The sequence below is a fragment of the Oncorhynchus kisutch genome, linkage group LG11 (genome assembly GCF_002021735.2).
Source record: "Oncorhynchus kisutch isolate 150728-3 linkage group LG11, Okis_V2, whole genome shotgun sequence".
Lineage (NCBI taxonomy): Eukaryota > Metazoa > Chordata > Actinopteri > Salmoniformes > Salmonidae > Oncorhynchus > Oncorhynchus kisutch.
In genome coordinates this window covers 13,985,859-14,128,549 of record NC_034184.2, presented here as the reverse complement: position 1 = coordinate 14,128,549, position 142,691 = coordinate 13,985,859, and the positions used below count along the sequence as shown (strand labels likewise).

Here is a 142,691-nt window from a genome sequence, read left to right as displayed (position 1 = left end):
TGTCATCGTCCTTATATTGACGATCTTAAACCTAGTTTACTTTAATCCCATTAGTTATAATATGATTGTTTGCATGACAAATGTGAATAATGGTATATTCCGGTATATATTTAGGAGTTGTTTCAACAAAGCTGATGAATATATGTTGAGCGTACATACACTGAGATCATTTAGGAGCTAGTTCATTCATCCTCTCGGTGAAGAGGAGCTGTCCGTCACTACAGTGCTGAAATAGCAGGCATGGCTTTAGTTTCCTATTAGTAGACCAGATATCTCTGCTCTGTCTTGACTCCCACACCGTGTCAATGATGAATGAGAGTCTACAACTATGTTTCTTTCCATGTTTAATTCTTTGTAGTCATTACAGCTAAATTATTAACTCTTCGTTTTATGTACATAGTTACATAGTTAAGGCTTCATATTTTCTGATTGAATTGAGAGGATAAGTCATAAAACAAAAACCTGATTGCACAAACATGAAAATACACACAGGACAACTAGTTAATGCTCCTTTTACGACATACCGGGATGCGGCGGAAGTTGAGTGTGAAGCCGTCATAAGCTACATTGGTATGAATTACTTCATTGTTTTCTGAAGTGTGCTTGGAAGCTTGCTGCCTGCTCCTTGGTTATTCACAACCGCCTTCGAGGCAGCAGGAGCAGCGCTGCTCTGAGGCTTATTACTCTTCCTGCACAGATCCCTCATCTCTACGAGGCCCTCGTCTAGAGCCTTGATGAACACTGCCGAGCAGGTCTCGGTGCTACCGTGGAAGCTGGTCACGCTGAAGAGGAGGTGGTCTGACTGGGGGTTGTAGCAACACCCGTAGCCGTTAGGAACAACCGGGCCATAGCAGCAGAACATCTCCACTGTGGTTGGGACCTGAGGAGGATGTATACCAGTTAATACCCATCTACCAGTGATTAATACCCATCTACCAGTGGTTAATACCCATCTACCAGTGGTTAATACCCATCTACCAGTGGTTAATACCCATCTACCTGCCCCGTTATTCAGGGCAGATGGGGCACCCTTTTGTTGTCTGTTTTGCATGTTATTTTGGCATTAATATGTGTCACATATCAGTTTGTAAACTATGTAAATAATAATTCAGTTAATAAAGCCGCATACAAGCATGGTCTATTTTTTGCTTTCTTGTGTAAGGCAGCTCCCAAATGCAGGTGTTTCAGCCTAGATCAGTGCTTTCTGTGGTGGAGGGGCAGCCAGTGGACAACCCAGAGTGTAGTGATTGGTAATGCCCATCCAAGAAAGCTCAAGATCATTGGATGCAGATAAAATGACGTCAAATCTACCGTAGCTTTGATTGGACTGATCATGTCAATATCATACTTTCAAAATCTTAGCTGGCAAGCTAGACAAGCAGTCATTATCATGAATCAAGTCGACAATCTACTAGCAAAACCTTTTCAATCCTTGTCATTTGAAGAAAAGGATAGATAAAACGTATCGGTGCTCATCGGCTATTGGACATAAACATTCAAATTCAACAATGATGGGTTGGAAGGAATCAGGGGCTAACTGCAAGCATTGCAAAGCAGTCAGTAGCCAGCTATTCAGTGGAGAGTGTGTGTAGTCCAAGTCTGGGTTTAAGGGTCTCTTTTCCAAGCTTAAAAGGATAAACATTCACATGCAACACCATGGGCCAGAAAAGGTTGAATACATTGGCCATGCTGTCAATCCAGCATGACTTCTGCCACGTTCAAAACAACTGGAAACTTGGAACTGGGAAATCTCAGACTTCGGTGAATTCAAGACAACTGGGAACTTGGAAAAAAATGAGTTCCGACTGAGAAAATATGTTTTGAACGGTCATCCAACTGGGAATTCCGAAGTTGGGAACTCGTGCCTCTTTCTAGAGCTCCAACCTGAAGATCATTGACATCTTGATTCGACCATGTTTTTTTCGGGGGGGGGGGTTAATGCAAATAGTTTGGGTGGCCGTTTGATTAATTGTTCAGCAGTCTTATGGCTTGGGAGTAGAAGCTGCTAAGGATCCTTTTGGACCCATACTTGGCGCACCAGGACCGCTTGCCGTGCAGTAGCAGAGAGAACAGTCTATGACTTGAGTGACTGGAGTCTTTAAAACATGTTGGGGCCTTCCTCTAACAACACCTAGTATAGAGGTCCTGGATGGCAAGACTCTTGGCCCGAGTGGTGTACTGGGCCATACACACTAACCTCTGTAGCACCTTACGATCGGATGCCGAGCAGTTGCAATACCAGGAGGTGATGCAACTGGTCAGGATGCTCTCGATGTTGCAGCTGTAGTCCACGATCAGCTCCTTTGTCTTGCTCACGTTGAGGTAGAGTTTGTTGTCCTTGCACCACATTGCCAGGTATTTGACTTCCTCCCTATAGGCTCTCATTGTTGTCGGTGATCAGGCCACTGTTGTGTCATCAGCAAACTTAATGATGGTGTTGGAGTCGTGCTTGGCCATGCAGTTGTGGGTGAACTGGGAGTACAGGAGGGGACTAAGCACGCACCCCTGAGGGGCCCCCGTGTTGAGGATCAGCGTGGCAGATGTGTTTTTGCCTTACCACCTGGGAGCGGCCCGCCAGGAAGTCCAGGATCTAGTTTCAGAGGGAGGTGTTTAGTCTCAGGGTCCTTAACTTAGTGATGAGCTTTGTAGGCACTATGGTGTTGAACGCTGAGCTGTAGTCAATGAACAGCATTCTCACATATATGTTTCATTTGTCCAGATGGGAAAGGGCAGTGTGGAGTGCAATTTCGATTGTGTTATCTTTGTGGATCTGTTGGGGCAGTATGCAAATCGGAGTGGGTCTAGGATTTCCAGGATGATGGTGTTGATGGTGTTGTTTGAGCCAAGACCAGCCTTTCAAAGCACTTCATGGCTACAGATGTGAGTGCTACAGGGCAGTAGTCATTTAGGCAGGTTACCTCCGCGTTCTTGGGCACAGGGACTATGGTGGTCTGCTTGAAACATGTAGGTATTACAGACTCGGAGAGGTTGAAAATGTAAATGAAGACACTTGCTCTGAGTACACATCCTGGTAATCCGTATGGCCCCGCAGCCTTGTGAATGTTCACCTGTTTAAAGGTCTTGCTCGCATCAGCTACGGAGAGCGTGATCACACAGTCGTCCGGAACAGCTGGGGCTCTCATGCATGTTTCAGTTTTGCTTGCCTCAAAGCGAGAATAAAAGGCATTTAGCCCGTCTGGTAGGCTCACGTTGCTGGGCAGCTTGCGGCTGGGTTTCCCTTTGTAGTTGGCAATAGTTTGCAAGCCCTGCCATATCCGACGAGCATCAGAGCAAGTGTAGTAGGATTCAATCTTAGTCCTGTATTAACACTTTGCCTTTTTGATGGTTCATCAGAGGGCATAGCGGGATTTCTTACAAACGTCCAGATTAGTGTCCCGCTCCTTGAAAGCGGCAGCTCTAGCCTTTAGCTCAGTGTTAATATTACTAAAATTGCCACTGCCATCTACTCAGGTATACTCAGGTATACTTTAACTAGGGATTTATAAGTAGTTATATAAACTGTTACTGATTACTTCATAGATGATTTATATATATATGTAATAAATAGTTATAACACAATTGGTTGAAATAATATTATTGTCATCTAGCTGCTTGTCAAATACTGAGATTAGAGGTATGCATGCATGATTTTGGATAAAAGCGTCTGCTAAATTGCACATATTATATAGCATATATTATGGCTGCACTAGCAATAGCCACATAGCAAAGCGATGACTAGAGGGTATACCTGACTGGTGGAGAGAATGAACTGGTTACTGGCCACATAGGTTTCATCTGTGAAGATCTCCGGCCTCTCCATCTTGAGCTCTTGTGCGATCTCTCTGAGTCCGAGAAGGTGATTGTCTATTCCCAACCCTGTAATAGCCTGTGAAACACCAAGAACCCTTAGCGCTCCATGTATTTAAGCTAGTTAGGGCCCAATTCAATCAGATCTGTTTTAGCCAACATCTGCATAGCTTTTGGCGGTGTCTGAGGTGGAACTGTGTTAGAGCTGTCAAATCCACAAGTGGCTACCGGCATCATAACTAAAGCGGACATTGACACTGGAAGCACAGAGTTGCATTAAGAGAAATCCCATGCAGCCTTGTTTACAAGTTCGAACACTGGAATGTGAGATGTAATCTACACCTCGATTAGGCTGATAGAAATCCTCATTATTTAGTTTAATGATTTTCAATTTCGCGTCATTATTTCTGTATAGGCTACACTCTCTCGTTCTGAACCTTTAATGCGAGTGGGGCGGGTGTGGCTTTGTGACAAGAATCACAAGAGCAGCGGTTAATGCTTGATCTGATTGAATCTAGGCCTTGAAAAATATGTTTCTCTTTATCAAATTGACTTATGCAATGGACAGTTTATTCAAATATCTGCACTTACTGTGATTGTGTAATTTGTCTGGGCGTTAATTGCATCCCACAATTGTTTCATCTTTTCAGAATCCTGTAAAATGTAATACAAACAAGATCACAATAAATAATTACATTAAGTCTTATGAGCTAAATATGATTACTCCACTTTGAACATGTTATGAGAGGAGACAAGGAGTCATATGAGAGATTGTGCTTGAAATATGTAGAGGGATCAGCTGCTTTTGTGTGTGTGTGTGTGTGTGTGTGTGTGTGTGTGTGTGTGTGTGTGTGTGTGTGTGTGTGTGTGTGTGTGTGTGTGTGTGTGTGTGTGTGTGTGTGTGTGTGTGTGTGTGTGTGTGTGTGTGTGTGTGTGTGTGTGTGTGCGCTTCTGTGCATTGCTTGTGTGTTTGTGGCTGGAACAACGGACTCTCGACTCTGGTGGGAGGGAGGCGGTGGCACCAGTTAAGAGGACATGATGAACAGTATAATGGGAGTAGCCCAGTAATTGGGGGACTAAGTAAGAAAAATGACTCACAGAGAGAGATGCCTTCTCGTCCGTCATGGCCTTCACAAAGGCCAGAGCCTCAGAGGTAGCTGAGCGGATGTTGTCCACCCGGCCCTCATGGAAACGTCGGATAGATGCACTTTCATAAGTGGACACCAGCCTTCCATTGCATCTGAGAAATCAAAAATAAAATATATATAATTACTGTATATCAATGGAGACACTTCCATAAATTAACTTTATGTGTGACCAACGGAACAAAGTTCCTTGAGGTTTTTGTTGTTTTAAAATGACTGTCATTAATTAGCAAACAATGTATTAAAATGAATAGTGTGCTGATACAGTATAAATAACATGTTATTTTAAATACATTTCATACAGATGTACTGTACCTGTAGAATGCCAGCTGTAGAGCCACCTGTATGTATGCATCTGGGCTCATCTTCTGTTTCTTGATGAATTCTTTTCCATAGACCTCAAACTTGTGCACATCCATGTCCAGATCTCTAACCAGCCTGAGGAATAGAAAACATTGATGAATAAGAAACAACGTTTGGATTCAAAATGCATTGGTTATTGTAGTGAGGGGGTAAGATTAAGGGTAGATTACTAGATGGCAGGGCTATGCTGTGTGTGTGTGTGTGTGTGTGTGTGTGTGTGTGTGTGTGTGTGTGTGTGTGTGTGTGTGTGTGTGTGTGTGTGTGTGTGTGTGTGTGTGTGTGTGTGTGTGTGTGTGTCTTACCTCTGTAGTCTCTCAGCAGAGGCCTTCAGGAGGTCCTGGATGTGAGGTGTGGTCTTCCAGAGCAGTCTGGCAGGAGTAGGAAGCTCCGACACGCTGGTGGCCCTCCCCATCTTGGAGGGACTTCCAGTCCTGTGGAGAGAGCACGTCACATGACTTCCTTAGAATCATGTATTATTATTTATAAATGTATTATTCATCAACAGCATGCTGCTTTATGACAGACCTCAAATAATACAATTTGATTAATACATTAGCTGTAAATGTGAATGATCTGATTTAAGATGTATAATGTAATAAACTGGCTGTTAACTATATTGCACAGAACCCACAATAGAACCTTGGGGGATACCAGTTGTCAACTCCACATAAATCTACCACCATAAGGATGCATTCATGTTTTGTTCCTTTGCTTACATAAATTTCATCAGGTATTCAGTACATGCCACCAGAACGATGCCTTCGAAGGGTGAGTGCTCGCACACTGTTCCGCAGACTCCGTCCTCCCCTACAATAAACTGAAATAGAGGAGGGTTACACATCCTACATGGAACTGTCTACGCTTCTTTCTATTCCATTCCACGGGCCAGGGCCTTTATTTATAAGTGTTGATATAGGATCAGGTCAACCCCATCCATATTATCTTATTCTGTATTATCTTCTGTAAAAGGAAAAACTGGTCCTAGATCAGCACTCGGACTCTGAGACACTGTATGAATACGGGTCGTGGTGCCATTGGCATGGCCTTACCTGCATTGGCTTGTCATACCAACGGTTCGCCCCCATCTTCTCATGGCCTCCTCCATGGAGCATCAGCAGGGCTCGGCTGGTATCCCCAACCTCCATCCCACTGGGGTTGTCCAGACACAACACACACAGACACTTCTCAATCACAGCCAATGACTCTCTGTTTACCGAATCTAAGGGAGGGAGGGAGGAAGGGAGACAGACAGACTAGGTGAGTTTATGCAAATATATGTGTTTTCATAGTCTTGCCGAGATTTATTTCGAGTTATTACTATGAGGATATTACTACTTGATATCTGCGTTATTATTATAGTTATGATATAATGCAGACTGTAAGGTGTCTGAAGTGAAACCTTTGATGAGCACTTCTCTAGCCTGGGCCCATTCTGTTCTTCCATCAGACGTCAGCAGACCAAATGGAGGCTGTCTCTCCTCTGAGTTCTCCGCCATCTTCACTATCTTCTCCAACTGGGTTAAGATGTCCATTTCTTTCAGCTTTTTCTTATTTACAACTAGGTCCAACACAAAGAACTGAGAAGAGGAAAAACAAAAATGTTTGGATTAGGATTAATTTTATTGTACCCGAGCGGAAATCTGTCATAAACATGAAAAAGTGTTCGAATATTTACAGGTTAAAACATACATCTGATTTGATGTGATTTATTATAGAACCTCAAAATAGATTAATCTAAAGTTCTGCTGTATATCGGTCCATACGGTAGCAGGCTAACTAAAGTTCTGCTGTACATCGGTCCATACGGTAGCAGGCTAACTAAAGTTCTGCTGTACATCGGTCTATACGGTAGCAGGCTAACTAAAGTTCTGCTGTACATCGGTCCATACGGTAGCTGGCTAACTAAAGTTCTGCTGCACATCGGTCCATATGGTAGCAGGCTAACTAAAGTTCTGCTGTACATCGGTCCATACGGTAGCAGGCTAACTAAAGTTCTGCTGTACATCGGTCCATACGGTAGCTGGCTAACTAAAGTCCGGCTGTATATCGGTCCATACGGTAGCTGGCTAACTAAAGTTCTGCTGTACATCGGTCCATATGGTAGCAGGCTAACTAAAGTTCTGCTGTACATCGGTCCATATGGCAGCTGGCTAATTAAAGTCCTATGGGTCCTGGTCAAAAGTATTGCACTACATAGGGAATAGGGGGGCATTTGAACTAAAGTTCTGCTGTACATCGGTCCATATGGTAGCAGGCTAACTAAAGTTCTGCTGTACATCGGTCCATATGGCAGCTGGCTAATTAAAGTCCTATGGGTCCTGGTCAAAAGTATTGCACTACATAGGGAATAGGGGGGCATTTGGGACGCAACCTGATCAATTGTTCTTGTGACTCATGGTGGTTCTCTGGCAAAATGGCAGATTCAATCAGTAATTTAATTTAATATTCCATTTCTCCACAGGGATGGCTTCTTAATATGTACCACTGATTGATAGTTCCTGGAACCATCACTAGGTACGGAAAGACTCTCTTTTCCTCGACCTCCCTTTCAGCCTTTTCATATGGCGGGAGTGAGATTCATTGTAAAAGATAACTCTTGGCTTCCCACCCTAATAGTCATGGTTACTTTAACCGTCTTCACATTTATTGTTTATGTTGATGTTTCTGACGTTTTCCCTTTATGAACTTTGAACCATGGCATAAATTATATACATTGCCTTCGGAAAGTATTCCGACCCTTCTGCAACTTCTGCAAATATAAAATACCTTATTTACCTTATTTACATAAGTATTCAGACCCTTTGCTATGAGACTTAAAATTGAGCTAAGGTGCATCCTGTTTCCATTGATAATCCTTGAGGTCAAATCAAATCAAAATCAAATCAAAATCAAAATCAAATCAAATCAATGGTGGCCTCCAACATTCTTAAATGGAAGAAATTTGGAACCACCAATGACTCTTCCTAGAGCTGGCCACCCGGCCAAACTGAGCGATCAGGGGAGAAGGGCCTTGGCCAGGGAGGTGACCAAGGACCAGATGGTCACTCCTACAGAGCTCTAGAGTTCCTCTGTGGAGATGGGAGAACATTCCAGAAGGACAACCATCTCTGCAGAATTCCACCAATCATGACTTAATGGTAAAGTGGGCAGACGGAAGCCACTCACTCCTCAGTAAGAGGCACATGACAGCCGCATGGAGTTTTCCAAAAGGCACCTAAAGACTCTCAGATCCTGAGAAACAATATTCTCTGTTCTGACTAAATCTTTTCTTTCCATCTGCATTATTGGGAAGGGCCTGCATTTCCCTGTTAGTCCATACCTGTTGTTTACGAAGAAAATTGTACAATTAGATTTGATATAATGCACAACTTTTTTAACATTTATTTATTTTACCCCCTTTTCTCCCCAATTTCGTGGTATCCAATTGTTGGTAGTTACTATCTTGTCTCATCGCTACAACTCCCGTACGGGCTCGGGAGAGACGAAGGTCGAAAGCCATGCGTCCTCCGTAACAATATGTTGAGGAAACGCTTACTGCACCCGGCCTGCCACAGGAGTCGCTGGTGCGCGATGAGACAAGGATATCCCTACCGGCCAAACCCTCCCTAACCCGGACGATGGAAGAAATTAGGCCAATTGTGCGTCGCCCCACGGACCTCCCGGTCACGGCCAGCTGCAACAGAGCCTGGGCCCAAGACCATTGCGCCACCCGGGAGGTCATAATGCACTACTTTTGACCAGGGCCCATAAGGATAGGAAAAGGGTGCCATTTGATTACGCAATCTTAAGGCTCAATTCAATCCGTAGCGCTAAAGACCTGCGCTACAGCATAATATAAATTTAAAGGCATTGTTCCCGCGTTCGCTGAGACTGCATTCACGGTAAACGCTGTATACGTCGGCTCAATCGGAAATTATCTTTACATTTCAATCACACCGCTACGGATTGAATCGAGCCCTTAGTCTCTCTCTGACCTGGTTCTTGCATGCCACGATGATGTGCTCCTGCTCAATCGACCCAGGCTTGTGGATGACGAGGGTGTCCCTCTTGTGGCCGGGCAGACGGTATGTGTTGAAGAGACGGTAATACTGCTTCATACACAGAGGGGTCCCTGCCAGCTGGCCCCGAGCAAAGTCCACAGGCAACACTCGCCTGTCAGACCCCAAGGCCCAGGAGACACACAGACACAGAGTCTCAGACAACCCTCAGCTGCTCTGGAGAGGACATTTATATTCTACATGGTATGTGTACTCTGTTTCTGTATAAATAAATAAATAAATATTTGTTTGTTTTATTTTCTAGATGAGGTCTGTGTACTCTGTTTCTATGTGTTATTTATGTTTATGATAAATAGTACACAGGCAACGCCCACCTGTCAGGCAGCAGGCCCAGGAAACACACAGAGACACAGAGGCATGGGACTTCAGACAACCTCAGGACCGTTTTATCCACTTACAATCTAGATCCTTCAAACTCAACTCTGAACCTCCAAGCCAGTCCCACTGCATTTTTTAATTGTTCTCTTCTAATCAGGGACTGATTTAGACAAGGGACACCAGGTGTGTGCAATTAGTTATCGGGTAGAGCAGAAAACCAGCAGGCTCTGGACCTCGTAAGATAAGAGATGAATACCCCTGTTCTAGATTGTTTGTATATTGTTTTTATAAATAAAAGTGTTATTTTCCCCTTTATATTGTAGAATATAGATTATCTTCATACTCACCTTCTACGGTATAGAATAGACTAGAGTGGACAAACTGTATTTAAGGGCACTCACGTGTCAATACGTTCCTTGTACTCCAGAACTCCTGTGATGAGGTGAGCAGCAAATCTGAGAAGATAGAGAATAGAAAGACTGATTCAGCACACAGCACACAACATCAATAGGACTGGCACAATACAAAGTGTACATGTAACAGTAGATTCATTAAATTACTGGCATCCATTATTAAAATATACCCTTCTTATACAATTTACAACATACAATAATATACTCTACACAATTCTCTACACTAAACTCTACGATATACTCAGCGATATACTCGACAATATACTCTACACTATACTCTGCACTATACTCTGCACGATACTCCACACTATACACTACACTATAGTCCACACTATGCTCTACAATATACTATATACTATACTCTACAATATACTCTACACTATACTCTGCACTATACACTATATTCTACAATATACTCTACTATATACTCTACACTGGACTCTGCCATATACTCTACAATATACTATATACTATACTCTACCATATACTCCACACAATACTCTACACTGTACTCCACCATATACTCTACCATATACTCTACAAAATACTCTGCACTATACTCTACACTATCCTCTGCCATATACTCTGCCATATACTCCACACTATACTCTACCATATACTCTACAAAATACTCTACAAAATACACTACAATATACTCTACACTATACTCTACACTATACTCTACCATATACTCTACAATATACTGTACACTATACTGTACACTATACCCTACAATATACTCCACACTATACCCTACAATATACTCCACACTATACACTGCAATATACTCTTCTCCTTACACTTTTCTCCATATATGTACAGTATAGTGGTTAGAGCGTTGGGCCAGTAACCGAAAGGTTGCTGAATCGAATCCCTGAACTGACAAGGTAAAAATCTGTCGTTCTGTCCCTGAACAAGGCAGTTAACCCACTGTTCCCTGGCCTTGATTGTAAATAAGAATTTGATCTTAACTGACTTGCCTGGTTAAATAAATAATTAAAATATGTATTACTGAATTGTAACTATATAATAGTTCTGCATGTGGATATTTTATTCATCCATATCCCTAATTTAAATATCCACATATACTGATTGACAAACAGTTCCAGGCTGTTACTTTAACATCTCCATCTGCTCACGATGCTTCAAATGCACGCAAGACACACCACAACCCACTCCCCCCTTTTCTCATTGGAGAGCTATAATTACATTTATACTAGATTATAGGGCTATGCTGTGTGTGCGCGTGTGTGTGCACGTGTGTTTGTGTGCGTTTGTGTGTGTGTGTGTGTGTTTTCGTGCGTGCGTGTGTGTGTTTTCGTGCATGCATGTGTGTTTTCGTGTGTGCGTGTGTATGTGCGTGTGTGTGTGTGTGTATCTAGATAAGGAGCAAAACACAGCGCCACGTCAGCCCTGGTGTTTTCTGTCATTTGTCTCAGTGTTTATGTGTTCAAACCCCAGATCAATATACAAAGTGGGCTACACCACACACACACAAACATACACACACAGATACTTATTACACCCCCCCAACCACACATTCACCACCACACCACTGTATGGAGGCTGAGGATGGGGAGGAGGAGGGCAGCCAGCTAAGCAGGCCACCAGTCTCAGCGGACTGCTTAGATCTTTCACTCCTAATCTAATAAGAGTCTCTGTCGGTCTATTAGCAGGCTGTTCTGGAGGTCCTGCTAGTTTTCACTTAGCTCACTGTAAGCTGACAAAAGCTAATGTTGACTAACAGTACACAGTCTGTATCTGGATGGTCTTGCGTGTGTGTGTATGTGTGTGCTTGTGTTTGTGCGTGTGTGTGTGTGTGTGTGTGTGTGTGTGTGTGTGTGTGTGTGTGTGTGTGTGTGTGTGTGTGTGTGTGTGTGTGTGTGTGTGTGTGTGTGTGTGTGTGTGTGTGTGTAATTGTGTGTTTGTCTGTGTGTGTTTGTGTGTTGTCTGTCAGGCTGGCAGACCACAGCTCATTTAATAAGCAGCAGAGATGTAGAGAAGAGATGATGCAGACTGGCTACTGATACTCTCCACGTACTGCAGCTTGTAAATCTGGTTTTGTTTATGCCTGTTGAAAACATTGTTGTAAATCTGGTTTTGTTAATGCCTGCTGAAAACATTGTTGTAAATCTGGTTTGGTTTAAGCCTGCTAAAAACATTGTTGTAAATCTGGTTTGGTTTATGCCTGTTGAAAACATTGTTGTAAATCTGGTTTGGTTTAAGCCTGCTAAAAACATTGTTGTAAATCTGGTTTGGTTTATGCCTGTTGAAAACATTGTTGTAAATCTGGTTTGGTTTAAACCTGCTAAAAACATTGTTGTAAATCTCTCACCAAATGTGGTTTACAGTACAGGACAGGACAGGAAGCATAGTAGCCATGTATTGCATTGCACCAGCACCATTGTATATTGCAGTATAATACAATATTGTACTCTGTATATTGTATTTACCATTATATAGTTGGACAGCTTCTAAGTTGTGGAGGGATTCAGGATGAGAAAATGCAAAAATAAATAAATAATTACCCATTATTTATGATAAGTAAGTAAGTACCTAGTTCAAACAGTCAAAATCATCTCAATGTACATAGTCTCTCGTCAGAGTAGCTGATTTGGTTTGGGTGCCGAGATTACTACAGTATGTACTGTACATGACTCCCTGTTGTCAAGTATAATTAAACTGGTTGTCAGTCAAACACCACTAATCTTATTCACACTGAGGAAGTGAGTCTTTCACTTACCTGAGTGAGTCTTTCACATACAGTGGGGAGAACAAGTTTTTGATACACTGCCGATTTTGCAGGTTTTCCTACTTACAAAGCATGTAGAGGTCTGTAATTTTTATCATAGGTACACTTCAACTGTGAGAGACGGAATCTAAAACAAAAATCCAGAAAATCATATTGTATGATTTTTAAGTAATTAATTTGCATTTTATTGCATGACATAAGTATTTGATACATCAGAAAAGCAGAACTTAATATTTGGTACAGAAACCTTTGTTTGCAATTACAGAGATCATACATTTCCTGTAGTTCTTGACCAGGTTTGCACACACTGCAGCAGAGATTTTGGCCCACTCCTCCATACAGACCTTCTCCAGATCCTTCAGGTTTCGGGGCTGTCGCTGGGCAATACGGACTTTCAGCTCCTTCCAAAGATGTTCTATTGGGTTCAGGTCCGGAGATGCTTCTTACGGAGCCACTCCTTAGTTGCCCTGGCTGTGTGTTTCGGGTCATTGTCATGCTGGAAGACCCAGCCACGGCCCATCTTCAATGCTCTTACTGAGGGAAGGAGGCTGTTGGCCAAGATCTTGCGAAACATGGCCCCATCCATCCTCCCCTCAATACGGTGCTGTCGTCCTGTCCCTTTTGCAGAAAAGCATCCCCAAAGAATGATGTTTCCACCTCCATGCTTCACGGTTGGGATGGTGTCTTGGGGTTGTACTCATTCTTCTTCTTCCTCCAAACACGGCTAGTGGAGTTTAGACCAAAATGCTCTATGTTTGTCTCATCAGACCACATTACCTTCTCCCATTCCTCCTCTGGATCATCCAGATGGTCATTGGCAAACTTCAGATGGGCCGGGACATGCGCTGGCTTGAGCAGGGGGACCTTGCGTGCGCTGCAGGATTTTAATCCATGACGGCGTAGTGTGTTACTAATGGTTTTCTTTGAGACTGTGGTCTCAGCTCTCTTCGGGTCATTGACCAGGTCCTGCCGTGTAGTTTTGGGCTGATCCCTCGCCTTCCTCATGATCATTGATGCCCCACGAGGTGAGATCTTGCATGGAGCCCCAGACCGAGGGTGATTGACCATCATCTTGAACTTCTTCCATTTTCTAATAATTGCAGCAACAGTTGTTGCCTTCTCACCAAGCTGCTTGCCTATTGTCCTGTAGCCCATCCCAGCCTTGTGCAGGTCTACAATTTTATCCCTGATGTCCTTACACAGCTCTCTGGTCTTGGCCATTGTGGAGAGGTTGGAGTCTGTTTGATTGAGTGTGTGGACAGGTGTCGATTATACAGGTAACGAGTTCAAACAGGAGGGCTTCTTAAAGAAAAACTAACAGGTCTGTGAGAGCCGGAATTCTTACTGGTTGGTAGGTGATCAAATACTTATGTCATGCAATAAAATGCAAATGAATTACTTAAAAATCATACAATGAGATTTTCTGGATTTTTGTTTTAGATTCCGTCTCTCACAGTTGAAGTGTACCTATGATAAAAATGACAGACCTCTACATGCTTTGTAAGTAGGAAAACCTGCAAAATCAGCAGTGTATCAAATACTTGTTCTCCCCACTGTACCTGAGCGAATATTTCACATACCTGAGTGAGTCTTTGCGATCTTTAAAGTTTTGTTTTGGGAAGACCATGGCAGGATTGGAGTTGACTGGTAGGGCCAATCTCTGATTCAAATACATATCTTCTAGCCAGTAGTCATAAACCTGAGAGAGCGAGAGATAGAGATGGTGAGAGAGAGAGAGAGAGAGAGAGAGAGAGAGAGAGAGAGAGAGAGAGGGAGAGAGAGAGAGAGAGAGAGAGAGAGAGAACACAGGCACAAGGCCTCCACTTTGTCCATCCATGTTGACAAGGTGCCAAAAGCTGCTCCTGCAGGTTTTTAAACTGTGACTTTGTTGAACTGGCTTTAAACACAATACTGAAAACGTATTCTTAGAAGGGAATCTCATGGGCATCAGTGTGAGAAGCCATCAATATCATGAGTGCACTGGATATCATAGCAAGATGGAGGGGAGTAGAGGAGGTGAGAGGCTGCAGCAGCAGGAGTGGGAGTTTGATAGAGAACAGAGAGAAAGAGAGGACAAAAATACTACAGGAGGAGAGAAGGAGAGAGGCTGCAGCAGGAGGAGTGGGAGTTTGATAGAGAACAAAGAGAAAGAGAGGGCAAAAGAACTCGAGGAGGAGAGAGGCTGTGGCGGAGGAGTGGGAGTTTGATAGATATCAGAAAGCTACTTTAATTCAGGACTGACTGATCATCTAAGTGGCCAGTGATGGATTGGTCCTGCAGACACCAAGTGGCAGATCTGATAGATCTATGGCCACAGCTTTAGTTCTTTCCTCCTTCCGTTGCCAGCTGTTATTGATGGTCCAAGTGTATTGGGCCATTTATGAAGTTGATAGTGTCTTCAATCACAGTGTGGAGACTCTACAGTCTTTATGGACAGGTCTCCAATGGGTTATCAAAGGAGATTGTTTAGCTTTCCGTTATCGACACACTCCTGATATATCACACCTTTAGGTCGTGTTTACTTCTACTTGTGCTCTACAATGTTTCAACCTGAAGTGATGTCAAAGTATACTGTACACTCTTAGAAAAAAGTATCCCAGTGTCTGGTGGAAAGCAGACTGAACCAGGTTTTCCTATAATATTTTGCCTTTGCTTAACTCCAGTCAGTATTTTTTTTATCCTGAAAAAACTCCCAGTCCATAAGGATTACAAACATACCCATTACATGATGCAGCCACCACTTTGCTTGAAAATATGGAGAGTGGTACTCAGTAATGTGTTGTATTGGATTTGCCCCAAACATAACACTTTGTATTCAGGACAAAAATTCAGTATTACTTTCATGCCTTGTTGCAAACAGGATGCATGTTTTGGAATATTTTATTCTGTACAGCCTTCCTTCTTTTCACTCTGTCAATTAGGTTAGTATTGTGGAGTATCTACAATGTTGTTGATCCATCCTCAGTTTTCTCCTATCACAGGCATTAAACTCTGTAACTGTTTTAAAGTCACCATTGGCTTCATGGTAAAATCCCCGAGAGGTTTCCTTCCTCTTCGGCAACTGAGTTAGGAAGGACACCTGTATCGTTGTAGTGACTGGGGGTATTGATACACCATCCAAAGTATAATTAATAACTTCACCATGCTCAAAGGGATATTCAATGTCTGCTTATTGTTTACATTTGTTTTACTCATCTCTGCGAAGCATTGGAAAAGCTTCCTGGTCTTTGTGATTAAATCTATGTTTTAAATTCACTGCTCGACTGAGGGACATTACAGATAATTGTATATCTGGGGTACAGAGATGAGGTAGTCATTAAAAAATTATGTTAAACACGATTATTGTCCTGCAACTTCTTCTGTGACTTGTTAAGCACAGTTTTACTCCTGAAAGTATTTAGGCTTGCAATAACAAAGGGGTTGAATACTTATTGACCCAAGACATTTCAGAATTTTCTTTTTTAATTCATTTGGAAACATTTGGAAAAACTTCATTCAACTTTGACATTATGGGGTATTGTGTATAAGTTAGTGACATTAAATCTAAATATAATCCATTTTAAATTCAGCCTGTAACACAACGAAATATGGAAAAAGTCAAGGGGTGTAAATACTTTCTGAAGGCACTGTACATGGAACCCAAAGGGGTTCCACCTGGAACCAAAAGGGTTCTACCTGGAACTAAAAGGGTTCTAATTGCAACAAAAAATATTATAGATAGCACCATTTTTTCAAGGAGTGTAGAAGTACAAGGGTATACTACTTTGCATGCTTCATACATGTGGCAACTAAAAGGTAAACAAACTGGCATCCCATCCCACACCAAATCTGACTTCTGTTTCAAAACAATAGAAACCTAACAAGGATCACACTCCCACAGTGGCTAACAGAATGTATAAGGTGTCATGTTTACATTTCCTGGAAGGTCTTGTCTGCCTCCCAAATGACACCTTATTCCCTATAGTGCACACTACCTTTGACCAGAGCCCTTGCACTATATAGGCAATAGGGTGCCATTTGGGACACAGGGCTTGTCTGAGGGAGGGAGGGGGGAGGGAGGGAGGGAGGGAGGGAGGGAGGGAGGGAGGGAGGGAGGGAGGGAGGGAGGGAGGGAGGGAGGGAGGGAGGGAGGGAGGGAGGGAGGGAGGGAGGGAGGGAGGGAGGGAGGGAGGGAGGGAGGGTGGGAGTTTACCCAGTTGTATGTCTTGTCACTCCTCTCCAGTAGTTTCTTCTGCAGCAGCTCTCCAGTGCCGCCTGGCTCTCCAAACTTCACCACGATGGCTTTAGTCTTCTGATATTGTTCCTCCTTCACCAGGTGTTTCATACAGCTCAGGTACATGTCCAGAGTCTGTTTCAGGGGTGGGACAGGCACCTTGGGCAGGACCTAACATTGTGAGATCAATCAATCAGACCCTCTGTAATGGTTGGATTGGGATAAATATTGACTCAATGATGCTGCACCCAAAAGGACAAAATGTGTTAATCATTATAAGGAAGCTGTTTTCCTGCCTGTAGGCATGTATTCATTCGTCTGAACATTAAAATACCTAATTTTCTTCAGGAAGTTTCTCTTTAAAGCTTGTATTCTTAGAACCTGAGTGAATTATTCATTCTAACTGCTTGAAGCCTAGTCGAGAATTAATTTTACAGCGCCCTGTGGGATACGAAAACGCTCCTTTTGATCGAAACAGCTATGGTTATTTTATATTGAATAAAATGCTAATGGAAAGTGCTGTATATGGAGTGGGAGTAAGTGTGTTGAGTGTTGACTAATTATTTGTCCCAATTTGGCCTGAAATGTTTGAATCGGTTCTGTCATTCTGGCCAGTGTAACTTGTGAGAATGGGTTAACTACACACTAAAATAAAAGGGTTCTATATAGTGCCAAATAAGGGTTAATATGGCTTGTAACCATAGTGAAACCCTTTTTGGTGCTATATAGAACATTTATGGAGAATGGTTCTATAAATAATGGTTTCAATCTGAAATGTTCTTTGAAGAACAATACAGGGTTTTTAATTAGGGTTTAATAGCCATAATGCATTGTTAAACTTCTGCAAGACTTTATTACTGTTTTTATTGATGGGTTGAATAAAGTGTGCCAGCATTTAGTCAATCGTTCTCAATTGACACAAAGGCCATATGTGAGTCTTTAACAAGACACAATCACTGGCCATAGGCATAAGTGATATATTATACCACAACACAACACAACATTTTATAATACAACACAACATATTAAATAAACTGGAATGACACTCTCACTCACGGTTGCACAAAAAGAGCTGTGCGCAAACCACGCCCCAACATATTCTAATGAACCAACTGCCCTACATGTTAATCATCACTAAAAGAGGAAAGAACCCTTATCTGAACTGCAAGTAACCATTGAAGGGCTCGAATGGATTATTTGGGTCATTATGGTTCCACATAGAACCATCACCCTTCCCAAAGACCTTTGAGGAACCCTTATTTTTAGTGTGTAAATCAAATGTGAAATAGGTATGATTGAATGGATATGTTGGTGATATTTTACCTTAGAATTAGCCCCAAGCGAATGGCCACTCTTGGGCGAGATCCATTTGAATCGTATCGTTCTGAATTCAATTTTGTTTAATTAATTGATCCCCAGTGGGCAATTGAAGTGTCACACCACGGGCTTGTGCTTCGTTCATATTCGCCGTAACCTAAACCAATGGTGCTGTGTAAATTCTAGTAGCATATAGCTAAAGTGCTCTGGCAACAGAAACGTGAATTGTTGAGACGTTTGACTTCCCGGATTACTTCTCGGTATTCTTTACAATTCGCAGAATGTGTATATCTTCCAAAAACAAAAAAAGACTCGATAAATTGGCTTTTACATTATAAAAGTTTAGACAGAGAACAATAATTTGGGCGCAAGTATCACGGCTTCCAAAGCTCTGTGTTGGATCATACATTTGCATTACATCAAATCTGAGAGTGTATTTTAATTTCCCAGTTTTGTTAATACCAGTATAATAAAAGCCTTCCAGTTCTCTAGTTTCTGCCCCTAGCGGTCAGTACAAGGACACAGCGTTTCAGCATCCATGTTATTTTCAGCCCCATAGGCAGCGCCTGTACCTGTTACACTTGGAATAGCTTTCAAGCTTGTTGCTGCATACTTTTTCTATTGATAATCAGTGCGTTAGTTCTGCAAGACACTTATGAAAATCACTTCTCATTACAATTTGTTAAGAAATAGAACAAGTAAGAAGCCAATTTGTATCAATAAGTGCATACTTTGGAAAACAATTAAGGCTACAAAAAGGACTGTGGTACATGTCAAGGTAAGAAACGAATTCCCTAAAATAGTGTCTCAGCAACGGTATTTTGTCAGTCACAAGCAACATTGTGATAAAACAGCAACAATGTAAACTGAGTGAAACAAGTAAAGCAAGCAGATTTTAGATTATGCTAATTATCCACCAATAAATGACTATCGATTCAGTTATTGTTACTCACTTCTGCGACGACCTGAATAACATAGACCTATTATAATTCACCTTATAATGCTGTACGATAAAGCCTACATTTTCATAATATGCCCGTATAGATAAAGCAAAGATTTGTTTTAGAAATAGTTGATAGCAAGCCAGACACAATCCTTACTAAACAATTCATTACCCTCAGTGTTTTAAACAATTTGAATGTATCGATTTAGTGCATAAAGAATATTAGTATATTGATATATATATAACCTAAGACTTTCATACATAGCTTTCCCTTCGGCCTTTCGGCGGCTCTCTCTCCAGGATAGGCATGTTGTTATCCAGCCAGGATCGGTCAGGAGGAATTCAAACTCACAAGAGTTGGTTGAAGTTCAGCCTTCTGCATGAAGCCGGTACATCCAAATCATTCAAAACAAAGGAAAAAATGGATTACTTTAAAATAGGAGTGCTACGTTATAACTGTCACTGTCGAGTTTGTATTATAAATCGTATTATAAATTGAATTATAAAACAAAATCTTATCACCAGGTTTTGATATGGTATGCATTAGTGTTAAATATAATGTATTATTGTATTCAGCATAGATAGATTATAGATACATAACCACAATCACAATCTATCCATAAGTATTAATCGAGGAGCTGTCTCTTTCCAAGTCATCCAAACTAAGCACATTGTGCACCTGTTAACTTACTGAACTAGGCATATTTGTGAATAATGAGGATAAGAGAAAAGATTTCCGCTTACCTGTGAAATTGATGTCTTCCTTCACTCCTCAAGAGGTCAAAAAGGTTTGCAACAAGATTAAATATTGTCCCGCGTACGTGCATAGAACTAACATAACTAAATCCTTTGACGCGAACAAATGATCGTTCCCCATTCTGTCTCACGCTTCATGATATTCACTCCTATCTCACACCCATTGCAAGGCTTTGACTTTTAAAGCGCGCTTGCTTAGTAAAGATGCTCTAGGTGTTTGTCTGTCTCTACCTAACCCGCAAGCAGCAAACTCCTCCCATCGAAATCTATTCGTGGAACATATTATTTGACAGCTTGGCTTGCTTCCCCTGCCCACCTCTGACAAAGTATGAAAATGATCTTGAGATTGTAGTAGCTACAATCCGTGTTATCCCGTATTACTTTATTGTTGAATTTAGAGTGTGTCGGGGGAAAGAAGGGGCTTTTTCTGAGTTTGAGAGCTGAAAATCAACGAATAGCTTGACTACCTACACTTGGTTGTGGAGAGAACAATATCGTTAGAACCGTTCTCCTTGTGGGGCGTCTGCTGCGAGCTTTCACAGCGCGTGTCAACTTTCAGAACCACGGACAGCGCTGAGCACAAGCTAGTTGCACCATGACTTTACGCACCACCAAGTAGACGTTTACATGACATTACAGGAACGAAATCTTTCTTAAATAATAAGAATACGGTTCGCATTTCTCTCTCTCTCTCGCTCTCTCTCTCTCTCTCTCTCTCTCTCTCTCTGCCCCTCTCACTCACACACCCATAAAACACGCACTCTCTCTCTCTCTGTTTCTCGTGTGTAAAGCTTTTGATGAATGATGTCATCTATAAACCCCACAGTGAAACGATCAGTTGGTTGAAGTATCATATTCAATACCCGTATTTCAAAAGGGAAAACTATTCGTTATCTTTACAGTATGGGTAGAATAACAATCCACCCCTGTAACTGTAATTTTCTCTCAAATCTCTGACTCCAAAGCGTTTACTCCTAAATCAAAATTACGCACAGAATTGGTAATGTTTGTAATAGAGATTGTTAACTAATGTCTGTAACTAAACTGTTGATTCAACCAGGATCCGAAGGGGGCTTGTGTATTAACTTCATCGTCTTGTCTATTCTCTTCAACATAGGGATTGGGTGTAGGACAGACAACATTAAGGATTTCTATCCACCAGTTTATTTGGTAACATTGCTAGCTAGCGACCATTACGCACCTAATCAAACGCTATTCGTTTGATTCAGAACATGATTTAAAGATGATTTTATAATCTCACTATAAATAATTATGACACACACAAAACACGTTATATTTAAATACAATTTTATTATAACTATTATCGATATATTAACATATATGTGCTCAATGTAGGAAGTTGTTAATGAGCTATGACGGATAATCACTTCATTACGTTTTGACAATACACCGTTTCAACATACACGCATACATCACGCACACACTCAAATATGCATAGGCCCAAATACAATTGAATTATTTACTATGTAAATATCCACATATGTACAACACGCATTTGTTTATAATACACTACATTTCACGAAGAAAAACAAAAACATCACAAAAATAAATTACAAAAATACAGAGGTCACAATTAGGCAACGTTTCGATATTAGATGTGGAAAAGGAAAACAAAACAAAACAAAAGCAAAATACAAATGATAGTCAATATGTCAACGAAATGAAGAAAGGAAATCAATGGTTGCCAGTACTAAAAAGGAGTTGTTGTTTTTTGCACAAAAGGCTAGTTGATGCGTTGGCAGTTGGACGTGTATTTATAATATCAATATAATCTTGTACATACATTTATCTATATACTTTTTTACAATACTCTGCAGTAGTAATGCACACATAGTCGACTGTATTTGATAGACCTCTCACAATAGTACTCCATTTAGACGACCATAAGAAACAATACATACAGAGAAGACTTGTTCAATTACGATGAAATTAAATAAACTTTGGAAACGGGTCACACAAGTATGATTGGGTGATTGGGTATTTCTATATTGCACATGAGTATATTACAGAGTGAAGTGACTGTATACCCTCTTTTTGGCAGGTCCATAAATCCTAACTCTCGAACTCTCAGTGTATTCGGGGACGTTCTAAGTTGTACTCCATTCTAGGTGTAGTTCTATGTTGCGATACAGTATTCTAGCTGTACTCTGAGTATTCTAACTGTACTCTGGACCAAAGGATTCCTCTGAAGAGGCACGTGTCTGTGCTCTAAACGGGTCAAACCCTCCATTCTCATCCACCACCACCACAGGCAAGCAGTTCCCTGCCGAACTATAACCCTTCTTCTTGCCTTTCCGCTCCTCCAACTTCATGGTATCATACAGACCCTCGGGTTCATCATCGTCCACCAACAGGTTATCTCTCTCGGAGTAGGACGGCTTCATTTGGCACACATTACGGAGCAGCAGAAGCGCCGGTGCGTACAGGACATTGACGAGGCCCATGCCCAGGTTGAGTTGGACAAACCCATAGTTGTGCACTATATTCCCCGCCACGATCGGACCCATGGCATACGCGACAGAATAGGAGATGTCAGCTAAAGCGTAGACGCTGCCGTACACGGACACATGACGCACGTCGACCAGAAAGGCAAGTGTTGGCAACAGGGCAGTGTCCACGAGAGCAATGCCGAAACATATGCCGCATAACGGGGCGATTAACTGGCCGAATGTTTTGCATGCTGGAACAGTGCATGAGCTGGCCCCGATAATGACCATGCCCAAGGCTCCATAGAACCACTGCAGGTTGGGGTACTTAGAAGCCAGTTTGACGGTCATGTAGACACCCAGAACATGTGGGAAGAAAGCAGGCAGCCAACATAATCCCATTTCCCACTTAGTTGAATGCATGGTGCTCTCCATCCAGTTGGCTATGGTGGGCTCCAGAAAGGCCAGGGGGATATTGCACACTGTTAGGGCACCTGCCACGACAGCTATGTAGGGGTCAACCATTAGCTTGTAGATGGGGGTACCCACCGGCATATTGTCTCTAGTCCTGTTCGAGAACGGCTTGATCACGGTCAAGAGCAGAATCCCGTCTATAAGGCAAACAACGGCGAGAACGATAAACGGTACTCGTTTACCGGCAAACTCGTACAGGATACCCCCGAAGGGAGGTGCTACCAGGCTCCCGAAAGAGATGAACGCCAGGGCGATACCAAGGGCTTTACTTCTCTCTGATTCTTCGGTGTATTTATCTGCTATCATGGCAATTCCTGAGGTGTCGGCGAAAGCTGAGCCCAGACCTTGCAAACTACGGGCAAAAAACAGCGTCGCGTAGTTCTCAGCGAAAGCAAATATACATGTGGAAAAGAACATGACGGTTAGTCCTATCAGGAGTGGAATGTCGTATCCAACGCGGTCTATGAAAGTTCCTGACAAAGGGTTCACCAAGAGCTGCAAGATAGCCTTCGACGCAAAAAGTACTCCTATTTGGACGTCTAAATTGTCCCTGTTGCTTTTAGCTTGGGCTGAGCTCATTGTGCTGTTGATTGAAGAATTAGGATGTATAACTACGTGGACGTGCTCTGCTTGCTCAAGCTCTAAATCAGCAAGGTAGTCTGGTATAATCGGGACTATAACCATATAGAGCATATTGTCTAGAAGAAGAGCCACGCAGACGATCACTAAAATGATCCGTCTTTGATGGTCCGGGGCTTTCATTGCGTTGCCAAACTGTTTCGTTCTTTCTCCCATCTCGGACAGTTTTACAGCGGCTGATTTGGCCAGCCCGGAGGACTCCCCTGTATCCATGATGATCTGCTATTATTGTTGTTGTCAATACAAAACAGCAGTTGTTGTTTTATTTTCCTCTGCTCTCTGCTGCTATTATGATATCTCAGCAAGACAGATAATACTGTCCCTGTACATTTATGTAGCTGTTTTTTAGTTCACTTACGCAATGCGAAAGACAAAGGCGCAGCAGGCTTAGAACTTTTCTCCTTGTGATTTTCTGACAGCGCGCGAGGCTGCTGGCTTCTTCGGTGGTTGGTGGATTTCTCAGCCTCAACGTGTTCTTGTTTCACTCCCTCGCGCTCACATTCGGTGCTGTTTCATGGTCTATAGAAGTGATGCGGTGAAATATTGTGCTCTTCTCTACACCGTGTAGGACTTCAACCGAGAATACTCCATGTCAAGTTTCTATGGAACGTTTGTATAAGTTGTTTATGGAACTTGGGACCCCGGATATCTTCGATTCCAATGCTCATGCCTCGAATCACCTGTAGCACGTTTGTGTTCCGTTTTGAGATCACGAATGGTTTCGTTGCCATTGGCACGCATTGATTCGCAGGTTTGTCGATATTTTGAGTTATTTTTTTTCTCTCTTTCACCAAGGGCTGTGACGCATCACCAGCTTACCCCCAAGTGGATCCTTTTCCAGTTGCGTCCTTTATGCTAATTCAGAACATGGCAGTCCCTTAACCAATAAGAGTGAGCATCATCATGACGTCTCTAAACCTACACGATCGCGGGAAAACCCTCCCAGCAAGGTACACTGATTGACATTCCAGATGTATTGGCCCAAGTTATTAGCCTATTATTGGAGTTTTAATTTATCACTGTTTCTTTACAATTCCCTAATCATGTCGCTGCTCTTGTGCGTTGCTCTGGGATGATCGTGGCTATGGCACCCGGATTCGCGCCATACCGAACGTTCTTATACTCAGCACCACAGCGGAGGGGACAGCTCCTGCCCAGTGCACAGTCAGACAGGCCAATGTACAATGATCATATCAGGACCATACCGTATTTCTCTACACAGCCTTTGTCAAATTAATATTAAGTATATTCTAAAACGCACCCAATTTAAATGACTAGCCTACACTAGTTGCATGGGCTTCTTTTGACTCTCACCTAAAATCTAAATTATTTTAAACATTCCCGGAAGTGTTAGAATTCTCAGGTTAAACGATCTCTGATCCCACGCCAGGTCAGGAATCCCAGTGTTACATGCACGTAAAGCAAGCAAGTATTTTTCTCTGCCATAGAGCATTGAGCTTGCATAGTAACTAAGTACTCCTGAAGAGGTTGACTATATACAAGACACTGGTGCTACCTAGTGGTCACTAAAACTACTACATGCTATACTATCGCTATACTCTAGGGCTATTCAACTGCGACCCTACGAGGTTCAGAGCCTGCTGGTTTTCTGTTCTACCTGATAATTAATTGCACCCACCTGGTGTCCCTTGTCTAAATCAGTTCCCAATTAGAGGGCAACAAATGAAAACACGTAGTGGTACTGGCTTCGATGTCCAGAGTTGAGTTTGAGTGCTTTACAGGATGCAGCTGTGATTGTAGCAACCTCTTGGACACTGGTACCCGATTAGTTCTGGTCCAGGGCGTTTACAGGAGACACACGATGAACCCGAGCTATGAGATACCATGTACAAAAAGTGCTGTAATTCTGAAATGGTTCACTCGATATGGATGAAAATACCCTCAAATTAAAGCATTTGTCACTGTCCCAATACTTTGAGCTCACTGCATATATGCGTTTTTTAAATTTGAAAACAATGTATATTTTATGAGGTCGATTTTAAACACACCGCATGTATTGGAAAGACAGAGGTCTGTTAACAAGCAGCTGACAGTGCTTCCAAAATTCTTGAAAATCATGCAAAAAGCAGAGGAGACACACAAGTTTCCCCACAAGTCAGTTTAATTGATAGTTAAAATAATTAAAGGCTAAAGATATGCTGTATCAGTACATAGGTGATGGATGTACTGTTATTGGGGACAACCAGTCACAGCAACACAAGTTGGGGGGGGGGACATTGACCTGTTCAACACAGTTGGAAGAAGTTGATCTTAGGCACTGACCTAAAGTCAGTTTCACATTTGACCTTAGCAGTAATGAAGGATTTTGTGAAGATACACTGGCCCCAGATCTGTGCCTAATGTCAACTTCTACCCAGTGCACTCAACCTCCCCCCTGGAGTGTACAAAACATTAGGAACACCTGCTCTTTCCATGACAGACTGACAAGGTGAATCCAGTTGAAAGCTTATTGACGCCACTTTTTAAAGCCACTTCAATTCAGTGTAGATGAAGGGGAGGAGACAGGTTCAAATACGATTTTTAATCCTCAAGACAATTGAGACATGGCTTGTGTATGTGTGGTATTCAGAGGATAAATGGGTAAGAATGGTTTATCATGCTCAGCAGTTTCCTGTGTGTATCAAGATTGGTCCACCACCACCCAAAGAACATCCAGCAAACTTGACAACGGTGGGATGCATTGGAGTCAACATGCATCCCTGTGGAACGTTTGATACCTTGAACAATCCATGCCCAGACAAATTGAGGTTATTCTGAGGGCAAAAGGGGGTGCTACTCAATATTAGGAAGGTGTTTTTAATGTTTTGTACAAGCAGGGTAGTGTATAGCGCAGTAGTCTCTCTCTCTAATTCAACCATTCCAATTACAATCATTGTCAAAACAATAAACCCAAGCCATTTCAATGTTTCATATACAATTTATATTCATATAGTCATATTTCATATTGTACAAAGTTACATTCTGAACTGCAAAGACTCTTTCATAGAAATAAATACTGAAATGGCTAAACTGCGATATGAAACGTCTCTTCTCCTGGAGAGCAGACAGACACACACACACAGACCAGCAAAGGCAAAACACACACCCTCGTTCACTCCTCACGAGACACCGTAGTCACTCACCAGCACAATCTGCTGGTACACAGACCAGACTCTGGCAGTGTGTCAAATGACACTTTACTCCGCATCTAGACACAACCACAGATTAAATTACACCGTACTCCCCATCTAGACGCAACCACAGATTATGGTCGAAAAGACAAACATACAAAAAGTCTAATAAAAATAGGCTTCAAATATGATACTGAAGTGTTCAGAGACTATCAACCTATCAGGAGGGATCCTGTTTGGTCAGAGATCAGTCACTCTGTCCCCTAGTGTACAAAAGGTAAAAGGAAGACGTTGCCCCTAGACGCTTATCTAATGTCAGTGTTGAGTTGTTCCTCCCCTAATTGTTCACGTTGGGATTTGTGGAGGGTAAATTGATCCTAGATCTGTGCCTATGGGTAACATCTACTCTCAGCATACAAAAGATTCCAGGCGCAGAGAAACCAGCTATTATACACAATCACATCTCTGCATTTGCAGAGATGGCTTAAAAATATATCTATCCATACACCAAACTTTATAACAAAGACGGTCTGTCAAAATGTTATTGTATCTACAGAGAGACGGGTTGAAAATACTGCTACAACACTGTACATTTACTTTATTCTGATCAACTGAAATTATTTTTCCTTTGGTAACATTCTTTCACATAGGTATACATACTCAGTCACACTTCAAAAGTCCATAATGCAGTTTTAAACATTTCCTTTTTTTTCTACTTTTTAAAAAAAACTTTCAAACCTAAGGCAACAGTTGATTTTTGTAAAATGTCTGCAAGCTCTAACTGATGGGAAGGAAGATGGGAGAGCAGGATGGGAGAGCAGCGGCCCAGAAACTAAAGTCAGAGACCCTGTTCCAACACACTTAAAGTGCAAACCTGCCTTCCTACCTACCTTCCGTGAGGTAATTAACTACTAATCTGTCTCAATCATCAATCCAACCCAGTTGTAATTACCCCTAGGAAGGGAGGATGCAATTTTAGGTATTGGTATAGGGTGATTCTCTGACCCTGCAGCTGCAGACATGATTGATCTGCGATCTATCAGGTTTTCCATAGACCATAGTCATGGAGAACAACACTGATCCCAAGTCCAGAAAACTGACAATTGATTAAACTGTATTGCAACATCCATGTTCTCACAAAATAAAATAAAAATGATCATGCAAGAAGAGCACACCTGTATCATTTAGGACACACATGATTGGCTCCATCGCTGGATTGTCCTGTAATACTTGCTTTCTTATTGGACATCATGCAGTTGATTTGGTTTTGCAGTTCAAACACCGACATTATTATTCTCCTGTGTCTCGTACAGTTTCATGCAGTATTGTCTCCTCTGTCCCATCGGTCCTTTACTGAAAGGAAGCAAAGATGAGGACAGGGGTGTGGCCAAAGACATACCTTGAACCTACATTGATTCCCACCAATCACCACGCAGTATTTGGACAAAGGGGTTGGACACTAGGCATACAATATAAAACCAAGTGTAAAACATGACCTAAGAAAATTAAATAAACAAATGATTTAGTTTTCAATAATAATAAAAATAATAATATAAGAGCAACAGGCTTGTATCAGATTTAAAATTCAATACAATCAGTAAATTACAAATTAAATAAAAAATAACCGTAAAACAAAAAGAAACATGCATAGGAGTGAATCTGATTTGCCAGCTTTGTTCCTGCTTCGAGCAGGCTCCTCCCATTCTTCATCTCTGTGGCAGGGTTAGAGATCAAGGGTTAAAAGTTCAGGCCTGACTGCCCATGACCTGCCAGACGATCAGGTGACTCCTCTCAGCTTTAGCCAGGAAAGGCTGCAGCTTCAGAGTGTGCTCATCCAGTGGCTCCTCAGTTTCCCCAGCCTCGTCACCTACACAGACAAACATTAAGCCACTTCAATTTATACAAATCTGTATGTTTTCATTCCCTGCCATATACGGACAGTACTTGCCAATTGATTGTCTGATAATACGGTCCTAGCCAACTCACCCATCCGGAAGTCAATGTATCCCTCTCCACCACTCATCACTAGAACAGACCTTTCCTGCTGTTGTTGAGGGTGCTCCTCTACCAACTTGTCACTCCCCACTTCTGCTGCTCCGCCAGCACCTGATGGGATCACCTGACCTGGGGGAGGGAGGACCTTCATCCAGTTAAAAGGCAGGAGGAGGAGAAGAAGAGAGGGAAGAGAAGTGAAATTACCTGGGACAGCCGTGAAGAACTTGACGGCATCTCGGTGACCATGGAAACAGAGCTGAGCGTGAGCCATGGAGCAGAAGGGTACAGAGGTTCCAGCTGTCACCTTGTCACTGTTCTCATCACCATACACACGGATTGTTCCACCAGGTTTACCTGGCCCCGCCGTCACCTTATTGGCTAGAGACAGAGCGAGAGAGAGATGAATCATTAAATAGAGAAAGGGTGAATAGATGGAGGGATGAGAGATAAATTAATAATTACAGAGGGGAAAGAGATGGGCAAAGAGACGGTGATGGAGAGAGAGATGCATTACTTCCCCTTACTGTCAGTGAGAGGTATAGAGATGATGACTCCATTGCCAGTGCCGACCCAGAGACGGTTACAGGACACCATGAGAGCTGTGATCCTGACAAACGAGAAGCCCAGCTTCCCCGTACCTGAGGGAGATCAACATGACTCATTATTAAGAAAATAAATAATGAAGTACGGGTCTATATTTCCTGTACGTGACTTGGGCTTTCTAACGCCATGAATCCCTGTTCCATATTAATCAGCTAACGAGGACACACAAACTCAAACAAGTTGCATTAGAAGCAGAGAACACAACAACAGGTGTTTAAATGCCCTGGGTTCCTCACCCAGCATCTTGCTGACGTAGGGTTCTATGTCGACATCCTGCAGGTGTTGGTGTGTGTGGGCGTGGAACAGTCTCAGAGTAGAGTCCAGTCGGATCGACACCCAGATACCATCTCCATCCCACGCCAGCTGTCTCACCTGGCTTTCCTTACGGGGGTGGGCATCAAATGACTTCTACGGGGGGAGAGAGATGAGAGATGATGGAAAAGGAGAGGAGGGTTACAACTATAATCTGTGGATGGTTAGACTTGTGTGTTCAGTATGCAAGTCAGTCCGTCTGAGCCTGTGTGTTCAGTATGCGAGTCAGTCCGTCTGAGCCTGTGTGTATAGTATGCGAGTCAGTCCGTCTGAGCCTGTGTGTTTAGAATGCGAGTCAGTCCGTCAGCCTGTGTGTTTAGAATGCGAGTCAGTCCGTCAGCCTGTGTGTTTAGAATGCGAGTCAGTCCGTCTGAGCCTGTGTGTTTAGTATGCGAGTCAGTCCGTCTGAGCCTGTGTGTTTAGTATGCGAGTCAGTCCGTCTGAGCCTGTGTGTTTAGAATGCGAGTCAGTCCGTCTGAGCCTGTGTGTTTAGTATGCGAGTCAGTCCGTCTGAGCCTGTGTGCTTAGTATGCGAGTCAGTCCGTCTGAGCCTGTGTGTATAGTATGCGAGTCAGTCCGTCTGAGCCTGTGTGTTTAGAATGTGAGTCAGTCCGTCAGCCTGTGTGTTTAGAATGCGAGTCAGTCCGTCAGCCTGTGTGTTTAGAATGCGAGTCAGTCCGTCAGCCTGTGTGTTTAGAATGCGAGTCAGTCCGTCAGCCTGTGTGTTTAGAATGCGAGTCAGTCCGTCAGAGCCTGTGTGTTTAGTATGCGAGTCAGTCCGTCTGAGCCTGTGTGTTTAGTATGCGAGTCAGTCCGTCTGAGCCTGTGTGTTTAGAATGCGAGTCAGTCCGTCTGAGCCTGTGTGTTTAGTATGCGAGTCAGTCCGTCTGAGCCTGTGTGTTTAGTATGCGAGTCAGTCCGTCTGAGCCTGTGTGTTTAGTATGCGAGTCAGTCCGTCTGAGCCTGTGTGTTTAGAATGCGAGTCAGTCCGTCTGAGCCTGTGTGTTTAGTATGCGAGTCAGTCCTTCTGAGCCTGTGTGTTTAGTATGCGAGTCAGTCCGTCTGAGCCTGTGTGTTTAGTATGCGAGTCAGTCCGTCTGAGCCTGTGTGTTTAGTATGCGAGTCAGTCAGTCTGAGCCTGTGTGTTTAGTATGAGAGTCAGTCCGTCTGAGCCTGTGTGTTTAGTATGCGAGTCAGTCCGTCTGAGCCTGTGTGTTTAGAATGCGAGTCAGTCCGTCTGAGCCTGTGTGTTTAGAATGCGAGTCAGTCCGTCAGCCTGTGTGTTTAGAATGCGAGTCAGTCCGTCAGCCTGTGTGTTTAGTATGCGAGTCAGTCCGTCAGCCTGTGTGTTTAGTATGCGAGTCAGTCCGTCTGAGCCTGCATGATTCCGTGTGTGTGTCAGGCATGCCTCTATCTTCATGGCTTTGGGCTGGACAACGTAGATCTTGTTCCTGAAGCCACACCAGACCTTGTCGTGAACCACGGTCATACAGCGGATAGAGTGGTGGGGTCTGCCCAGGTCTAACAGGTGGTAGTTGGTCAGATCCCACTGACCATCTGGAGGGGAAGGGGTGGGGGTTAGCACCAGCATATACAGTGCATTCAGAAAATATTCAGACCCCTCAACTTTTTCCACTGTTATGTTACAGCCTTATTCTAAAAATGCATTAAATCTTTTCTTTTTTTTCCCCACCCTCAATCTACACACAATACCCATAATGACAAAGCAAAAACAGGTGAATCCCCTTATATGGGATTCAAGTAGATCAACGGACACACAAACAAATGTAAGAAAGCATATGGAAACACGTCAGCCTTACCCACTCCTCTGTGGAAGATAGCCAGTGTTCCATCAGCCAGAGACACCAACACTCTCCCCTTCACATGGACCATGCCCAGGACAGAGTCCTTCAGCTTTATAGAGTGGAGACACCTCCTCCACTGGGCCACTGACGAGTGCACGTACACACTGACACACACACACGTTTGACTGATGAGATCAATATGAGATTGATAAACAGATCTGATAAATTAATTAGCAGATTGGCGTCTCACCATCCGTTCTGTGCCCCCAGCCACATGGTGGGTAAAACACTGCTCATCTTCTGGGCTTCTTCTCTCATCAGGTCCTGTTCCTCTGGGTTAGGGTTAGAGCTCACACCATCCTTTACCAGATCAGACTCCCTGAGAATGGAAACAGAATGTATAATGTGTGTTTGTGTGTGTGTTTTTGTTTGTCCGTGTGTGTGTGTTTGTCCATACCTCTGTGTGTAGTTGGCTGGCGACTTCCCAGGGCTAGTACTCTGAACACCCAGAGGGTCAGTGAAGACATGTTCAGTGTAGACTCCCCTCTGACTTAAGTCATGTTCCGGACCTACGGGACCTGCACTGGCCTCTGTAGCTTCAGTAGCCTCCTCTGCAGCCTTGGAGTCTACACAGGGAGGAGGGAGAGAGAAGAAGAGTAGAATAATTTTTTAAATGGACCGGGAATCCCATTTGGGAACCAATAGTCCAAATCACATGTTTCTATAACCCTGTAGGATAGACCTAGGAATTCAGCGGATCATTCCATGGAGAAAGTGGGGTGAAAGGGTTTAGTTTAGAGGTCTTCACTGGTCCAAGTGGGCCTGATATACCCGACAGTCGTAACTTGTCCCTCGGGACCGGGTCGGGTCCTGTTTGATTGTCATCGGGTCTCGGTCTACGTACCTACAGCTGACAGACTGAATGGACCTGACCACAGCTCTGCATAGACTATAGCATATTTATTTTACGCTAATAAGGTGAATGTATTAACTTATAGAAGGCCTAGTCAACATATAAAGACTTACTTGTTAACCAGTAGACCAACTTGGCTGATAAACATAACATTTTTGTCACTCTGGTCCAATCAGGTCTAGGTTCCATTCGGGTTCCAGTCTGATTGTTCTCGGGTTCGTCCGGGTCCATGACCTCTCGTCTAGCTAGCAAAACCAGCAATCACCCACCTCTGGAACTAGCAAAGTATCTACTAACTCGGCACATCTGTCCAGTGTGACTAGATCAGTAGAAACTTCAGAGGGACGGCTCTTACCTGTGTCGGTCTCATTCTCTGGGCTTGCTGTCTGGGGGGTAGCCACCACCCCCTCAGTAGAGCAGCCAACCACATTGATCCCTGCCAGCACTCCAGCTTCGCCCCCTGAGCCACTACTGGTTGTGCTGTCTTCGAGAGTCCCGCCCTCAGCACTTGACCCCGCCTCCGGGTTATGGGGTACCTCCTCCCCTGCCGGGTAGTCAGTCTCTCTGGCACCTGACACACACGCAAGCACATATACACCCAAGACCACCATATATAAACGTGTACAAACAAACATGTTATGGTTAGCTACAATCAAAATAAATATACGTATTTTGCTGGGTCTTGAGTGCTCATATAAAAACACACACAAACACAGACCTGGCACGCTGGCCATGCAGAGGACGTGGGAGTTGCAGACTAAGAAGTTCTCCAGGACGTTCCCAGGCTGGTTGGCGTCGATGACGATGACCTTCGTGGTGGCCTGAGTACTGGTACAGATCCAGACCAGAGAGGACAGCTCCTCCTGGTGATGCAGCTCCTTCTCCTGCTCCTACACCACACAAGTATTGTATGAGCGTGCCTGTATTGCATGAGCGTGCCTGTATTGCATGAGCGTGCCTGTATTGCATGAGCACGTGTGTGTGTGTGTGTGTGTGTGTGTGCTGGCTGACCATGTGTGTTGTGTACATGTACCTTCAGGTCCTGGTCCAGTTTGTCCAGACTGCTCTGTGATCCTGTCTTCCTGCAACGGCTCTCAGGACCAGGGCTGGTCAGGTCACTGTAGAACACACTGGCTCCTACTATTGACCCCCCGTCACGAGTCTTACCCCCTGACAGGTTCACACCTACAGCACACCACAGCTACAGGAGGGAGACACACAGTTAGCAATATGTCCCTATATATAGAGAGACATACAAGGTAAGAATAGGTGTAGAGACCAGTTTGTGAGCGGAGCTGAGCGGTCCTTTCCTACTGCTCTGCTAAAAACTACTTATCGCTCATAGGAAGAGAAACTGCTGCTCCAAATTAGCTCCATTCATTAAAAATCACAATTGAACCAACACCCATTATTTTTGTGACTACCCAGACCTACCATTTTGTTTTGAAGTATTGAAACCAAACCATATGACCTGAAGGAAAAGTATTTGAATAAACATTAAATTAATAAACATTTCAAATAGGCTACATGTCATATTAAACAGCATATAAACAATCTAAATTAGGTCAGGAGCCAGACAGGGAGCCTAAGAAGGAACAAAATTGAATTACTTAGCCTATATTATTAAAAAAATGTCAAGGCTATAGGCTACAAAGAAATACATTGTGAAGCATTAGCGAGCGCTACACCAGGCTGGCAGGGACATTAAGTGCTCAGCATTTGAAAACAACACTTTGTTGTATTTGTTAGGTTCTGACAAAGAGTGAAAAACTGACAGACAACTAATCAAAGCTTAAACCAAGTTTATTCACCAACTGGGTCAAACAGCTGAAAAGACAAAGATATGTCTCCCCCAGCACAAGTATTTATACCCTCCTTTAGGCAGAGTCTCCTCCTTGCACCTCTAAACACTACATCTTTGTTGTCAGGCATGTTAAGTTACGTGTAATAATAAAAATGTAAAAAAAGTTCCTTCTCCCTTCATCTGACCTGACCTCGGTCCACATTCCTCACTATCCAACTTTATCAGTGACCGCAACCAAGTGATTTCCTTTTCCCTTACTTTGTAACTCTCCAGACCCATACTTATTATCCACCCTCCATTTATCCCACCATATACATTCCTCATACATGTAACCATTAACTACTAGTTTAGAAAGTATTTCAAACTACAGCCCAACATTAAATAATTATTCTATAATTTGCATTATATATGCTGTGACTTACTTAGAATTCATTACAAATTAAACAAAAAATTCCTTATTTGGCTCAGTCTACAGTGCCTTTGAATTCACTTTTAGAAACATGAGTTTGGCCAGTCTGTGACTTCAGGCTCATGTGATGGTGCCTGGAGAGCAGGCCAGCAGTGGAGAATATCCTCTAAGCACTTGTAGAGCCACTGGGGACGCTAAACACCTTTTGGGCCGTTCTTGCCAGGTTGGGCAGGATTTTTTTTTTTTTTTTTGTAGGCAGGCCTAAAAGGATTTTAGGTAAAACAACTCTATGAAAACAGATACATCTCCTTGAAAGAGGTAATATGCCTGGCCTATTGGGATAAAAATCAATGATGGCCTATTGTATAGAAAATAGAACAAAAATCAACAAAACTTAAAGAGATCTGAGTTTTAGTTTATAAATACTTTGCTACAATGACACAGCTAGCTACTCCCCTCGTTCCTTTCTGTTAGTATGTACACGTACTAAGTACTTTCGGGATAACAGTCTTTCCTGACCCCATAATGATTCTTTAGTTGTGGGCACTACATTACCACACGCCCTGCCCTGTCTTGTGCTTGGACCTTTTCATCTTTGGAAGTCACCTGATTTTGCACCTGTGTGTTTTATCAGTTTCTTTATGAAAATATTTAGCCTACTAGATGACAGAAACTAAAGCAAGGGCTATTAGCAGCACACAAATAAACTACAAATGCATGCTGGGCCGGGCATGGCCTGAGCTTGTGAAGTGAGCGCTACTGGAGCGGGCGAGAAGGCCGAAGCGCCAGCCTTCGGGAAACTCACTCCACGCTCCAGTCAAATTGGGCACGCTCCGCTCTAGCTCACATACTCTGGTATACACACCTTCATGGTAGCATCTTTCTCATCCAGTGGTCGGAGGTAGACCGGTACAGGTAGATTATTCATCTTGTTCTCTGACGTCTGACCACCGTTGGCCACCTGTAAAAAAAAATAGTGTGGTCAAAATACCTGGAGTCGCTTAACCTAACGTAACCTAAAAAACTTAAGTCAGCCATATTAAGTAATTCACAAAGAGACTTGAACTACCTTGAATTTCTGTGGCAGGCTCCACCCATAGGCCTGTACCCGGCCGTCCTCTTCCTTCTCAACGTGGGCTTTCACCTGTCTGTACTGGGCTCTCTTCTGCTCCCTACGAGACACCATGTTGCCTGCCTCAGACCTGAACGGGGGGATGCATAAAAAAAAACTCCCATCTATTCTGGACACACAATCTGGCATAGATAGATAAATAAACAGAATAGATGGGGGCATGGAGGTGGGGCCAAAGGAGGATTAAATCCTCGATGAGTGAAAGGCTGCATTAATAATTGGGAGGATCATGAGTGAATGGAGAGATGAGTAGATGTCTCCAACACTCACTCCTCATTCAGGAAGTCGAAGGCCTTGCTCTTGTCACTGGGTAGCTGTTGCAGCGCTGCGCTCCTCTTCTTCACGGAGGGCTGGACCTGGGACGAGGGGGCGTTGTACTTCACATTGACTGGAGCCGCCTCCGCCGGTTTCTTAGCTGCTCCACCACTTGAACTGAACAACCGGCTGAAACTGGAGGACGGAGGGATGGAGAGAGGGATACAGGGATGGAGGGAGGGAGAAGGGAGAAAGAAAGAGCAGACAGAGACACATATAGAGGGGTGGACAAAGCAGCAGCGGCAGGGTTTAAGGGATAAATATTCAAATCAAGGGTTGATTTACACCCCCCCACCGCCAAGGCTACACCAACGACCAGAAGGAGGGTTTAACAGCGAGCCAGCCTCCACTCAGCAATTTTACAGGGGTTGGGAGAGCAGGGAATGCATTGGTTAATACTGTAACATGAACCAGGCAGTTAGTATGTCAACACAGAACACAACAAAAATGACAAACTATTACTGCTAATCCCAGCTCTAGACAACGCTTGTTAAGTAAGCGTGAGATGATAAGGCTAGATCCAAAAATATCAGGATTCTTTCTGTTTAAGATCAAATATCTACAGTCCATCAGGTCAAAACATAGACTTTATGACCCTCTCCATATAGCAGAAAATAGCCTTCCCTTTTGGTAACAACCTCAGTCTGTCAATTCAGAAATCTGTCCAATCACAGATGGCATACTGCACCTGACTCTGGAATACAACCATCTATTCCACCGTATGCCCAGTTTCTCATCACAACCCCATCACACACACCCTCCCACATCCCAACACACCTCCTGCACACATATGACAAACAACAACAACCACAGGCATGATAACAGAGACAGAGGGACCAGAGGGCAACAGGAAAGACAAGGGATTTCTTCATCAATAAACATGCATTTAACATTTCACGCACACACTGCCTCTTCAACAAATAAATGCTTTACCCTCTGCCTAAAATATAAGTAAATTATTAGTCAGATGCATTACACCCCTCTCCAACAATACATGTCATTCATAAATTAACCACACACCATAGCCATTCCTACTGAAACTCAACAGGGAGAGCCTGTATTGGGAAATGGCTATTTACAAGACATTTAAGTTAAATACATTTCATATGCGTACTAGGTACACACACCTTCTGTTTGTAGGTGAATCGTATTCAAAACTTTTGACAAAGAGGATAAGTGTTGGTTTTCCTTATGAGTTTTCAAAAAATGTGAGCTCACTCCGACTTTAAATGAAAACAAAATGTCACTTGAAGTAAAAAGCCACTCCCTGATCAGGCAGCCACTCCCTGATCAGGCAGCCACTCCCTGATCAGGCAGCCACTCCCTGATCAGGCAGCCACTCCCTGATCAGGCAGCCACTCCCTGATCAGGCAGCCACTCCCTGATCAGGCAGCCACTCCCTGATCAGGCAGCCATTCCCTGATCAGGCAGCCATTCCCTGATCAGGCAGCCATTCCCTGATCAGGCAGCCATTCCCTGATCAGGCAGCCATTCCCTGATCAGGCAGCCATTCCCTGATCAGGCAGCCACTCCCTGCATGTTTTGTTAATGTTGTTTGTTAAAAACCAGATTCAAGAAGACACTTAGCATGGCAAAGGTTTACCTACACGCTGGAGATCAAAACGCCATGTAAAAAACCCATATATAATAAAGACAAAATTGAAAACAAAAAGTGGAAAACAGAATCAATGATGGTCAACAATCATCATAGTGACTTTAGCTTCAGGTATGGTATGACACCTCTGAGATGAGGAGTGTACGGAGAAATACAAAGAACACAAAAAGCAGAGACAAAAAAGAAAGGAGTGGTAGTAGAAAAGGGAGGGGTAGTAGAAAAGGGAGGGGTAGTAGAAAAGGGAGTGGTAGTAGAAAAGGGAGGGGTAGTAGAAAAGGGAGGGGTAGTAGAAAAGGGAGTGGTAGTAGAAAAGGGAGTGGTAGTAGAAAAGGGAGGGGTAGTAGAAAAGGGAGGGGTAGTAGAAAAGGGAGGGGCAATAGGGACAGGAGGGGCAATAGGGACAGGAAGGGCAATAGGGACAGGAGGGGCAATAGGGACAGGAGGGGCAATAGGGACAGGAGGGGCAATAGGGACAGGAGGGGCAATAGGGACAGGAGGGGCAATAGGGACAGGAGGGGCAATAGGGACAGGAGGGGTGGTGAAAAAGGAGTGAAGTGGTAGTAGGAAATGAGTGGAGTGGTAGTCGGAAAGGAGTGGTAGTAGGAAAGGAGTGATGGTGAAAAAGGAGAGAATCTTACAACTGCCAGATGCTGGATTTCTTCTTGTCTGCGGCGGCAGGGTTCTCTCTAGATGCTCTGAGGGAAGATAACAACATATTTCATGGAGTCATCACTATTCAGCTGAGACAAAAACAATCTTGTTATTCAACTAGCTAGAGTCGCCAAAGACGGAACGCACTAGAAGGGGTGCATGTTTATCAATAAGAACAATGTGTGGGTGGAACACAGAAGACAAAAACTCTTCAATATGCATCACTTTGTTTTGGAGTAGCTCAGCTTTAAAAGGCGCTGCTTGGTCAATCCGATGTCTGCATTGGCAGTCATGCGGCCTCTGCAGAAGTCAGGGCATTCATACTTTTTGCGCTTCACAGAGCAGTGCAGAGGTTTTGAGCAGAGCTGTCGTCAAGTGAGTTTATGTTTATACAGGACCTCCAGCCGCCACCTACCGTCAACCAATCCTGTCAATGTGGAGCTATACGGAGCCCTCCGCATTGTTACAGCATTTGGGAGGCCCACAGCGGCACTAAATTTGGCCTCTGCATGCCTCCGGAGGCTCCGCAACTGCGTCACATCATCCATACGAAGAATTTTTGAATCAAGCATAAATGGGCTCTTATTTACAAGACTCCCCTCCTCCCTCTCCCTCCCCCTCTTCTCACCGTATCATCTCTGTCCATCGTACAGCTTCCTGTAGCTCCATCAGTCTCTCCTTGTACTGGTTCCTCTCCATGAGGACTCTGGCCATCTCTACCCTTGTGAACCTCTTCCTTTGAGCCGTGGGAACATCCGCCTGCCAGGAGTGGTATCAGCACCCTCATTAGACACTTCCACAAACAACTCACACACGCAAACAACTCACACACACAAACTCACATCTTCCTCACTCTTGGTCTTCACTTTGTCTTCCTCTGCCACCCGAACCCTAAGAGAGAAACACACCATGTGATGAACACACATCGGGGACACACATACCGGAGATGCACACACCCCAGACACACACATGCTTGAGATGAACACACACAGGAGATGCCTGGGGATCCCATATTAATCTCAACAGGGGAACGAACAGACAGAGAGAAGGAAGGCAGAGTGAAGACTGACCTCCTGAGTTCCTCCTCTAGCTCCTTGTTCTTCTCCTCCAGTCTGGTCTTGGCCTGAGTCACGGCCTCCAGCTCTCCCTGCAACACCTCCTTCTCACACGACAGCTCATCTACACGCGCTATCAGGTCATTCTTCACCACATTCAACGCATTTCTGACGCAAGCGTGAGGACAGAGATTAGTCAGCATGATCATTAGGCCCTACACCAACTTTCTCTGGGCCACTGTTTCTGCATCCTGGTCCTGGGGACCCAAAGAGGTGCACATTTCTGTTTTTGTCCTGACACACCTGATTCCACTAATCAAGTCATAATCAAAACTTTGATTAATGGAATTGGGTGTTTAGTGCTTGGACAAAAACCGAAATGTGCACCCCTTTGGGTCCAGGACCAGGATTCAGAAACCCTGCGCTAGGTGAAATCTTTGACGAAAGCTAAATCCCTCTGTGAACAGAAGGTGGCAGTAGTGTGAATTTACTACACAACGTGGGACATTCTTGCTCTGGCAAATTAATAATGTTCCATTGATTTCTTGAGCGTGGTGATTTGAAAACACGCCTTACTTGGTCTCCAGCAGCTGAGTGTTCTCATGGATGAGGTGCTCCACTTCACGACCCATACCTTCGAGGAAAAGAAGGGATGAAAAGGAAACATTTTTAATAAGAAATGGGAATTCCTCCAGTCTAAAATGGAACGATATAAAACATGATACACACATTCCTTCAGTCTTACCAAGAAAGTTAAGGTCTGAGTCTGACACCCATGCTGGCAATGTGAGGTAGAAAACAAAACTGATTAACATGACAAGATCGTCTTACAGCACGACTTGACTCTATGGGGACTCCACCAGGTCAATCTACAGCCTAAAGAACACCTAACCTACAACCTCACTAAGAGGGAGACCCACTGTATATTTTACTCATAGTTTGGAAGCTAAAAAGGGAGAACTAGGGAGAGGGTGATAAGGGAGAAAATGCAAGGGGTGTGAATGGAATGGTTGATACACACCAGAAAACTCATCTGAAGAGAAGAACCAGGAAAATATGAAATAATGAGATGAAGTATGCAATATGGAAATAAAGTTAATGTGAAAGGGGAGAAATAGCAAATATTTTCTGTAGAAAGGGGAGTCCATCCAGTATATATGGCAAGTACACACAAGTGCCAGTCGAGTTTTTGCCATTCATTTGGGACTGAGGTAAAGTTTTCCAGATTTACCAAAGGAGTGGGTATGAGATGATGGTCTTGGAATAGGTAAGCGGCAAGTGTCTACAGGGGACGTGTCTTACCGAGCAGGTCGGCCCCCTCGTCCATGTCTGCTATGTCTACTTCCATGTCGGGTCCTGCCGAGGACAGCTCCGCAAACAAAGACTCTGTGTTCCTGTCGAACGCCAAGTTTTCTATACCTACTCCTTTAGAAGGAGTACTGGAGAGAGTGGTGGGAGGAGGGAGGTGGAAGGGGGAGAGATGGATGGGGGGAGGGAGAGAGCGGGAGGTCATCTGAGTGACCACAGCTTCAATACACTGCATCATGAAATAAAGTGTTTGTTTTCATATCCGGCTACAAGGACCAAGCTGGAAGCGATTGTCTGTACAGTTTGACAGATAAATGATGATTGAGTGTTCAGGATAGAGATGCAGAGATGGAGATAGAAACACTAGTTCCTGTTGACCCTACCTGGCGTCTTTGTAGCCACTGAGGTCCATGTCCAGTTCAGGAGTAGACTCTATGATGGACTGCACCTCTGATGACTCAGTGTTATCATCTGCTGCGTCTGTAGAGGAGATGGAATAACATGTTAGAGTACTAACCTTCTGGGAGGCCAATGTGGTGAGGCCAATGTGATGACAAACATTTTAGTAGGTTTTCTAATGTAACACAATCCAAGTCCCCCAACATAGCCAATCCCCATGTTATCTCAGTTTATGCCCTGGAGCTACAGTACTGACCTTTGAGAGGTCCTGACCCTCCTCTGACTCCTGCTCCTCTCAGCTCGGAGTCCTGTCCCTCCTGTACTGTGGTGTTCTTACTGCTGATGTTATCTGGCTTCCTGTCGCTTCTGTCCAGGTTCCTGTTCAGACCCTCGCTCAGTTCCTCTAACTCTTCCTGGTGGGGCGTGCCCACAGATGCCATGGCAACATCAGACGCAGAAGTAGACATGGGAGTGGCCGACATAGACCCGCCCCCTTGACTGGACATTGGGGAGACAGATTTGGAGCCGCCGCTTTGCGTGGACATTGGGGTAACCGACTTGGAGTCCACCCCTTGAGATGAAATAGGGGTACTGGATTTGGACTCTTCTTGAGAAGACATCAGGGTGGCCGATTTAGAGCCACCTTGCTGCGAGGACATTTTGGAGCCTGCTCCTTGGCTGGACATGGGGGTCCCCGACTTGGAGCCCCCTTTAGGAGACATAGGTGGGTTGGACTTGGAGCCTCCACGGTTAGCATTTGACATCTCATCCTACCGAAGAGAAAGAGGAAGAATAAATTCAATAATGACAGATGGTCATTCTCAAGTCAGCTTCTTTCTCTCAAAAAGGAATAAGCATATTTGAAAAAAAGTTAGCCACTGCAACAAAACCATTAATGCTCAGTCAAAAGGCAATGGTAAAGGCAATGGTATAAAAGTGCATAAAACAAAACAAGAAAACTAAATGCAGTTTAAAATCAACCAGAAAAACATCTAAATTCAGATCAAAGTCGTTAGATCACACAGTTAGAAAACATGTTGTAGTATATTCTACAGCTAGTTGATTGGGTTGAAGTACAGCTGGTGCTCTCTATGCATTAGTAATCCTAGCAAGCCGTCTGAACCCCTGAAAGACTGCGATGCATCTGAAATGGCACCCTACCCCCTATATAGTGCACTACTTTTGGTCAGAGCCCCATAGGGCTGAAAGTAATGCACTACATAGGGAATAGGGATCATTTAAGATTCAGCCCCACGGTTACACCCCGGTCCAGGTGAGGAACCTGCTTGGGTTGCATGGAGCTGGCAATGTACTATGATCTATGGTGGCGTATTCGTCGTCAACAACACAGCAATTACAGGCCATAAAAACAACAACGCGGTAGTTTGGACCTGGTTCTGTTTAGCCTGCTGATTGGCTGAAAGCCTCTGCCATCTGCTTGGGGAGTCTGGCGCCCCCAACTGGTTAAGATAAATATTACAACGAAGGCCTGTTTTAGAGCCGCAATCACAACTGGCCACATAATCAAACCACAGAGGTATAAAGATGACAAAGGGGGGGTGGGGGGGGGCAATCAGAAGAGATAGAACAACAGATTTATGTTGAAACAAGATTATTGCAAAGTCATTAAGTATCTATCGATATTTACACACTGAGCAAAAATAAAATGCAACATGTTTCATGAGCTGAAATAAAAATGTATTTACAGCCCTGTTGGTGAGCATTTCTCCTGTGCCAAGATAATTCATCCACCTGACAGGTCTGGCATATCAAGAAGCTGATTAAACAGCATGATCATTATACAGGTGCAACTTGTGTTGTGGACAATGAAGGGCCACTTTAAAATGTGCAGTTTTGTCACAAGACAATGCCACAGATGTCAAAATGCCACAAGTTGAAGGAGATTGGCATGCTGGCTGCAGGAATATCCACCAGAGCTGCTGCCATAGAAATAAATGTCATCTGATGCAGCTCTCCATCCCACTACTTCTTGGTCAAATAGCCCTTACGAAGCCTGGAGGTGTGTTGGGTCATTGTCCTGTTGAAAAACAAATGATTGGCCCACAAAGCACATGGGAAAGCGTATCGCTGCAGAATGCTGTGGTAGCCATGCTGGTTAAGTGTGCCTTGAATTCTAAATAAATAACAGACAGTGTTACCAGCAAAGCACCACCACACCACCTCCATGCTTCACGTTGGGAACCACACACGAGGAGATCATCCGGTCACCTAATCTGCATCTCACAATGACACGGCTGTTGGAACCCAAAATCAAAAATGTGGACTCAGACCAAAATGACAGATTTCCACTGGTCTAATGTCCATCGCTCGTGTTTCTTGGCCCAAGCAAGTCTCCTCTCCTTATTGGTGTCCTTTAGTAGTGGTTTCCTTGCAGCAATTTGACCATGAAGGCCTGATTCACGCAGTCTCCTCTGAACAGTAGAGATGTTTCTGTTACTTGAACTCTGTGAAGCATTTATTTGGGCTGTAATCCGAGGTGCAGTTAACTCTAATGAACTTATCTTCTGCAGCAGAAGTAACTCTGGCGGTCCTCATGAGAGCCAGTTTCATCATAGCACTTGATGGTTTTTGCAACTGCACTTGAAATTTAACGGATTGACTGAACTTCATGTCTTAAAGTAATGGACTGTTGTTTCTCTTTGCTTATTTGAGCATTTCTTACCATAATATGGACTTGGTCTTTTACCAATAGTATACCACCCCTACCATGTCACAACACAACTGATTGGCTCAAATGCATTAACTTTTACCAAGGCATACCTGTTGAAACCTGCCGTTTCCAGGTTCGATTACAGGCTCAAAATGGCCAGAAACAAAGGACTTTCTTCAGCAACTCGTTAGTCTTTTCGTGTTCTGAGAAATGAAGGCTATTCCATGCGAGAAATTGCCAGTTTGAGAAACGGACTCCTCACAAGTCCTCAACTGAAGATCTCGTACAACGCTGTGTACTACTCCCTTCACAGAACAGCGCAAACTGGCCCTAACCAGAACGAGGAGTGGGAGGCCTGAGCAAGAGGACAAGTACATTAGTGTCTAGTTTGAGATACAGACGCCTCACAAGTCCTCAACTGGCAGCTTAATTAAATAGTACCCGTAAAACACCAGTCTCAACGTCAACAGTGAAGAGGCGACTCCGGGATGCTGGCCTTCTAGGCAGAGTTGCAAAGAAAAAGCCATATCTCAGACTGGCCAATAAAAAGAAAAGATTAAGATGGGCAAAATAAACAGACACTGGACAGAAGAACAATGCCTAGAAGGCGAGCATCTTGGCAATTTCTCACATGGAATAGCCCTCATTTCTCAGAGCAAGAAAATATATTTTGAGCCTGTAATCGAACCCACAAATGCTGATGCTCCAGATACTCAACCAGTCTATAGAGGTACAGTTTTATTGCTTCTTTAAATCAGCACAACAGTTTTCAGCTGTGCTAACATAATTGCAAAAGGGTTTTCTAATGATCAACTTGAATTAGCAAACACAATGTGCCATTGGAACACAGGAGTGATGGTTGTCATAACTTTTTCAACCAATCCACACATTTCTTGTTAACAAACTATAGTTTTGGCAAGTCGGTTAGGACATCTACTTTGTGCATGACACAAGTAATTTTTCCAACAATTGTTTACAGACAGATTATTTCACTTATAATTCCAGTGGGTCAGAAGTTTACATAGACTAAGTTGACTGTGCCTTTAAACAGCTTTGGGAATTCCAGAAAATTATGTCATGGCTTTAGAAGCTTCTCATAGGCTAATTGACCATTTTAGTCAATTGGTGGTGTACCTGTGGATGTATTTTAAGGCCTACCTTTAAACTCACTGCCTCTTTGCTTGACATCATGGGAAAATCTAAAGAAATCAGCCAAGACCTCAGAAAACAAATTATAGACCTCCACAAGTCTGGTTCATCCTTGGGAGCAATATCCAAACACCTGAAGGTACCACATTCATCTGTTCAAACAAATCAATCCCAGAACAACAGCAAAGGACCTTGTGAAGATGCTGGAGGAAACAGGTACAAAAGTCCTATAAATCGACATAACCTGAAAGGCCGCTCAGCAAGGAAGAAGCCACTGCTCCAACCAGCCCTGACCTCAATCCTATAGAAAATTTGTGTCCGGAACTGAAAAAGCGTGTGCGAGCAAGGAGGCCTACAAACCTGACTCAGTTACACCAGCTCTGTCAGGAGGAATAGGACAAAATACACCCAACTTAATGTGGGAAGCTTGTGGAAGGCTACCTGAAAATGTTTGACCAAAGTTTAAAAGTTTAAAGGCAATGCTACCAAATACTAACTGAGTGTATGTAAACTTCTGACCCACTGGGAATGTGATGAAAGAAATAAAAGCTGAAATAAAAATCACTCTACACTATTATTCTGACATTTCACATTCTTAAAATAAAGTGGTGATCCTAACTGACCTAAGACAGGGAATTCTTACTAGGATTAAATGTCAGGAATTGTGAAAAACTGAGTTTAAATGTATTTGGCTAAGGTGTATGTAAACTTCAGACTTCAACTATATTTAGATATTGCATGCTGCAAGGAGGCATAAGGACTGCAGATATGGCCAGGGCAATAAATGGCAATGTCCGTACTGTGAGATGCCTACGACAGCGCTACAGGTAGACAGGACAGACAGCTGATCATCCTCTCAGTGTAACAACACCTGCACAGGATCGGCACATTCAAACATCACAGCTGCGGGACAGGTACAGGATGGCAACAACTGCCCTAGTTCCACCAGGAATGCACAATGCCTCCATCAGTGCTCAGACTGTCCGCAATAGACAGAGAGGCTGGACTGAGGGCTTGTAGGCCTGTTGTAAGGCAGGTCCACACCAGACATCACTGGCAACAACGTCGCCTATGGGCACAAACGTGCCGTCGCTGGACCAGACAGGACTGGCAAAAAGTGCTCTTCACCGATGAGTCTGGGTTTTGTCTCACCGGGGGTGATGGTCGGATTTGTGTTTATTGTTGAAGGAATGAGCGTTACACGAGGCCTGTACTCTGGAACGGGATCGATTTGGAGGTGGAGGGTCCGTCATGGCCTGGGGCGGTGTGTCACAGCATCATCGGACTGAGCATGTTGTCATTTCAGGCAATCTCAACGCTGTGCATTATAGGGAAGACATCCTCCTCCCTCATGTGGTACCCTTCCTGCAGGCTCATCCTGACATGACCCTCCAGCATGACATACAAATATTTACACATTCTCAGTTTGCTGAAAATAAACGCAGTTGACAGTGAGAAGACGTTTCTTTTTTGCTGAGTTTATTTATAGATGTATACACACACGTACAGTTGAAGTCTGAAGTTTACATACACCTTAGCCAAATAAATTTAAACTCAGTTTTTCACAATTCACAAAATTCCATCTTATTTTAAGAATGTGAAATGTCAGAATAATAGTAGAGAGAATGGTTTATTTCATCTTTTATTTATTTCATCACATTCCCAGTGGGTCAGAAGTTTACATACACTCAATTAGTATTTGGTAGCATTGCCTTGAAATTGTTTAACATGGGTCAAACATTTTGGGTAGCCTTCCACAAACGTCCCACAATACATTGGGTGAATTTTGGCTCATTCCTCCTGACAGAGCTGGTGTAACAGAGTCAGGTTTGTAGGCCTCCTTGCTCACACATGCTTTTTCAGTTCTGCCCACAAATTTTCTATAGGATTGAGGTCAGCGATTTATGATGGCCACTCCAATACCTTGACTTCGTTGGATGGTCATTATGGCCAAACAGTTAAATTTTTATTTCATCAGACCAGAGAACATTTCTCCAAAAAGTACAATCTTTGTCCCCATGTGCAGTTGCAAACCGTAGTCTGGCTTTATTATGGTGGTTTTTGAGCAGTGGCTTCTTCCTTGCTGAGCGGCCTTTCAGGTTAAAGGCACAGTCAACTTCTGACCCACTGCAATAGTGACACAGTGAATTATAAGTGAAATAACCTGCCTGTAAACAATTGTTGGAAAAATTACTTGTGTCACGCAAAAAGTAGATGTCCTAACCGACCTGCCAAAACTATAGTTTGTTAACAATACATTTGTGGAGTGGTTGAAAAACAGGTTAATGACTGCAACCTAAGTGTATGTAAACTTATGACTTAAACTGTATATACACGTATGTATGCAAATATACACACACACTTATTTTTTCCTGGCGAGACACGCTTTTAAATGGGTAGTTGTTGGCTTAATGACTGGAAGTCTATGGGAACACCCACCAGTACTGAAAACAAATCCTATGCGAAACACTGGTGTGTGCAAACTGGAGACAGATAGAATCAGCGGGGGAGATGGAGAGAGAGAAAGAGGGAGAGAGAGAAATAGACAGTGGGAGAGGGGGAGGAGTGTAACCAAAAACTGTAAATCTTTGTGAAATGTCGAATCGGAGGTGTCACAAAGGCATCCCTGTGAGTCTGAACTGTGGGAGCCTGATGAAAAGGCTGTGTGTGTGTGCTAAAAAGTCAGCATGAGAGATCCACAGTGACACCTCTATTGTGCCAGAGGCATCTAAAGTGAGAAAGAGACAGTTTAGTGGGATCAGGGATTGAGAATGCAAAGGTTTGATAGAGAGAAGGGAGGAGTATTATGCAGAAAATATGATTTAGCAGCAGCCAGGACTGAGCTTCAACATGAATAGATGAAACTTAAGTGCCAGTCCCATATCTTACGTCAAATGTTGTCTTGCAATCTCTGACATGAAATACCCCTCTTCCTGGTACCTGAATTATTCCATTTGACCCTCGTGTAGAGGAATATCACAACAAATGAAAATCAGCCCATCATGAATGAGTATTCATGATATAACTTTTCTCACAGCGTGGTTTCTATGGGCAACTCTGGGGAGGTTCTAGCATGGCCCTGGCAGAAAGCAGCCCTTCGGTCTGCTCAGACACTCTGTCCTGTTTCTCTGTTAGACTCTTCCCCTTTTCTCTCGCTCCGCTGTTCCCCTCTTCCCCTGTTCTCTCCCTCTCTCCTCTGTTCTACCCTTCCCCTGCTCCTGGCCCCGAATGGTACCACTTCCTCTCTCCCCATGGGCCCTCAGCCACACACAGACACACTCATACCCCACCCCCCTGCTTAGGCATTCCAGGCACACTGATTCAAGTCTCCCTCTCAATCGTGCTTTGGTACTGCAGACACACTGAATCAAGCTTCCTTTTCAATAAGCCTTCCCGTCCTCCGGCAGGGTGATGGGTTGAAAGCGTATGTTTCCACAAAGACACAGAGTATCTACTCTGGGCCAAATTACCCCTGCCTTACGTCACCCCTCAGAGTTCTGGGAAATGCTAAGAGGAGGCATGGGGGATGGTCAGGTCTGAGGGTACAGTCATTCATCTTAGATTGCAGACTTAAACCACTGAGTACACTTTGTACTCACACAGTGAATTTGTGAAAAGTCTGTCCAAAACAGTGGCTGCATGATAGTACAACGTTGGCACTGGAGGAAAGCGATTGACAGGTGGGAAGTAGATTGTTACCTTAAGGCTGGTGTTGGAGTGAGGGTGGCTCAGGTCGTTATATCTCCATGGTTCAGACGGCCTTTCCACAGTTTCCCTCTGTGGGTCAGGGGTCAAATCACTTCCTGGTAACTGAAATAACCCCATGGAGATGGGACGTTCCTTCCTGGATTAAGAGAAAGAAGAGGGGGAGGAATATTCAGTATTGACAGAATAAGGGAGAAGAGATGGATTGTTGATTGCTGGTCTCATCTCCATGGGGTTATTTTTTTCCTCATTGCACTTTCTGTGAGTCATAGAGCTATGAACTTAAATCCGTATTTACCTCATTTCTACTAGAGGTTGAGCGATTATGATTTTTCCATGCCAATACCAATACCGATTATTGGAGGACCAAAAAAAAAACCTGATACCGATTAATCTGCCGATATAGATATATATATGTAATAATGACAACTACAACAATACTGAATGAACAATGAACACTTTTATTTTAACTTAATATAATACATAAATAAAATCAAATTTAGTCTCAAAAATAATGTAACATGTTCAATTTGGTTTAAATAATGCAGAAACAGTGTAGGAGAAGAAAGTAAAAGTGCAATATGTGCCATGTAAAAAAAGCTAACGTTTAAGTTCCTTGCTCAGAACATATGAAAGCTGGTGGTTCCTTTAAACATCAGTCTTCCATATTCTCAGTTAAGTTTTAGGTTGTCATTATTATGGGCATTATGACGAATCAACTATTTCGCGCTACACCATTTGTATTTTATATACCTTTGAATATTGGATGTTCTTATAGGCACATAATATTGCCAGCCTAATCTCAGTAGTTGATAGGCTTGAAGTCATAAAACAGCGCTGTGCTTCAAGCATGACTAAGAGCTGCTGGGAAAAGCAGGAAAGTGCTGTTTGAATTCATGCTTACGAGCCTGCTGCTGCCTTCCGCAGCTCAGTCAGACTGCTCTATCAAATAATAGACATAATTATAATATAATAAACACAGAAATATGAGCCTTAGGTCATTAATATGGTCAAATCTGGAAACTATCATTTCGTAATCAAAACATTTATTCTTTCAGTGAAATACGGAACCATTCCGTATTTTATCGAACGGGTGGCAACCCCAAGTCTAAATATTGCTTACATTGGCACAACCTTCAATGTTGTAATTATATAAAATTCTGGCAAATGAATGAAGGTCTTTGTTAGGAAGAAATGGTCATCAGACAGTTCGCAAAGAGCCAGGCAGCCCAAACTGCTGCATATACCCTGACTCGGCTTGTGCGGAACGCAAGAGAAGTGATACAATTTCCCTAGTTAATATTGCCTGCTAACATGAATTTATATTTAAAAATATATACTTGTGTATTGATTTTAAGAAAAGGCATTGATGTTTATGGTTAGGTACATTGGTGCAACGATTGTGCTTTTTTCACAAATGCTCTTTTGTTAAATTATCACGCGAAGTTGAAGTAGGCTGTGATTCGATCATAAATGAACTGGCACCGCATTGATTATATGCAACACAGGACAAGCTAGCTAAACTAGTAATTTCATCAACAATGTGTAGTTAACTTGTGATTATGTTAAGATTTAATGTTTTTAATAAGATAAGTTTAAAGCTAGCTAGCAACTTACCTTGGCTCCTTGCAGCCACCAGGTCCTTTTGATGCTGCACTCGCGTAACAGGTGGTCAGCCTGCCACGCAGTCTCCTCGTGGATTGCAATGTAAATCGGCATCCAAAAATGCAGATTACCGATTGTTATGAAAACTTCGGCCAATTGGCAATGCCGATTAATCGGTCCACCTCTAATTTCTACCAGCATGTCACATGAGTAACCAGAGGAAAATTAACTCGACCACCTTTACGCCACACAGAGATGCATACAAAGCACTCCCTCGCCCTCCAATTGGCAAATCTGACCATAATTATATCCTCCTGCTTACAAGCAAAAAATGAAGGAAGTACCAGTGGCTTAATATGGAAGTGGTCAGATGAGGCAGATGCTACGCTACAGGACAGTTTTGCTAGCACATACTAGAATATGTTCTGGGATTCATCTAATGGCATTGAGGAGTATACCACCTCAGTCACCGGCTTCATCAATAAGTGCATCTACGACGTCATCCCCACACGTACATATCCCAACCAGAAGCCATGGATTACATGCAACATCCGCACCGAGCTAAAGGCTAGAGCTTCCGCTTTCAAGGAGCGGGACACTTAAGAAATCCCGCTATGCCCTCAGACGAACCATCAAACAAGCAAAGCATCAATACAGGACTAAGATTGAATCATACTACAACGGCTCCGATGCTCGTTGGATGTGGCAGGGCTTGCAAACTATTACGGACTACAAAGGGAAACCCAGCTGCAAGCTGCCCAGTGACGTGAGCCTACCAGACAGGCTAAATGCCTTTTACGCTCGATTCGAGGAAAGCAACACTGAAGCATGCATGAGAGCACCAGCTGTTCCGGACGACTGGGTGATCACGTTCTCCCTAGCCGATGTGAGCGAGACCTTTAAAACAGGTCAACATTTTTTATATATATATTTTCATTTGACCTTTATTTAACTAGGCAAGTCAGTTCAGAACAAATTCTTATTTTCAATGACGGCCTAGGAACAGTGGGTTAACTGCCTTGTTCAGGGGCAGAAAGAGAGATTTTTACCTTGTCAGCTCAGGGATTTGATCTTGCAACCTTTCGGTTACTAGAACAATGCTCTAACCACTATGCTACCTGCCGCCCCACAAGGCTGCAGTGCCAGACGGATTACCAGGACATGTACTCAGAGCATGTCTGGACCAACTGGCAAGTATCTTGTTGACATTTTCAACCTCTCCCTGACTGTCTGTAATATCTGTAATATCAACATGTTTCAAGCAGACCACCATATTCCCTGTGCCCAAGAAAGCAAAGGTAACCCGCCTAAATAGCACTCACGTCGGTAGCAATTAAGTGCTTTGAAAGGCTAGTCATGGCTCACATCAACACCATCATCCCGGAAGCCCTAGACCCACTCAAATTCGCATACCATCCCGTCAGCTCCACAGATGACGCAATCGCACTCCACACTGCCCTTTCCCACCTGGACAAAAGGAACCCCTATGTGAGAATGCTGTTAATTTACTACAGCTCAGAATTCAAACACCACAGTTCCCACAAAGCTCATCACTAAGCTAAGGACCCTGATCCCTGATCCTCAACACGGGGGCCCCTCGGGTGTGCCTGATTAGTCCCCTCCTATACTCCCTGTTCACCCACGACTGTGTGGCTAAGCACGACTCCAACACCCTCATTAAGTTTGCTGACGACAAAAGCCTGATCACCGACAACGATGAGGTAGCCTACAGGGAGGAGGTCAGAGACCAGGCAGTGTGGTGCCAGGACAACAACCTCTCCCTCAATGTAAGCAAGACAAAAGATCTGATCGTGGAAGAGGACGGAAAAGGATGGCAGAACACGCCCCCATTCACATCAACGGGGCTGTAGTGGAGCGGGTCGAGAGCTTCAAGTTTCTTGGTGTCCACCCCACCAACAAACTATCATGGTCCAAGCACACCAAGCCAGTCACGAAGAGGGCACGACAACACCTTTTCCCCCTCAGGAGACTGAAAAGATGGCTCATATTTGGCACGTGACAAATAACATTTGATTTGTGAGTTTCAAAAAGGTATTGACGGTATTGAAAAACCCTCCCGTGGCTACAGTGGGGCAAAAAAGTATTTAGTCAGCCACCAATTGTGCAAGTTCTCCCACTTAAAAAGATGAGGCCTGTAATTTTCATCATAGGTACACTTCAACTATGACAGACAAAATGAGGGGGAAAAAAAATCCAGAAAATCATATTGTAGGATTTTGAATGAATTTATTTGCAAATTGTGGTGGAAAATAAGTATTTGGTCACCTACAAACAAGAAAGATTTCTGCTCTCACAGACCTGTAACTTCTTCTTTAAGAGGCACCTCTGTCCTCCACTCGTTACCTGTATTAATGGCACCTGTTTGAACTTGTTATCAGTTTAAAAGACCCCTGTCCACAACCTCAAACAGTCACACTCCAAACTCCACTATGGCCAAGAACAAAGAGCTGTCAAAGGACACCAGAAACAAAATTATAGACCTGCACCAGGCTGGGAAGACTACATCTGCAATAGGTAAGCAGCTTGGTTTGAAGAAATCAACTGTGGGAGCAATTATTAGGAAATGGAAGACATACAAGAACACTGATAATCTCCCTCGATCAGGGGCTCCACGCAAGATCTCACCCTGTGGGGTCAAAATTATCCCAAAAACGGTGAGCAAAAACCCCAAAACCACACGGGGGGGGGGACCTAGTGAATGACCTGCAGAGAGCTGGGACCAAAGTAACAAAGCCTACCATCAGTAACACACTACGCCGCCAGGGACTCAAATCCTGCAGTGCCAGACGTGTCCCCCTGCTTAAGCCAGTACATGTCCAGGCCCGTCTGAAGTTTGCTAGAGAGCATTTGGATGATCCAGAAGAAGATTGGGAGAATGCCATATGGTCAGATGAAACCAAAATATAACTTTTTGGTAAAAACTCAACTCGTCGTGTTTGGAGGACAAAGAATGCTGAGTTGCATCCAAAGAACACCATACCTACTGTGAAGCATGGGGTGGAAACATCATGCAAAGGGACCAGGGCGACTGATCCGTGTAAAGGAAAGAATGAATGGGGCCAGGTATCATGAGATTTTGAGTGAAAACCTCCGTCCATCAGCAAGTGAAGATGAAACGTGGCTGGGTCTTTCAGCATGACAATGATCCCAAACACACCGCCCGGGCAACGAAGGAGTGGCTTCGCATTTCAAGGTCCTGGAGTGGCCTAGCCAGTCTCCAGATCTCAACCCCATAGAAAATCTTCAGAAGGAGTTGAAAGTCTGTGTTGCCCAGCAACAGCCCCAAAACATCACTGCTCTAGAGGAGATCTGCATGGAGGAATGGGCCAAAATACCAGCAACAGTGTGTGAAAACCTTGTGAAGACTTACAGAAAATGTCTGACCTCTGTCATTGCCAACAAAGGGTATATAACAAAGTATTGAGATAAATAAGTATTTGGTCAATAACAAAAGTTTTCCACAATAATCTGAAAATAAATTCATAAAAAATCCTACAATGTGATTTTCTGGATTTTTTTTCTCATTTTGTCTGTCATAGTTGAAGTGTACCTATGATGAAAATTACCGGCCTCATCTTTTTAAGTGGGAGAACTTTGCACAATTGGTAGCTGACTAAATACTTTTTTGCCCCACTGTATTTCTAAATACTCCATAACGCGGTACACCGCACAAGCATACTTTAAACATCAATGGAAGTGGAGCTCAATATTAACCCACCCACATCAAATGAGGAGCCATGTTAAAAAGAGCCAGCTGTACTTAATAGCAGACCATAGGCAATCGTCACCCCACTATGGAGAGACAGAGACAGACAGGCGTCACTGTCTGCCATTGGACATAAACTGGAGAGAAGCTTAACTAAAAATCAACTATATTTTTTCAACTATCAAAGAAATATCCTAAAACCAAAAATAGCATACAGCTTTGACAGGTCCCTCTTGTAAAGGAGATGTTTTATTTATCAAATGGGATCAACTGTATAATTAAATGATACATTAACGTAAATAATATGTAATGTTAGAATGGATAAGTGTGTCTGAGTATCTACTATCTGAGAAGGTTCTCTCACCTGACCTACTTTCAGCCTGCAGAACCATAATACCTGGCTGTCTGTCACAAACACAGCATGGTAAACACATGTTAATATAATGGCAACTGGCTTTACCCCACGGGAAGTAAACAAGGAAGGGAAAGAGGGATGAGGTAGAGTGAGAGGGGTAAGCAAGCAGATAAATGTACAGGTGATTTAAGCAGAGAATGGACAGCATGAAACAAGGAGAAGACAGAGTAGGAATAGAGAAAGAGCAGAGATGGAGAAGAGGACAGGAAGGAGGTAAATACACCCATCCCTTTCACAAAGTTACCTTCAGGAGTGAGGCGACTTACGTTTCTGTCTCTCTCTCTCTCTCTCTCTCACACACACACACACACACACACACACACACACACGGTCGTACAGTACCTGTTCGGTCGTGGCAGGGCGGGCAGGGCAGGGAGGCCAGTAGAGACAGAGTAGTGCACCAGCAGCAGGACAGACAGAGAGACCAGCACGGCAGAGTTAATGACCACGGCCCCCCCCACAAAGCCAAAGACAAACAACAGTATACGCCCCGGGCTCATGGCCCTCCCTGAACATGGCCCAGCGCCCCACACTGCCGGGACCAGGGGAAGGGGGCTAAAACACACGCCTCTGAAGCTTTTACACACTGTTCCTGGATCACAACGCCAAGAAGTATAATCCCCTTGGTGTCTGTCGACAAAGTACACCTGACATACACACGGTCTGTCGCCGACTGCTGGAGTGAGAAGAAGTCAGGTACAGGAGATCTGGTTCAGAGTAGAGCAGTCTCGAGCTATGTGAGCTCAGACCAGCAGGCCAACGAGCGACGGCCACAGAAACAACAGCAATCCCATTAGCCGCAGCGGTGGTGGTGGCAGAGAGAGAGACAGAGCAGCAACTGCTACTGTAGAGTGATGCCGGCTTCAGTTCAACACTACTGTGGCATCATCCAGAGAGAGAGAGAGAGAGAGGGTGGACACTGGCTTCGCAGCGGTTTTCCCTTTCTCCACTCTTTTGATGTATTGTATCCTCTTTCTGTCAGACGATACTCTTGCTTGTCCTTTCTTTGCTAAGCTGCGACACTGCTGCCGCTGTACAGTCTAGAATTCTCGCTCTCCCCTCCCTCTCTCTTCCCCCCCGCCTCCCTCCCCTCTTATCCCTCCCTTTCGGATGCTGAGGCAGCATTAGAGCTAGTAACATATGCCTCCTCCCAGCTCGATGCTGATTGGCTGAGCCAGGGAGAGACGGAGGACAAACCTGTGGATACTGGCAGCGCCTGCTACTACTGAAAGACTGGAGGGCTGCTGCCACACACATAATACATAATGTAACACCTGTGTTAGGGAAAACCGCTGAAAATTACAAATGAGTGCCTTGTGAACAAACACAAAATGTTTAAATCTGTTTCAATCTAAAAAGCATCACAATCTGCTTTAATGTAGTGGTCATAGTAAACATCCCTCTCTAGACCGTTCAAAACAGAGGCTTATCCAGCGTGAGACCATGACCTCTTTTCACTGCTGTTTGACTCACTGTTCTGATCTGCTCAGCAGACTAACACACTACAGCTTTGAAACCCTCTAAATCACCACACTGAGATTACTGCAGCTGACAACTTCTAGCTGGTTTATAGCCAACAGAATAGTCCCACTCAATCTCCATATCCCAATCTCCTCTTCATCCTCCTCCCCTCCCTTCAACTCAGATCCACTAAAATGCCATCACCTCCTATCCTCTCTTCTTTTGCCTGCTCATCCCATCCTCGCTTGCCCGCTCCCCATCCCCTCTCCCATCCCCTTGCCTGCCCTCTCCTCCCATTTCTCTTCTCTTCTTCCCTCCATCAGGTTCTGAACTGCCTGTGGAGAGCAGCAAGCATTGGAGTGTTGCCTGCAGTGATGAAGCACCTCACATCAACTTACTCTCTCAGGGTGAGGAGCCAACTATGCCAATGAATCTTGATGTGCCATACTGATACGGACATTGTACACTAAAATACAAAAACACACACGCTACCCAGGATGTACTGACCACAAACCAGCAGTGTATTTGGGAAACAGTGCTATATGATACTGTACACGCAGTGATTTTGATAGTTGTATACAGTACCAGTCAAAAGTTTGGACACACCTACTCATTCAAGGGTTTTTCTTTATTTGTACTATTTTCTACATTGTTCAATAATAGTGAAGACATCAAAACTAGGAAATAACACATATGGAATCATGAAAAACTAAAAAGTGTTAAACAAATTTAAAAAAAGTCCTCTCACTGTCAACTGAGTTTATTTTCAGCAAACTTAACATGTGTAAATATGAACATAACAAGATTCAACAACAGACAAACTGAACAAGTTCCACAGACATGTGACTAACATAAATGGAATGTGTCCCTGAACAAAAGGGGGCTCAAAATCAAAAGTAACAGTCAGTATCTGGTGTGGCCACCAGCTGCATTAAGGACTGCAGTACATCTCCTCTTCATGGACTGCACCAGATTTGCCAGTTCTTGCTGTGAGATGTTACCCCACTCTTCCACCAAGGCACCTGCAAGTTTCCGGACATTTCTGGGCGGAAATGGCCCTGGCCCTCACCCTCCGATCCAACAGGTCCCAGACATGCTCAATGGGATTGAGATCCGGGCTCTTCACTGGCCATGGAAGAATACTGACATTCCTGTCTTGCATGAAATCACGCACAGAACGAGCAGTATGGCTGATGGGAATGTCATGCTGGGGGGGGGTCATGTCAGGAAGAGCCTGTAGGAAAGGTACTACATGAGGGAGGAGGATGTCTTCCCTGTAAAGCACAGCGTTGAGATTGCCTGCAATGACAACAAGCTCAGTCAGATGATGCGGTGACACACCGTCCCAGACCACGACGGACCCTCCACCTCCAAATTGATCCCGCTCCAGAGTACAGGCCTCGGTGTAACGCACATTCCTTCAACGATAAAACGTGAATCTGACCATCACCCCTGGTGAGACAAAACCCAGACTCGTCAGCGAAGAGCACTTTTTGCCAGTCCTGTCTGGTCCAGCGACGGCGGGTTTGTGCCCATAGGCGACGTTGTTGCCTGGTGAAGACCTGCCTTACAACAGGCCTACAAGCCCTCAGTCCAGCCTCTCTCAGCCTATTGCGGACAGGCTGAGCACTGATTGTGCGCTCCTGGTGTAACTCGGGCAGTCGTTGCCATCCTGTACCTGTCCCGCAGGTGTGATGTTCGGATGTACCGATCCTGTGCAGGTGTCGTTACATGTGGTCTACCACTGCGAGGACGATCAGCTGTCCATCCTGCAATTTATTGCCCTGGCCATATCTGCAGTCCTCATGCCTCCTTCCAACATGCCTAAGGCACGTTCACGCAGATGAGCAGGGACCCTAGGCATCTTTCTTATTGGTGTTTTTCAGAGTCAGTAGAAAGGCATCTTTAGTGTCCTAAGTTTTCTTAACTGTGACCTTAATTGCCTACCATCTGTAAGTTGTTAGTATCTTAACAACCGTTCCACAGGTGCATGTTCATTAATTGTTTATGGTTCATTGAACAAGCATGGGAAACTGTGTTTAAACCCTTTACAATGAAGATCTGTGAAGTTATTTGGATTGTTACAAATTATCTTTGAAAGACAGGGTCCTGAAAAAGGGACGTTTCTTTTTTTGCTGAGTTTATATTTTTGATTCTTCAAAGTAGCCACCCTTTGCCTTGACAGCGTTGCACACTCTTGGCATTCTCTTAACCAGCTTCACCTGGAATGCTTTTCCAACAGTCTTGAAGGAGTTCCCACATATGCTGAGCACATGTTGGCTGCTGTTCCTTCCCCCTGCGGTCCAACTCATCCCAAACGGGTTGAGGTCGGGTGACTGTGGAGGCCAGGTCATCTGATGCAGCTCTCCATCCCACTCCTTCTTGGTCAAATAGCCCTTACACAGCCTGGAGGTGTGTTGGGTCATTGTCCTGTTGAAAAACAAATGGATAGTCCCACTAAGCGCAAACTAGATAGGATACTGTATCGCTGCAAAATGCTGTGGTAACCATGCTGGTTAAGTGTGCCTTCAATTCTAAATAAATCACAGACAGTGTCACCAGCAAAGCACCCCACCCCATCCCACCTCTTCCTCCATGCTTCACGGTGGAAACCACACATGCGCAGATCATCCGTACACCTACTCTGCGTCTCACAAAGACACGGCAGTTAGAACCAAAAATCTCCAATTTGGACTCATCAGACCAAAGGACAAGATTTCCACCGGTCTAATGTCCATTGCTCATTTTTCTTGGACCAAGCAAGTCTTCTTATTATTGGTGTCCTTTGGTAGTGGTTTCTTTGCAGCAATTCATCTATGAAGGCCTGATTCACGCAGTCTCCTCTGAACAGTTGATGTTGATGTGTGTCTGTTACTTGAACTCTGTGAAGCATTTATTTGGGCTGCAATCTGAGGGGCAGTTAACTCATAAACTTATCCTCTGCAGCAGATGTAACTCTGGGTCTTCCTTTCCTGTGGCAGTCCTCATCAGAGCCAGTTTCATCATAGCACTTGATGGTTTTTGCGACTGCACTTGAAGAAACTTTCAAAGTTCTTGACATTTTCCAGATTGACTGAACTTCATGTCTTAAATTAATGGACTGTTCATTGAGCTGTTCTTCCCATAATACGGACTTGGTCTTTTACCAAATAGGGCTATCTTCTACATACCACCCCTACCTTGTCACAACACAACTGATTGGCTCAAAAGCATTAAGGAAAGAAATTCCAAAGAAACTTAACAAGGCACACCTGTTAATTGCAATGCAGTCCAGGTGAAGCTGGTAGAGAGAATGCCAAGAGTGTGCAAAGTTGTCATCAAGGCAAAGGGTTGCTCCTATGAAGAATCTCAAATATAAAATACATTTAGATTTATTTACTAAATGATTCCAAATGTGTTATTACATAGTTTGTCTTCACTATTATTCTACAATGTAGAAAATAGCTAAAATATTGAAAAACCCTTAATTGTAGGTGTCTCCAAACTTTTGACTGGTACTGTAAATGACCTTACCTTGATCTGCTTGTGCTTGTGTCCGAGGGTGTCTCCTGCTGGTGTTTGGTACGTTCCAAGTGCTCCATGTAACTGTGGATCATCTGCATGGGGCATACCACAGGGAGACGGACGGGGGGGGGGGGGGGACGGGGGGGGGGGGGTTAGCGTGGGCAGGGAGTGTCCCTATTCGAATACATTGTTGAAGATGGCTACTGTTTCTTATGGGGTTTTGCATCCATGTACAGCTGGAACAGACAGCCTCCTGGCATGTGGGGTACCATGTACAGCTGGAACAGACAGCCTCCTGGCATGTGGGGTACCATGTACAGCTGGAACAGACAGCCTCCTGGCATGTGGGGTACCATGTACAGCTGGAACAGACAGCCTCCTGGCATGTGGGGTATTCAGCTGTCAACTGTGCACTGTGTCAGCTTCTAAAATCGCATTTCCATCCATATTTAAAATGTCATGTTCTCTATGCAGGCCAGAGTGGTTTGTTTTGGCATCTGGGCCAATGTGTTTGTAATACATTATGGAAAACAGACTTTAGACAGACTGAGTTGAAGCAACATATTTAAAATGTAGGGAGTGTCTCTCAACAATACGATGCAGACCTGTGTCTCAAACATATGTCATATACTTACAAATACTTGACTTTTACTTGCCCAGTACAATGGTAAGAATGGAACAGTCCCAATCACAGATGGTGTCAATTCTGAAAGTAAACTAAATTCCAAATCCAAATTTTCCTAACTGAAAAGCATTGGAAGAGAATTGGAATGTCATTGTAATTTCTGAATTGATATGAAATTGACCCCAACCCTGGTCCCAATACGCACTACAACACACTTCCCTTCCCTCCTCATACCTCTGTGTGCCTCTGGTGGAGGGCATTGTACTCCTTCTTCAGCTCTGCTTCTCGTTCCTCCATTCTACCGACTGAAAGAGAGAACGTGTGATCTCAGTTAAAACATAACATAGTCAATGAGGCAAAATAACACTAACTGTTATAAAGAACATAGAAAAGCCTTTGGTGTCCAGTTAGTTAAAAGTTTATGCAATCTTGGAACATCAGTAACATCTGTACGTGAACATCAGTAATATCCTTCTCAAAACAGGCTTCCAAGATGAGAAACCAAATGAAGTACCAACTACTGTCAGTTGTAGTAGCAATGCATGACCACCAGGTGTCATTAGCGCACTAGTAACAACACTGTCTGAGGGGGCTCACTCAAACATTCATGCAGAGATATTTTACACAGCTTTGGGTTAGGGGTCCCTGAGCAGCCATAATCCTGCCATGAGTAAAAACGTTTCCCTATGAAACATTTCTGGAATTCTATGCCGTTTCATACACAAAGTTGTACCATTCATCACACACTCGGAAGCAATGTTTTGACTGTACAATAAAAAAAGGACAAGCAGGAACCCAAACACACAAGCCTACATTAGAATCAACTCTACTCTATTTCAGTATAACACATGAGCTCTGTAACTTAATCCACTGTAGGAATCTTGGCTGGCTTGGACTGTTTATAGTGAAAACACCATGACAATATCCTGTGTGAGTGTTCAGATGACTGCCCGGCCTTATAAATGGTGGAATTTGTATTTGCATGGCCCGGTGCCCTGGGTGGGTGGAGATTTCAATTAAAGGACCAATGGAATGGTCTAAAATGAGCTAACTCCACCCACCCGGGCCATGCGAAAAGAACTAAACCAATGCCTTCACAAAGACAGAGTGTGTGAGGCAGACACACTAACCCAAGCAGGAATACCATCTGGTCATTGACAATGACCCTCCCAACACAGCGTGAGGTGTTTGTCAGTAAATGCTAACAAAGTTATCTAAATCAAATCTGCTACCCCCCTCTACATTTCTCTATGATAGCACGGCTAACAGCGGACTGTGGTTTTTTGTCGTTGCCTCTTAGTGGAATATGATATAGGTCTGGGATTTGCTTCAGTAGAACACAGGCTTCAAACCCAGACCGTCAGAGGTGGTGTAGTGAATGCCTAGGACTTAGCTCTGCTGTCTATGTGATTTACTTGTTACCATTACTAGTGACTACCGGTAGACAAAGAGGAACCAAGTAGAGAATGAACAGACAGAAATAACCCTTTAGGAATTCACCTGCTGTGTGTGTATTGGAAAGTGGAAGTGTGTTTAGGGCTTGCGGTCTACTATATCTGTCCTGTTCATCATCTACTCTACCCACACCTGATGAGCAATCTGAACTATGAGCTGGCCTCATGAGGAGTGTTCTCACATCTAAATGACTCAACACATGCGTATTACTGCTCAGCCTCTCCCTGTCTAGTTCCTGTGTGTGAGAGCGAGAGAGATATGGCTAAAAGAAGAAAGAAGTGAAATAAAAGAAAGGAAGAGGTGGTGACAGGGGAAGGGGGAGAAAGACAACATTGGAGAGAACAAGGACTGTGGACCTGGCAGTGAGTGTTGGTGAATATCAAATCAAATTTATTTATATAGCCCTTCGTACATCAGCTGATATCTCAAAGTGCTGTACAGAATATCAAGTCAGGCGGTGTGTGTGTGTGTGTGTGCACTCAGTCAGGGTCAGTTGGCAGAGAGCAATACATGTACTTCCCCATAAAGTGGTTAGTTAACCCGTTCAGAGTCAAACACCAATTCAGCAGACCGGAATAAACTTACTTTGATGTGTGATGGAGAATGAAATTAAAGTCTCTATTGAAGACTGCACTTACAGACACCTCCAAACAACCCCCTTATAGACACCTCCAAACAACCCCCTTATAGACACCTCCAAACAACCCCCTTATAGACTGCACTTACAGACACCTCTGAACAAACCCCCCACCACTGCTGAAAATATTCATAGGGGAGACACTGATAAGGGGTTCACAGCTCCAGTCCTAAAAGATAATGATTGATTGATCAATTATGTAACTGATTGAGTATTATGGTGGAAATTACAAGATTGTTATAATACCTTCATTGCATCAAATGGTTGTTTTATGCAAAAGAATAAGGGGTTGTTAGAACACTCATCTGTGTGTGTTCTACTGAGGATGGGCCTCTGGGAGATAACACTGACAGGAGATTTACAATGTCTTTTGGGTGACAAAACCTAAAGAGACCGCATTCCAGAGCATGAGTTAATGTTTCTGTTCTATAAAAGGTACCAGGGAGAGATGACCCCAGGGCCAGACCTTGGAGTCTACACAATGAGAACTGTTTTTACAGCAGATACGGACTGCTGTGAATTATAAGTAACTTTCATACAAATCTTAACCTTGTGACCCATTCTATACATCGTCATGTAGGTTGAAAGGGGTGTATCTTGGCTATAAAAATACCTTTTTACTATTGTCTCAGGGCTCTCAACAAATCATTTGAGGGTGATTCGTCGACCAGCCATCATTATCGTAGAGCACTCAATTGATTCACTTTATATATTTGTGTGTGTTGTATTGACCTGCTTCCTTATTAATAAGTGATTAAAGATTTAGTTTAAGTATAACTCTGACTTGTGTGATAAGTTGGTCTCTCCTCATTTGATAAAAAAATTAACCACCACAGTATGAATCTGTCCTTTTGTGTGTTTGTTAAGACTCACTCTGGTCCGAGTAGTTCCTGGTCTTGAGCTCCATTTGACGTGTGTGAGACTCCAGCATCACCAGTCGACCCTGAAGGTCCTTCTTCTCCATGTCCTGACTGTCCTCAAACACCATGTACCGCTACAGACAGACAGAGAGTTGTTAAAACACTGTATAACACTGTGTGTAACACAATGGCATGTGTCCATGTGTGTTAAGTACTTGTGAGAAAGGTCATTGATCTCTAGCCAACAGACAGGACACATTGCTGGCTGTATGCATCATGTTTGTCAGATTCCTTCTGCCACCACCTCCTGTGATCCTTAGAGACAGAGACAGACAGACACAGAAGTGAATTGGGAGAGACTAGGGACTGACTCAAATCTGGAGTGAGATCAATGAGACAAAACCCACCTGTCTGCCTGTGTGTGTCTGTCTGCAGATGCATTCAGTGTGTTGTTTTGTGTGTGTCTGTCTGCAGATGCATTCATTGTGTTGTTTTGTGTGCGTCTGTCTGCAGATGCATTCATTGTGTTGTTTTGTGTGTGTTCTGTCAGCAGATGCATTCAGTGTTGTTTTGTGCGTGTTCTGTCAGCAGATGCATTCAGTGTGTTGTTTTGTGTGTGTTCTGTCAGCAGATGCATTCAGTGTGTTTTGTGTGTGTTCTGTCAGCAGATGCATTCCGTGTGTTGTTTTGTGTGTGTTCTGTCAGCAGATGCATTCCGTGTGTTGTTTTGTGTGTTCTGTCAGCAGATGCATTCAGTGTGTTGTTTTGTGTGTGTCTATCAGCAGATGCATTCAGTGTGTTGTTTTGTGTGTGTTCTGTCAGCAGATGCATTCAGTGTGTTGTTTTGTGTGTGTTCTGTCAGCAGATGCATTCAGTGTGTTGTTTTGTGTGTGTTCTGTCAGCAGATGCATTCAGTGTGTTTTGTGTGTGTTCTGTCAGCAGATGCATTCAGTGTTGTTTTGTGTGTGTTCTGTCAGCAGATGCATTCCGTGTGTTGTTTTGTGTGTGTTCTGTCAGCAGATGCATTCAGTGTGTTGTTTTGTGTGTGTCTATCAGCAGATGCATTCAGTGTGTTGTTTTGTGTGTGTTCTGTCAGCAGATGCATTCAGTGTGTTTTGTGTGTGTTCTGTCAGCAGATGCATTCAGTGGTGTTGTTTTGTGTGTGTTCTGTCTGCAGATGCATTCAGTGTGTTGTGTGTGTTCTGTCTGCAGATGCATTCAGTGTGTTTTGTGTGTGTCTGTCTGCAGATGCATTCAGTGTGTTGTTTTGTGTGTGTTCTGTCAGCAGATGCATTCAGTGTGTTGTTTTGTGTGTGTTCTGTCTGCAGATGCATTCAGTGTGTTGTTTTGTGTGTGTTCTGTCTGCAGATGCATTCAGTGTGTTTTGTGTGTGTTCTGTCTGCAGATGCATTCAGTGTGCTGTTTTGTGTCTGTGGATCAGGTCTGAGGTCAACATGAAGAGACAGTCGGTCTTCAGTTCTATTCAGTGGATGTCAGACAACAGGCTCAGAGCGCCAGCTCCTTGGTGCCCACACACCACTTGAGTGTGTGTGTTGCACTGACAGATCAGTGTCCAGCAGTAAGTTCTTGTTGTTGTCCATTAGAGCTCAGCACCAGTATCTTCACATCGACAATTGTTGTAGTTTTTCTGTTGATGGGAACAAGACAATCTGTCTGTAACTGGAGAACTCTGCCGCTGCCAGGAAAAACAGGCTGAGGAGTTATGACATAACCTAGCGAGACAAGCCCCACCACACACTGATCAACTGTCTACTTTTAGTTTTTTTAATACCCCCCCCCCCCCCCAATTTCGCAATATCGAATTGGTAGTTGACACAATGCTCGCTTAACCCGGAAGCCAGCAGCACCAATGTGTTGGAGGAAACACTGTACAGTTGTGGCCAAAACTTTTGAGAATGACACAAATATTCATTTTCAAAGTCTGCTGCCTCAATTTGTATGATGGCAATTTGCATATACTCCAGAATGTATGAAGAGTGATCAGATGAATTACAACTAATTGCAAAGTCCCTCTTTGCCATGCAAATGAACTGAATCCATCAAAAACATTTCCACTACCACAAAAGGACCAGCTGACATCATGTCAGTGATTATCTTGTTAACACAGGTGTGAGTGTTGACGAGGACAAGGCTGGAGATCACTCTGTCATGCTGATTGAGTTCAAATAACAGACAAGAAGCTTCAAAAGGAGGGTGGTGCTTAGAATCATTGTTCTTCCTCTGTCAGCCATGGTTGCCTGCAAGGAAACATGTGCAGTCATCATTGCTTTGCACAAAAAGGGCTTCACAGGCAAGGATATTGCTGCCAGTAAGATTGCACCTAAATCAACCATTTATTAGATTCACGAGAACTTCAAGGAGAGCAGTTCAATTGTTGTGAAAAAGGCTTCAGGGCGCCCAAGAAAGTCCAGCAAGCGCCAGGACCGTCTCCTAAAGTTGATTCAGCTGCGGGATCGGTGCTCCACCAGTAGAGCTTGCTCAGGAATGGCAGCAGGCAGGTGTGAGTGCATCTTCACGCACAGTGAGGCGAAGACTTTTGGGGGATGGCCTGGTGTCAAGAAGGGCAGCAAAGAAGCCACTGCTCTCCGGGAAAAACATCAGGGACAGACTGATATTCTGCAAAAGGTACAGGGATTGGACTGCTGAGGACTGGGGTAAAGTCATTTTCTCTGATGAATCCCCTTAGCGATTGTTTGGGGCATCCGGAAAAAAATATTGTCCGGAGAAGACAAGGTGAGCACTACCATCAGTCCTGTGTCATGCCAACAGTAAAACATCCTGAGACCATTCATGTGTGGGGTTGCTTCTCAGCCAAGGGAGTGGGCTCACTCACAATTTTGCCTAAGAACACAGCCATGAATAAAGAATGGTACCAACACATCCTCCGAGAGCAACTTCTCCCAACCATCCAGGAACAGTTTGGTGACGAACAATGCCTTTTCCAGCATGATGAAGCACCTTGCCATAAGGCAAAAGTGATAACTAAGTGGCTCGGGGAACAAAACATCGATATTTTGGGTCCATGGCCAGGAGACTCCCCAGACCTTAATCCCATTGAGAACTTGTGGTCAATCCTCAAGAGGCGGGTGGACAAACAAAACCCTACAAATTCTAACAAACTCCAAGCATTGATTATGCAAGAATGGGCTGCCATCAGTGTGGCCCAGAAGTTAATTGACAGCATGCCAGGGCGGATTGCAGAGGTCTTGAAAAAGAAGGGTCAACACTGCAAATATTGACTGCCTCAACTTCATGTAATTGTCAATAAAAGCCTTTGACACTTATGAAATGCTTGTAATTATACTTCAGTATTCCATAGTAACATCTGACAAAATTATCTAAAGACACTGAAGCAGCAAACTTTGTGGAAATTAATATTTGTGTCATTCTCAAAACTTTTGGCCACGACTGTACACCTGACAGTGTCAGCATGCACTGCACCCTGCCCGCCACAGGAGAAGCTAGAGCGCGATGGGACAAGGACAACCCAGCCGGCCAAATCCTCCCCTAACCCGGACGATGCTGGGCCAATTGTGTGCCACCTCATGGGTCTCCCGGTTGCGTACAGTAAACGTACAGTAAAACGTACAGTAAAAGAGCTGAACCAGCCGGTGACAGTTTAGAGACCTATTAGAACAGTGTTGCAGGCTTTGGGTCTGGCCCAGCACCAACACACCTGACACTAGATTGAGGTGAATCCGGTGTTATAACACAAGGCTGGAACTAAAGTTGCCCTCAGTCACTGCCGACACACGTAAACAGTCTTGAGTCTTGTGATCATAGAGCTGTGTGTGGATGCAGGGCTTATCGACCAGAGCCCATCGGCTGGGATGAGCAGTCATCTGCTGCGGGATTGACTCACCCGAGTCCCCTGCTCTGCCGGAGGCCTACTGGAACAAATAGGCTCTTCTCTACATGAAGGCAACTTTCTATGTCAGAAAGCAGATGAAGGCATTCCTCAGAATGCCTTTTACGAACATTAAATCATTTGTTTGGCTGCAGGTGTATTCAAGGCCCTGTTCAAATGGTTAGGAAACCATAAGCATAGCGAGAGAACGAGAGGGCAAGAAAGAGATAAATGGATTAAGAAAACGATGTGGGAAGGTATGAGAGAGGGTCTGAAGGGCAGTAAAGAAAAGACACAGACTTCCTCACAGTAAACTCCAAGTAAAACAGCAAATCTAATAAGAGCATTAGGCTACATGAGGTCTGGACTGGACAAGAGGGCTGGGAGAAGAGCAAGAGGGAGAATTGATCAGTCAACAACACTAAACAAGGCTCCACGTCACATATGGTTTTAACTGTCATGAAAGCATAATACCCAACATCAATCCCTAGAACCTCACCCCCTCTTCCTAATTCCTTAGACTACTACCCCCCCCCCCCCCCCCCCCCCCCCCACCACCACCACCACCACACTTTCTCCGTGCTGCTAATCATATGACCCATAGTTGGGTGTTCATAAGAAAACGCTCCAGAGAAAGAGTTTCTCTAGTCTCCATCTACCTCCGCTTCCCCCTCTCCTCCTGACCATGGATAATGATCCCTTTGTCCCTTCACACACACAAACTCTCCCTCTCTCTCACACACACACACACACACAGCTCTATCACACAGACACACACACGCTCCATCTCACACAGCTCTCTTTCTCTCACCACGCACAAAGTGCCCCAGTGTATCAACATTGTATTGACGGAGAGTTTTATTAAGTGCACAGAGTCTTCTTTGGGTTGCTGCCTGGGTAGAACAGGGCAGCTGGGATAGCAGGATGGCGCTGCTAGAGAAGAGATCAGATATCACAGATTTGGAAGTCACTAAAAGGGTCATGCATCTGTGTTTGGCAAGATCCTGAAGTTAGATTTGAGATGAGTTTATTAAACATGCAATCAACTTAAAATGTTGTGTTATAAATGTGTTCCTTGGTTTGAGGGTCAAGTGTGTGTGTGTGTATTGTGCGTGCATTAATGTGTCTGGGGTTGGAGCAGGTCACAGCACAATCTGTCAGAGCGTTTGTGAACTTCCAGTGAGACAACATAAGAACAAACATCATGTGAACAGGAACACAAAGACCTTTTCACTTTCAACAAGTCAATAACAGCCAGGGGGTATTCAATCAAAGCCTGTTATATTTTGTTTTCAAATCCCAATTGACTATAATATGAAATCAGAACTGGCTCAACATCCCGATCATTGTCCAAATCAACAAACAATATGAATCGTTTAGGCTGTGAAATTCAACTGCGGGGCTAACTTAATTAAAACTGATGAATTGGGTTCAATACCTGGTCGGTTACACAAGTAGGTTAATTGAAACAGCACTTTTAATCCAGAGAGCCACGTTGGTAGTCCTGACTCTCTGTATGTGGTGTGTGTGTCAGTCCTGACTGCTCCTACTCATCCTGGGTACAGATGCAAGACAGTAACAGCTCCTGCCTTTAAAAGGCCCATAGCTTAGGGAGGGTCTGCTCTGTTCAAGCTCTCATCAGCTAAGTACAGCAAAGTAGGGGCTGAGCGACTGTGGGGGTTTGTTTCAGTACAGTGACAGAAAGTGACAGCTGGACTAGAGCCTGGGTTTGACGTAGGGCTGGGCGATAAATCAATATCAAGAGAGGTAATTACTTCCCTCAATAAACATATAAAAACGTCTACATTCATTTCGACAATATCGATATAGAATAATTAGGTACCGCAGTCCATTTCACCTACGTGATGTAGCAGAAAAGTGCGGAAAAGTGACAATATGCACGTGGAGAGGTATACGGCCACGAAAAACCACTTAGCACCTCGAGTGATGGAGTAGCCACTATTAACCACGAAAAATGATTGATTTAGGCAAAAACAGTGGCAGTAATAGCCATGGAGAAGAAGCAGGTTCCCTCTAAGACATTATTGATAAAAAAGGGTCCAACTGTTTCAGTTATTTGGAAGTGGTTTCGCTTTTTGAAGTCCGACAAAGAGCAGATCAATGTTCGATGCAAAGTATGCCGTAGACAGGTGGCTACCAAGTCTGGTAATACGACAAACTTTTGTCACCATCTGAAGCTAAATCACTCCTTGGAACATGCAGAAAGTTTGAGCCACGGTATTGATAAACGCCCCTCAAGCAACAGCTAATCTCGGGATGTTCGCCCGAAGCAGTCAACACTGACAGCGTTTATACCCTATGAGCAAACATTGAAAAGACACAAGGACATCACAAACGCTAGTATGCATTGCATTGCTGAAGACATGCTACCAATTAACACAGTCAAAAATGAAGGTTTAAAGTTGTTTATCAATTTAATTGACCCCAGGTACGTGCTCCCTGGCCGCAAACATTTCTCTCACATCGCACTGCCTTAACTCTACGCCGGGTGTATGGAAAAGGTCGAGGAACAGCTCAAGACAGATTTTATGTATGTTGCTACTACTACCGATCTGTGGTCTAGTCACACATCAGAGCCTTAAATTAGCTTCACTATATTGACAGAGTGGAATCTTCGTAATAAATGCCTTCAAACATCATACTTTCCCGATGACCACACGGGTGAAGCTATAGCAGAGGGGCTCATTGACGCTCACGCCTCCTGGGGACCCAGTCAAGACAGACAGGTCTGCATTACAACGGATAGTGGTGCGAACATTGTGAAGGCCGCTCAAATCAACAAATGGACCCGACTGCAATGTTTTGGACATCGTCTGCACTTGGCCATTGGTAAGTAACCTTGTCAATTGTGTATATTGACGTGATTGGATAGAATAAACTAAATGTAAGTTAAAATGTTATTTGTGAGTTCTACTTCTGACAATAACAAACACTGAAGCCTTTGGATTGTTCAGGCATAGCATAGGTTTCCTACTAACAAAGCATGTAGAGGTCTGTAATTTTTATCATAGGTACACTTCAACTGTGAGAGACGGAATCTAAAACAAAAATCCAGAAAATCACATTGTATGATTTTGAAGTAATTAATTTGCATTTTATTGCATGACATAAGTATTTGATACATCAGAAAAGCAGAACTTAATATTTGGTACAGAAACCTTTGTTTGCAATTACAGAGATCATACATTTCCTGTAGTTCTTGACTAGGTTTGCACATACTGCAGCAGGGATTTTGGCACACTCCTCCATACAGACCTTCTCCAGATCCTTCAGGTTTCGGGGCTGTCGCTGGGCAATACGGACTTTCAGTTCCCTCCAAAGATTTTTTTATTGGATTCAGGTCTGGAGACTGGCTAGGCCACTCCAGGACCTTGAGATGCTTCTTACGGAGCCACTCCTTAGTTGCCCTGGCTGTGTGTTCCGGGTCGTTGTCATGCTGGAAGACCCAGCCACGGCCCATCTTCAATGCTCTTACTGAGGGAAGGAGGTTGTTGGCCAAGATCTCGCGATACATGGCCCCATCCATCCTCCCCTCAATACGGTTCAGTCGTTCTGTCCCCTTTGCAGAAAAGCATCCCAAAGAAATGTTTCTACCTCCATGCTTCTTGGTTGGGATGGTGTTCTTGGGGTTGGACTCATTCTTCTTCTTCCTCCAAACACGGCGAGTGGAGTTTAGACCAAAAAGCTCTATTTTTGTCTCATCCGACCACATGACGTTCTCCCATTCCTCCTCTGGATCATCCAGATGGTCATTGGCAAACTTCAGATGGGCCTGGACATGCGCTGGCTTGAGCAAATCAAAATCAAATCAAATGTATTTGTCACATACACATGGTTAGCAGATGTTAATGAGAGTGTAGCGAAATGCTTGTGCTTCTAGTTCCGACAATGCAGTAATAACCAACGAGTAATCTAACCTAACAATTCCAAAACTACTACCTTATACACACAAGTGTAAAGGGATAAAGAATATGTACATAAAGATATGAATGAGTGATGGTACAGAACGGCATAGGCAAGATGCAGTAGATGGTATCGAGTACAGTATATACATATGAGATGAGTAGTGTAGTTTACGTGCGGTGCAGGATTTTAATCCATGACGGCGTAGTGTGTTACTAAGGGTTTTCTTTGAGACTGTGGTCCCAGCTTTCTTCAGGTCATTGACCAGGTCCTGCCATGTAGTTTTGGGCTGATCCCTCACCTTCCTCATGATCATTGATGCCCCACGAGGTGAGATCTTGCATGGAGCCCCAAACCGAGGGTGATTGACCATCATCTTGAACTTCTTCCATTTTCTAATAATTGCGCCAACAGTTGTTGCCTTCTCACCAAGCTGCTTGCCTATTGTCCTGTAGCCCATCCCAGCCTTGTGCAGGTCTACAATTTTATCCCTGATGTCCTTACACAGCTCTCTGGTCTTGGCCATTGTGGAGAGGTTGGAGTCTGTTTGATTGAGTGTGTGGACAGGTGTCTTTTATACAGGTAACGAGTTCAAACAGGTGCAGTTAACAGGTAATGAGTAGAGAACAGGAGGGCTTCTTAAAGAAAAACTAACAGGTCTGTGAGAGACGGAATTCGTACTGGTTGGTAGGTGATCAAATACTTATGTCATGCAATAAAATGCTAATTAAATACTTTAAAAACATACAATGTGATTTTCTGGATTTTTGTTTTAGATTCAGTCTCTCACAGTTGAAGTGTACCTATGATAAAAATTACAGACTTCTACATGCTTTGTAAGTAGGAAAACATGCAAAATCGGGAGTAGTACACAGCGTTGTACAAGATCTTCAGTTTCTTGGCAATTTCTTGCATGGAATAGCCTTTATTTCTCAGAACAAGAATAGACTGAAAAGTTTCAGAAGAAATTGCTTTGTTTCTGGCCATTTTGAGCCTGTAATCGAGCCCACAAATGCTGATGCTCCAGATACTCAACCAGTCTAAAAGGTGGCGAGTTTGATTGCTTCTTTAACCAAAACAACAGTTTTCAGCTGTGCTAACATAACCCTTTTGCAAATTTCTAATGATCAATTAGCCTTTTAAAATTATAAACTTGGATTAGCTAACACTAATACAACATGCCATTGGAAGGCATGAGTGGAGGTTGCTGATAATGGGACTCTGCATGCCTATGTAGATATTCATTTTTTAAATTATTTTTTTATTTTATCTGCCATTTCCAGCTACAATAGTCATTTACAACATTAACATGGTCTACACTGTATTTCTGATCAATTTGATGTTATTTTAAAAACTGACAAAAAGTGATTTTCTTTCAAAAACAAGGACACCAAACCTTTGAATGGTAGTGTATATCGTAATAATTTGTCATATCGCCCAGCCCTAGTTTGACATGTCTATAAACCTGTGAGAAACTGACACAGCTGGACTAGAGGCTGGGTTTGACACGTCTATAAAACCTATTCGTACCCTCCCAGGTGGCGCAGTGGTCTACGGCACTGCATCGCAGCGCCAGCTGTGCCACCAGAGACTCTGGGTTCGCAGCCAGCCGCGACTGGGAGGTCCGTGGGGCGACGCACAATTGGCCTTAGGGAGGGTTTGGCCGGTAGGGATATCCTTGTCTCATCGCTCACCAGCGACTCCCGTGGCGGGTCGGGCGCAGTGCACGCTAACCAAGGTCGCCAGGTGCACTGTGTTTCCTCCGACACATTGGTGCGGCTGGCTTCCGGGTTGGATGCGCACTGTGTTAAGAAGCAGTGCGGCTAGGTTGGGTTGTGTTGTGTTGTGTTTCGGAGGACACATGGCTTTCGACCTTCGTCTCTCCCGAGCGCGTACGGGAGTTGTAGCGATGAGACAAGATATTAACTACTAATAAATTGGATACTATGAAATTGGAGAGTAAAAAGGGGTAAAATTCAACAACAAAAAAATGTAAAACTATTCGTCACACTCATCCACTGACTCGTAGGACAAGGACGGCTCCTGGAAAGTTCACTTCAGGTAAGTGCAAACTCGCCAGAACAAGAATAGACTGAAACCACAGGAACTCTTCGAGATGGGCTGTTACTCTTCACTACAGACAGAGAGAGGAAGAGAGCAAGGCCAGGCAGGTTTTCCAGCCCCAATTCAATGACATGCTTTTTTAGTCGCTCCTGAGAACCGACAACTAGGATATGGTGGAAAAGGCATGAGTGTGCTGTGGGTCTGACAAATGACATAAACCTCTGACATCATCATCCTGAACCGGTCCATGACCTCAGGATGTCTGGAGGAATGTGTCCCAGGTGTATCCTGGCCGGAGAGAGGAACTCAGGAAGTCTCGTTTTCCCAGGAATTTCCTGCCTGGCCCTGCTCTCTTCCTCTCTCCGTCTGTAGTGACGAGTAACAGTCCATCTCGAAGAGTTCCTGTGGTTTCAGCTGTGGGAGAGATCAGTGCTACACTGGACTTACTGAGACTGTTTGGGTCTGTCTGTTGCTTGAGTCCCAATAGTATTAAATGGGTTGTAGAAGTACTTGTGACCGGGGTGTTCATCTGCAGTGTTGCTCACTAACTGAGAACCATCATGTCTCTACTTACAGCCTAGCAGGTGTCTGGATTTTTACAGTCCTGCAAACGTGAATGGGTTTTCTAGAGCCTAACGAACAACATGACTGAGTTAGCCAGGCCTGTATGTAAAGCAAATTAAGCAGACAGTTTTCAACCTGGAAGTAAACACCTAGGCATCACACTGGTAAATAATTTAACATTGGACTCATGCTTTTTCTATTTGTTTACAAAGTGCTTGTGAAGTAATTTCCCCGTTTATTAACTACTTACGAACCATCTCGATTCTTGTTGTAATTCCACATGCCAATGAACTGCAGCTCTGAGGAGAACGTCAAGAGCAGTGCAAAGCAAATGACTGGAGGGACACACACACACAGTCCCTGGCCAGACCCACCTAGTGTGCAAATCATGACATGTCTAATATAAACTAGGCCTACATAGTGTACTACAAGAGCTCTCAGTATTGGTGGCTAACGGCAGAGAATGCTGTGACAAGACAAAGTGAGAGATAAGTCGCAGATTTGGAACATTACACTGTGACCTTCAAATGTTGTCTAAGTGGTGTAATGTCAGAGTTAACACTAATAGTGAATGAAGTTGAAGGGCAAAGCACCACACACAATCCATAACCAACACTACAAAAGAGGACTCCTAAACCATGCTCAGAGAAAGCAAAACATTTAAACCGGTGAAGCATACAGCATTGCTGCTGTCAACTGCTAAACAAGGATCACCTGACCTGTAAATTAACCCATCTATAGGAGAGGAAAGGAGCTTTCACTTTGGCTGTGTGGTGGCAGAATTTAGGGTGAGCGGTTGTAACTTCAAGTGATATGTTCTGTGTTTTGCTTTTCATAGACTCCTGGTATGTCTGCACCCTAACACAAAGCCATTGTGTTCTGGAAGAGCTGCTTTTATTCAAATAACTGTTGTGTAAACAATATGATTGTATTATCACCTCCCACTATATAAGGGACATGTAACCATTTCTTCCTGGAGTTCATCGCTGTGAAATCAGAGATAGATCTCCCCTTGTAGCTGCTTGTGTTAAAGATTATTCTATTATATCATTGAATAGTCTTTGCCTTAATCTTTGGATCAAATTTTCCACAACAGCAGTTATGGGAATAAAGAGAGTTCAACGACACAGAGGGGGGTTAGGAGGGGTGAAATACAACCACTCTAGAACAGCGTGATTATAGATAGAGAACATATGGATAGCCTAGTGGGTGAAAGGCAGAGAACTGGGAGAGAGAGAGAGAGAGAGAGAGCAACAGGGGGACAGAAAGAGAGTAGTCTGGTAGGTAGACTGCATAATGCATTGGTGGCAGAACAAACAAACAACTGTTCAGTTGCAGCAGGCTAGAGCGAAAGAGAGCAGTCTGAAGCTAGGCAGATATGTCATCTGGATGCAACAGCTGATGACAAGGTTACACATAATATTATGGTTGTGACAACATTACTGTACTTCAGTAATTTACACCATACAAATGGAGCTCCACCTAAGGGGAATTACAGATGATGTACTATATTACCTGTCAACATATATAAGGCAAGGTTTATATGACCTCATTTCAAACAGCCAAAATGCTTGAGTTTCTAGCGCCAACAGTGCAGTAATATCTAACAATTTCCCAACAGTACACACACATTTAAAGTAAAGGAATTAAGAATATATAAATATTTGGACGAGCAACGTCGAAGCGGCATAGACTAAAATACAGTAGAATATAATACAGTATATACACATATGAGTAGTGCAAAATATGTAAACATTATTAAAGTGACTAGTGTTCCAATTATTAAAGTGGCCAGTGATTTCTAGTCGATGTATATAGGGCAGCAGCCTCTTAGGCCCAAGTGATGGCTATTTAACAGTCTGATGGCCTTGAGATAAACTGCTTCTTTCAGTCTCTCGGTCCCAGCTTTGATGCACCTGTACTGACCTTGCCTTCTGGATGGTAGCGTGGGTGAAAAGGCAGTTGGTCGGGTGGTTGTTGTTGTTATTTCTGGCATTCCTGTGACATCGGGTGCTGCAGGTGTCCTGGAGGGCTGGTAGTTTGCCCCCGGTGATGCGTTGGGCAGACCGCACCACCCTCTGGAGAGCCCTGCGATTGCGGGCGGTGCAGTTACCGTCCCAGACGGTGATACAGCCCGACAGGATGCTCTCAACAGAATATGTTACAATCCCTGATGTCTCTCTGGAAGGAAATCCTCGACCTAAGATCGTCAACTTTATTATCCAGAGACTGAACATTAGAGAGTAATATACTCGGAAGCCGTGGGTGGTGTGTGCGCCACCTGAGTCGGACTAGGAGTCCACTACGAATACCTCTTCTCCGCCAGCGGTGTTTTGGAGCAGCCTCTGGAATAAGTTCAATTGTCCTGGGGGGTACAAACAAAGGATCCAATTCGGGAAAGTCCTATTCCTGGTCATAATGCTAGTGAGTTACCGCCGCTCTGATATCCAAAAGTTATTTACGTTTGTATGTAATAACACAAAACATTTGAGCTAGTAATGTAAGAATATCACATTAAAAAAAAAATACTGCAAAGTTGTTCATGGAGCAAGAAGAATGGCTGCCCTATCTTGCTACACCTGCAACAAAGTGATAAATAAGGGGCTGCTTGAAATGGGGTCATAAACATTGCTTTATCTATATATTATTTTTTATTTATTTTTTTACACACAATGTAACATCTTCTGTCTGAAATGGGTATAGGTGACTTAATTTTCCATGGATTTTACCACTTTCAGATATACAAAAAGGCTTGTATAAAAACTGGGCATAGTAAATTAGTGCGATTTTGGTTTGTGTATGAAAGGGAAAGAGAGTAGCAAGTCAACCAGATAAATGTCTCTAGCCAGAAAGCTCGAACCTAGCCATACTTACAGCCAGGATTGCCATGTATGCGGTTCCCTTGTGAAATTGGGCTACTTTCGAAACGATGTTTGCGGGTTTTTGGGATACTTCTAAAATTGCACTGCGGCCGCCATGGCATTTCTCTTTAAAAAAAAATATATATATATATATATATAACCTGATGCTGCTGACTATCAGGCAGTGAGGTAGGCTGTTACTGAGTGAGTGTTGAGAGCACTGGTTGAGACTGCTGCAGCAGACAACTGATTCACAGAGCTAGAGCATCACTCGCACACGTCATGGCAACTTCTTACCAGTTGTAGGTAGGCTATTTACATTGGTCATTGTGGAGACACTTAATTCCAAATCTCTTTCCATAAAACATATTAAAGCGTAAGAACTGATATAACGGCAACAAAGCACTGGAAAACTACTTTATGGGGAACTAGAGTACTTTAGATAAATTCGCTCAGAGGTGGTATAAATAAACTGCATTCTAATGTCAACATTTATTATGGAAAACCATATCAAGCATAGGGTTTTATGCATGCTCAGTTCTTGGGTCTTGAGTCCTGCACGAGTAAAATTTGAAATGGAAGTTATATTACATGCTTCTGTTATGGAAAAGTCCAAAAACTGACATTAAATATGGAGAATGAGTTTTTCATCTGTTGGCCATCAAGTAGGCTATTAATGTATATGCCATTGTAGGCTACTGTAGCCTACAATTTGGTACAATAAATATGTTGAAATTACAATATCACTGGAGTCATTGAAAATCAATTTGTGCCACTTGTGTAACCTATCAGAACTGGCAAACAGATTTAATAAATAGCTTATAACTTCAGTTTGTTGTTGTAGCCTTGTGTTATTATGATATTATTAATGGCCATGTTAAATTCATTTGGAAGTAATCAATTGTAATCATTGTCATAGCTCTATCGCAAATATATCATCCTCCACAGTTTCATTGTGGACTTTTTGTTGTTGTTGCCAGCAGCATACCACCCTGCATACCATTGCTGCCTTGCCTTGCTTCTGATGCTAAGCAGGGTTGGTACTGGTCAGTTCCTGGATGGGAGACCAGATGCTGCTGGAAGTGGTGTTGGAGGGCCAGTAGGAGGCACTCTTTCCTCTGGTCTAAAAAAATATCCCAATACCCCAGGGCAGTGATTGGGGACACTACCCTGTGTAGGGTGCCGTCTTTCGGCTGGGACGTTAAACGGGTGTCCTGACTCTCTGAGGTCATTAAAGATCCCATGGCACTTATCGTAAGAGTAAGGGTGTTAACTCCGGTGTCCTGGCTAAATTCCCAATCTGGCTCTCAAACCATCAGTCACCTAATAACCCCCAGTTTACAATTGGCTCATTCATCCCCTGTAACTATTCCCCAGGTCATTGTTGCAAATGAGAACGTGTTCTCAGTCAACTTGCCTGGTAAAATAACGAATAAATAAATACAATTTTCCCTAAAATGAGACACTGGGATATCAGTGGCCATAGGCTACCTGCATATAGCTCGGCAAAGTTGAATTGCAATTATTACCTCAGATTTTAGTCAGTAGCCAGCCTATGCCTATTGAAATGCATCACTCGCAAATAGGCAATTTATAACAGTTTGTAGTCTTAACATCTAGCACATAATAACAGCACAATTGCCAGAAAAATCGCCAATGATTAATTTTTTATGTCTGTCCAACTTTTATCACTCAAACTCTCCTGTAGAATGTATCTATAGTTATGTACATGCAAACTGGATTTATTTACAATTATAAACTGGGTAGTCTGAGCCCTGAATGCTGATTGGTTGAACGCCATGGTATATCAGACCATGTATCACGAGTATGACAAAAAAATGACCTTTACTGTTTTAATTATGTTGGTAACCAGTTTATAATAGCAATAAGGCAGTGGTTTGTGGTATATGGCCAATATACCAGGGCTAAGGGCTGTGTCCTAAGAACAGTCCTCAGCAGTGGTATATTGGCCAAATACCACACCTCCTCGGGCCTTATTGCTTAATCATAGAAGTCAAAACAAGTTAATCGACATCCACTGATGGAAAATGATCTAATATGGACACATTATATTTTCTCTTCTGACATTCTTAAACTCACTGTAATTATTATTTTAAAGGAAAACGACATTTTGCTTCTTAGCCTACGTCGTTACATCGATATTCCTTCCTAATTCGCTCATAGCATTATCGAAAAAGGGTTTCTTGGATAAATGATACCAGTCTTTTGCTGCTGAAAAATAATGTTGGCCTAGTTTTCCCGGCCATGTTTGAGGGGTCATTGGGCTACACATTTTTGCATGACCTGGCAACCCTGCTTTACAGCTATCTGGAGCTGTGACCTAAAAGGAGTCAACCGAGAACCACCACTCCGTCCTCACCCATTATTTGAGAAACATGTCATTATCCTTGGGTGGAGCTGCATTCGTATAGTGTAAATTATTTAAGTACAGTAATGTGTCACCTGCCATAATATTTAGAACAGTGCTAAATGAGGCATATGTATCAGCTGTTGCAGCCAGATGACATTATCTTCCTGGTGTCAGACTGCTATAGCTTTAAGGTTAGCCTACAGGCTACCAACATTGCCATAGTTTGCATGCATGCTAGCATATTAGGGGATTAAAGCTAACAAACAAGCGTGTATATATATAGCTAGCAAACGGTTCGCAAGTTCTCCTAAGAAACATGCACTGCTAGCTGAGAGTTCTCAAATTGGAAAACTTACTGGCTACAGTATTGGGTACAGTATGTATGTGCTGCTTGTTGATGAATATTACTTGTGCTTGAGCTGTCAAAGCTAACTTTAGTAGTCTAGCAGTTGGAAGCATGCAAAGCTTTTCCATCAACTAACTTGTCCTTTTCCCTCTTTGACAGTCGAGGACTCAACCCACCTCTTCTGTAGATTTTCTGAGCGATTTCTCCCGTTCATACTGGGTAACAAGTTGTTCGTTGTCCTCTTTCAGAAGCTCCAACTCGACTTCGTGCTCCTGGTTGTCCGCGAACACCGCGTCCAAGTTCTCCAACACTGCGACGACGAGGGGCATGAGTTCTTTCACAACGTCCTCGTCGTACTGACAGATCAACCGTTCAAACTCTCGGTAAATTGAGCTCGCCAGACCCGAAACCCGTTCAGACATCATCGCCGAACTGCCAGAGTCGTCCTGGTAAAGAACTCCATCGTCCAACTCCATTTTCTTGTCCTCCTCTCTTCTCGCCAGCTAGCGGGCTAACAGTAGCCGAGGAAAACGTTACGCTAATTGTGAAAGAAAGCCTGCCAGCAGCAACCCAATTATATTTCTGTGGTGCAGCGAGACCAAATAGTGTCCCTAAAATATAACCGAGTTACCATTAGCTACGGAGAAGATAAACAATAGTACAAATAACGACTTTCAACAAGTTACGGTCCCTTTCTCATATGGACAGTTGACTTACAAGGGGGCTAAATAGAAAAGTATCTCGGTTGCTACTTGGCTCCGCTTCTTAGTTACCTTCCCAACAGATGAGCTTCTGTGTTGTTGACTGGCTCCGGTCATAGTGACGTCACATGCTAAAAGCGGGCTGGGGTTTGAGGGGAGAAAATTTAATCATTTTGTAATTTGTGCCAGTTTTCAATCCCATCAATATTGGTCATATCTGTAATTGGCCATCTTTATTCAATGTGCCTCATCAATGTACTAAAAAAGCTGCTTCGGGACTTTGCAAATGTTTGATAAAGAATGTAAGCTGCCTCCAGAAACAAAAATAACTACAGAAACATGACATGCTTTTATTTGTATCGTCAAACGAAATAATACACAATTCAGGATGTAAACTACTACATTACTGTGAATTTCTGTTATCAATGTTGAATTACCTGATGATGTAATATTATGTAAATAGCAAGTTAACAGAAAATGTGTTATGAAACTGGAGTAATTTAGGTTACCTCATATCACCCAGATGTTGTTTTCATGCAAATTAACTCATTTGTTTCATGCACTACTCATTGTGCATACATGGAGCAAAACAGAACACTGGTCAAGCATCGAGAGTATTGGTGAGACTTATTGTTATGTGATGCATAGGCACTATTCACCCTGATCTTTGAGGTAGAAGTTTTCCCCAACCACTTATACAGGGTCAGATATTGTTCATCACCCTAATGGTTAGGGGGAGGATAATCTGATCGTAGATCTGTGGTCCAGGACAATTTCTTCCTCAAATCTCAGACATTCAGCACAGGACAAAGACAAACCACTGTTAAACAATCAACAAATAATCTCTTCAAAACCAGCAACCTAAAAAAATAGTCAAAATAAAATCTGAATGTACACTTTTGGAATTATAGTTACACTGCAATAATATCTAACTATGTACACAAAGCGCATTTGATGTAACCAACACAATGACAGTTTTTCATGGAATTACTCAAAAGAAGAAAGCAATAACCAATGAATTGGCAACAAATGACTACAAATAAATAATTAGATTGCAACTCCCTTTCCAAAGTCATAGTGAGAAAGACAGTCCTGCACATTCCTTTTATTGATGAGTCTAATTGTCTTGCCCCTTTGACTTGGCTGTTGAGGAACCCCTCATGGGGTGGCGACAAAACAGGCACAGAAGCTGGGGGGAATTATAGACAGGGGAAAGGAAGAAAACAGGACTGTAACAGAAGGACTGGGGACAGAATGGGGTCAGACTAGCGAAAGACAGTCAGGCTTGTCCTGTCCAGGTGTGTGTGTGTGTGTGTGTGTGTGTGTGTGTGTGTGTGTGTGTGTGTGTGTGTAGCAGTGTGAATCAGATGACGTTGAGGTGGCTGTTGCTAAGCGACGAGGGGCAGAGGTTGAAGGGCCTGTCCTGTGTCAGACTGCGAAGCGACAGGAGCACAGCGTCAGGCATGTGGTCGGCCATCATCCTGGGACTGATGAGAACACTACGGAACACCGTTTCACTGGACCACTCCACCCCGTAACTCACCTGGGAAAAACAGGACCTAGGAGGAAGGAAGGGTAAGAAAAAGTGGAGGACTTTGGTCAATGACAAAGGCAGACATGGATGTAATGTACTTAAAAGGGGCAGTGTAGTTAACATGATTTTCCTGTTGTTTTTCCTTCTACATATTTCCACACGGAGGTCAAAAAACTTTGTGAAAATGATAATGCCCTTTTTATGTAAGAGCGGATTGAAAAAAAATCCTGGAATGTGTGTGTCACAATGTGGTCTGATTATAATAGACCATGACTTTTCATCTGGGTAAGGGGGTAGGCTCGAAACCATCCTATCAGCCAATCAGGGCTGTGTTTGTAAATACAGTTGAAGTCAGACGTTTACCTACACCTTGCCAAAAACATTTAAACTCAGTTTTTCACAATTCCTGACATTTAATCCAAGTAAAAATTTCCTGTCTTATGTCAGTTCGGATCACCACTTTATTTTAAGAATGTGTAATGTCAGATTAATAGTATAGAGAATGATTTATTTCAGCTTTTATTTCTTTCATCACATTCCCAGTGGGTCAGGAGTTTACATACACTCAATTACTATTTGGTAGCATTGCCTTTAAATTGTTTAACTTGGGTCAAACATTTTCAGGTAGCCTTCCACAATAAGTTGGGTGTATTTTAGCCCATTCCTCCTGATAGAGCTGGTGTAACCAAGTCGGGTTTGTAGGCCTCCTTGCTCGCACACGCTTTTTCAGTTCTGCCAACAAATTTTCTATAGGATTGAGGTCAGGGCTTCGTGATGGCCACTCAAATACCTTGACTTTGTTGTCCTTAAGCCGTTTTGCTACAACTTTGGAAGTATGCTTGGGGTCTTTGTCCATTTGGAAGACCCATTTGCGAACAAGCTTTAACTGACTGATGTCTTGAGATGTTGCTTCAATATATCCACATCATTTTCCTTTCCCATGATGCCATCTATTTTGTGAAGTGCACCAGTCCCTCCTGCAGCATCAGTCCTCCAAACATAACAATGGTCATTATGGCAAAACAGTCCTAGTTTTGTTTCATCAGACCAGAGGACATTTCTCCAAAAAGTATGATCTTTGTCTCCATGTGCGGTTGCAAACCGTAGTCTGGCTTTTTTATGGCGGTTTTGGAGCAGTGGCTTCTTCCTTGCTGAGCAGCCTTTCAGGTCATGTCGATATAGGACTTGTTATACTGTGGTTATAGATACTTTTGTACCCGTTTACTCCAGCATCGCCACAAGGTCCTTTGCTGTTGTTCTGGGATTGATTTGCACTTTTCGCACCAAAGTACATTCATCTCTAGAAGACAGAACGCGTCTCCTTCCTGAGCGGTATGACGGCTGCCCTGGTCCCATGGTGTTTATACTTGCGTACTATTGTTTGTACAGATGAACATGGTACCTTCAGGCATTTGGAAATTGCTCTCAAGGATGAACTAAACTTGTGAAGGTCCACCATTTTTTCCCCCTGTGGTTTTGGCTGATTTATTTTGATTTTCCCATGATGTCAAGCAAATAGCCACTGAGTTTGAAGGTAGGCCTTGAAATACATCTAAAGGTACACCTCCAATTGACTCAAATGAAGTCAATTAGCCTATCAGAAGCTTGTAAAGCCATGACATAATTTTCTGGAATTTTCCAAGCTGTTTAAAGGCACAGTCAACTTAGTGTATGTAAACTTCTGACCCACTGGAATTGTGATACAGTGAATTATAAGTGAAATAATCTGTCTGTAAACAATTGTTGGAAAAATTACTTGTGTCAAGCACTTAGTAGCTGTCCTAACCGACTTGCCAAAACTGTAGATTGTTAACAAGACATTTGTGGAGTGGTTGAAAAACGAGTTTTAATGACTCCATCCTAAGTGTATGTAACTTCCGACTTCAACTGCATCTTCAAATTTGTTTCCTAATGCCCACACGATCAGCGCATTTCAAGAAACAAAGGAGGCTCAGGGAAATAAATGATCCAAAAGTTATTTTCAATAAATAAACAGTGATTTATTAAGACAGTGATGATTTCAAAATAACATTAAAGACTCCATGCAAGTAAAAGTTATTATTATTATTATTTTTTTATACAACCAAAATGGTGTAATTCTGAACTTAATTAGTAACGTTATATTCCATTTTGTATGACTTGGGTGGTTTCCCCTATCCAGGTGTTCCATGCTCTGTGTAGGCTGCGTGGAGAATGGAGTGAGATGTATCGCTCAAGTCGCAACAAAATGGAACATAATGTTGCAGAAAAAGTCAGAATTACACAATTTCATGTGTACAACATCTAAAAGACCCGCATCACTATACTGAGAGTGTTTCCGTTTCTAAAATGATGTATTTGGGTGTTTTTGGAGCATTTGTTCATGTTTTGTTCAAGCCCCCATACTGCAGAACGAGGACGTCTCATCGGGTGGAGTAAGTCTCTCAAAAACAAGTGACATCGCAAAAAGTGTCTGAACACTTCTATAAAATCCTAAAATACAGATCTGGTTGTAAAAAAGTTAACTTTGTGTGTGTGTGTGTGCCTCATACACACCTCCGTGCCGGCCCATCCTCTGTAATGTGTAGTATACGTCCCGGTAAGTAAAGTGGCAGGTGGGAGCCGTGTACAGGTGACTCCTCGGAAGCCAGGCCTTGATAGGATGATGAGCTGCGAATCAGCAGTGACTCCTCCCCCAAAAGCGGTTGGTTAAGCTCCTCCTTCCGTCTGTTGTCCATCTCAGTAGGGAAGTCATCAGGCTCTCCCCCAAACAACTCATACCAACAGCCCTGGAGCAGGATACGGTACTGAGAGGGAGTGGAAGAGAGAAAAGGAGAAGGAAGAAGTCATCAGAAATCATCAAGGTCCCTCTCCATACTTACGATTCTGCCCATATCATTTTACTCATAATAAACTTCATTTTGGATTTGAATGATAATGTTCTCACCTTGGGCTTATTGCAATTAGAAACCATTTGTAGTATTCTCCTCTTCAAGTCCTCCATGTTGGGATAACTCAACCTGAGAGATGGAGAGAGGGAAAATGAAATATGTGCAGCCTTTCAACAAAACACAGAACAAGCACATGAACGCTAACTCAAGAGAAAAAATTGTTTGAGAGGGCGGTGGAGTTGCTGTCATTGTCTGTGTGCCTGTAACAAGGGGACAGATCCTAAATATATCGTCTCCATCGTACACCATAGCCCTTTCACATTCAGACTCAGAAATCAGGAGTTTCCACTGGAGTCGACACACTGACACTCGGTAGAGCATTTTCCTCTGCAGCTCAGTCGGTAGAGCATGGTCCTCTGCAGCTCAGTCAGTAAAACATTTTACTTAACCAGGTAGGCCAGTTGAGAAGAAGTTCTCATTTACAACTGCCAGCTGACCAACATAAATCAAAGCAGTGCGACAAAAACAACACAGTTACACATGGGATAAACAAACATACGGTCAATAACACAATTGAAAAATCTGTATACAGTGTGTGCAAATGAAGTAAGGAGGTAAGGCAATAAATAGGCAAATAGTATTACCATTTAGCAACTTAAACTGGAGTGATATAAGTGCAAATGAGGATGTGCAAGTAGAAATACTGGTGTGCAAAAGAGCAGAAAAACAAAAACGGGGATGAGGTAGGTAGTTGGTTGGATGGGCTATTTACAGATGGGCTGGGTACAGCTGCGGTGATCGGTAAGCTGCTCTGACAGCTGACGCTTAAAGTTAGTGAGGGAGATACGTTTTTTTGCAATTCGTTCCAGTCATTGGCAGTCATTGGCAGCAGAGAACTGGAAGGAAAGGCGGCCAAAGGAGGTGTTGGCTTTGGGGATGACCAGTGAAATATACCTGCTGGAGCGAGTGCTACGGGTGGGTGTTGCTATGGTGACCAGTGAGCTGAGATAAGGCAGAGCTTTACCTAGCAAAGACTCATAGATGACCTGGAGCCAGTGAGTTTGGCGACGAATATGTAGCGAGGACCAGCCAACGAGAGCATACTGGTCACAGTGGTGGGTAGTATATGGGGCTTTGGTGACACTGTGATAAACTGCATCCAATTTGCTGAGTAGAGTGTTGGAGGTTAATTTGTAAATGACATCGCTGAAGTCAAGGATTGTTAGGATAATCAGTTTTACGAGGGAAAAGGGAAGCCAATTCTAGATTGGTCCTCTGTAGATCCGTCGGTAGAGCATGGTCTTCTGTAGATCCGTCAGAGCATGGTCCTCTGTAGATCCGTCGGTAGAGCATGCACTGCTAGGGTTGTGGGTTCGATTTCCGGGGCCACCCATCCGTAAAAGTATGCATGACTAAGTCACTGGGTAAAAAGCATCAGCTAAATGGCCCATATTATTATTATTATTACATGCACACAAGGAACAAGTGTTTCCCAGTCCCTATCCTGGTCCACTGTGTGTACTAGTATAATTATTATTATTTTTTACCTTTATTTAACTAGGCAAGTCAGTTAAGAACAAATTCTTATTTTCAATGACGGCCTAGGAACAGTGGGTCAACTGCCTTGTTCAGGGGTAGAACAACACATTTTTACCTGGTCAGCTCGGGGATTCGATCTTGCAACCTATCGGTTACTAGTCCAACGCTCTAACCACTAGGCTACCTGCCGCCCCTAATAATGTGTATTAGTGAGAAACTCATAACAGAAACTCATTAATAAAAGACAGTTTGTTTGAGATAAACATGGGAGCACAGAGGGTCTCCATAACCAGAGGGATGAGTTGAGGGGGGCTCCTCTCCTCCTCACCTTGGCACCAAGTCCTTCCCCAGCACCACAGACACTACAAACTCCTTGGAGAAATCAGCCAGGGCTTTACTGCAGGGAGAGCACAGAGGGAAATCAATCTAATACTATGTACATTACACCAAGTTAAATCAACGCTTGATGTAATGCTAAACATGCATTCTTTTGATGTGTGTTGAACTTGTTACCTCATGAGTCCCCCTGGTGGAGAGAAGGCGTAACACTGCAGGGTGGGAAAGGAGCTCCGTAATAGAATGGCCAGGAGAGAGGCTGTACCCCCTCCAAGACTGTGGCCTGTGATGACTAGCTTGTACTCCTGAAAAAACACAAACACACACAGTTGGTGATTATAGGGTTATATACACAACTAATGTACTTTATCTGAGAGAGGAAAGGTGAGGGTTCTTACAGGCGCGATGGTGAAAGCCTGGTTTAGAATACCGTCATTGAGGAGTTTCTTACAGATGTAGCTGGCTGCCTGAGACATGCCCTGAGGAACATAAGAGGTTACAGCCAGCTCATGTCTACCAATACCTCCCTTCGTAGATGAGTTATGATTTGATAGAAATTCTAAGAAATTAAAGCTCAATAGAAGTTAAGTTTGGTCCCGTGGCCCCGCTTGCAGTACTAGGGTTGTGGGTTCAATTCCCACGGGGGCCAGTACAAAAAAGTATGAAAAGGTACCCACTCACAACTGTAAGTCATTCTGGGTGAGAGCTGACTAAAATGTAATGTGATTATTCCACCCACCTTGTGAGCATAGCATGCTCCTGACACTCCCTCTACTGGAAGGTTCTCACAGTCTGCAGACAGGTCAGTCAGCAAATCCTACACAGAAATGTACATTAACTAGTGAAAGATTGAGATGGATAGACAGGAGGTTTAGAGTGATGAGAAGTCTCACCCGTAGTGACAGTGTTCCTCTGATAGCCACCAGTACTGCCGCTCTCTTATGGTCCAGAGCCACAAAGAACGGAATCTCATAGATCTGGAACAGACAGAGTTATATTTATCAGAACTAGAGAATTCAACACTGGCCAACGGGCAGCACACTAATGGGGGAATAGGATCTCACTTGAGATTTGCCCTGAGTTGAAGTACCTGGTTGTGAAAGCTAACGTAGATGAAGTCTCTGTACTGTAGGCCGGTGCTGTGGAGGACGGAGGAGAAATGGCAGCCCATATTGTCTCCTCCGACAATGTCATACTCAGCAGACTGGGTCTTACAGCTGAAACATACAGTATATGGGCATATATGTGTTTACAGTACATACAGTGGCAAGAAAAGGTATGTGAACCCTTTGGAAATAACTGGATTTCTGCATAAATTGGTCATAAAATTTGATCTGATCATCTAAGTCACAACAATAGACATAAACTAATAACACAAACAATTATATGTTTTCATGGCTTTATTGAACACACCGTGTAAACATTCACAGTGCAGGGTGAGAACAAGTATGTGAACCTTTAGATTTAATAACTGGTTGAGCCTCCTTTGCAGCAATAACCTCAACCAAATGTTTTCTGTAGTAACAGATCAGACCTGCACAACGGTCAGGAGGAATTTTGGACCATTCGTCTTTCCAAAACAATTTCAGTTCAGCTATATTCTTGGGATGTCTGGTGTAAACTGCTCTCGAGGTCATGCCACAGCATCTCAATTGGGTTGAGGTTAGGACTCTGACTGGGCCACTCCAGAAGGTGTATTTTCTTCTGTTGAAGCCAATCTGTTGATTTACTTGTGTGTTTTGGGTCGTTGTCCTGTTGCATCACCCAACTTTGGTTGAGCTTCAATTGGTGGACAGTTGACATTTTTCAGGAGTTTGAGTTTATTTTTATTTTTACAGGGACAGTGCACATTAATCAACATTTCAGTAAAAGTGCCGGTTTTAGCCAACCGGCTAATTTTCAACCGCAGTCCCTGGGCAGGTTATTAAAAACAATTACAATATAGACAATAGCAACAGAGAACAAGCAAGACATAGCAACATATGACAAGCAAGACATAGCATACAGACAGAGCAACATAGGACAAGCAAGACGTAGCATACAGACAGAGCAGCATAAAACAAAAAGCAGCAAGACAAAATTCATAAAAGCAACAAAGTGTTTCCACACCTCACAAGCTACAGACAACAGACAACATGGAGAGTGGCAACACACAGCTAGGGACCATGTTCACAAATCTGATTGACCTTTAGCCATGTCTTCAAGCATTTGGTGAAAGTGTGATATGTGGTGCAGTTGTGTGTGTCTGATGGCAGTGTATTCCAGACATGGGAAGCTCTCACAGAGAATGCAGATTTACTAAAGGTGCTTTTCCTTAGGGGAACTATACAGTCACCTCTCATGGCAGACCTTGTGGATCTGCTGCCATATGTCTGGGTTTTCTGTTTAACAAAAATATTGAGTGGAGGGGGAGCCAGGCCATTGAGGATCTTGAATACAAGACATGCGTCGGTGTATTGCACAAGATTTTCCCAACTCAAGAGCTCATGCTTTCTAAGGATGTGACAATGATGATGGCTATTGGGCTTCCTATCAAGCACTTTGAGAGCCTGTTTGTAGACAGACTGAATAGGTTTTAATGTTGTACAGCAAGCTTGGGCCCAACTAGTCAAGCAGTATGTTAAGTGGGGGAGTATCATAGATTTGAAGTACAGTTTTGCTACCTCTGTAGTCAAACAATTTCGTATAAATCGGAAATTAGCTAGGTTGAATTTGGTTATTTGAATTACCTTTTTCACATGCTTTTTAAAAGAGAGGTTGGAATCAAGTATGATGCCAAGGTACTTAAAATCAGATACCACCTGGAGCTTCTCCCCTGACACATAGACATCTGGCTCAGTAGCATCTGTTGCCCTCTTTGTGAAGAACATGCAAACAGTTTTTTTCACATTGAGATGCAAACACGAGTCACTGAGCCACTTTGTAACCTGGACCATTACAGTAGTGAGTTCTTGTGCAGCTTGTTGTTTGCTCTTTGCATGCACATATATCACTGTATCATCTGCATACATTTGAACTTCAGACCCAGTACAGACAGAAGGCAGATCATTAGAATGTAAGGTTTTGATAAACATGGGAATTAATTTTTCTGGTCGATGATAGCAAGCTGTCTAGGCTCCCTCCACCAAACTTTACAGTTGGGATGAGGTTTTGATGTTGGTGTGCTGTGCTGTGCCTTTTTTTCTCCACATATTGTGTTGTGTGTTACTTATAAACAACTCAACTGTAGTTTCATCTGTCCCCAGAATATTTTGCCAGTAGCACTGTGGAACATCCAGGTACTCTTTTGCGAACTTCAGACGTGCAGCAATGTTTTCTTTGGACAGTACTGGCTTTTTCCGTGGTGTCCTCCCATGAACACCATTCTTGTTTAGTATTTTAAGTACCGGGGCGGCAGGGTAGCCTAGTGGTTAGAACGTTGGACTAGTAACTGGAAGGTTGCAAGTTCAAATCCCCGAGCTGACAAGGTACAAATCTGTCGTTCTGCCCCTGAACAGGCAGTTAACCCACTGTTCCTAGGCTGTCATTGAAAATAAGAATTTGTTCTTAACTGACTTGCCTAGTTAAATAAAGGTAAAATAAATAGAGATGTTAGCATGTTCCAGACATTTCTGTAAGTCTTTAGCCTCATTGCGCATTCTGCACTGTGCTCTTGCAGTTATCTTTGCAGGACGGCCACTCCTAGGGAGAGTAGCAACAGTGCCGAACTTTCTCTTTTTATAGACAATTTGTCTCACTGTGGACTGATGAACATCAAGGCTTTTAAATACTTTTTTATACTTTTGTAACCCTTTCCAGCTTTATGCAAGTCAACCATTCTTAATATTAGGTCTTCTGAGATCTCTTTTGTTCGAGGCATGGTTCAGCGTAGCCTAGTGGTTAGAGCGTTGGACTAGTAACCGGAAGGTTGCGAGTTCAAACCCCCGAGCTGACAAGGTACAAATTTGTCGTTCTGCCCCTTAAACACACTGTGTTTGACTATTGTTGTGCCAGATGAAGGTCAGATAAAAAATTTAATGGCCAATTCATTCAGAAATCCAGGTAATTCCAAAGGGTTCACATACTTTTTCTTGCCACGGTATGTGTTTACAGTACATATGTGTGCTTGTGTTTTTGTTCATGTAGTTACTTAATACACTGATGTCCACTGTTCTTGATATTGCTGTTAACAAATAACAAAGGACAAACTACTTTCACACCCCAGCTCAAAAATCATTAAGGATGAGCACATTAAATTAGAGGTGCCACAGTCTTACCAGTCCCTGCTGAGTCTGCAGGCTCCGGTGAGAGGGTTGGAGTAGACATACATGGGCCAGCCATATGCAGCTACAGCAAATTGCATACAGTGGGTTGCCTTCTCCAGCTCTGCCTCAAGATCTTCTGCCTACGGAAAAAACACACACCAAGGCAACTGATTGATTGATTGACAGACTCACTGATTAATTGACTGACTCCAGTACTTACGATAGGTGATGAGGGGCTGTGAGATAGGGCCTCGTCTGGATCTCTACACTGCTCCATCTTATCCTGCTCCTGGTGTAGCAGAGCCAAACCTGCTGCGATGTCACTGGGAACCAGGTCTGTATCCTACAATTACACAAAGTAAAAAAATGAACAAGATGTGCATGCACGTACACACACCCTGTTTCCTTTACTCACCGAGAAAAATCCACTGACAAGCTGAGCTATGCTGGAGAAGGCAGCTCTGTGGCTCTCATCCCGAGGCAGGCAGCAGCAGAGGAGCCTCAGCCTGCTCTCCCACACCCTGACAGCCACGGAGCGGGCAGTGGACAGGAGCTGTGAGCCCTGACTGCTCTCCAGGTCCCTTACTCCCAGCAGCTCCTGTGACTGAGGCCCAGGATGGGTGCTGCCTAGCGGGTCGAACACAAACAGCACCCCCACCCCTGTGGACAGCAGCAGAATCCAACTGCCAGGGAGGGAGACAGGAGAATGTTTCACATCATGTAAACTGACAATGTGTATTCATGGGGCATGTAGGCCTATATGTGTTGCCTTAACCACACGTAAACATACCACAGTATACATTCAGGGGGGAAAAAATGAGTTCTTCCAACCCACCTGGCGACCACTGCAGCGATGACGGCCCCTACCTCAGCAGGCTGACAGCCCTGGCTGTCATCAGACACCCAGATGGCCCCCAGGATGGCCCAAATTAACTCAGGGACGTACAGCATCGCCCGCACGTACACCAGCACTGGGATGGAGCGCCGCGGGCCTGGGTTAGTGATCGTCCCTAGGGAAACAAAGCAATCAGAGATGAGTTCCATGTTGACGATATATGTTATGATAAACAGACCTGTTTATTTTTAATATATTATTATGAATGCTCAACAACAACAAAAATTGACATATAACACCAATTCTAAACTCTGTGGATAATTCATGTAAATTCCTCATCATATCATAACAGTAAAAGTGTGCCGGATTCACCTTGAGCGCTGACGTAGACGATGGCACATAGAGACAGGATGATGAAAGCCAACAGGATGAGTAGAACCACCAGGTAGCTGTGTAGAACTCTCCCACCAGAACAGTCAAACTTCCCCTCATGGAGAGTGTACAGTGCCAGTGTCCCTATCCACCTGTAGGGCAGGGCAGAGGTACATATTGATTTTATTAGATCATTAAAACATCAATGCAATACCAGCAGAGGTCACTGCGGCAACCTTTGGAAGGGTGATGTTGTGGGTTGGGCACAGCAAGGAGGATAACATTGTTTTTCTTGCTTTCATAATTTTCTAATAAAATAAATACAAACCAAGAAGAGAGAATAGGCCTTCAGCTGCTGCCTTGCTAGTTGCTACAGTGTGGGATCGAGGTAGCAATGACTGACAGCAGTCTTTAATACTGCACGTGCTACATGACAACACTTGTGAATCATCCCTCCGTTTAAATATCGTACCGTTAATGTCGAGCTCACTTTTGATAGGACAAATGTAATTGTGTGGCAACAACACTTACCATAGAACCCTGACGAACAGCTCAAATGAGCCGGGGAAGACCAGATCGTCGCTCGCAATTCCCCATCGCCGGCCAAACGCTACCATTCCAGGCATCTTGACAGAGAGAAATCTCCCTATCTAGCAAGTAAAAGTGAACAGCTAGCTAACTGCCCAAAGTTTAAAAATTCTTAATTGTTATCTCTGGGTGAAGAAACACTACTTTTTTAAGATTGCCATTTCGCAACACCCTCGATCGACCAATTGTTGTTGATGTAATGCCAAGGGGACGTCGTTAATGTGTTGACATTGGACTGCTCTCGAATTTAGGCTAACGCACTTCGCTAGCTAGAACGTCACCAGCCGCGATTGTAAGAGTTCGTTTATAGCCAAACTACCGCACACTTATTCACAATCTAATTGTAATGTCAAGGATTTGTAAAAAATATATATATAAAAAAACAGCTAGATTATTTTTGCTTCATTGAATTCAATTTGCTAGCTAATTTATCAAGCAGTGCGCTAATGACACTGCGATTTGAGCACCAGCTTCAGCTGTCATTTAATTCCTGGAAGCTATCGTCAGCGTAGGTTTATTCATTTGAGGAAAAGTACCAAAAAAATCTCCCAAAAATAATAATTAATATAGTTAGCAGGCTGACAGTACAGTATAGGAGCAGACAACAAAGCTACTCATAGCCTGCTCGAAATGTTTTTCTTCTTGTGATTGTGTCCGACTGTTAAAAGACCCCCAATCAAACGATGTGATGTGAATCAGTTCCACTTCGGTTGTCTATCATGTGCATATTTCCATGATGTTCATGGGATTTAATGAATGTGTTCAATGAGCTAATTCTGTGTCATGGTGTTTTCATAGTTAAAATAAACTCTCCAAGTACTTTTAAATTGTTTTGCATTCTAAGCACAAGACAATGTAAAAATACTTGCATACTAAATTATTTTTTATAGACCAGACTGTGTGCAATGTAGCGCAGGTTGAGGCAAAGAGAGTGACTAATGGACCATGGTTACACATACACAAATCTAGAGGCGAAAGAAACACCTATTTAGGTGAGGTGCTGGCTATCGGAGTGGAACACATGAAAAATAAAGGAGCCACTCACTCTAGCTCAGATGCAAAAATGGAATGTCCAACATTGACAGACAAGCTGTCTTCATCAGGGTATAATGACAAATTCTGCGGGGTGCCTCGTTTATATAGTCTCAAAAGACACACACAGGTGTCTGTAATCATGGCCGGGTGTGGCCTGATATCATTGGTTAATTCTCATATATTAAAATAGACATTACATTTTTGCATCTGAGCTCCTAGTGTGTGGCTACACATACACAAAACCATACAACTCCAATGATGTATTGTATTATACTTTTATTAAAATTTCACTTATGGAAGAAAAGTACAACTGCAGTAATATGAAAAAGAAGAACATTTACAGATTGACCGTGTTAAACAAAAAACTGGGAAATTATTTATCAGGCCACAATCTTATCAACTCTGTACACCTTGTTATATTATGCAACAAAAAAAAGTACATTTCAATACTATGATGTACATGATCGTTGATGTACATTCAACAGCGTTTTACGTTCGAAAGCTTTTCCACAATCCAGGCACTTATAAGGCTTCTCGTTTGAGTGTGTAGACATGTGTCTCTTCAGGGAGTCATGGTAGTTAAAGCGTTTGTCACAGAGGGAACATGAATACGGCTTCTCCCCTGTATGAGTCCTGTAGTGCGTAGTGAGAAAATTGGCTTGAACAAAGCCCTTTCCACAGACGTTGCACTTGAACGGCCGTTCTCCAGTATGGTATCTCATGTGTATCTTCAGTTCAGCTCTCGACCTGAAAGCCTTATCACAATTCTTATGATTGCATTTAAAAGGCCTCTCCCCCGTGTGAATCAGATCATGCCTTTTCAACGAATCTGCACAAACAAACTGCTTACCACAGTACGTACACGGGTAACGCACCCCACCGTGCTGAGTCTTCTCGTGGTTCGCACGGGAATTACTAAGCCTGAAAGGTTTCCCACAATGGCGGCACGGGAAGCGATACTCTGTGGATTTTTCACCATGGCTATTCTGCATGTGTTGTTTCAGGTCAATGTTGGTATAAAAGGCCTTGCCACACTCCCAGCAGAGACAAGGCCTGTCGTCAGAGTGCCTTTTCTCGTGTTCGACTAGGTCATAATTGTAGATGAACCTTTTTGGACACTGGGAGCACTGTAAGGGGAGGTTCCCAGTATGAACCATCTCGTGTTTGATGAGGGAATGGAACTTCTTGTAGCTTTTCGGACAATGGGTGCAGACGAACGGCCCGCTGAACTTATGGACATCCAGATAGTGCGTTCTGAGGTTTGTGAGCATGAAACTCTCCTCACACATGCTGCACTGAACAGGCCGGTGCCAGAGCTTGTGTCTGGTTAAAGTTTGTAAGTCAGGCAATACCTTTCTGCATCCTGCGCAGTAGAGCGGGCCGTGGATAAGTTTGTGTTTCCTTAGTTTTGATTGGATAGTGAATGTCTTTTCACATTTGTCACATTCAAAACGTATGTCGAAGCTGTCGAGCTCAGCAGCGTCAACTGTCTGAACCTTGCAATAACGTCTGAGATGGGCCCTCAAACCTCCGCTGTGTATGAATTTCATCCCACACTGAGGATGAGGGCAGGAGAAAGGGCGCTCGCCTGAGTGAGTTCTCATGTGATACTCAAAGGCACCAGCAGTCACGCTTTTACCACAAATACGGCAAATATGTTTTTGGAAAGTTTTTCGGTCAGGCTTCTTTGTTGTGCTGCAACACTTGGGTCTTTTGGTCTGGCTGGGTTCTGGATCGTAAGACGGGTCCTGGTGTGTACTGCTGGTGAAGGACGAGTCACTGTCCTCAGGTGTTGCCTCAAGAGGAAGACCACTGGACGGCTCTGTGTCCCCTCCTTCAGGTGACGGTTTCTGGACTGTTCCCACTTCTCCGAGAGAATAGTGGCGATTCTCTGAGTGAATCTTCATGTGGGTACTTAAGTATCCAATGCGATGCACAATCTTGCCGCACACTTTGCACGTTCTACGGTCTATGGAGGATTGTGCGAATTCTGTCTCACACGTAGTAAACAGAGCACTACTGCCCTCTCCAGAAGGAACCTCCTCTTTTTGCCCAGTTCCAAACAGACATGACTTTCTGTGAGTTTGCAAATTGTACAAGTGCTTGAAAGTCTTCTGACAATTGCGACATTGATAGGTACGACCGTTGTTATGGGTTTGCATGTGCTTTTTCATGTCTGAAAAGCGGGATAAGACACGTCCACACACTGTGCATGTATTGGGGTTTTGGGGTGTTTTAACTCTTTTGCAGACACTGCGTTTCTCTTCTGAAAATTCAGTTTTGGTTTGTTTCCATTCTCCTGCTAACAAGGTCTTCATCTTACACCCCCTGTTTCTTCTCACTGGTCTTAAGGGCAATGTTAGGTTAGTGGTATTAATCCTTTGTATCTCCACTGAGGGCTTGTGAAGCATGGACGTTATAATCCTATCAGACAGGTCTATGCTTTTCATTTGTGCAGGGCTAGGTTCTCTGTGTTTCTTTCCATGAGGCATGCCACTGGCATCAATTCTCTCTCTTTTGTGCCTTTTGAGCTTATTCTTGACTAAAGGCTCCATCGTCCCATCTTCCCCTAAAACTGTCACAGTTTCATACACTGGTTCCACCGCTTCAGTCTCTGGGTCAGCAAACTCTGCATTATCATCCTCCTCATTTTCCTTTCTCTCACATTCCACGCTCTCCTCTCTTTCTACTACATCCATACTTGTCCCCGGTTCCATCTCTGTGTACTCTGTCAGTGTTGCAGAGTCCACCTCCAACTCTTTGGTGAATGTATCCATGAAGACATTCAAGGATGATACTGGTGTTTCTGATTCTGTCTGTTCTGTTGCAATCACCACCCTTTCTACAGGAGGGAGACAGAGAGCTGAGAGAATGCAGTCCCCGTCGGTGGAAGACAGAGTATCTAGAAAAGGATAGTATGGTTAAATAAAGAATAAATGTTAATGTCCCTAACTGAAAAAATATCTAACATCTACATGAGTCCTGAAAGATGCCTACCATTGTTGTCTAGCAGGCCGAGGTCTCTGTGGTACTGAAGCAGGGTTTTCAACTCTTGAGGGTGAGACACAGACTCGACACATTCCTCCAGAACAGAGGGAACATTGCTGAGCAGCGAGGAAGCCTGACAATGACGAATACAGAGTTAGAAGGAATATAGGTAGAATTCCCACAGTGCCTAAATGTCAAGTCCATGGTTCCTCTATGATCTTAGTTTATTTCTACTAGTACCTGTTGGAAACTTGATACGGGAAGTAGCTTCTCAAGCCTCGAAAGAAATTGACATACGAGTTTCTGGATAGCTTCGTCATAACTGGGACCAAATTCTACAGGAAAAACATCCTAAAACAGTGTAAAGAAATATGAGCTATGAAAACGTCTCAGAAGAGATTATTTAAATTGTTTAAATACACAGCAGTCATGAGGAAATTACCCATGGCTATTCCATACCCATACTGACTGACCTGGAAGAAATGTTCTCTCTCATCAGGGTCTTTTAGAAGGGTTTGAACCAGCCCCAGGAAGTTGGATTCAGATAATCCTACCTCTGCATCAGTCGCCTGAAACGCATAAAATCATGTTGCCTTCATTAGGACATCTAGATAAAATCTTGTCATTTAGGGTGCATATGTTTTTGCCAAAATGCATCAATGTCTTATCAGAAATCTCTAAGACTGACTGATTTAGAAATTAGCTGAGTCTCTGCCCTAAGGAGCTCACCTGTGTCCCCCAGAGAGGTGTGAGGGTCTGTATCCTGTCCAGGTGTGGCTGAATGGTCTGGAGGTCTGTGATCGGCTTGGAGGAACACAACTCCAGGACCAGCTGAAACCAGAGCAAACCAGTCAGGAAACATAGTGGGTACAATAATACTAAATATGATCATCTCATCTTTCCAATGGTTTGATTAACACTACCCCCCCCCCCCCTTTCTCACCCGTGCTCGAAGACCCAGAATAAGTTGGGCCCTCTGACTGTGATTCAGAAGCTCTGGAACCATCTCTGTGACCATGGTAACAAACTCCTCCAGCATCCCATAATCCATCACTTGTCTCTGCTGGACCGTTTGCCAGATGGCTGCTGAGACCAGCCGCAGAGGTGGAACCATGAGGCGCAGAGAGGGGAGAGGAAGAGGGGGACCTGAAAACAGAGAATTTGTTTGACGAGGACAGCAATGCCAGTTTTGTTACAACTGATTCCGTTCAGATGAACCATAGACTGAGTCATCGATAACGCCACCCCATTGTTTCCTATGTGAAGTCTCAGTTGCACATTTCAAGATCAAGTAGTGTCGTTTTAGCTCTTCACCATCTTGCTTCATGGAGCAGTTTTTGGAAACATTGCATGAGCTTTTTGAGCTACTCTAGGAAGCATCCTAAACAGTAGAACAAAGTTGAACATTTCCAAAATGTAGTATACTTTATAATGCCCGGATGTCATACTCATTTCAGCTTTGACAACAGCTTATCAATTAGATATAGGGGCGCTAACCACCACATTTTCTTTGCCCGGATGTGATACAGCCTGGATTTTTACCAGGGACTGTAGTGACACCTCTTGCACTGAGATGCAGTGGCTTAGACAGCTGCGCCACTCGGGAGCCATTTATTTTACTTTTATTTTGTAGGCCTAAATCATAATCATATTGCAGGGCATGTCTCTCTTTTTCTGACAAGAACTGAGTATTCCCACTCCACAATAAAATATTAGGCTATTTATTCGTTGCTCATTCAATTGCCAACTCAATTACCATGCTCAAACGTAAATAGACCGGTAGTCTATGACAGTATGGGTAGGCTACAGTATTGCTGTGAAATAGGAGCGCAACATAGTAACCTATTTCATCTCAGAGTCTATACCAAGGCAGGAGATAATAATTTATTGTGTTTCTAATAAACAAAATATTAAACAACAATTCACCTTTTGTATAGACATGTGGGCTGTAGGTAGCAAGTAGACAAAAAGCTTAATTTGCAAGAAACCGAAGTATACCTTTAAATCACCAAAAAGTGTGGGCAGGCTACTTTTAGAATCTCCATTTACTCCAGAATGTAGTAAAACATTTAGGCACGGGGTGTTAAATCAGTCCCCTGCTTTCTGGAAACAACAGCCTGCATTACCGAGGTTGGCCTTGAACTTCGTGGCATTAATGAGAAGGGGCAGTTGTTCTACGCTGCGATGAACAATGTAAAAATGGATGGTGGTGGCTAAGCTAATACATGACTAGCTAGCTTGAGTTCTTTGGTAAAGCTACACATGGCTAAAATAAATGCAATTCGACCCGGACAGTTCGCAGGTTTAGCAAAGAGAAAAGGACGTGAACTTCACTGGCTAGCGTTAGATAATTTGGTAAAAGAGAAAAGGACGTGAACTTCACTGGCTAACGTTAGCTAAGTTAGATAGCTAGCTTCTCTGTAGCGTTACTAGTTAGGATCACAAATTCTACTGCATTTTACCATTTTTTCCTGAAATGTGTCCGCTCATCGTGTGGTATTCGCTCCAGTCACATCTATACTCAAAAACTGTGGTGTTGCTTTATGGTTAATCAAATTAATTTCCGGTCTTAAAGTTCGTGAATGTGAGGCGCCAAAGATTTGCCTTGGGAAGCGCTCATTGACAGTGAGGAAGAGGCGAACCGAGAGCGTTTACTCCGCCCAAAAATCTGTCCACGAAAATAGAACCACGAAGTGAGGATTTTATGTATGGAGGTCAATCAGAGTATTGAATTTGGTCAACAAGAACATTTAATTTGCTACGTGCGTCTTATTTGATCGAATATTAGTTTCGTAAAGGTTAGGTTGTTACGAATCGGACTATTTCCATTGTTGAGTGGTTGCTCGACTATCTTGTCAATATAATAGAACATCTTTGTCATTGCGCTATTAACGGAAGGCTGTCGGCAGTCCCGCTCTAAAATGATTCCGTATGGAATTGATCGCACTGCTCAAAAGTTCTGCGCAGCGAGTTATTTTTTTGTTTTGCTCTAGCGCTTGTGCGGAACCATTGCAATGTCAATATAGCTTCCACACGGATGTAAAATAGGTACCATTAACGACCATTGAGCCACCATCTTTGATTGAGTTACAAAAGATAACGTAACGACCTAACATTTTTTTTGTGTGCAAACTTACGAGTAAACGTGGCTATTATTAACATAATTTTCACACCTACCGTTTTCGGATATAACGGCAAGGAACACTCAATATGGAAAGACGCATCCATGGGGGAAAAGGTAAAACAGGACTTTTAGCTAAAAAGGTAGCTAGACAGTGGATATAAAGAAATCAGTATAGCAGCTACATGACGAGCTAGCTAGCAAAGTGGCTAACTTCCTGAAACCGAATGTTGAAGAACATAAACAAAAAACATATTTATCACAGTCAGTTGCAACTGCATTACTTGCTGTTTGGGGGTTGTCGGCTGGGTATCTGTATAGTACTTTGTGACAACTGCTTATGTAATAAGGCCTTTATAAAATACATTTGATTCATGAACTGATAGTTGCTCATCGTTCTCACATCTTTTAGTGTTTTATAGTTTGTTCATCCTGCTAGAGTTTGATGTAATGTGCAATAATAGGTACTTATAAATGGATTTGTGAATAACTAAGTCAACTTCTGTGTTTCAGGTCCCCCTCTTCCTCTCCCCTCTCTGCGCCTCATGGTCCCACCACTGCGGCTGGTCTCTGCAGCCATCTGGCAAACAATCCAGCAGAGACACGTGATGGATTATGGGATGCTGGAGGAATTTGTTACCATGGTCACAGAGATGGTTCCAGAGCTTCTGAACCTCAGACAGAGGGCCCAACTTATTCTGGGTCTTCGAGCAAGGGTGAGAAGAAGAGACAGAACTAGTGGTCATCATTATGTGGGGAACAATGTCATATGATAATATTTAGTCATCTTTGTCTCAAATAAGTCTCCTGACATGTTTGCTCTGGTTTCAGCTGGTCCTAGAGTTGTGTCGCTCCAAGCCGATCACAGACCTCCAGACCATTCAGCCACACCTAGACAGGATACAGACCCTCACACCTCTCTGGGGGACACAGGTGAGCTCCTTAGGGCAGAGACTCAGCTATTGTTTAAATCAGTCAGTCATAGGCATATTTTTGTTAAGACATTGATTAGGGATGCATGATATATTGGTGAGCATATTGGAATATTAGCCAAAAATGCCAACATCAGTATCGACCCGATGTCTAGTTTAACACCGATGTTAAAAACCGATGTCAAAGCTACCGTGCATGACATAATAACGGCACGTAAAATGTTGCTTAACACAGCATTCCTAACCTAGCCCACACAATGTCTGCTATGTGGATCGAGCAGGCAACAAGTCGAGCAGTCATTTGAAAGAGTAAGAACATTTCAGAGAGACAACTCAAAGACTAAATCTATTAAAGCCAAGATAATGGAATTCATTGCCCTTGACAATCAACCGTTCTCTGTCGTTGGTCATGTTGGCTTAAGCCGACTGGTTGAGCACCAGTACACACTACCAAGTGCGCTATTTTTCAGATGTTGCCCTACCGGAGTTACGCAGTATAAGCTTCACTGATATTCGCTTCACGACATGCATACTATGGAACACGTTTGGGTCTTTGCGTGTCAACAAAGATACAGTAGCACTGTCAAAGCTGTACAAAACGGTCTGCAAACACCAGCCACAAACGATGTGTTTACAATACCGCGTGGGTAATAAAGCATCATTTGTTCGACCGCAACTTCTGGGGTAGTTCGCTTTAGCTTGGTACCTAGCTAGCATCAATACAACCAGCCTGTAAACAATGACCAGTAGAAACTGCAGTTTTAGGAATCCTTGTAAGTATTAGCGAGGTTGCCACTTGTTGTTAGCCTATTGAAATTGAACATCAGTTCATGAAAATAAATAGCTAGCCAGCTACTTCATCAGCTGATGTAAGAAGGGATTTATAAATACATTTGATTGATTAACCCTGTTGCCCAAAGCTAATGTTATAAGCAGCCAGCTAGCTTCATCTGGCTAGTGAGGCTCAACCGGACCGTGTTGTGAAGCTAGCCACAATAAGAATTAGGCACAATAGTGGAATTTGCCTTCAAAATGAAAGTATGTAATTGACAGTGATGCAAATGAATACAAAGTAGAATTATGCCATAGTTTTATTTCGAAGGCTAACTGCAATGTCCACTATTGTGGCTAATCCATATTGTGGCTAGCTTCACATAGATGGGGCGGCAGGGTAGCCTAGTGGTTAGAGCATTGGACTCGTAACCGGAAGGTTGCAAGTTCAAGCCCCGGAGCTGACAAGGTACAAATCTGTCATTCTGCCCCTGAACAGGCAGTTAACCCACTGTTCTTAGGCCGTCATTGAAAATAAGAATTTGTTCTTAACTGACTTGCCTAAAGGTAAAATAAAATAGATGGGTCCGATTACCATTAATCAAATAATATAAATTATTTTAGATGACACCTAGCTATATAGTTAGCAAACTAACTGTAGCTACTGAAACAGATTGTTGCTTTACTTTGTTTTTGGGGAAGAACATGGTTTGCATCCATGAGCTAGATAGTTTTTTTTGTGACCAGCACTATAGGTGCGTGAGACAACTTTACCAGCATCATAGCATACGTATCGATGAATCGTTGTGACATATGAAATAGGAGGGATAGTGTAATCGACGTGTAAAAATTTATGAACGCATATTCAGGTCCTGGTTGGTCAACAAGCTTATTTGACGTGTATCTTTCTTGACACGCAAAGACTCAAACGACATTCCATAGAAATCCTGGTTGAGAATGAAACAACTGAACAACGAAACAGCACAGCAAGTAAGTGAAAGAAATAGGTTTTGATTATGTTTTACTGGTAATGGGGACATACATCTATGCCAACAAAATAACGTTTTGGTCAGTGTGGTGTGTGTGTAACCTTTATTTAACTAGGCAAGTCAGTTAAGAAGAAATTCTTATTTACAATGATGGCCCGTATGACACTGGGCCAATTGTGCACCGCACTATGGGACTCCCAATCACGACCGGATGTGATACAACCTGGATTCGAACCAGGGACTGTTGTTACGCCTCTTACACTGGCATGCAGTGCCTTAGACCGCTGCGTCCATGTGTGTGTAACTATTTAACTGTACTAGAATGCTTAAAAGGCCGCTAAAATTAAAATATCGTTATCGAATCTTTTGTCAAGGAAAATATTGGATATCGGTTTCAGCCAAAAATGTCATATCGGTGCATCACTAACAATGATACGTTATGGCAAAAACATATGCAGCCTAAATAACAAGATATCATCTAGATGTCCTGATGAAGTCAACATGTTTATATTCTGTGTTTCAGGCGACTGATGCAGAGGTAGGATTATCTGAATCCAACTTCCTGGGGCTGGTTCAAACCCTTCTAAAAGACCCTGATGAGAGAGAACATTTCTTCCAGGTCAGTGGGTATGGAATAGCTGTGTGTCATTTCCACAAATTAAATAGTCTCCTCAGAGGTTTTCATAGCTCATATTTCATTACTCTGTTTTAGGATGTTTTTCCTGTAGAATTTGGTCCCAGTTATGACGCAGCCATACAGAATCTCATGTGGCAATTTCTTTCGAGACTTGAGAAGCTACTTCCCATGTCAAACTTCCAACAGGTACTAGAAGAAATAAACTAAAATCATATAGAGGAACCATGGGCTTGGCACTTAGGACTTGTGGGAATTCTACCTATGTTCTTTCTAACTGTACCCTCATCTGTCAGGCTTCCTCGCTGCTCTGCGATGTTCCCTCTGTTCTGGAGGAATGTGTTGAGTCAGTGTCTCACCCTCAGCAGCTGAAAACCCTACTTCAGTACCACAGAGACCTTGGCCCACTGGACAACCATGGTAGGCATCTCACAGAAACCATTTTCATGCTTTATATGATAGATTCGTTTTGACACACCCAATGGCAAATTACGTCTATTGAGCATTTACTGAGTTGAGTTTTGGTTCCCTTTCCTTCTTTCACAGACCCTCCATCTTCCACCGATGGGGACTGCATTCTCTCAGCTCTCTGTCTTCCTCCCGTGGAACGGGTGGTGATTGCAACAGAGGTGGATAAAGAAGGAAAAAGCATGGATGTGAAAGAAAGAGAAGAGGGGGTGGATAGCAGGTCAGGGGAATGTGAGAAAAACAAAAGATCCTCTGTTAGTGATGAGGATGCTGCCGAGTTTGCTGACCAAGTGACAGAGAGAGATCCGGAGTATGAAACAGTGATGGTTATCGGGGAAGATGGGATAGAGAAGCCTTTCAAACTTCTCAAAAAGCACCCCCAAAAGAAAGAGGAAACCCATGATCAAAAATGCAGAACCACAGTCAAACCTGGGCAAAAGATAAGCATAGGCGTGTCTAAAGCAATCATGTCCTCCATGATACAAAAGCCCTCAGTGGACCTACAAGGGGTTGTTATCACTAACGTAACACAGACCCCCAAATCCAGTCAAAAGGTTGGAAGAGCTAAAAGGTCCCTGGAGCGTAGGACATGCAAGGTGTGTGGTAAGGTCGTTCAGCGTCCTGCAGTCTTGAGGAAACACATGGTGACTCACACTGGTGACTGGCCCTATCAATGTCCCACCTGTAAGAAGATTTACAAGACTTTGGGAAGCTTCCAGGAACATACTGAAAAATGTGTCTTTCCTATTGAGGAAACGCCTGAGGAAAGTGAGCCGTCCATATCAGTAATGCAATACAAGGGTCTGATGTTGAAGAAAATTTTACCGCGTCCGCCAGGACAAAAAGTAGCCCAAAACGATAAACAAAAACGCATTGTCTGCAAGACATGTCCTGTTTGTGGGAAGACTTTAGCCACAAGCTCGAGCATGAAGCGGCATCAGATTATCCACACCGAGCCCAAAAAGTGCAGAGTGTGCGAACAGGTCTTCCCTAACCCTTCCGAACTGAAGATCCACATGGAGTCCCATCCGAAGAAAGGCATCCATCAATGTAGTAACTGTGAGAGGACTTTCAAGCACGATTACAGTGTGAAGGCTCATGAAGAGGCTTGTCTGTTTCTGAGTCGTCAACAAGGGGAGCTTGGAGAGAGTAGTGGTCTTCCAGCTACGGGGCAAACAGACCCAGGGCCATCGGGCAGTACACACCAGCAGAGCGTGACATGTGAAGCAGAAATCCTACAACTCTCTGCCACTCTGAGCAAACAGAATTCTGCCTTCACTTACATGCATTCCGTGGAGGGGTCATCCGCAAGGGCCAAAAGGTCCCTGGAGCGTAGGACATGCAAGGTGTGTGGTAAGGTCGTTCAGCGTCCTGCAGTCTTGAGGAAACACATGGTGACTCACACTGGTGACTGGCCCTATCGATGTCCCACCTGTAAGAAGATTTACAAGACCTTGAGAAGCTTCCAGAAACATATTGAAAGATGCGTCTTTCCTATTGAGGAAACGCCTAAGGACAGTGAGTCGTCCTCCACCAATGCAACCGAATCTTCTTCCCCGGAACCCAGCGCACCTATAGGATCATCCAAACGCTGTGCAAGGTGTCCTATTTGCCATAAATTTATATTGGGATACCTGCGATATCACATTCTATCTCACTCAGATGAGCGCCCACATGCTTGCCCTCGTTGTGGGTCGAAGTACAAGTTTGACTTTGTGTTGAGGAGGCACATGAGACTGTTCTGCAAGGTGAAGAAGGGTGAACCTGTTGAATTAGGGGAAAAGAAAGTCCATAAGTGTAATGAATGTGGTAAGGAATTCGGGCTAAAATCCACACTGACGGCACACAAGCGCATCCACAACCCGCTCCGCTGTGCCTATTGCCGAAGGATGTTCCCAGACCAAGAAACACTTGCAATACACAAGGTAGAGCACAAACCGGTTCAATGCACCATGTGTGAGAAGAGCTTCAATGTGATAAGGTACCTCTCTAGACACTACGTCGATGACCATCAGTTCAGCGGTCCGTTCCGCTGCACCTACTGTGAGAGAAGCTATGCTGATTTAGCAGCTCTCATCAGACACCAGAGGATTCACACTGGCGGGGAGCCCCCATACAAGTGCGCCCACTGTCCAAAGAAGTTCCATTTTGAAACTGCTCTTGTGACACACCAGAGAAATCACACGGGAGAGAAACCATGCCTTTGCTGGGAGTGTGGTAAGACCTTCCAATCCAAGGGGATTCTGAAATCGCACATGAATCGTGTTCATACTCCTCAGGTGAAACGCATCCCTTGTTCCCAGTGTAACAAAGTTTTCAGGGACAAAGGTCAAATGAAAATGCATGAGAATGTTTACCACAAAGGGGTGCGTTACCCATGTTCCTACTGTGGTAAGGGATTCTACAGCCCTGCTCCATTGGCAAGACACGTGCTGATTCACACAGGGGAGAATCCTTATTCCTGCACATATAAGGAGTGTACAAGGGTTTTCAAATCCGCATCTGAACTGAGGATACACATGAGATACCATACTGGAGAGCGGCCATTCAAGTGCAAGGACTGTGGGAAGGGTTTTGTTCAAGCCCATTATCTCACCATACACCGACGAAGTCATACCGGGGAGAAGCCTTATCCATGTCTCACCTGTGACAAGTCCTTCGGCACCTCCCATCAGTTGAGCAGACACATGAAGACTCACACGGGAGAGAAGCCCTACCAATGTATGGATTGCGGGAAAGCTTTCAATCGTAGAGATCGTTTGCGGACTCATCAAGACAAATGCCACCCAGCTTATTAGTCAATGTTCTATAAATGCTTGTGTTATCCAACTGTAAATTAACTGCAATTTATGTAGCTTATTATGTAGCCAGTAGCAAATAACACTGCCTGAATTGAACATGCATAATGTTGCATTTCATTTTTTACTATGGCTGTAGTGATGAACTAATTTCTGCAATTAATAAAGTACAGTCAAGTCAGGAAGCCAGAGTCAAATGTTTCCCGGAAAATCTTTATTTGTGATGGCAACATCATGCAAAAGAAAGCTCAGGAAAAAATCTAATCCTAACCAATTGGAATGATCTGCATGTGAAGACAACATCAAGGCAATGTCTTTAAAATAAGGTAGTCATTCTGGTTCCAATTTAACAATGCCCGTAGAATCATGTTTGTCACAAAGATCAACAGCTTGATCTCCTCTAAAGTGAGCTCAACAATATGCACATCATGTAAGACAATTCTATGGACATTATCTTTTTTTGAAAGGAAAGACACACAAAATATATCTGAATGGGTTCAGGAGCTGATTTCTGCCTTGGTAGCCTACAGTATATTGCCATTGAATGAACTAATTTCAGAAGAGCCATTTTGAAATGACAGACTATGATAAATATAGATAGCCCATTAAGACAATGTTGACAAATGTGAATTGAAAGCCATTTACAGCAATGCAGATGCGGCAGTTACTGTATCAGTGAAAACATATTTGGGGCGCTGAGTGAGATCTCATATCCACCGAAAATGTACAGTTAATTCAAATAGCAGGTGACAGCTCCTGGTAAATTCCAACTTCAAAAAAAATTTTAAAAAATAAAAATAAAAAAATGTTTGGGGAAATATTAAGTATTGACTAGGACATGAACAGTTTTAACTGCCATCTTTATACAGGAATGTACACTGGGTCAGAAAGACAAAACAAAAAGGTTTTCCAGCCAAGGGATACAACGCCTCCATTACACTTCCGCTCCATTGGGATTCAGGAAAAAAATACTATGTACATTTGAGATAAACGGTTTTAGTTAATATCCCACCCCAAGAAGTTGGCTCCAATGTTTTACAGTGCCAAATCAAAGGCAATTTGTTTTCACCTCTTTTGCTAACGTGTCAAATCAGAGTACACTTATGTAGAAAAATTCTTCCTGTTTTTCTTCCTTTATACAGTGATAAAAAAAAAGGCTTGATGCATCAAACAGAAAGCTGCAGGATGGCCTCTTCAGGTTGATTCTAGGGTGTATTCAGCGAGGTGAAGCGTTCAAAGCGTTGCAGATAGAAATATAATGAATTGAGCTGACAACTATTATCTAGCTCTACATAATCTGTTCTACACAGTACATTTCTTTCTGAGAGCACTTACGTTTGCACCCCCCTGAACAGGCCCATGGGTGTCGCTGATAGTGGTCAGGAGACAGGACAAACTGTAAAAGTCTCACTCTCTGTCTCACGCATCTTACACTGGTGGGGGGAGTAGAGGGGGTGGGATGGAGGCAACGGTTTCCTTTGTAGCGCCATCCACAAGTCTGCCAAATTGATGATCTTTGGTACTTATGCTGGAAGACTCAGCTTCTTTCCTTTCAGTACTGAAACAGAGGAGAGATGTTTAGGTTCAACGCTCCTGTTCAACTGATGCTCAGCGCATTTTCTTCACATCTAACAGATACCAGAGCCTCCTGGTGAGTGCTGAAAGTGACAAGCCAATCATATATACTGGACTTTAAGACCCTAGGCTTCCACATTGAGAGTAGGAGTAAAGTGCCTGGTTAGTTATCCAACGTATACAAATGCTGAACCATTATAGCTCCCACTTAATATAGAACGGGGTAAGATGAGACACTAGACTCAGAAGTCAAAGTTCATGCTAGCTTATTCACGCTGCACGGCCTCATTAAGTCACCATTGCACGATACACCCAGACCCATTTTCTTACATTTAGCTCCAAAACCAGTACCCCATAGAATACTTAATGCCTCATTCACATTACATCTGAGAAGTCTGTAGAGATGTGCCAGATGTCATTCATTTAAATGGGGACTGTATGCAACAGTGTTGTATCACTGCGCACCCTGCAGTTGAAGGCTCTGTTGTGAAACGGATGTGCATACTTTCAAATTTTTCCAAACTTTGCATTGTCATCAAGTGTGCTTCAGCGCAGCCAGAGTCCGTGTACAAGTACAGTGAGATAACTTTCTAGCAAGCTCTAAACCCAACAATGCAGTACTCAATATCAATGTAGTACTAAAAACAACATAGAACAAAAACAAATAAATAAAATAAAAACAAGCTAAATACAGGTGAACAAGATGTGATTTTCAGCAATGGTTTTATGGGATAGCTAGTGGCTTATAAACAATTAACCATCCCTATAAGTGAGTACTATCTTAATAGTATTGTTAAATACACATTGACCGCTAAGCCAATTATACTATGTGACCTGCCTCCCATTTAAGTTTTTTATATTTCCAATTATTAGGTGCAGGTCGCTAGCTATAATATCTTATGCATAGCCTAGCTTTTAGCTACCGTTAGCTAGCTGCTCTGTAAACTAGTTTAACTTGGTAGAAAATTTGAGAAACAAGTTTAGGAAAAACTAAAATAAATGTTTTATTATCACCTGAAACAATATGTTTCTCCTGTCTAGAATGAAAGTCGTTTTGCAATTTTCCAAAATAAATGTGATCGCTGACTAGAGACTCTCCTCAATCTTGTCTTGCGTTGTGTCATCTTCATGCAATTTGGTTCCATTACTGGATGGAGAAGCATAGGGTTTCTATGCTCGCCGTCCAGTAGCGGAACCAGATTGCATGAAGATGTCATACGGCACGATGTGAATGGGGCATTACTCTAAGCACTCTTTGTGTAACAGTTTCGGCGACTGTAAGAGAAGTGAGTAAAAGGACACTACAGCGTCACACTTTGCACCAAACTTACTTAGGAATTAAGTTGGAAGACTGCAACTCGACTCACCTTTCGTTACGTACAGATAGAAGAAGTCACAATAGAGGATTGTCTGAACGACACCGGCCACGATAGCGATCATGTCGAAGAACCCCTCCAAATAGAAGCGCCAGATCCAGTTGATGAGGTACAGGGCCCGGTACAGGCCCAGGAAGAACAGGTAGTGGGTGGTGATAGTCTCTGCCTCGCCAGTTTTACTGATCATGAAGAGCTGTGGCAAGATGGCCACCGACTCCAAGTAGATGGAGAATGTCCACAGGATCTGGAGGGAGAGAAGATGCGGAGAGAGAGCGGTGGAGTGTGTGGCTCTAAATCAGTTGCTGTATAAGACACTGATGCAGTATGCACTCATCATACCGAGATGTGTGTGTGGACTTACCTCGAGAGGAGAGAAGTCGTGGTTGACAAGGAAAGCCAGCCCTCCCACGGGGACGACCAGGAACTCCACTCTGAAGGTGTCATGGTTACCGTCGTAGGTGGCCTTGAACTTAGTGTAGATCAGGTACACAGTGGCATACGCACAGCCAATGTAAATTACCTGAAACATAATACAATACACTAGTAAAGGGTGAGGATACATACAGCATACTGATTAGATGATCCCTTCACTAGAACTTGGAAGGGGAGTGTGTTTACATCCAAATTACTTTAACCCAAGGGTCTCCAACAGGTAGATTAGCTCGCAGCTCACCTGAGTGGCTCGCCAATCAATTCTAAAAGTACATGCATTTAAAGTGTTCCGTTGCAAACTGTCATAAACAAATCTCCCAGCTACTATCCAATCAAAGCCACATTTACATTATCCCACCTCTGGTTATCCACTATTGCCTCAAAAAGCCAAATGTAACATCCGGCAATAAATATTCAGCAATATTGCCCCCGTCTGTTTGGTGTGCGCGTGTCTATCTAGACAACCATTCAGTCTACCCACAAGATTGTTTTCACAAAAAAACTCAAATCTCATTGAAATGTTAACTGCAAAGTAGGCTTACCTGACAGCACTATATTAATACAATCATTGGGTGGCCATTGTTTTGCAAACTGCCATGACGTGCTACAGCAGTAGGCCAATAGCAGAAAATTGCTAGACCTACACATTCCTCTTGCTAGATGAGCAATTAAAGGGGAATTACACCAACAACAAATCTAAATCAGACCTCAATAATGGTCTTCTTATGCGATTTAAATATTTTCATGGACTCAGAATATAGCGAAACAATGAAAACGTAATATTGAGTACCAAAATAAAAACAGGAAAAAGAATTTGGGAAAATACTAAACATTTTATGGGGTCCCCTTAGATTATTTAGCAGGTATATTGACAGAAAACATACATTGTACATCACAGACCCAGGGAAGAGTTGCAGGGTAGAGAAGAATGTGCCAATTTGAAAGCTATTTAAAAAATGTAAGTAAACTTTATAGCTTGCAAAAGGTTTAACACACACACTAGAAAAGGTTGCAGACCCGAGTTAACCAGTCTTCAGAAAGTACTCATACCCATTGACTTATTCCTCAGTGTTTTATATCCTGAAAATGTATTAAAATATATACACAATAACCCCATAATGACAAAGTGAAAATGTTTAGAAATGTTAGCAACTTAATTGAAAATGAAATGCATAAACATCCAATTTACTTAAGAATTCACACCTAGTCAATACTTTGTAGAAGCACTTTTGGAAGCAATTACAGCTTTGAGTTGTCTTTGGTACTGTATGTCTATCAGCTTTGCACATCTGGATTTGGGGATTTTCTCAAGCTCTTTTAATTTGGATGGGGAGCTGCGGTGAACAGCAATCTTCAAGTTCTTCCACAGATTTTCAATAAGATTCACATCTGGGATTTCCCTGTACTTGGATCCTAGTCTCCGCCGCTGAAAAGCATCCCCATAGCATGATGCTGCCACCATGCTTCATGGTAGGGATGGTGTAAGAAGTGTGATGAGCTCTGCCTGGTTCTCCAGACACTTGCATTCAGGCCAAACATTTATATTTTTGTCTCAGACCAGAGAATATTTTGTCTTTCATGCTGACCACAGCACTTGCGTTACAAAAAAACATTACACATACATGTTATTCAATCATTGTATCCACACTGCTCACTTGTGTCTACATGGCCAGTTGCTAAAATAGCTGAAAGTCCCACCCCCTCATTGGTTTTTAGGAGCATATACCCACGTGGGTGATTGAACGATTAACTGAGGTCCACACTCCAGTTCAGTTGGTGATGATGCATCGTAAGGTCGGTTGCCAACCGCCATATAAAGTTCAAAGAAGAGATTACTAGAAACTAACTCGGTTTACCTTTAATTAATTGTAGGAGTAGAGGACATTTGTGCATTTCAGGTAAAATTACAACGCAATGGTTATATCCCAGGACAAATTAGCTAGCAACAGCACGCTAGCTAGCTGAATTGCCATGAATATTAATATGCTTTTCGACCAGTCCCCAAATTAATATAATTGGTTTGGAGTTCGTTTTGATATTTCGCGATGACGCACGCGGTCTAGTCTGCATGTCTTTCACCTGCCTTTTTGCAAACTCCAGGTGTACTGTTATGTGCCTTTTTCTTAGGAGTGGCTTCCATCTGGCCACTCTCTCAAGGCCCAGATTGGTGAAGTGCTGTAGAGACGGTTGTCCTTCTAGCAGGTTCTCCCATCTCAGCCAAGGAACTATGTAGTTCTGTCAGAGTGGTCATTGGTCACCTCCCTGACCAAGGTCCTTCTTGCCCGGTAATCAGTTTGGTTGGACAGCCAGCTCTAGGCAGTCTGGGTAGTTCATGTTTTTTCCATTTCCCAATGGAGACCACTGTGGAAATTTTCAACACTCTAGAAATTGTTTTATACCCTTCCCCAGATATACAGTAGGAAGAAAAAGTATGTGAAACCTTTAGAATTAACTGGAGTTCTGCATAAATTGGTCATAAAATGTTATGATCTTCATCTAAGTCACAACAATAGACAGTCTGCTTAAACTAATAACAAACTATACTGTTTCATGGTCTTTCTTGAACACACCGTGTAAACATTCACAGTGCAGGGTTGGAAAAGTATGTGAACCCTTGGATTTAATAACTGGTTGACCCTCCTTTGGCAGCAATAACCTCAACCAAACAATTTCTGTAGTTGTGGATCAGACCTGCACAACAGTCAGGAGGAATTTTGGACCATCCCGCTTCACAAAACTGTATCAGTTCAGCAATATTCTTGGAATGTCTGGTGTGAACTGCTCTTTTAAGGTCATGCCACAGCATCTCAATCGATTTGAGGTCAAGACTATGACTGGGCCACTACAGAAGGCATATTTTCTTCTGTTGAAGCTATTCTGTCATTGATTTACTTCTGTGTTTTTGGCTGTCCTATAGACATTCTCCTGCAAAATGTCTTGATAAACTTGGGAATTCATTTTTCCATCAATGATAGCAAGCTGTCCAGGCCCTGAGGCAGCAAAGCAGCTCAAACCATGATGCTCCCTTCACCAGACTTTACAGTTGGGATGAGGTGTTGATGTTGGTGTGCTGGGCCTTTTCTCCAGTGTTTTGTGTTCCTTCCAAACAACTCAACTGTAGTTTCATCTGTCCACAGAATATTTTGCCAGTAGCTCTGTGGAACATCCAGGTGCTCTTTTGAGAACTTCAGACATGCAGTAATGTTTTTTTATATTTTTTTACAGCAGTGGCTTCTTCCGTGGCGTTTCCCACAAACACCATTCTTGTTTAGTGTTTTATGTATTGTAGACTCGTCAACAGAGATGTTAGCATGTTCCAGACATTTCTGTAAGTCTTTAGCTGACACTCTAGGATTATTCTTAACCTCATTGCGCATTCTGCACTGTGCTCTTGCAGTCATCTTAGCAGGACGGCAACTCCTAGGGACAGTAGCAACAGTGCCGAACTTTCTCCATTTATAGACAATTTGTCTTACTGAGGACTGATGAACATCAAGGCTTTTAGAGATACTTTTGTAACCCTTTCCAGCTTTATGCAAGGCAACAATTCTTAATCTTAGGTCTTCTGTGATCTCTTTTGTTTGAGGCCTGGTTCACATCAGGCAATGCTTCGAGCAAACTCAAATTTGAGTGTTTTTCTTTAAATGGGGCACGGCAGCTCTAACCAAAACCTCCAATCTCGTCTCATTGGACTCCAGGTTAGCGGACTCCTGACTCCAATTAGCTTTTGGAGAAGTCATTAACCTAGGGGTTAACATACGTTTTCCAACCAACACTGTGAATGTTTAAATTATGTATTCAATATAGACAAGAAAAATACAATAATTTGTGTGTTATTAGTTTAAGCACACTGTCTATTGTTCTGACATTTAGTCAAATTTGCACAGAAATCCAGGTAATTCCAAATGGTTCATACTTTTTCTTGCCACTGTATGCATCATCACAATTTCATCTTGCAGATCTATGGACTGTTCCTTCAACTTCATGGTATAGTTTCTGCTCTGACATGCACTGTCAACTGTGGGACCTTAGACATGTGTGTTTCTTTCAAAATCACATCCCAAAAAATTGAATTGGTCACAGGTAGACCCCAATCAAGTTGTGACAGGAAGATCAAAGGAAATTGGATACACATGAGCTCAATTTGGAGTGTCATAGCAAATGGATGTCAATACTTATGTAAATGAGATTTCTGTATTTCATTTTAAATACATTTGCAAACATGTTTTCACTGTCATGCGGTATTGTGTGTAGAGGAGTGAGAAAAATATTACATTTTATGCATTTTAAATTCAGGCTGTAACAAAATGTTGAATAAATGAAGGGTTTTGAATACTTTGAAGGCACTGTTGACATCTTACTAAAAGCAACCTCAGATACAGATGAGAAAAGTTAGCAAATTATCTGCTTGTTGGGTTTTTAAATGTACCAACTAGCGGTATCCATAGTTAGAGGTATACGTTTTGGACACACCCACTCACATACACCAATGAACCTTGGATATTCAAGGGTGTGTCAACTTATCAGTACTTCAATATTGACTCGTGAATAGATTGCTCTACTACAGAGCACGGGTGGGGTGTGTTGCTTGCACAAAGAGCTGTAAGAGGATGAGCCTGCCACCCTCATGGAGGTGAGGGAGTCTATGGTGTGGGTGTCTCACCTTCATGGTGGTGTTGTAGAGGGAGATGAAGGAGGTGAGCAGGTCCAGGTAGCGCGTGGTGAACACCAAGGCGAACAGGATCTGACTCTTCCCGGAGATACCTGTCAGAGAGACAACCAACCAACGGGTGTATGAGACGTCAAATGTTGCTCTTCTCTGCCAAACTCACAACAGTCCCCCATGAGTGTATCTCAAAAGCCTTAAGAAATTCCTCTTCTTGTCCTTCATCTGAAATTTTTGTGCATCCTTCCTTAGAGTGACCACGGATGTGACGCGACAGGGTTGGTGTGAGGCTAAGAAGTGGAATCCTTGCTTTCACCTATCCAGTCAGATCAGTGTAACTTCCCAGGGAGGAACAGGGACTGTGGTGGCCTCTTGATAGGAATCCAAACCTGGCAAGCTAATTTTATCCCATTTCACAGGCTAACCCAGTTAGACCCTGCACCAGGCTTCTGTCTTCTCTAGCATGGCCAGATAGTGATGACAGTGATAAGAACTTAGACTTCCAAGGCGTTTTATTACAGGCAATCTAAACAGGCATAGACTCACAGCTGCCCCTCAGAAGGCCTGCCTGCAAACACTCAAGTAGCAACCTGTCCCCTCACACCCACTTGTCGTCAACCTCCCAATACATTAATAACGCCGCGAGTCTACAGTATACTAAAGAATTTATTCAACTTCAGTGGTTTGGTTATGTTCCTAATGACAGGCACAGTACCTGAGCATAAACAGATTTTTGCCTGACTGGAATTGGTGTCACAAATCCAAACTCTTGGGGGCCACCTGCCAACTGAAGTTGTTGATACATGACAGGTGTCAGTGACTCCTCAGATAATGCATCCTAAACCTGACCTTCAGCCCCAAACTAGTTCACACAACAGACTATGCAACAAACCTTATATTACCAGGGGACATTGGAATTGAACTAATTTAATGTTGTATAAGGTAAAGTCAATATTCTGCTCTAGCTGTGCATTCGACAGCTATTTCTCTTATCCGCGTTTAAGTAAAAGCGCTGCCACGTCACAGGTCAGACCAGGGAAGTATCGGCGTTCAAATCAACTGGGAACTCAGAAGCATACCAGGTCAAATCATGTCGTCAGTGACGATTCAGGTCGGAAAGTCTAAAAACTAGAAAGAGGCGTAAGTTTTCGAGTTGGATGGCTGGTCATAACGATTTTTCCCCAATCTGAGCTCGTTTGTTTCCGAGTTCCCAGTTCCTGTACTACAACAGGGATAATTGTATTTATTTTTGTTTTACCGTTCTTTAACTAAGAAATCATTCTTATTAGTGGGTTAACTGCCTTGTACAGGGACATAACGACATTTTTACCTTTTCAGCTCGGGGGATTCGATCTAGCAACCTTTCGGTTACTGGCCCAACGCTCTAACCACTAGGCTACCTGATGCATGACATATCACACAGGGAAACGGGTTAATAGTGGCGCATTCGTCCGCTGCACTGATGGGTGCCCCCAAACTGACATGCGCAAATCTGTTGCCTGACATCACTAGCAGCTAGCTGGTCAGTAAATGAATGGGATACTCAACTCAACTAGTTGATGTTGGTTTCTTGTTAATTAGCTGTACAAGCTAACTAACGATAACCAACCAAAAGTGTCATGATCACTGGGATTTAGGTGATTTAATTTGGCTAGGTGTATTTCGGCCTTTCCCAACATTATTAACAAGGCCGTGCTAGCATCAATGTTAACAATCTGATTTGCTATAAAGCCGCAAGCGCTAACGTCGTTACCGAGCTAAGGAAACGTTGCTAGCTGGAATGAAGATGTCAATCGGAGATGTGTGCAGGCTGCAAATACTCCAAATGGGAATCTTACTCACCAGCACAGGACCTGGTTTTCCATATTTTTAGAAGTAGAATAATGATGGCTGCTAAATGGGAAAGATCGCCGGTGAGTCTGAAAATGTTCATGATTCTGCTGGGTATTGAAGGCCTTTGCCTTCGCTAGCACGAACTTATGCCCGTCAAAACAAATTCTGCCTTCTAGCCCCCGTTACTGACCGGTTTAAAACCTTACAAAAGGTTCTGTCAGGCACCTAAATGGACGTTTCATCGGTCTGAACGGGAAAATGTCGAGTAATGCGCGACGTGGCCAAAGATATCGGCGCCCAAATGCAAGTCGGGAAAAACTTGACGTTCGCGGAATGGGACACGCCCGTGGGAGGGGCACGTCCGTGATCACAGAAATTGAATTTCTATTCGTTATTAACTAGTCTATTTATTAAAAAACGGACTAGTCCACAGACCGAACTGAGAATTTGACATTGGATTGAACAACTACATTGGAGTATATTCAAATAAGCTTAAATAGACTTAAGTCACTCAAATGCACATCATACATTACACTGGCATCCAATACATCCTTCATGCAAATTACATCCTTTCTGATACATACTGCACATACGTCATCTCAAACGTCCACTGCACTTTAAATATAAAAAAAGTTAACTACTATTGAATATGAAGGTCAAGAATGACATAAGTCACAGAAAAAAATATTTTAATTGTTAAGGTGATATTACTTTACGTAAAATACAGTGACTGGAACATTAAAGTAAACTTGTTCTGCTGCCTATAAAACTAGATGGGAGATATTCACTGACAAGGCCTCACATTGCTATAAATAATCAACCCAGATGTCATTGTAACAGAACGTTACTGCCCAGTTGATAATACAACAGTTAGAAACAGTGTGCTTATAATTAAACCTTAAGACAAATAGACTGGTGGGAAGGAATTCCCTCCATCTGTGCTTGACTAAATCAATTAGATCAACCGGTTCATATGTACAGTATCACAATGTTATTGTTGGAGAAATGACCAACTAACCCAGAATAAGACAATACATTTACATCACTATACATCAACCAAGAACAGACCATTTCCAGTGATATGTTGGCACAGAAGATGAAATCCTCCCTCCCTATCATTTACAGAGTTGTGTTATTATATTCCAATCAAGTTATTATATTCAATGGCAAACATCCATTTTTTTGTTTCTTAGAATGTAGAGGTATGACACAGTATGACACGACAGTTGGTAAACAGTGGAGCTACCAGAGTTTCAAACCAGGATTCCCCAGCCGACTTTAAAGAGATAGTGGTAATGTAAATGAGAAATACTCTCAATGTAATTAAGAAAATCTTACTTAACCTTTACTAATTCAATACAAATCCAGCAGCCAGTCAGAAAGCTTTCTACTGTATCTACTGTACACAGATGCTCTAGGAAAGGTCAGCTGATGCATCTCAATAGTCTAAAGTTACTTCCTCTCCTCGATCTGCACTCATCTGAAAACAAAGGATGGGTAAAAGCAACAGTTGAGCATGACTCCAACAGGGTCACCAATAGGAATCAGCCAAATAAGTTGGAAGTCCCACCCAGTTGACTACTTTAAAATGGTGGAATCCCTAAATGGTGCTGCCCATGCTAATACAGCCTTTTGGCCTCTAGAGGACTTTATCATTGGCCCTGTTTGAGAGCATCAAATCCATGATGCATTGTGGGCAAATGGTGACTGACATAACGATCTAAAAATAATAAACAAGTTGTTATGTATGGTGCTAAATCATTTGTAGATCAGTCAGTCAGCAGTCACCTGCACTGTGGAACCAGCCCATTATCTATGGTTCAGTCCCGTTGGAAGGACGGTTGGTTGTTTTAAGATAATGCAGATGAAGGAAGGAGATGATGCAAATGTGGATAATTGAGATGCACCCCAAGATACAGTAACTGACTTCACTCCTCCACAGGTTTCAGGACGAAGACAGCATCATCCAGTACATAGTAATCTTTGTACATGTCTCCCTCACACAGGTACGGCAGCCGAGTCACTGCCTCCACCTCAAACCCCACTTCCCGGAAAACCTCATTGGACAGGTTGGTGACTTGCTCCTCCCATTTCTTCCCCTTCACTTTGATGTGCTCTCTAGGGCGCTGCCACTTCCCACCTAGAGACAGAAAAAAACACAGATTCAGGAGACCAATCTAGAAAAGGCCTTTTGGCAGCCAAAACAATAAAATTATTCTACCTGTCCCCATATATTTTATTTTAAATACTGTTACTATCCAGCCCGAAAGCAGCTCCATACACATTCACACAAATATCTCATTGACATCAACATATGATTTAGCTGGAAGTCTCAAGTATGGACATGGCCCTAAGTCTTCAACCTGTATCACTGATTTGTGCTCCATCTCACCTATCTCCACCCAGGGCTGGAAGGGCAGGACAGCAGCCAGGATGAGTCTTCCCGTGCTGGGCACCAGCGAGCGGTGGATGCCCCTGAGGAGATCCAGGGGATCGTCACAGCGGTCTAGCAGGTTCAGACAGCTGATCAGGTCATACTGGAACCCAGTATGCTGCCATTCATCAATGCCTAAAAGCCTAAGAGAAAGAAGAGGACATCAGAGACTGTGTATGGTGTGTAATGTGTGTGTATCACTTACCTGTACTTCTTCCTCTGGAGGTGCCACTTCATGGGAGGAGAAACCTCAGTGGCGTAGACCTCTCTGAAGTGGGCTCCCATCACCTCAGTGACACCCCCATCCCCGGCCCCTAGGTCCAGCAGTCTCTCCCCTCGCCACTCGGGGGCGACGCGAAGCAGCTGCTGGAGCTGATCTGCAGAGAACACAAACATAGAGCCACGACCTAGGAACCTGGGAGAGAAGTAGAGAAAGGATAATAATGAGTGAGGGGTACGGCACCTGGACAAAACATATTGAGAGGCGAGAAAAGAGCAAGCAGAGACCCAAAACAGGAGGGTGTGAGAAAGACAGAATCACAGCATTAAAACACTGTGTTTCCCTACCCATTGATGGATGTGCGTGACACTAGGGGGCTGAGGACAGTGGAGATGAAGGAGTGGTAGAACTGGGTGAACATCCAGCCAGACTTTTCTATGCTGCGTCTCAGAAAAGCCTGGGTGTCCTGGTCCAGATGGCTCTGCACAAACAGAGGCCTAACCACCTCCCCCAACAGGTCTGGGGAGCACTTGTACCACTGAGGAGCAGGGAGGGGAAAGGAGGAGAAATGGGAGTGCAAGAGAGTGAAAATTACTCATTAACACAACACTGGTTTATCCGGTTATTTGTGTCAATCTCTTCATAAATACGGACATAAAATAAAAGCTCTTGAATATTTGATTAGGAAATACGACTTCTATTCCACCTGGCAACCAAGGCATACATTCGCTGGTTCTTGCTGAATGCACAATTTTTCCTTTAAAATGCTCACTTCCGCAAAATTATGTCAGGGAGAAGTGTGATATTCTGCCAGTAAATAGTTTTTTTATTTGTTTAAAGGGAACTCTGTAGTTAGACACTTACCTCTTGGGTTTCTTGTCCGGATTCTTCGCTTTCGCTTATCATGTTCATGAAAAGTGAACGAGCGAGTGGACTGCGCACGTACTTCCCTGTCCACATCTTTCTAGTACCGAGCAGAAAGGCGATGTAGCCCAACACCCACGCTACAAAAAGCAATGTCCTCAGCTGTAGATGACACATACCGACAATAACGCAACAGATTTGGCAGCTATTGGAAAAGTGCCTGCTGCAACCTGGTTGTTCACTAACTGGTCACTAGATTTTCAAGTTGTTAGACAGATGTAATATTAGATAAGCTAGCCAGAGAGTATCCAATTGTGATAGCACACGCAGTGCATACCTCCAGGTCCAAACATAACAAACACACAAACCTGAAGGCGTGGTGACCTTTTGGAGTCCACATGTTATTTATTCGACATCTTAATCCGTTGTGCAAATACTTTCAGCTCAATTCGAATTGTCTTGTGACGGTCACATCTGAAGACTGCCAGCCTAGCAATGCTACGTTCAAAACAACTGGGAAATATCAGAGTTCCGAGTTCTGTGCATTCAAAACAACTAAGAACTACGAAAAATAACGACCCCCGACTGGTAAAATTCGTTTTCAACAGTCATCCACCCGGAATTCCAATTCGGGAACCCGGGCCTCTTTCTAGAGCTCCGACTTTCCGACCTGAAGTTCGCTGACCTTATAATTCGTCATGACTCGTTTTTTTACGAGTTCCCAAGTTGTCTTGAAAGCACCATAAACCTACAAAAAAGGATAGGGGGTAAAAATCTGGAAATACACGTTTGCTTCCTGTGTTACATCTAAATAGTTCCCACATAGTCTTCTCCAACAATTAATTGTTTTCTTTAACCTTTATTTAACAATGCACACCCCAAACCACACATCGGCAGAGATGGATGGCATTTTCAATCACCTCAACGGTTTCAGTTGTCTGGTGTGACTTAACGTTAAGTGGAGAGACAAGACGTACAGAGACATTTCTGGGGAGGTAGCATATTTGTAGTTATTAACTGTGTGGATCCAGCCCTGAATGCTGATTGGCTGACATACCACTGGTAGGAGAAAACATTTAGTTTTACTGAGCTAATTACGTTGGTAACCAGTTGATAATAGCAATAAGGCACCTTTGGGGTTTGTGGTATATGGCCAATATACCACGGCTAAAAGGGCTGTGTCCAGGCACTCTGCGATGTGTCGTACATAAGAACAGCCCTTAGTCGTGGTATATTGGCCATATACCACACCCGTCGTGCCTTAATGCCTAATTATACATAAGCTAATGGAGTTAGGTAGGACGTGTAGCAAGCTATGACTTTGTGCGGGAACTGTCACCATGACCCGTGTATTGTCAGCAACGCCACAGATAGAACAATGAGACAGATATTTCACTGGATGTATAAATATGAAGAATCCGCTTGGAGATTCCACTTACTATCAAATATGGTCGTGAGAGGAAGCTCATTAGCGAGCAGTGGGAGAAGATGGAAGGAGATGGATTTTGGCCTACATTCCGCAAATGTTCTCATCGATTAAACATTTGATCTCAATACAGTTTTCTGTTCCCAAAACTAGAATATGTTATGAACAGAGTGGACTAAGTTTTGTAGACTTTAGCCGTCGCAAACGTTTTTAAAAATCACGTTGTTTAGGATTGCAAAATCGGATTGAGGTATGGCACACGCGCATTTCACATAGTAGGCGTTTCCTAACGGAAATATACACATGTATGCTGGATCGGGCAATAGGATCTCGCTAGCTTGTGCTTGGCTCTGCCCACCTCCTTGCTTGTTCTGCCCACTATGACTCATCTGTTCATATTTGAAACGACAGGGGGCTATCTTGGTTTAGTTATACAAAAAAATCTTTGGCATCACTAAAAAAAGCATTTCCGGGCCACGGAATTTCTGTAATTTTCGAAATAAAAGTCCCCCACGTAATAGTAGAAAAGTGTCAATAACTTGTATTTATTCATAATATAGTAAACATAATTGTATAAACATTAATAGTTATTCATATTTGTTCATATTTAAGTGACATTTGCATTAAATGTGCGTTTCAAAACAAACATGTTTCAATGTCAAATAAACATTTCTGTATACCGCACATACAAATATTGCACTGTACAGGAAAAACTATTGATTGTGTCTCCATAAAACCAGGGTCCCGTCTACTCACTATAGTCCCTACAATAAAAAACAGATGAGTTTGAACAAAAGCTAGGTCATTTGAAGTGTTGCTGACTTTTTACTCCGCCCCTCCATAACCTCCAATGCAATTAATTGTATATGGAATACATATTGGACTGTAGAGAAAAAACAACTTTACTACCATTCTCAAATAAACTGGGGTGGAAAATACTCAGTGGGGTTTCTACTAACCAAACATAATTCGTTTTGGAGGGGGACTGTGTCGTACAGACTGTTGCTGGCTTTTACTCAGCCACCTCCATAGCCCCCAATGCAATTCACTGTATATGGAATACATATTGGCTGTAGAGACATTTTTCTCATAGGATTTAAAAAAATGAGTCGACTGGAGTAGACAGCGCTATTAGTAAGTAAGTAAACTGTAATAGGACCAAAGAGTTAATCAATATGATTTCACCATAAGTATTTACTTCTCCATCGTTGCAGAATCTTATCTATTTTGATTGTGGTAAGTTAATTCATGTTTTTTGAGATGTGAATACCAAGTATGTCTACTTCACCATCCGCCCATTTTATTGGTAAACTACAAAGTAGTGTAAACACTGTGTCTTTTAATGATCCAATATGTAATATGGTACACTTGTCATAATTAGGTTTTAGTCCAGAGAGGCTAGAAAAGTGATCAAGATCTTCAATGAGACTGTGCAGGGATCCAGATTGCAGACTTTAGAAAAACTTGAGTCACCGGCATACATTGACACTTTTGTTTTTATCCCCTGGATTTCTAACCCCTTGATGTTCTTGTTGGATCTCATTTTAATAGCTAACATTTCAATGGCCATAATAAATAGATATGGAGACAACGGACAGCCTTGTTTAACTCCTCCTAAAAGCGCAATACTTTCTGAGAAGTAACCATTATTTACTATTTTACATCTGGGGTTGCTGTACATAACTTTAACCAATTGTATAAGAGATTCACCGATATTAAACTAATCCAGGCATATATATATATATATATATATATATATATATATATACACTCTAGTAGTACTTTATCAAACGCCTTTTCAAAATCTGCTGTGAAGACCAGGCCTGGTATCTTTGATGTTTCATAATGTTCAATTGTTTCAAGTAATTGTCTTAATTGTCTTATCTCCAATAAATCGTCCATGTAAAAAACCTGTCTGATCAGACTGAACTATCTGGTAAAACCTTTTTTATTCTATGTTCTATGCATTTCGCCAGGACTTTCGCATCACAACATTGAAGTGTAAGAGGCCTCCAGTTTTTTAAATGGACTGGATCTTTATACTTACCACCTGGGTCCTGTTTTAATAGTAATGAAATCAGATCTTCTTGTTGAGTAACTGTGTCACGCCCTGGTCTAAGTATTTTGTGTTTTTCTTCATGTATTGGGTCAGGCCAGGGTGTGGCATGGAGTTTTTGTATTGTGGTGTGTTTTGTCTTGGGGTTTTGGTGTGTATGTATTTGGGATTGTAGCTAGTGGGGTTATCTAGCAAAGTCTATTGCTGTCTGGAGTGGTTCTCAATCAGAGGCAGGTGCTTATCGTTGTCTCTGATTGGGAACCATATTTAGGCAGCCATATTCTTTGAGTTTGTCGTGGGTGATTGTCCTTAGTGTCTTTGTTCCTGTCGCTGTATTTAGTTGACAAGTATAGGCTGTTTCGGTTTTCATTACATTTATTGTTTTGTAGTGTTTATTCGTATTTACGTTTGTTTTCATTAAACATGGATCGCAATCTACATGCTGCAGTTTGGTCCGACTCTCCTTCACCACACCTAGAAAGCCGTTACAAACTGAAAGTCTAACATTTTTATAGGAGTAATTAAAACATGCTAATAGTACATCAAAAAGGGTCTAATATACTTCTGGTGGTATACCATCAAGCCCTGGTGGAAATATTTAATTGCCTCAAACAGTACCACTTCTGTAAGTTGGCCTTCATACAGCCCTTTCTGTAAATTTGTTAAATTGTACATTCTTATTATTAATTTCAGGAAATAAATCCTTACAGTTAACATCATTCAGTGGAAATTGAGGAGATTGAAAAGAAAACATCTGCTTAAAATATTTTCAAAATATAATTTGGTAAATCAGGGACAGCTTATTTTTGTAATACATTACAAGTGATTGTTCTTGACTAAGTACCTCCATTTCTTTTTGTTTTTCCTCTAACCTATTTTGTGCCTCAATAGTACAGTTTCCATTACCATCTACCTGCGCTGTTATTTCCTTTATTAGTCTAATCTCTTTTGACCTAAACTGCTTTTGTTTTAATGAGTATTGTAATGAATGTTCTTTAAAAGTACATTTAAAAGTGTCCCACACAATAAGGGGATCTGCTGTACCTATGTTGTGCAGAAAAAAAGTAAATTATGAATTATTTTGTCTTAGTTAAGAACAAATTGTCATTCAATAGGCTTTGATAACATTTCCAATATCTATAAGAGTTATATGGAGGCCAATTAGATGGTGGTCCGACCGCATTCAGTCTCCTATTAATTCATTTTTTACTTTTGATGCCATCAAGAACAAGACCAGTAATCAAGACGGCTAGCTTGATTAAGCCTCCTCCATGTATATCTCACTAGGTCAGGGTTTTTCAGCATCCATATATCCACTAGTCCTAATGTAGCCATGATCTTCGTGATCTCCTTAAGTGCGACAGTTTGTCGCAGTTTGTCGATTTCCTTTTATTTTCTTTTTTTAACCTTTATTTAACTAGGCAAGACAGTTAAGAACCAATTCTTATTTTCAATGACGGCCTAGGAACAGCGGGGTAACTGCCTTGTTCAGGGACAGAACAACAGATTTTTACCTTGTCAGCTCAGGGATTCAATCTTGCAACCTTTCAGTTACTAGTCCAACGCTCTAACCACTAGGCTACCTGCTGCCCCAAAAATTGTGATTTCCTTTACGATCCATTGAGGTACTTAACAGTGTATTTTAAACCCCTCGATAATAATAGATTAATTCTTTGCTTGTGAGATCAATAGATTATTATATTTATTTTCAAATTAGTGTGGCTCATCATTATTTAGCCCATATAGATTCATTAGCCAGATCTGTTTTTGGTCCAATAGCATATTTAAAATAATCAATTTTCCTTGAGGATCTTTTTGCACAATTGGATCAATTATTTAAATATTAATTAGTATAATCACCCCTTTGAAGTTTATTTTTCCTTGACAAAAATATATTTCTCCCTCCCAATCCCTTTTCCACCCAACCTCATCAATATTTGTAGAGTGAGTTTCCTTTAAACAATAGATAATATATTCTCTCTTTTAGCCAGGTTAAAAATGTTAAAAATTATGATCTGCTAAGCCATTAAAATTGTAACTGGCTATATTTACTTCCCCACTTACCATGATGATACCCTAAATTGATCCGAAATTGTTGCCACCCCTATTACTAGCCTGTTCAACCTCTCGTTCGTGTCGTCTGAGATTCCCAAAGATTGGAAAGCAGCTGCGGTCATCCCCCTCTTCAAAGGGGGGGACACTCTTGACCCAAACTGCTACAGACCTATATCTATCCTACCCTCCTTTCTAAGGTCTTCGAAAGCCAAGTCAACAAACAGATTACCGACCATTTAGAATCTCACCATACCCTCTCTGCTATGCAATCTGGTTTCAAAGCTGGTCATGGGTGCACCTCAGCCACGCTTAAGGTCCTAAACGATATCTTAACCGTCATCGATAAGAAACATTACTGTGCAGCCGTATTCATTGATCTGGCCAAGGCTTTCGACTCTGTCAATCACTACATCCTCATCGGCAGACTCAACAGCCTTGGTTTCTCAAATGATTGCCTTCACTGGTTCACCAACTACTTCTCTGATAGAGTTCAGTGTGTCAAATCGGAGGGTCTGTTGTCCGAACCTCTGGCAGTCTCTATGGGGGTGCCACAGGGTTCAATTCTTGGACCGACTCTCTTCTCTGTATACATCAATGATGTCGCTCTTGCTGCTGGTGAGTCTCTGATCCACCTCTACGCAGACGACACCATTCTGTATACATCTGGCCCTTCTTTGGAAACTGTGTTAACAACCCTCCAGGCAAGCTTCAATGCCATACAACTCTCCTTCCGTTGCCTCCAATTGCTAAATGCATGCTCTTCAACCGATCGCTGCCTGCACCTGCCCGCCTGTCCAACACCACTACTCTGGACGGCTCTGACTTAGAATACGTGGACAACTACAAATACCTAGGTGTCTGGTTAGACTGTAAACTCTCCTTCCAGACCCACATCAAACATCTCCAATCCAAATTTAAATCTAGAATTGGCTTCCTATTTCTCAACAAAGCATCCTTCACTCATGCTGCCAAACATACCCTTGTAAAACTGACCATCCTACCAATCCTCGACTTCGGCGATGTCATTTACAAAATAGCCTCCAATACCCCACTTAACAAATTGGATGCAGCATATCACAGTGCCATCCGTTTTATCACCAAAGCCTCATACACCACCCACCATTGCGACCTGTTTGCTCTCGTTAGCTGGCCCTCACTACATATCCGTTGCCAAACCCACTGGCTCCAGGTCATCTATAAGTCTTTGCTAGGTAAAGCTCTGCCTTATCTCAGCTCAGGTCAACATAGCAACACCCACCCTAAGCATGTGCTCCAGCAGGTATATTGCACTGGTCATCCCCAAAGCCAACACTTCCTTTCTCCGCTTTTCCTTACAGTTCTCTGCTGCCAATGACTGGAACGAATTGCAAAAATCTCTGAAGCTGGAGTCTTATATCTCCTTCTCTAACTTTAAGCATCAGCTGTCAGAGCATCTTACCGATCACTATACCTGTACACAGCCAATCTGTAAATAGCACACCCAACTACCTCATCCCCATATTATTACTTACCCTCTTGCTTTTTTGCACCCCACTATCTTTACTTGCACATCATCATCTGCACATATCACTCCAGTATTAATGCTAAATTGTAATTATTTTTGCCTCTATGGTCTATTTATTTCCTACCTTCCTACTCTTCTACATTTGCACACACTGTATATAGATGTTTCAATTTTTATTTTATTTTGTGTTATTGACTGTACATTTGTTTATGTGTAACTCTGTGTTGTTGTTTTTGTCGCACTGCTCTGCTTTATCTTGGCCAGGTCACAGTTGTAAATGAGAACTTGTTCTCAACTGGCTTACCTGGTTAAATAAAGGTGAAATAAAAAAAATAAAAAAATCTTGCTCTTGTGACTGACTGGGTTCAAACCAGGTCTCCTCTACATGTCACAAGACTGTGTTAGCCCAATTAGCGAAAGCCTAAAATTTTTATTAAATTTTTATTATAGGGATAAGTTCAGGAAAATGTAAAAGACAGCCCGCTGCCTGCTTAGCGAGTCCCTCTTACCCCTGATTCAGCTCATATGGAGATTTGAACTCAGGACTTCTGCCTCAGAAACATACTTGACCGCCCTCTTGAAGCATTCTAACCTATCTTGCTATTAAAAAGGGCTTTTTTCAATTGCGTAAAGGGCAATACTATAGGCTGAGTAATCAGTTTCACAGATCCCGTTCTGCTACACTAATACAAGCCTTCAAGATCCAGCAAGGTTACTCATCAAAAGAGCGTGGTTTGGTGGTTCATGCTTATGTGATAAGCAACCTTGCCTGAGACCTGAAAACGTGTTAGTTTGACAAATGTTAGTTTGTGTTAGACATGTTAGTTTCAAGTCTCTGGCAAGGGGGGTCATTATAAGGGTAACATGTGACCGACTGGGTTAAGACTACATTTGCTTGCTGAGCTAAAGCCTAGGCATTGGTCCTGTGACTTGGATGGGTCAATTCAAGGAGGTAACAAGGGGGTGAAATGTAACACAGGTGGATCGGTGATCACACTCGTGTGATGACTAACTTGTCTGAGACCCGAAAAGTTACATTGTCTGGCGCACAGGAGACCTGGATTAGAACCCCATCAATCAAACTAACACGTCTTCTGGTCTCAGGCAAATTTGCTCATCACATGCATGGATCACAAAACCACCTCTGTTGCACTCTCATTAAATGGGGTTCACAGATGTGTCTGCTTCTGTTTGCCACAGAAAGTGTTGTTGTTATGCAGTAGGCCTGATTTAGAACCCAGTCAATTATATTGGTGCCGTGATCTCTGAGTATAAGGTCAAAGGGGTGTGTAAAATGTAACTGAGTTGGTTCGATGAACCATGCTCTTTTGATGAGTAAACTTGCTGGAGACTTGAAGACTTGTGTTAGCTTCCTGAACTTATCCCTATGGACTTTAACTAAGTGGCCTAACACAGTTTTATGACATGGAGGACACCTGGTTCGATCCCACAAGAGAAAGATTAATAGGGAGTGGAAAGGATCTCCTTAGAAGGTCTATGACAGAGCTATTCAGCTATATTCTTATGGGGGGCAAATTTAGTTTTTGTGACACTCCCTTCTAACATGTCCAGTGCGGCCTGTGATCATCATAGAGGGGATCACGTTTTGAGGGAGCGTGCAATTGCTGAGGAGTATTTCTGTATGTAACAAAGCCCTTTTGAGGGGAAAAACTCATTCTGATTGGCTGGGCCTGATGGCTTCCCAGTGGGTGGGCCTGGCTGCCAGGTGGGTAGGCCTATGCCCACCCAGGCACACCCATGGCTGCACCCCTGCCCTGTCATGTGAAATCCATAGATTAGGGCATAATTAATTTATTTCAACTGGCTGATTTCCTTATATAATGTTTCTCGGCAGCCGAGGGATCCTGATATAATGCATGTTAAAAAGGTGGACCTTGTATCGTTTATTGCAATGTCCATAAACTGCTCAGCGCAAATGGAGAAGCAATCTGGGAAAATTGGCATCATTGTGAGAGCAGCTGAATGTTTTTTGTGAATCAGTGATTTTACAGCTGAGACCATGCAAGGAATCCGGTTGAAGAATGTTCCACCCTCACAGGCCCCTGAGCATGTAGGGATGTGATTTGAATTGGACTGTGACTGGAGGAGTAGGATGGTTTTTAAAGTGTCTATTTTTGTAAAAAAAATATATATATTGTTTACAACGCCGTACAGTAGGTGGCGGCAATACACCTTATCGGTTGTAGTCTGCCAATAAACCTCAAAGAATAAAAAGAAGATGGAGAAAGGCTATATGGCCACGCCTAGTGCCCAAAATGTATGGCGTACAGTGGCTTGCGAAAGTATTCACCCCCTTGGCATTTTTCCTATTTTGTTGCCTTACAACCTGGAATCAAAATAGATTTCGGGGGAGTTTGTATCATTTGATTTACATGTGTAAATTGAAGACGCACTTTGAAGACGCAAAATATTTTTTTCCTGTGAAACAAACAAGAAATAAGACAAAATAAACAGAAAACTTGAGCGTGCATAACTATTCTCCCCCCCAAAGTCAATACTTTGTAGAGCCACCTTTTGCAGCAATTACAGCTGCAAGTCTCTTGGGGGTATGTCTCTATAAGCTTGGCACATCTAGTCATTGGGATTTTTGCCCATTCTTCAAGGCATAACTGCTCCAGCTCCTTCAAGTTGAATGGCTTCTGCTGGTGTACAGCAATCTTTAAGTCATACCACAGATTCTCAATTGGATTGAGGTCTGGGCTTTGACTAGGCCATTCCAAGACATTCAAATATTTCCCCTTAAACCACTCAAGTGTTGTTTTAGCAGTATGCTGAGGGTCATTGTCCTGCTGGAAGGTGAACCTACGTTCTAGTCTCAAATCTCTGGAAGACTGAAACAGGTTTCCCTCAAGAATTTCCCTGAATTTAGCACCATCATTCCTTCAATTCTGACCAGTTTCCCAGTCCCTGCCAATGAAAAACATCTCAAGACATTATTCTGCCACCACCATGCTTCACTGTGGGGATGGTGTTCTCTGGGTGATGAGAATTGTTGGGTTTGCACCAGACATAGCATTTTCCTTGATGGCCAAAAAGCTCAATTTTAGTCTCATCTGACCAGAGTACCTTCTTCCATATGTTTGGGGAGTCTCCCACATTTCTTTAAGCAATGGCTTTTTCTGGCCACTCTTCCGTAAAGCCCAGCTCTGTGGAGTGTATGGCTTAAAGTGGTCCAATGGACAGATGCTCCAATCTCCACTGTGGAGCTTTGCAGCTCCTTCAGCGTTATCTTTGGTCTCTTTGTTGCCTCTCTGATTAATGCCCTCCTTGCCTGGTCCGTGAGTTTTGGTGGGTGGCCCTCTCTTGGGAGGTTTGTTGTGGTGCTATATTCTTTCAATTTTTTAATAATGGATTTAATGGTGCTCTGTGGGATGTTCAAAGTTTAAGATTTGTTTTTATAACCCAACCCTGATCTGTACTTCTCTACAACTTTGTCCCTGACCTGTTTGGAGAGCTCCTTGGTCTTCATGGTGCCACTTGCTTGATGTTGCCCCTTGTGTATTTCTACTGAGATCATGTGGCAGATCATGTGACACTTAAATAAAGTCCACCTGTGTGCATTCTAACTAATTATGTGACTTCTGAAGGTAATTGGTTGCACCAGATCTTATTTAGTGGCTTCATAGCAAAGGGGGTAAATACAAATGCACCAACCACTTTTCAATTTGTAATTATTTTGAATTTTTTGAAACAAGTTTTTTTTTTCATTTCACTTCACCAATTTGGACTATTGTGTGTATGTTCGTGACATGAAATCCAAATAAAGCCATCCCTCAGGCCACCCTAAACATACAAATCACCTAGACCTACAAAACCCTAGACATACAAAACCCCTAGACAATAGAAAACCTCTAGACAATACAAAAACTAGCGTCACACCCTGACCTAACCAAAATATAAAGAAAACAGAGATATCTCAGGTCAGGGCGTGACAGTACCCCCCCAAAGGTGCGGACTCCCGGCCGCAAACCTGAACCTATAGGGGAGGGTCTGGGTGGGCATCTACACTCTGCGGCGGCTCTGGTTCTGGACCCCCCCCCTCCCCCTCTTTACGCTGATCCCTCCTCCTTTGTAGAACCGGACGGAGGCTCTGGACTGTGGATCATCGCCGGAGGCCCCGGACTGGGAACCGTCTGTGTAGACCCCGGACTGGAGACCGTCGCTGGAGGCCCCGGACTGGGGATCTTCGCTGGAGGCCCCAGACTGGAGACCGTCGCTGGAGGCCCTGGACTGGGGACCTTCGCTGGAGGCTCCAGACTGGGGACCGTCGCTGGAGGCTCCGGACTGGGGTTCGTCGCTGGAGGCTCCGGACTGGGGACCGTCGTTGGAGGTTCCGGACTGTGGCCCGTCGCCGGAAGCTCTGGACTGGGAACTGTCGCCGGTAGCTCTGGGCTTGGAACTGTCACCGGAAGCTCTGGACTGGGAACTGTCGCCCGGAATCTCTGGACTGGGAACTGTCGCCCGGAAGCTCTGTACTGGGAACTGTCGCCGGAAGCTCTGGACTGTGGAGGCACATTGGAAGCCTGATGCGTGGGACCGGTACTGGGGGTACCGGGCTGATGACACGCACCTCAGGGCGAGTGTGGGGAGAAGACACAGGACGTACTGGACTGTGGAGGCGCACTGGAGGTCTAATGCGTGGTGCCGGCACTGGTGGTACCGGGCTGGGGAAACACACCTCAGGGTGAGTTCGAGGAGCAGGAACAGGACGTACTGGGCTGTGGAGGCGCACTGGAGGTCTGGAGCGTAGAGCTGGCACAATGCGTCCTGGCTGGATGCTCACTTGAACCCGGCAAGTGCGGGGCACTAGCACAGGACGCACTGGGCTGTGCATACTGTTGATGGAATTTATAGGTTTAAATGAATGACTAGAATATTCCACCCTGAAGCCATATAATTGTATGAAATTGATTAATAGTCACTAAAATTATAATAAATTATGTGTGTAGTTTTAGTCAGGATTAGGGTAAAACAATACAACTGTAACAATGTCTATCATAGTATCTTAAAAACAGACTGTCTGAGCAAGATTCGGTGCCGACCTTGGCTGAGGGCCAGTGAGAGTACTTCCCAGGGTCTCCCTATCTTGAGGGAGGACGGGGAGTGATTCTCACGGACTCCCCTAATCTTTGTCAGCTGGGTAGCAGGACAGTGTGTGCGTTGGATACCTAATGTTTGTGTGTGAAAGTATGTGCGTAAGAAGCCAGTATAAAATGAATGGTTTTGTACAACAGACCAGCGCTCTCGTGAATAAACCTTCTTGACTATTTTAGCTGGGCCTCCGTCTGTTTCATTTCAATCAGTATCTTACAAATCCTGATTAGCAGACTGAGTAGTTTAATTGAATTGGTTTATGAACATTATGAACATGAACAAAATTACGGGCTTCCGTGCTAGCCGTGTTCCCTCTTATCATCGCCGTTCCTCCTGCGCTATCTCCACCTGCTTCCATAGCAGGGTCATGTCCCCTGCCATTACATCCTCCCAGGCCCAGGATGTCCTCCACTCATCTTTCTCCCGGGCCCAAGATGTCCACTCCTCTTGAACACGCTGCTTGGTCTTTTTATGGTGGGATCTTCTGTCACGTTCGTCATAGAGATTGGACCAAGGTGCAGCGTTGTATGCGTACATTCTTCTTTTATTAAAGAACACTGAACAAACTAACAAAACAACAAAACGAACGAAACGTGAAGCTATACAAATAGTGAAGACAGGCAACTAAACATAGAATAAGATCCCACAAACACCATAGGGAAATGGCTACCTAAATATGATCCCCAATCAGAGACAATGATAAACAGCTGCCTCTGATTGGGAACCATATCAGGCCACCCATAAACATACAAATCACCTAGACCTACAAAACCCTAGACATACAAAAACCCTAGACAATACAAAATCCTGAGACAATACAAAAACTAACGTACCCACCCATGTCACACCCTGACCTAACCAAAATATAAAGAAAACAGAGATATCTCAGGTCAGGGCGTGACACTAAGGTGTCGGCTACAGATGATGTGCAGGACCTTGCAGGGATGTGTAGTCTTGCATGATGTCTACATTGATGCTAATTAGCATTTTTGAATCTGAGAGTAAATAGAGACGAATATATTGATAAAAGTCACCTTGTCCGTGAGAGATTTACATGGTTATCAAAACGTCATGCCAAAATACAGCCCTTATTATTTGAAGTGTTTCTAAATCCCCTCTGGGAAAAATGTATGGTGGAAGAACGATTGGAACCATTTTGCTGTTTGACCGCTAGGTTTAATGGGTATTATGACACCTCCACTGTGAGGCTCTCTCAATTTATAATGGGTCCGCCATTGTTCTGTGTAGCATAATTATGCTAATATATTTGAGACCAGTGTATTGCAGTTAACTTTGTATTTGACACTAAGGCACTTACACCACACATAAAACAAACTATAAAACAGTAAATCATATAACATTATTACCCCACTACATACATTGCATTCGGAAAGTATTTAGACCCCTTTACTTTATTCACATTTTGTTACGCTACAGCTTTATTCTAAAATGGATTCAATTCTACGGAAAATTCCTTCAGCCTCATGGCTTGGTTTTTGCTCTGACATTCACTGTCAGTTTTCTGAGTCAATTCAGGTAGCATTCAATGTCCTGCATTTGTGTTAACCTTGGCAGCCATCATAGTAAATAAAGAGATGTGCAGAAATATAATCAGCCTCTGTGTCTCTGAATCCTTTCACCTTAATGTATTTTTCATGTCAGCCAGGCCCATCTTTTTAATGAAACACTATTTATTTAAATCTCTAATTGAGTAAATAATTGAGTAAAAATAAATCGTTATGTTCTGGTCACAAGATAAAATTGCAATAAACAGTACCACACTAATGTTCTATTTTCAGCCAGGCCCATCTTATCAAAGAATACACATTTTGGTTGAATGCATTCAGTTGTGCAACTGACTAGGGTATCTCCTTTCCCTTCCCTTCGTTGTTGTTATGCCATTTACTACTCAAACATATTTGACTTGTTAAATCAAAGGCGAAATTAACTGCAACACAATGGTCTAAAATATATTAGCATAACTAGGCTACACAGAACCACGGCGGCTTTTCCCAATACTAAAACATCTCCCAAGTGCAACATGCCTAGATATGTCCACTGGGGTGTGGTTTACAGAGCGCTCTTTGAAATAAGAGCTCATATTCAGTGATGGCAACTCAGCAATTTTGTTGCTAGATTTAGCAACTTTTCAGACTACCCCTGGAAACTTTTTTTTTCAAACAGCACCTAGCAACAAATTTAGCTACTTTTAAAAATGTATTTGGGACTTTTAGGAACTTTTGAAAAGTGACTCAAATGCTAAAATGCAAGCATTTTCCCTCAAAATGACACAAAAACGATTTCTCTGTCACACACAGTCACAACACACGTGCCTGGCTGCAAAAGTGCATTGTGAGTGATGTCAGCAGCAGGTGTTCAGTTCGTGCGTGCACGGCAGCAGAAGGCCTGCAGCAATTTCAGCAAATTGCAAATCATTGTTGGCTGACGAGCCAAACCCAATGAATATAGTTGGTCAAGAATGTTTGATCTTGAACAGAACTTACAACATCAATCAACATGTCTCAATCAATATTGTACAGCCAGAAGGACAGAAAAGAGTGGGAGTCTGTACCTGAACAAATGTAAAATCATTTTTTTCGCCGAGATGGTCAGTCAATTTGAGTAACGTTATTGTGTATTATATGTAATGACGCAGTTTTACGTTATCACATAATGGCATCACAACGTCATTTAGCAACAAATCAAACCTGCCTCTAGCAACTTACCCTGAAAATTAGTTGGCAGCACTGCTCATATTGTCATGTTCCAATGTATGGAGTTCTCACCACACCAGTACTCAGCTCTGGTGAGCTCCTGCCCAAGTCAAGAACTGCCAATATACAACAAGTTGTTTCTCGTGTAGGCTGCTATCATATGTGAAATATAATCAAGTGGGATGGAACAAATTGGTCACATTAACTGCCACCAGCGACGTGATGCAGCTGCCCAGTTGGAAGCAACAGTAGGAAGCACCTCGATACAACACCATTGCACACTAGTCATTCACACCGGATTAAGCTGTCACAGTGAAATCTAGGTGGTGAAAAATATTACAAGTTATTTATCCCTCACCCATCAAAATAAACATCACTTTCTTTTAGGTTTTAACTAGCTGCTGCTGTTGTGGCCAGCTAGCCAGCATAACCTAGACTCATCAGGCGACTGACTGAAGAATTGACTGAACCGAATCCGTTCGTCTCCACTCAACTCTCAACTGTACAATTTACGTCATCAGTTTGGGCACCATGGGTGTCCGTATAGCCACAGATAGAACAATGAGCGAGATATGTGGAGCGAGATAGCTGCCAAAATGTTGAACATATGTATCGTTTGGATCATAAGAAAATCCATATTGTTCGGATCGTAAGAAAAGCCAATACGTGGAACGTAAAATTAGAATTTGTACATTTACAGATCTATGTTAAGACTATGAATGAACATTTACACATTCAAATCTTACGTCTTCCTTTACTTGGATACAAAGCTTTTTGAAACTTAAACTTTTGTCAGTAATGTGGTATTTTTTATTTAACAAAGCATGTCAGTTAAGAACAAATTCTTATTTACAGTGACGGCCTAGGAACAGTTAACTGCCTTGTTCAGGGGCAGAACGACTGATTTTTACCTTGTCAGCTCGGGGATTCTATCTTGCAACCTTTCGGTTACTGGCCCAACGCTCTAACCACTAGGCTACCTGCCGCCCCACATCTGCAAAGGACATGAACCGAACATAGCTAGTCGAAGTTGGCAAGTCAATCAAGCATCTCCAGCCCAGACGTTAGAGCTTGTTTTATATCTGCATTCAATAATGGCGTTATACCAGTAGATGGGCCTTCAGTAAATTACTTGTGTGAGAATGATAGACACAGAAGATCCTTCTCTAGAATAACCACCTGAGCTGCAAAACAGTTTCTTATTTAGGCTAGGTCTATTCCGCTATCTAAATATGCCATGATGTTGTGTGTTATTTAATGGCCACATAATTGCATATATTTTTTTATCTCTGCTTGGAGCTACTGTGTTGATAATGTAACCTAATGAATCACACCTTTTCCAGTATTTTGGAGAATGGACTGTAGTCCTTATATTATTATATATTATATTAGGCATTTTGACTGTTGTATTAGTGAAGGCTTGTTATTCTATTCATCCTATTCATATCTGGATCCTGGGACGCATTTAGCGTTAACGCTAGGACCGCTGCTATATGTCCCAGGATCCTTGCTCAAACAAGGTGGTACTACACTGGCGAAGCAGCTAAACTAGCTGCTAGCAATCAAGCTAGGCAACCTGGTCTACTATTGCCGGATACCAAGCACGCTAAGCGGTTAGCCCTTGTGGCTAGGGCTACACTTTTATTTGTCTCAGTTTTAGGACCTCCAATTTCCAGAGTTTTCTACTGCCGGTGTCTCTCATTTCACGGAGTGAATAGCGGGCTTGTCCTACTATCAGTACTATCATGCCCTCGAAAAAAGACGAGGATCACATCTCTGCTGGGCAGGTACGTGAACTCTTGGAGAAGCAGAACGTTTTCTATAAGGAAAAGATACTTCAGCAGGAAAATAACTTTAAAAGCATCATACAAATGATCATGGAGTCTACCAACAAATGGCTGGACGACCTGACTAACGATGTACAAGACATTAAAACAAGCCTTCAGTTCACACAAAAGGATGTGGATGTATTGAAGACCACACAGGATACACTTTCCGGAAACTGTTCCTCTATGCGGAATAAAATCACCACAGACAGGGAGGGCCTCCAGAACATGTCTGGGAATGCGGATTACCTGGATGGACAATCGAGGAAAAATAATATTGTAATAGATGGTATCCAGGAGAGCCAAAGTGAGACATGGGCTGACTCAGAGGACAAAGTTCAAAATCTGTTTTCTGAGGAGCTACAATTGGATCAACAGGTTGAGCTGGAACGTGCTCACCGGTCTGGGAAACCAGGGGGCACTGATGGTGCCAATGGAACCAGACCCAGGCCAATTGTAGTGAAATTCCTGAGGTTTAAGGATAAGCTTGCGGTCCTTGAAAAAGCCAAACGTCTTAAAGGGTCCTTCATCGGGGGGATCACGTGACCCTTGGACGAGATGGCCGCATGAACTAAGAGCTCCGCACAAGTAGTTTCCAATTCCTAATCTTACCTCCACTCCAAGTTCAAACTCATTTAGCTTTAGTAAGAAAAAGTCATGGCGGCTACAAAAGGCGACACTACAGGTGACATTTTTACCCGGACTCGAGTATTAGCGACGGAAAAAGCCTCCAAGAAGAAGCTAGCTTCAGAAAAAACTAGCGCCATTAGCCAGGAGCAAGAGAACCCGCTCCCCCAAGAGGCACAACGAATGCCAACCTCGCACTCTGTCGAAGACATAAATACTAAATTAGATGCCATTAACTCTCAGCTCAGTGCGATAGGGGGCAAGGTGACAATCCTGGAAAACGCTTTGCCTGACATCAACAACAAAACGCGGGGCGCCTGGACGAGGCAGAGGGGCGAATCCTATCCATGGAAAACTTATTGACAGATGCCATGGAAACAATAGCATATGCTAAAAAGAAAATCGAGCATCTGGAAGAGAAAACAGAGGACCTGGAAAACAGGGGGCGAAGGAATAATTGTGTTCTATTCAATCTGGGCGAAAAAGAAGAGGGAAACATGCCACTGATCCGCTACCTGCAAGGCTAACTTCCCGAGTGGCTCCACATGTCCACCGACAGGCCCATAGAACTCGAGAGAGCTCACCGAGCACTGAGGCCCCCACCAGCAGCCAGACAACCACCGCGCCCAATTACCATACGTTTCCTGAGATTCACCGACAAGGAACGAGTCCTACAGGCGGCTAAAAACAACACCATCACAGTGGGAAACGCCAAACTCGCTTTACACCAGGACCTGTCAGCTGGAATACGCCGAAAGCGCCAAGAATTTGACGAAGTGAAGAAATACTCCATTGACCGAGGCATCTTCAGGGGATTCAAATACCCAAACGAGCTCAGGATTCTTCACCAAGGAGCCTTGCGACACTTCAAAACTCCCTTAGAGGCAAAACGTTTTTTGAAAGACAATCCTGGCCAATGAGAAACAGACCAATGACTAAATGCGATTAATGCCATTACTAAAGGAGGTAAGACGACATATAGCCGATATCCAGAGACCCACCCCCTAAATGTCATTATAGCCGTCCAATTTATATTTATTTTCCTTTAACTGAGAGGGGTGGGCTGTATAGCCTAACCTAGGCCTACTAATGTTTCAGCCAACTTTTATTTCCCTGTTTTTTGTTGTTGTTGCTATTATTACTTGGGGTTCCCTATGTCCCTTGGGGGAGGTATATGTAGGCTGGGCTATTGATTTTATTTTTCTCCCCTCTTTTACTGTGGTCTGGACGAGGGCAACTGTGTTATTTACTCAATGCGGGGTGGAGAGGATGAGGCATTTCTTTGGTGGGGAGTGGGAGACGTTGTGCGTTGCTAACTGTTCGCGGTTTTTGTTTTATTCGGAACACAGAATTGAGACTGCGGGGGAGTAATAGATCCAACGGGATGTGTCGAGTTGTTTGGGAACTCGGCTGGGGTGTTCAGAGATTATTATTTTATGTACACCATTTATTTTCCTTTTATGTGAACGCAGCTGTAATTACTATCCACTTTTACCCAGCGATGACTTGCACTAACGTTCGATTACTGCTCGATGACGATGACTAGTACCTTATTAAATCTATTGACATGGAACTGCCATGGTCTAGGGCATGCAATAAAACGAAAAATGATACTATGTGCTCTAAAAAAGGAAAAAGCAGACATCGCGCTATTACAAGAGACACACCTCTGTGATGCTGAACATGCCAAACTCCGCAGAGCTTGGGTGGGACAGGTGTATTTCTCATCTTTCAAATCAAACAGTAGAGGCACAGCCATACTTAACCATAAAAATGTTCCATTCATAATTGACAAAAACAAATCTGATCCGGAGGGGAGATTTATTTTGATAACTGGGTCAACCAATTACTATATTAAACATATACGCCCCTAACACAGATACTCCTGCCTTCATGTCAAAAATTATAACCCTGTTCAATGAGCATTGTGTCTCCTTTGGCGTGGTGGCCGGAGATTTTAATTGTACCCTTAACCCAACCCTAGACAAATCATCTCAAGTCCCCACCACAAATCCTAGATCTGCAAAGATGTTGAACTCTCTTACTAAAGAGATGGGACTGATAGATATCTGGAGAGAGACTAATAGCTCATCTATGGACTATACATACTACTCTAATGTCCATAACACCTACTCCCGTATAGATTACATTTTTATCCCAAAGAGTTTCATAAATTCAGCCACTTGTACAATCGGACCCATAGCACTTTCAGATCACGCCTTTGTCCACCTCCGCTTTGACCTCTGCAAAAACATCCCGAGGTCAAAGAGCTGGAAATTCAACACCTCCATGCTATCAAACGAAGCGTTCCATACATTGGTAACTACATGGATAGACAACTACACACAAGACAATAAAGATTCTCCTGTTTCTCCGGCCACAATGTGGGACGCTGCTAAAGCCACACTAAGAGGTCATCTAATTGCATATGCTTCCTCTAAGAAAAAGCAATGGAAGCACACAGGCTAAATCTTGAGAGGGAGCTGGAATGCTGTGAAAAAATATATAAACAATCCCCAGGCAGCACCTCCTGGAGTCAACTTAAAGCAGCCAAAGCCAAACTGAATTTGGACTACACTCGGGAGATAAAAAAAAGTTTTCTTTACTAAACAGAAATACCATGAGTATAGCAATAGGCCCAGTAGATTGCTTGCTTACCAATTAAAAAAGGAGCAGTCAGAGCGTACAATCATGGCTATCCGAACAGCAGAGGACGAGGTCACATATGACCCAAAAAATATCAATTTAACTTTTCATGATTTTTACTGCAAACTATATACCTCTGAGAGAAAACACACAGAGGCAGAACTCCACTCTTTCCTAGAGGGAATCTCGCTACCTAAACTATTAGAGACCGACCAAGAAGATCTCAACTCCCCCTTCACTCCTGAGGAGATCCTGGAGGCAATTACCTCCATGCCACCTAATAAGTCCCCAGGCCCAGATGGATTCCCCAGAGAGTTCTACAAAGCTTTTTGGCCCCAGCTCAGCCCTATCTTCATGCCAATGCTGGAGGATTTGTGCAAAAACAGAGTTCTCCCAGACTCAATGCACACAGCTCGCATTACAGTGTTGCTAAAAAAGGACAAGGACCCCCTATCCTGCTCGTCCTTCCGGCCCATAAGCTGGTTGGATTTAGACTATAAAATAACTACCAAATTGCTCGCCAAAAGACTAAACACTCTTCTTCCCAAAATAATAAAAGCGGACCACTGGATTTATTAGAGACAGATACTCTTCTGATAACATTCGCCGTCTTTTTGATATTATTGATCAAGTAAACGCACAGAAGACCCCTGTCCTGCTGGCTTCACTGGATGCTGAGAAGGCGTTTGACAGGATGGAGTGGAGCTTTCTGTTTTCAGTCTTAGAAAAGTTCAATATGGGCCCAAATTTTATTAAATGGATCAAATCACTATACTCTCATCCAAATGCCATGGTGACTACTAATGGACTGAACTCTGACAGATTCCCTCTGGAACGGAGCAGAAGACAAGGGTGCTCGCTGTCCCCGCTGCTCTACTTTCGGGGGCGGAGCCTCTGGCAGAGCTGATAAGGAGCAATCCAAGTATTATGGGTGTTTCTGCAGGCGGCCTGCAGCACAAGATTTCGCTATACGCGGATGATGTCTTGCTCTACATATCCAACCCTGAGAAATCCCTCCCTCTCATTTTAGACACAATTGCTCAGTATGGCAAGTTTTCAGGTTATAAGATCAATTTTAACAAATCCACTGTCTGCCCTCTCAATATTACACTCACCAGCTCTATGAAGACACTTTGTCCTTTCCAATGGAAAACACAGGGGTTTCAATACCTCGGGATCTTCATAACACCAGATCTGAATAGCCTTTTTAAGGAAAATTATCTTCCACTCCTGGATCGAATCAAGAACGATCTCCAAACCTGGATCTCCCTCCCAATTAGCTTAGTAGGAAGAATTAATGTAATCCGTATGAACGTCCTCCCTAGACTGAACTACTTATTTCAGATGCTCCCATGCTATCTCCCAGTTTCCTTCTTCAAAACAACTAACCAAAGCATCACCAAATTTATATGGGGCAATAAAAAACCTAGGATCAAGTTTTCCACTCTATCGAAACCTGAATCTAAGGGTGGTCTTGCCCTTCCCTCCCTTCAATTGTACTACTGGTCTGCCCAAATCCGCAACATGCTAACATGGATCACAAACAGACGAGTCAACGTGGATTCAGATAGAAGCCCAATCCTGTGGTTCATTGCCCTTAAGCTCAATTATATTCATTAATAACTTTAGTGAAGTGGGCAAAATATCCAAAACCTTTGTGATTTACAGCACCCTACTAGCGTGGAGGGACTGTAAGAAATACCTGGGCATTTCCTCCCAAATATGTTCTCACTCGCCTATAGTAGGCAACCCAGACTTGCCAAAAGCCCTGAGGGATGCCAACTTTAATCTTTGGCATACTCTAGGAATCAGGACCTTTTCAGACCTATTTCATCAGAAAACCACTACACTGAAATCCTTTCAAGAGCTCTGCAGTGAATTCGATGTGCCAAGATCCCATTTTTTTTATATCTTCAAATTAGACATGTAATTTCCTAATTTACCTCCAAGAGGCGGTTTAGAACTCAGTTGAATGAAGTTGAAACCCTTCTTGTCACAGCACAATCCATTAAAGGCAACATATCTTACATCTATAGACTCCTTTCTGAGAAAGGAAGCTCCTCCTTTACTCCTTTGAAAATAATCTGGGAAAAGGACCTTGGTCTGACTATCAGTGATGAGTTATGGGCGGAGGTTTGCGACAGGGTATACTGCTCCTCTACCAGTGTAAAAATGAAAGAATCTAATTACATTTTTTTTTACAGATTTTATTAATACTCCTTTGAGACTCCATAGAATGAAAACAGATATGTCTCCTAACTGTAAAAGATGTACCTCTGAAAGTGGAACCTATATGCATGTATTCTGGCAATCTATACATACTGCTGCACAGAAAATACTAGAGGTACAGTTTGATATGACCCTGTGTATCTATCTTCTTAATGCCCAGCAGGACTTTGTTCTTGATCCTGACAGAGAAAATTTGCTTATGACTATTACATACTTTGCTAAGAAATGTATTATTCTATTGTGGGCCTCTAATACCCCTCCTACATTTAAAATGTGGATTGACCAGATTGTTGACTTTCTTCCTCTTGAAAAGCTCACTTATGACCTCCACAAGAGACAGCCCAAGTTTGATAAACTCTGGTCTCCACTATTCAACTATATTTCAAACTGGACAGAGTGAACGGGGTGACTAGGGAAATGCGCAGATACATGTTGTGTAAGGTACTGTAAAACCTAAAAACAAATTATTGGCCCGTCGTCTCAGCGAATGCTTGAAATAGCTGATAAGAACCTTGATAGTGCTGCTGCAAGTGTTGTGTTTTTATTTTTATTTAGTTTTTGAGTACGTATGTGTGTGTGTGTGTGTGTGTGTGTGTGTGTGTGTGTGTGTGTGTGTGTGTATATATATATATATATATATAGCACCAAGGAAAATAAATCGATTAAGGAAAATAAATGCTTTTATTTGACTATCATTCATTTTAATTGTATTTTTATTTTTTCAAATGTATTATTTTTTTACTTTTTTTAAAGCCTGTCACATCTGTGAATGTGGAATGTGTTTTGTTGGTTGATTGAAAAACAAGAAAACTCAACTTTAAAATGAAAAAAAAAGGGTCCTTCATCATCAATGAGGATTTCTCAGATGCAGTCCGTCAAATAAGAAAGGAACTAATACCAGCTATGAAGGCTGCAAGAGAACGAGGTGACATAGCATATCTGAGGTATGACTTCACCCTCCCTCTCAAGAAGTTATGAGGAGCGACCGACACAAGTCATTCCAGACCCACACACACACTTAGTATCGCTCTCTCAGATTCCAACTGCCGATTCATGTTTGGACATATAAATACTGGAAATCTACCAAAGAAAGGTCTGTTAATTGCTCACTTGAATATATGTAGTTCAAGGAACAAAATTCATAAAATATGCTGTCTAGCGCAGTCAAACAATATTAATGTATTGGCAATATCAGAGACTCACTTGGACTCTTCTTTTGAGGATGCTGAGATCTCTGTACATGGATACAATTTGTTCAGGAGGGACAGAAATAGATATGGGGGTGGAGGTTCAGTTTCCATTCAGAGTCATATTACAGCAAAACAACATCAAGACTTTATGTTGAATGGATTAGAGGCGCTGTGGGTAACGGTGCATGTAATGAACACGATGGGAGACAGAGAGCTGGTTTCACGCACAGGACGCAGCAGGTGT

At 43.1% G+C, this 142,691-nt stretch overlaps 8 protein-coding genes across 18 annotated transcripts in view; 1 reads left to right on the top strand and 7 right to left on the bottom strand.

The window, feature by feature from the left end:
- The window catches only part of LOC109899962 (choline O-acetyltransferase), a 22,230-nt gene extending 1,876 nt beyond the window's left edge, over positions 1-20,354 (bottom strand). The window contains exons 1-15 of the mRNA XM_031835352.1: positions 20,074-20,354; positions 19,591-19,705; positions 17,049-17,240; positions 14,437-14,555; positions 10,093-10,146; positions 9,290-9,467; positions 6,715-6,892; positions 6,365-6,534; positions 6,032-6,132; positions 5,618-5,746; positions 5,268-5,390; positions 4,906-5,047; positions 4,399-4,461; positions 3,749-3,886; positions 1-880 (exon numbers count right to left, since the gene is read on the bottom strand). The exon at positions 1-880 is cut by the window's left edge and continues 1,876 nt beyond it. Of these exons, the coding sequence (XP_031691212.1) occupies positions 578-880; positions 3,749-3,886; positions 4,399-4,461; positions 4,906-5,047; positions 5,268-5,390; positions 5,618-5,746; positions 6,032-6,132; positions 6,365-6,534; positions 6,715-6,892; positions 9,290-9,467; positions 10,093-10,146; positions 14,437-14,555; positions 17,049-17,240; positions 19,591-19,638 (1,938 nt within the window). The 5' untranslated portion in view covers positions 19,639-19,705; positions 20,074-20,354 and the 3' untranslated portion in view covers positions 1-577. The remainder of the gene's footprint in view (positions 881-3,748; positions 3,887-4,398; positions 4,462-4,905; positions 5,048-5,267; positions 5,391-5,617; positions 5,747-6,031; positions 6,133-6,364; positions 6,535-6,714; positions 6,893-9,289; positions 9,468-10,092; positions 10,147-14,436; positions 14,556-17,048; positions 17,241-19,590; positions 19,706-20,073) is intronic.
- A 1,028-nt stretch (positions 20,355-21,382) lies between these two features.
- LOC109899158 (probable vesicular acetylcholine transporter-A) lies at positions 21,383-24,484 on the bottom strand. Its single transcript, XM_020494216.2, has one exon. It carries the CDS (start codon positions 23,856-23,858, stop codon positions 22,263-22,265), a length of 1,596 nt encoding a protein of 531 aa, XP_020349805.1. The 5' UTR covers positions 23,859-24,484; the 3' UTR covers positions 21,383-22,262.
- A 1,265-nt stretch (positions 24,485-25,749) lies between these two features.
- On the bottom strand, positions 25,750-79,714 carry LOC109899963 (C-Jun-amino-terminal kinase-interacting protein 4). 7 transcript variants are annotated; one of them, XM_031835351.1, is made up of 28 exons: positions 79,081-79,712; positions 62,920-63,040; positions 60,189-60,259; positions 59,339-59,421; positions 48,612-48,756; positions 41,349-41,862; positions 41,077-41,173; positions 40,688-40,824; positions 39,962-40,019; positions 39,401-39,553; positions 39,173-39,221; positions 38,959-39,089; positions 38,318-38,374; positions 36,020-36,199; positions 35,687-35,819; positions 35,483-35,578; positions 33,438-33,605; positions 33,123-33,294; positions 32,760-32,975; positions 31,949-32,117; positions 31,742-31,870; positions 31,507-31,655; positions 31,095-31,243; positions 29,611-29,782; positions 29,296-29,409; positions 28,976-29,149; positions 28,763-28,900; positions 25,750-28,643 (listed from the first exon to the last, which is right to left on the bottom strand). In XM_031835351.1, exons 1-28 carry the CDS (start codon positions 79,378-79,380, stop codon positions 28,522-28,524), a joined length of 4,197 nt encoding a protein of 1,398 aa, XP_031691211.1. In that variant the 5' UTR covers positions 79,381-79,712; the 3' UTR covers positions 25,750-28,521. The 7 variants fall into 7 exon arrangements, with proteins under 7 accessions (XP_031691211.1, XP_031691206.1, XP_031691208.1 ...); XM_031835346.1 differs by adding an exon at positions 37,672-37,674 and having other exon boundaries at positions 25,750-28,900; positions 32,760-33,294; positions 79,081-79,714; XM_031835348.1 differs by having other exon boundaries at positions 25,750-28,900; positions 36,020-36,201; positions 38,317-38,374; positions 79,081-79,713.
- Positions 79,715-79,935: 221 nt separating this feature from the next.
- On the bottom strand, positions 79,936-92,590 carry LOC109899964 (sn1-specific diacylglycerol lipase beta-like). Of its 2 annotated transcripts, XM_020495639.2 has the most exons (16): positions 91,867-92,590; positions 91,336-91,487; positions 90,964-91,138; positions 90,544-90,811; positions 90,349-90,471; positions 90,141-90,268; positions 86,975-87,101; positions 86,778-86,861; positions 86,624-86,701; positions 86,283-86,363; positions 86,062-86,189; positions 85,877-85,945; positions 84,066-84,138; positions 83,675-83,925; positions 80,958-81,164; positions 79,936-80,927 (listed from the first exon to the last, which is right to left on the bottom strand). In XM_020495639.2, the coding sequence occupies exons 1-15, from the start codon at positions 91,959-91,961 to the stop codon at positions 80,969-80,971; spliced, it is 2,028 nt and encodes a 675-aa protein (XP_020351228.1). In that variant the 5' UTR covers positions 91,962-92,590; the 3' UTR covers positions 79,936-80,927; positions 80,958-80,968. The 2 variants fall into 2 exon arrangements, with proteins under 2 accessions (XP_020351228.1, XP_020351227.1); XM_020495638.2 differs by having other exon boundaries at positions 79,936-81,164; positions 91,867-92,589.
- Positions 92,591-93,216: 626 nt separating this feature from the next.
- On the bottom strand, positions 93,217-98,617 carry LOC109899965 (zinc finger protein 184-like). Of its 2 annotated transcripts, XM_020495640.2 has the most exons (7): positions 98,409-98,617; positions 96,890-97,092; positions 96,676-96,777; positions 96,420-96,515; positions 96,187-96,297; positions 95,956-96,079; positions 93,217-95,860 (listed from the first exon to the last, which is right to left on the bottom strand). In XM_020495640.2, exons 1-7 carry the CDS (start codon positions 98,434-98,436, stop codon positions 93,408-93,410), a joined length of 3,117 nt encoding a protein of 1,038 aa, XP_020351229.1. In that variant the 5' UTR covers positions 98,437-98,617; the 3' UTR covers positions 93,217-93,407. The 2 variants fall into 2 exon arrangements, 1 of the variants encoding a protein (XP_020351229.1); XR_004211576.1 differs by lacking the exon at positions 93,217-95,860 and having other exon boundaries at positions 96,001-96,079; positions 96,187-96,515; positions 98,409-98,567.
- A 149-nt stretch (positions 98,618-98,766) lies between these two features.
- Positions 98,767-106,442, top strand: LOC109899966 (zinc finger protein 271-like). 2 transcript variants are annotated; one of them, XM_031835343.1, is made up of 8 exons: positions 98,767-99,184; positions 99,581-99,783; positions 99,899-100,000; positions 102,283-102,378; positions 102,472-102,582; positions 102,690-102,813; positions 102,940-103,432; positions 104,183-106,035. In XM_031835343.1, exons 1-8 carry the CDS (start codon positions 99,157-99,159, stop codon positions 105,657-105,659), a joined length of 2,634 nt encoding a protein of 877 aa, XP_031691203.1. In that variant the 5' UTR covers positions 98,767-99,156; the 3' UTR covers positions 105,660-106,035. The 2 variants fall into 2 exon arrangements, with proteins under 2 accessions (XP_031691203.1, XP_020351231.2); XM_020495642.2 differs by having other exon boundaries at positions 102,940-106,442.
- LOC109899967 (ER lumen protein-retaining receptor 2-like) lies at positions 105,852-115,926 on the bottom strand. Its single transcript, XM_020495643.2, has 5 exons — positions 115,551-115,926; positions 113,706-113,806; positions 108,972-109,130; positions 108,602-108,854; positions 105,852-107,217 (listed from the first exon to the last, which is right to left on the bottom strand). Exons 1-5 carry the CDS (start codon positions 115,639-115,641, stop codon positions 107,183-107,185), a joined length of 639 nt encoding a protein of 212 aa, XP_020351232.1. The 5' UTR covers positions 115,642-115,926; the 3' UTR covers positions 105,852-107,182.
- Positions 115,927-116,213: 287 nt separating this feature from the next.
- mettl9 (methyltransferase 9, His-X-His N1-histidine) lies at positions 116,214-119,999 on the bottom strand. Of its 2 annotated transcripts, XM_020495645.2 has the most exons (6): positions 119,428-119,831; positions 119,060-119,221; positions 118,543-118,733; positions 118,181-118,390; positions 117,934-118,118; positions 116,214-117,681 (listed from the first exon to the last, which is right to left on the bottom strand). In XM_020495645.2, the coding sequence occupies exons 2-6, from the start codon at positions 119,153-119,155 to the stop codon at positions 117,470-117,472; spliced, it is 894 nt and encodes a 297-aa protein (XP_020351234.1). In that variant the 5' UTR covers positions 119,156-119,221; positions 119,428-119,831; the 3' UTR covers positions 116,214-117,469. The 2 variants fall into 2 exon arrangements, with proteins under 2 accessions (XP_020351234.1, XP_020351233.1); XM_020495644.2 differs by having other exon boundaries at positions 119,060-119,999.
- Positions 120,000-142,691: the final 22,692 nt, after the last annotated feature.

What these genes read in the sequence shown, in the direction of transcription:
- LOC109899158 (XM_020494216.2), bottom strand. Translation starts at nt 23,858, where the DNA reads ATGGATACAGGGGAGTCCTCCGGGCTGGCCAAATCAGCCGCTGTAAAA.
- LOC109899963 (XM_031835346.1), bottom strand. Translation starts at nt 79,380, where the DNA reads ATGGAGTTGGACGATGGAGTTCTTTACCAGGACGACTCTGGCAGTTCG. An exon ending in CTCTATACCTCTCACTGACA is followed by an intron (nt 29,150 to 29,295) that starts GTAAGGGGAAGT and finishes CTCTGTCTCTAG; the next exon opens with CCAATAAGGTGACGGCGGGG. An exon ending in GTTCTTCACGGCTGTCCCAG is followed by an intron (nt 28,901 to 28,975) that starts GTAATTTCACTT and finishes TCCCTCCCCCAG; the next exon opens with GTCAGGTGATCCCATCAGGT.
- LOC109899964 (XM_020495639.2), bottom strand. Translation starts at nt 91,961, where the DNA reads ATGCCTGGAATGGTAGCGTTTGGCCGGCGATGGGGAATTGCGAGCGAC. An exon ending in ACGTTAGCTTTCACAACCAG is followed by an intron (nt 86,862 to 86,974) that starts GTACTTCAACTC and finishes TGTCTGTTCCAG; the next exon opens with ATCTATGAGATTCCGTTCTT. An exon ending in GAGGAACACTGTCACTACGG is followed by an intron (nt 86,702 to 86,777) that starts GTGAGACTTCTC and finishes ATTTCTGTGTAG; the next exon opens with GATTTGCTGACTGACCTGTC.
- LOC109899965 (XM_020495640.2), bottom strand. Translation starts at nt 98,436, where the DNA reads ATGAGCGGACACATTTCAGGAAAAAATG. An exon ending in ACACATTTCAGGAAAAAATG is followed by an intron (nt 97,093 to 98,408) that starts GTAAAATGCAGT and finishes CTCTGTTTTCAG; the next exon opens with GTCCCCCTCTTCCTCTCCCC. An exon ending in CGGCCTGCTAGACAACAATG is followed by an intron (nt 95,861 to 95,955) that starts GTAGGCATCTTT and finishes ATCCTTTTCTAG; the next exon opens with ATACTCTGTCTTCCACCGAC.
- LOC109899966 (XM_020495642.2), top strand. Translation starts at nt 99,157, where the DNA reads ATGGAAAGACGCATCCATGGGGGAAAAG. An exon ending in CACCTCTCTGGGGGACACAG is followed by an intron (nt 100,001 to 102,282) that starts GTGAGCTCCTTA and finishes TCTGTGTTTCAG; the next exon opens with GCGACTGATGCAGAGGTAGG. An exon ending in AGAGAGAACATTTCTTCCAG is followed by an intron (nt 102,379 to 102,471) that starts GTCAGTGGGTAT and finishes ACTCTGTTTTAG; the next exon opens with GATGTTTTTCCTGTAGAATT.
- LOC109899967 (XM_020495643.2), bottom strand. Translation starts at nt 115,641, where the DNA reads ATGAACATTTTCAGACTCACCGGCGATCTTTCCCATTTAGCAGCCATC. An exon ending in TCTACAACACCACCATGAAG is followed by an intron (nt 109,131 to 113,705) that starts GTGAGACACCCA and finishes ATTATGTTTCAG; the next exon opens with GTAATTTACATTGGCTGTGC. An exon ending in ACGACTTCTCTCCTCTCGAG is followed by an intron (nt 108,855 to 108,971) that starts GTAAGTCCACAC and finishes CTCTCCCTCCAG; the next exon opens with ATCCTGTGGACATTCTCCAT.
- mettl9 (XM_020495644.2), bottom strand. Translation starts at nt 119,236, where the DNA reads ATGTGTCATCTACAGCTGAGGACATTGCTTTTTGTAGCGTGGGTGTTG. An exon ending in CCGGACAAGAAACCCAAGAG is followed by an intron (nt 118,734 to 119,059) that starts GTAAGTGTCTAA and finishes CCTGCTCCTCAG; the next exon opens with TGGTACAAGTGCTCCCCAGA. An exon ending in CCAGCCCTGGGTGGAGATAG is followed by an intron (nt 117,682 to 117,933) that starts GTGAGATGGAGC and finishes TTCTGTCTCTAG; the next exon opens with GTGGGAAGTGGCAGCGCCCT.